This window comes from Coenobita brevimanus, chromosome 4 (assembly GCF_032717465.1).
Source record: "Coenobita brevimanus isolate Jiangsu-jjx chromosome 4, ASM3271746v2, whole genome shotgun sequence".
Lineage (NCBI taxonomy): Eukaryota > Metazoa > Arthropoda > Malacostraca > Decapoda > Coenobitidae > Coenobita > Coenobita brevimanus.
The window spans coordinates 3,589,530-3,733,708 of record NC_136957.1 but is presented as its reverse complement, the minus strand read 5'-3'; positions in this window follow the sequence as shown (position 1 = coordinate 3,733,708).

Sequence of the window (144,179 nt, the reverse complement as noted above, 5' to 3'; positions counted from 1 at the left end):
TTTTTTTTTTGTAAGGCTAAAATGATTGATTTTGATGTGAAAAAAACGAATATGACCATTAAAAGACTCACCGGAGGCCAGAAGTGCTTTTTCTGGAAGTCCCTGGTCCGCCCCTCAGGTGTGGTTTCCCAGAAGAACTGCAGTGAAGGTGAGAGAAAACCTTGTTTTCTATGAGGGTAAACTCAGGTATTCTGGCCAACATTACTCTGGGAAGGTCTAGGAATGTTTTCTACACTTTTCAGTTCACTTCATATGCATAATTTTTTTTTCCTGGATTTCATACAGGAAACATCTTTTTTTCCTATATAAATCACATAGTACTGCAACACCTGTCACCTGTCACATATCTCTCTCACTGTGCATCCTTCGTCTTTACATTTACAGTGACTTACGTACAACTATACTTCACTATGTGCTGCACTTACACTTATGGTAAATTATTTAAACCATTGCCTTCAGTATACACAGACACTGTAAGAGTATTTCTGAGTGTCTCACTGTGCATACACTGTCTTACACTTACGATAACAACAGTACTTCACTACATACAGTCCTTACACTTATGAGAAAATATTTACAAGTCTTTCACTGTCTTACTCAATAGTTTTGAAGAGTGTGGTACTCTTCAAAGCAGGATAGCCTACATGCACAGACCTAGGTTGCATTGTGCACACACATATCTAGAGTCCTTCCGCTGAGTACGCGGTATTGTGGTGCTATTTGCGCACACATGACACCTTTCTCTGTTGATTCTGACGAGTCTCAGTGGGAGGGATGATCGTGGGGAAGTGGCGACCAGTGAGGCGGATAGGTGTTGCAGAGTTGTGGCGGTGGCGAGAGGCAGTCCTTTCCTCTGAGTATTCCCCCAGTATTTCCCACACCAGCTCACAAATAAAGCCCTCAAAGGTTTCCTTTACGCCGGTTACCTGAGCATGGAGCAAGTGAGCATTTAGGACTGTGATGTCGAGGAGGTTTAAGAATAGTTTCTTGTACCACTTCATCGTAGGCCTGGCACAATCCATGTTGGAAATCATTGCGTCCAACTGATCTACGTGTTGCATATTCACATTGTAGGCCAGGACAGGTTCTGGTTTCCAGATGTGGCGACGCCCTTCTGTCCTGTAGTCGATGCTGTTGGTGCGGTGTACGAGTGGCTTGTGTACAGATGAGGGGAGGAAGACTTCTCTGTTGTGATACCAGGCTGTTGCAAGGATGTTATTGGCCTTGTAAACTACAACTTCCTTCCTTTGCAGCTTCCTCCCCACCTTCACCATGTGCTTGTGGCTCTTTTTCACAGTGCCACACAGACCTGTCTCCTGAAGGTGAAGGTACCTGGCCAGAAGGGGGCTTGTGCACCAGTTGTCCAGGTACAGGATGTGCCCACGATGAAAGTACTCATTGATCATCGTCTTCACCACAGCCCCAGACAGTCCCAAGGTTCGATCTTCGACGATGTCCATCTGAACACCTGTGTACAGGACTATGTCCTGCACATACCCAGTCTTACAGTTGCACATCACGAACATTTTGAAACCAAACCTGTGCCTTTTGCTGAGGATATATTGGCTGAAGGCAATATTACCTCTCCACAGCACAAGACTCTCGTCTATGACGAGGTCTCTGTAGGGAGAAAAGGAGGTATGAAATTTCTCACGTAGGTGATCGAAAACCACATGTATCCTCCTCATCCTGTCCGTGTTGTTTGTGTTTGCAGGGTCAAGTTGGTCAAGGAAATGCAGTCGGCTCAGGGTGTATTGGAACCGAATCCTCCCCACTACTTTCCCAAATATAGATGTTTCCATTAGTGGATCTACCGTCCAGTAGGAGGAGAGCTGGTTCTTTTTCAAAATCCTCATCAAAAGTACCAGGCCTAGTAACACAGACATCTCGTTTAGGCTCACATCCACCTCAAACAACCGGCTATGTGGCGTCTGTGTTGCCCCTGCACACTCAAAAGCAGCGAAGGCATTAGTTAGGGCAACAATTCTCAATACAAAGTCCACAGTAAAGAAGTTTCTGAAGAAATCCAGCCTACTTGAAGTTGGGATTAGTTCAGGTACAGTACACCCAGCAACATGCTCGTATGTGAACGGGTATATTTCTGGAACAAAGTCACTCTCATCCTCCCACTCCCACATCAGTTCCTCCTCATCACCATCATCACCTCCCTCATCCAAGGGCCATGGGGAAGCATGGGGAAGTGTGGGGAAAGAGGGAAAAGTCTCACTGGAGGTGCTGGGAAATGTGGGGGATAGGGAAACACTTTCCCTCGATGTGCTGGGAAATGTAGCAAAAGGAGGAACACTTTCAAGAGATGTGCTGGGTGTGGTGAATTGGGGAACACTTTCTGTGGATATGCTGGGTGCGAGGAATGGGGGAACACTTTGTCCTGAGGTGCTAGGGTGGGCTGGGTCACGTGGGTGCGAGGGATAGCATGGGCGAGATAACTCACCCACGTCACCAGCCAGTGGAATATTCCCAAATCTCCCTCTCTTCCTCCTAACACTTCCAACCCCATGTGGGGAAATTCTTGGCTTCCCCAGCCACCCAGGAACACTAGAAGCCTCACCTTCCTCATCTGAATCCTCCTCCTTATCACGTAGGGCTAGGCGACGACGTACTGATGACCTCATCCCTCGGGTACTAGCATACCCCACATACCTGGATTTCCTTGGTGTGGGTATTTCCTCCTCACTAGTACTTTCATCTTTCGGTTGCACATAATCCTTATCTTGCATGTCGTTGTCAACGTCACTTTCGCCAGTGTAGGGCACCTTCAGGAGCTCCTGAATCTCCTCATCAGAGAGACCGCGGCGAGACATGACTATACAGTATAAGTTGTACAAGCAGAGTGAAGTTGAACGAGGGTGATGACTCAGCGCGTGGGTGTATAGGTCTGAGCGCCTGAGGCAAGGTGGTGGAAGAGTTGACGTACATCCTCACCAATTTTTGTGCACCTAGTTTGAAAATTCCGCTCTCCATGATTTTTGGAAAAAAATGACGTTTTAAAACGGCACTGGCACTGAGTGCGCAGTTGCAAAATGCCGTTTTAAAATGGCACTGACACGGGGCAGGTTGAATATTAGCAGCCATCACCAGGGGACATAACGTTGCTAGCCACTAGTGCAAAGTCTGGGTGAATTTGGATTTTTAATGGAAATTTCACTGCACTACGCCGATAGCAAACATCCAGTTTTATATTATGCTAACTGTCCATAATACTATTCTTACAACCGTTCCGATAACCGAAAGATATGAAACAACAAACCATCAGTTAGGAAAGTCAGGTCAAAATACCAAATCCAGAAAATTGTCCAACAGCCATCAGTTTATTCATCTACGCCTAGTGAGGATAGGGATAAGTACAAGAGACACCATGAAAGTAGCGGATGGTAAGATGGTGCTGGTGAGAAGTGAGGAGTAACTTTTGTAATGGTGCTATATTTACTTATTCATATGTTTACCTACCTTTTTTCATTTCTTTATCAGGTGTTACCCGTTCTGGGTACCCAGGACCTGATAACCATCGAAATTCTCATCTCTGTCGTTTGTTTGCAGATCGATGTTGGGGTAAAGGAAATTGTAGAATGGTTAACAGTTTTGTGTTCATAACCCAGAGCTCTCAGACCTTAAATGCATTCTGGCAGTTACTGTGAAAAATAAAATCGCATTTAGTGTACTTAAATAACGACAGAAATTTATATTTCAGCAAGCCTATGGCCGTCAGACAGGAAGAATCTATTTACATGACATGTTAAGACTTCCAATGCCTCCACTATATTAGATTTTATATAAAAATAGGAATAGAGTATGTATGACTAAAATGGTTCCTAAGGCAAACATAAACAAACCAAGTTATCAGTACTGGAGTCGTGAATCCTCAAACCGGACAGGGTCTTTCTGTCGAGTCGTTAATAAAGCACATTCATTCCCTCTCAACTTTTTCCTATTCATTCTTTGCCTGTATAGCTGAATAACATCCGGATCCTTCTGACTTGAAACGTCCCCTCCAAACACAGAACATTCACTGTGGTTAGAAACTCAGTCATGTATGTCTAGTGATTTGTCGACCTCAAGAAATATACATAATAGAAATATTTCTTAACCATGTAAAGTTGAACTTTTATTTTCTATTTACAGCTTTCAGCTGACTTTTTTTGTATGAGTTTCTTTCAGTAAATGGGTTCGATGATGGTTGTGTGATACTCCCACTTCAAAGAAGTGTCTCGTAAGCTGAATAAAATAATTTGGTGTTAGCAAACAAAAAAACAAAAAACTAAAAAAAACGAGATGAAAGACGTCATCAAAACGAACGTTTTAGGAAACATTACTTGCACGCCACAAAGATGACCTACGGATGAGCACCTGGAAACATGAAATAACATTGTTCGTCTCATCCAGTGAAGCATTTTCCATTTTGTTTTAACTCACGGGAGACGGTCATTTAAGCTTATATATATATATATATATATATATATATATATAATTAGGGCTGATGAAGACTGCATATATCTCCACATCGAAAAGTCTATCCGCAGCTGAAAAATACCTATAGAGGACAAGAATATATATAAAAAGTTCCCACTGTCATGGGGTTATCAAAAAAAAAAAAAAACATGACAAAGGACACCTTTCATAACCTCTCCTGTCTCAACCGTGTCCACTGCTCCATCAGTTCCTAAAAAGGGTTCTTTGCCTTAGGGCATACCTCCCAAACACACCCTAGATGAAAACAACATGCACCATAGACATACCTCTGTTACACGTCAGACGCACTCTCGATACCACCAATACACACCAGCCCTCATCACTCCCCCACCCAGCTATTACAATGCTCATTAATCTCTACGGCAGCACCTTGTCGGAGTTCATGCCTCGAAAAATGTAATCATCCAGTGACCTAATAAGTGAGCGACACATTATGGAACACACATTTATTTTAGTTTAGTTTCACCTGTCTGTGAGGCAGAATGACCCTGTTAATCAGAAATTGTTAAAGAGAAGAAGAGTGACAGGTGGAAAATAAGCCGTGATACTGAAGTAAATTTTGGCTGCTTTTGGTCAGATATGATGAATTGATTGGCTAGGAGGGTACGTTAAGGTGGCACCAGACAGTTTGATTTTCTGGAAACCGTTTCGAAACTACTGGATCTCGGTGGAAAATTTGGAGGTTGTTGGGGACACTTCGTTATAACAGCAAGTGCGAAAATCTGTGTGACAGATTTTCTTTTTTAATTACCATAAAAATGTCAAGATAGAGATGCCATGAAAAACATCCCACTAAAACGGCATCCGTGACGCCGCAATACAGCGCCAAGATAACTGGAATTATGTTCCTTCTCCGTGTTTTTTCATTAGACGAATTGTGTAAGAATAATGTGAAAAATAATAACAAGAAACATACACTGATAAATCAACAGACTGCTATCTGACAAAAAAAAAGTGGGTAATAAAATGGGTTACAGAAATTTTATATATAAAATCACTACCGTATTTCTTGGCAGGATCACATTATTTTCATACGTCAGTCATTGCTGGGTTCATCTTTCAGTGTTCCTTTGGTGTTCATGAGGAAACAGGCTAATGGGGTTTTAAAAGCCATATACTTCATTAAGTAAAACAGAATAAGATATAGAATATAGCTGTAAACAGGTTTTGATATAAGAAGAGTAATGTTGGTGAAGGTCCATGGTTTTGTTTATGAGTTCATTTGAAGCTCGGTAGTTTATCATTACCTTTTCTTCACTCGTGTCACCAGTGGTGCAGCCAGCAGTGTTGTGGCGGCGGGGAACTACACACACACACACACACACACACACACACACACACACACACACACACACACACACACACACACACACACACACACACACACACACACACACACATCAGTATGTCAGCAGTCCCATCTGGTGTCGTTGGTGATGTGCTCCCCTTCACCTTCCTCAGCCTGTCATGCGACCACCACCAAAGTCAGTGACAACATAAGCATCTGTGAAGACATACAGTCCAGCTTCGCCACCTGCACCTGAGTCAGCCAGCCTTACCGCCCACACGTACACCCGTCATCACGTACCAGCAGTCGCCCACATCCACACTCCAGACTGTGATAAGACGACCTGTCGGAGGACATGCTTTAATTTGACTTAATATTCATACAGACGTTCAGATTGGGTTAGAAATTTAGAGATTAAGAGCGAAATGAACAGAAATGAACATGGATTAAATGTGAAATAAGAATGAAATAGTCATATCTGGCTGGCGAAGTCGTACGTAAAAGCTGGAAAAAAATTAGTGGAGAGAGAGAGAGAGAGAGAGAGAGAGTTAAAATGAGGGAAAGACTGATAATCATATAGATAAGAGGAGGGACAATGAAGGGCATGGAGAGAAGAAAGACTGGAATGGGTTTGAGAAATGTGATAGGGAAAGAATAGAGAGAGAGAGAGAGAGAGAGAGAGAGAGAACAAAAGTGGTAAAGAAGGGAAGGAAGCGGAAAGATATAAAATGATTAACTAGAAAAATTGCCATCATATATATATATAAAGATCTATCTATATATATATATATATATATATATATATATATATATATATATATATAAACTGGTAAAGAAAGGAATTGTAAAGATATAAAATGATTAATTGGAGAAACAGCCATCACATTACCACGATAGTTTTAGTATTTTACAGGTTTTCATCTAGCTTCAGACGATTCTATAATTCATTCCGCCAAGACAACCTTAAAGACCTAAATTTGCTCTCACTAACATATAACTATCGGGACAACTAGATTTCCTTATTCCAGCTAAGGGTTGTGCCTTCCTTTTCAGCTGAACGTTCAAGAGGAAGCAATAGAACGAGTGAGGACGGCCTAGAATTCGACAAAAAAATGGAGAAAACGAGAGATGGAAAAAAAAAAAAGAAGAGACAAATATCACTGGGGAATGAGAAAAGCAACAAGCCAAGGAATGTACACGTGGAGAGAGAGAGAGAGAGAGAGAGAGAGAGAGAGAGAGAGAGATTTAATTGAGTCAGCGAAGGAGGAGGAACTAATTGGTGAAGGGGAAGATATGTAGCTAGGGAGATTGATTTGTGGATAGACGGACTGGCAACGACCCTTCCTGTCCCTTTCTTTCCCCTGTACTGGCGACACGTGGGGCGGGGAGCTCACTCTCATAACCCTTCGTCATTATCTCAGCCATCCACAATCTTCATTATAATCATTATCGGGACTAGTTTCCCCTCGTCTGTTTTCAGTAGATATTTTTTATTCCACTGTATATAGTGCAGAACCCTAACTATTCCTCATACTATTATCCATCTGCAGTCTTATGTGTTATAAGATTGATTTTTTTTCTTGCACCTTTTCATCCCAATATTCTATCACAGCCATCAATGGCAAAATTGTTGTAATTGTTAAAGCCAATTTAGTTATTTTGTGATGATACTTATGCTGATTTTTGTTTAACATTAATGAAATGCCACATTGTAATGTTGTGTAACCAACAGGTACTACTGCCAATTTCGTGGAGTGAAATGATGTAGTACATTAATAAAACGCATTCATGGTGATTTCAAAAATTTTGATTCCCTTCTGACATCTGTCCAGCTTCACCACCTGCACCTGAGTCAGCCAGCCTTACCGCCCACACGTACACCCGTCATCACTTTTCAGCAGTCGCCCACATCCACACCCCAGACTGTGATAAGACGACCCGTTGGAGGAAATACTTTAAAGTTGACTTAGCATTCATACGGACGTAGAGAATGGGTTAGACTTTTGGAGATTAAGAAGGAGAACTGGGGGAGATAATACGACAGAATGAACGTGGATTAAACGTGAAATACAAATGAAAGGGTCAAATCTGGCTGGCGAAATCGTAATGAAAAGCTGGTAAAAACTTTGTGTGGAGGGAGTGGGAAAGAAAGTAAGAGAGACAGACAGACAGACAGACAGACAGAGACAGACAGACTGACAGACAGAAATGGAAAGAGTCGCGATTCATAAAATAAAACCAAAAATTGGAGGGGCACAGAATAACAGAGGTACAAAACAGCGGCCTGTGTTAGCCTACACACTGACACACAGCTCTTTTCACTTATTGTTACTAAATGGTTGGCAGTCAACTCGGCAGCTATCCAGACTCAACGTTGACGCCAAAAAACTCTGAGATGGAGTTCCTGGCGGTGTTAGAAGTCGTATTACCAGGTCGGGTGATGGGGGTTGGCTCCCAGCCCTGCTAATGCACGACCCAATCCTTACTGTGGTTACAAAGGGGTATTTCCTATGTTAATATCAATGATAATTTAACAGAGAAATATGTTGTCGCAGAAACAATATATACCTTTTACATAGCCACAAATAACAGTAGCACAATTACATATATATTAAACCACTGAAGAAAAAAAGAATTCCTGTTTCTCCCAACTACTGCACAAACAATGCCACGCAGTTAAAAAGTTCGAAGATTTTCTGGATCAACGAGTGTCAGTCAAGCCGCCATGTGACACACACACACACACACACACACACACACACACACACACACACGCACACACACACACACAGAAGTAAAGCAAACATGTATTCATTATGCACATCCAAGGGGTGGTTGCGGTTTATAGCTCACGTAATGCCATTCAGGGATGAGTGAGGCTGGTCACTCTCATCTTAAATGTCGGGACCAACTTGGCTAGCCTCAGGCTCCTACGCTTCTCGTGGGGCAACATAGGACTGGATGGTGAGTGAATGAGTTTGTGTTTTACATTTTACTGGCTAGTAATAAGTATTCGGTTCACAGTCCAAAGCAGCGTTACACATAATAAATGCTGTTGCACAAAGCCTCCGCATGTGATGATAAATTAGTCACTTAAATGTACAAAGCCTCTTGAAAAGTTTTAATATGCCAGCTCCTTCATTACGATTATCTGTTTTATATGTTATCGTTGCTGAATCGGGAAGACTCTTCTGAACTTCATAGAGACTCTTCGAATCTGAGATATGCGATACAACCTTCATTCAACCGTTCATTGTTAGGGGCCTCTGCTAAGATTAATATTATCTTCAAACAAAAGCAAAACTAAGGGGAAAAAGGTGATCGTGTTAAAGGGGTTGTCATTTATTTTTTTTGTTTTTACTTATTACACAGTCTTTGCTATGTAGAGTATTATTTACACTGTCACATTCAGGCCTTTGCATTTTCATCGCTGTTTAATTTCCATTTCGAAATTGCAAATCTGAATTCCCAGTATGATTTTCAATTTGCCACACTTGATACCTGTCTTCAGTGATGGACGTTTGCCGCTGAGACGAAGAGTCAGTGATTGCGTGTAAATATGTTTGCAAATTAAGCCTGTCACAGTCACACGGAGAGAGAGAGAGAGAGAGAGAGAGATTACCGCAATAAAAAAAATATGAAAAGACACCAGAAATCCGGCGAACATTATGTTCACGGAAATTAACGAATCAACGCCCATCGTCAAAAAAAGGGTAATGAACAGGAAATTTAACTCTCTCTCTCTCTCTCTCTCTCTCTCTCTCTCTCTCTCTCCCTGAAGACCTTAACTGGAGAGAGAGAGAGAGAGAGAGAGAGAGAGAGAGAGAGATGTAGCTAAGAGATTCAGAAGTGACAATAGAGGACTTTTCTGACCTATGAATATTATAAAGGAGAAGCAGAGGGGGAAGTAGAGAGGAAGGTAAAAAAAAAAATAAGGAAAAGGAAAGAAAAAGGATAAACTGGAAGCTGAATAAGAAAAGGGAAAAGATAAGGGAAGGTAGATGAACTAAATGGAATACTGAAAAGTGGAAGATGTGTGGGAAGGAGAGAAGGCGGACGGAAAGAAAGAAGGAAACGAGGAAGAGAAGTGAAGGAGGGAAGGAAGGGAAGCAGAACAGCGAAAGAAGGTTGGTAGTTGGAATGAGAGAATGTGGAGCGAGGTAAAAGGACGGGAGAAAATTAGAAAGAAAAGATGAACGGGAAAAAATGAGGGAGGAAGATGGGTATGGAGAAGAGTAGAAAGACAAAAGTTAGGAAAGAAGCTTAAGAAAAGGGAGAAAGGAGAGATGAAAGGGAAAAAGACGGATGAGGAGAGGTGTCCCGCTTGCCGTGGTGGTGAGGAGCCACGACAATGACGAGGAGAGAGAGAGAGAGAGAGAGAGAGAGAGATTAGGACCGCTCTTTCTTAAATTTCACAATATAACAGTACAGTAGAGTTTTTTCCTGCATTTTTTTTTTCTTTACCATACTGGATTTGTTCATGAGGAAACCCAGCCCATTTTAGTGTGTCTTAGGATAATGATGGTGATGATAATGATTATAATGATGACGATGATGACAGTGATGAAACTCATTATGGAAATGGTGAGAAGGAGGAATGCAAAAATTTAATTTGCTGATATTTTCGTTTTCAGTGCATTATGTGAAGCAACATTACGTGGGCCGTTGATTAAATGTAAGGACCACTAAACAAATTTGTCTCTACTCATTAATGATCTTCCACCCTTGACATGCTTCTCTAGCTCATGTGTTCCTCATTATTCCCTTTTCCTTGTTCTTGATCTGTTGAATCATCATACTCTTACAAGTGCTCGTGGGCCCTTCGGGCCTCTCGCGCTTGCTCTTATGGTAAAAAAATTCTACGAAGATCCTATGCTGGGCGCCTGGAGCAGCGGTTTCGGGTCAAAATGTGATCCCTCATTAAATATAGTAAAGTTTTTCAATCGTGATGGGATCAAATTTTTTCACATTAGCGAATTTTATGCGATTTTTGTGCCAGTTTTGGTGCGATTTGAATGTGTAGTTTCGGCTGCCCAAAACACACACACACACACACACACACACACACACACACGCACCGCTCGCTGGTGCAGTGGTAACGTTCTCGCTTTCCATCTGGTAGACGGGAGTTCGCGCCTCGCTCAGGTTGCGAAAAGTTTCACTGACGAAGTGAGTGGTTACTGTCCCCCTTGAGCAAGGGGACGGGTGTGTGCGTGTGTGCAGGTCACAGCCTTGCCCTTAGATCGGACTATATGAGCTCTCAGCTCCCTTCCGGGAGGGTAAAAGCTGACGCTCATGACCATCAAGTGATCCTGACCGACCCGGTGAATTACACACACACGGCCCTTCGGGCCCCTCGCACTAGCTCCTACGGAGGGCTCTTGCGTTATGAGCTGTTCTAGTGTAACGTTATCACTTAGATTTTTTGCAGCTAACCAATTAATCGTGTTTTTGCAGCTTCGGGAATTGGAACCCAAGTTGTCCGAATGCAAGTCCGAAATACATTACAGTAGTTGTACTTGTGGGCAAAAAATTCTACGGAGATCCTATGCCGAGCTTCGGGAGCAGCGTATTTTGGTCAAAATGTGATCGCTCAATAAATATAGTAAAAGTTTTTCAATCGTGATGGGACTAATTTTTTTTTCACATCAGTGAATTTTTTGCGATTTCTGTGCCAATTTTGGCGTGATCTGAATGTGTAGTTTCGGCTGCCCAAAATACACACACACACAGACACACGGCTACTGCTATAGTATATTAGATTATTGTCATTATCACTAATTACTGTATTATATCATATCACATTATTACTATTATTATTGGTAGTAGTATTAGTATAATTATTACTAGTACTACTACTACTACTACTAAAACTACTACTACTACTACTACTGCTGCTGCTGCTGCTGCTGCTGCTGCTACTACTACTACTACTACTACTACTACTACTACTACTAATACTACTGTCATAAAAAGACTTTGTATATCCTTGTAGAGAAGTTTTGTGGATCACTTATATATATATATATATATATATATATATATATATATATATATATATATATATATATATATATATATATATATATTAGACTTGTGGACGAGCGGTTGTTATACGTGAGTAGTTTTGTAAGTAGATAATCTTCGTTCCCTTTTTGTCATGCAATGACAGGAGAGGTAAAGAATAGTATGGGACTATTTTTATTTGTCTTGGAAATATTAACAAAGTCTCTCACACACGAGTGAAGTATAAGTAGAGACCCGCGAGCTACCTCCCTGTCTCTCTCTCTCTCTCTCTCTCTCTCTCTCTCTCTCTCTCTCTCTCTCTCTCTCTCTCTCTCTCTCTCGCCCATGTTGCTAGGCTCGTTCTCCCTACTACCTGTCGGTTCTATGGCCTGTCTCCTTCTGCCCTCTGCTTCCTAAATTCTGGTGAAGCAGGGGTCGTGTCACGTGTGTTACACTGTGGTTGGAAAGTTCTAGAAACCTGTGTGTGAGTATGTGTGTATATCACTAGGCTTTGTTCGTATGCTATCTCGCTGACACACTACCTACATCATCCCCTGACTTGCTACTTCCTGTGTATTGTCAACATTTCCTCAGTTAACTTGCAAGATCATTTCCCTTTCCCAGGCTTGCTTGGAGCTCCGTCCATCCATCTATTTATCTATCTATCTACTATGATTTGTAATTATAATATGGACTCATAACACTACTACTACTATACATTACTCTTCTTCCCCCCTACACAAGCGGCAAGTAGATTCAAGAAATCATGAAAGAGATAATGCAATATTGGGTAAGCTAACAGCAAATTGACCAGTGAAATGGTGTTTACAATCATGTGCACATTAATCAAGCCTCGGAAAAAAGAAACCAACGAAAAACACGAAACAGTCATCCTATTTTTTGTCGGTAACATTTGCTTATAGTATTATTCTTTTTATTATCTTTAGCAGCAGGGGCAGCGAAGGGGGGTTATGCTGAGAGAGAGAGAGAGAGAGAGAGAGAGACAGACAGACAGACAGACAGACAGACAGACAGTCAGAGACAGACAGACAGACAGACAGACAGACAGACAAACAGACAAACAGACAAACAGACAGACAGATAGACAGACAGAGACAGAGACAGAGTGAGAGAGAGAGAGTAAATCAGAGGTTAGAGAGGTAGCCTTTTCCAGCTCTCCCTTCCCCTTCACCCCCCCGACACACACACGCAATCGGAATCACATACACACGCTACGACTTAACAGTACACCCACACACACACACACACACACACACACACACGACTAGTCAGACTCTCTCTCTCTCTCTCTCTCTCTCTCTCTCTCTCGTGGTTCCAACCTCCATAGCTTCACGGTAAACAATTTTTTCCCTTTAGCATCATTTTTCCATGTCTGAATTTTCGCCGTAGTATCCATATCAGTTTTTCTCTCCTACCAGAAAAATTTCTTTTCTGAATATTTCAAACTATTTCTTTCCTTGTCATACTATTTCCTCTCCGGCAAAAATTTTCCTCGATACATTTTACTACCCCAGTGAAACCTTTCTCTGCCATAAATTTTAGGTGTCTTAAACTTCTAATTCAGATTTTTCTCCTGCCAGACTTTTCCTCACTCTCATTTCCACTGACAGAAACTAAAGTCCTGGAATATTTTTCATTCAGATTTTTCACTTAGTTTTGTCTTGTCGGATTTTTTTCGTTGTGGAATTTTTCCGTAACAGAAATTTCTGTGCCAGTTTTCTTCCTTGGATTAATATTGCACTGTTCCCTCTCTTTCCCCCCTGCTTTCCTTGGCTTTCCCTACCTATCTCATTCTCCCCTTCAACACCATCCTTTCCAAACACACTTGCATCATCTATTTCCATCTAAGGTATTACCCGTTCATTTCTCGGCTATTTTTCTCTGCCGCCACAATATCCTCTGGCCAAAACACTCTTCTTTCTCCTTGCCTCGTATCCTTCCCCTTAATCCCCTTCATCTCCTTACACATCCACCCTCTCCACTGTCCCTTCCTTATCATAACAACCTTCTTTTTTCTCTCCTTCACCCTGTTCTTGCTCGTCGTCTACGCCATCCTCCTATAGTAAAACAATTTTTTTAATTTTCCAGAATATTTCCCTGCGAAAACAAACCACGTCTATTAATTTTTCCATCGCCCCCTCACTCTCCCACCATTCACCTTCCCTCTCTTCCATCATCCTTTTTCTCTCGCTTCTTGTCCTCTCCCCCACCCACCTATCCGTCTTAACACCTATCCATATTATTTTTCCCCTAAATTAATTCTCTGTTCATCTTTCCAGTGTTCTCCCTCTTCACAAATTTTACTTGTTATCTCACTCTCCTTCCTTGTCCCCCTCCTCTGCCTCCTCTCTATCCCATTTCCCTCACTTGTTTTCTCCCCGCCCCCTTTCTTCCTCTCTCTCTCTCTCTCTCTCTCTCTCTCTCTCTCTCTCTCTCTCTCTCCGTATCTCGTCACATCGTCCCAACATTCTTAACCCCTCCTTCCACACATACAAAATATATATATATATATATATTTTTTCGTTCTCAGTCTTCCTGTATCATCCCGTCGTCGTAATGAAACGCGTCAATTTTACTTGCTCAAAATTTCCTCCTCAAAACGGAACCATCCTCTAAATTCCTTTCGCCAAATAAACATCCATCCTCTATTTTACTGGATATTGGAGTCTATTATTTCCGCCAAATATGTATCCATATTCATTTGATGGACACATATTTTCTGCTTTGCTTTATTCAGCGTATTATGTTCTCATCCTATATTGTACATTACGGGACAAATTCTTATGTCATTTTTTCTCCACCAAATTCATACCGGGGATATATTTCCTTCATAATACTGGAAGGTTTAAGTTTTATATTTTCCGCCAAATTTGCCAATATCATCTAATTTGCTAGAAAGACTCAGGCGTCATTTTTTTCTCGCCGTGTTTCAATCTATTCTGTTGTTACTTCACAGATATTTAAGTCTCTGTCTTCGTATAGTATTCGGGATGCCATTTTTTTCAAGCAAAACTTCTACACTCCTAATCATTTGGGCTGCACAACTCAAAATATTTTGTGCGAAATTGTTCTTTGATGTTTCACTCTCAGATATGAATTAATGATATTTACAACTAAAAAAAAACTTTGATGCTATTTTTTCCCGCAAGTTTTTCTCGCCTGAAAGTCAAGTGGCGTGTGTGTCCATATAGACAAGTTTCATGCTCAGGATTTATTCAGTTTAGTGCCTTGAGGCAATCTGCTGCGTAAGTACAAGATGTACAATTCACCGAGAACTATGTGACAGGAGAAATGGATCAGATTTTTTAACAATGATGAATGAAAGAGATTGGTTAGGAGATGACGAAGACAAGAGAGAAGTTGAGATACAATAACAATAATAATAATAATAATAATAATAATAATGAAAATTAAGCAACTGACTTCTCCTGATTATTTTTAGTGAGATTATAATAATAACATTATCATCAAATGCTAGAATAAGACAAGTGATAAGAACATTTATATCAGTCAGAATAATCATCATATTCTCATGGCATATTTCGATAACAGTGATGGCTTACGTGATGAAAATAATGATATAATTAAGAACAATGTTAGTAAGACCCACAGTAATAAGAACGAATACAAAATATACAGGTCATCACACTGATTTATGTACTGAAGAGTGAGATAAATATGTGCTGATGGAAGTATGGATAAGTCGATGGGTAGATGAGTGGATGGATTCATATACAACAAGGTGACGAAATTGTTTGATTCGATTGATGCAAAGGTTACTAAGTATTTTAAACCAATGAATAAAAAAAAGAAGAAAAAGAAAAAGAAAAAGAATGCATATGAGTGAATGAAAAGAGCGTTTCCTATTTAGATCTGTTGATGGTTAAATGGATGACATGTTTGGTGGATGGATGACTGAGAATATCATTGTTTTGATACATGAGTGTAGAAAAGAGTCTTGGTTTCCTGTATGAAAGAGTAGCTGGCTTGCTGGATAGATGGGTGGAGGACTGAAGATGAATATAAGAGGCACAGCAGTGTTGGTGAGGGAATGAATGACTTGTTGACTGGATGGATGGCGGATGGATGGAGAAACAATAGATTGGTAGTGAAATAATGATGGATAGAAGAATTGTTAGTGGATGGTTTGTTGTTGCACTTGATGGATGACTGAAAGGTGAGGATGAAAGTAATATGAATAGGTGAATGGACCCGTGGATGGTTTATTGGCCGATTAGATGAGCTAGTAATTTGTGCGTCAATCATCTTTCACTGGTCAATTATCGATTCACGCCCCCTCTCCTTCCAATTCATTTCCTTCACCATTCTGTTGGCTCTTCGTTTACCTCTTCGTTGCTTTCCACCTTCTATACTGTTCTCCTCTTTCTCCTGTTTCACACCCCCGTCTCTCCCTCCCTTCTCCCTGTGTTTCTACCTGCCTCTTCCTTGTTTTCCAACTTATCTACCTATCTCCCTTTCTTTCCTTCCAACTGCCCATCTTCCCTTTTCCCCTACCTACCTATCTCTCTCTCCTCCTCTCCCACTGCCTACCTCCTTCCCTCTTTTCCTACTTACCTGTCTCCCTCTCTTCCCTTCCCATTGCCCACTTTCTTCCCTCTTTCTCTACCTACTTATCTCGCTCTCTGCCCATCCCACTTCCCCAATTCCTTCTCTCTTCCCCTACCATCCTCCCTCCGTGTCTCTCCCTTTCTGCCTTCCTTCCCACCTTTTATCTTATCTGACTCACTTACTCCCTCTCACCCACCCTGAGTCTCTCTCCCACTTTTTGCTATTTGCCCCTCTACTCTCCATTTCTCCTTCCCTCTCCTATTACCTCGCTTCCTCTTTCTACTTGCCTTCTTTTTCGCTTTCTCATCGCATTTCAGGCTCTCCCTCTTCCCACCAATCAAAAACTCGCCCTCCCTTTCACTTCTCTTTTCTCCCCTCTTTTTTCTTTTTCAACCACATCCCTGTGTTGCTACCGGTATCTCTCTCTCTCTCTCTCTCTCTCTGGGTGTATGTATGCAAGTGTGTGTGAATGTGTGTGTGTGTGTGTGTGTGTGTGTGTGTGTGTGTGTATATGTGTGTGTGTGTGTGTGTGTGTGTGTAATTTCACCGGGTCGGTCAGGATCACTTGATGGTCGTGATCGTCAGCTTTTTACCCTCTCGGAAGGGAGCTGAGAGCTTATATAGTCCGATCTAAGGGCAAGGCTGTGACCTTCACACAAGCACACACCCATCCCCTTGCTCAAGGGGCAGAGTAACGCCCACTTCGTTAGTGAAACTTTTCGCACCTGAGCGAGGGGCGAACTCCCGTCTACCAGATGGCAAGCGAGAACATTACCACTGATCCAGCGAGCGGTGTGTGTGTGTGTGTGTGTGTGTGTGTGTGTGTGTGTGTTCTCAAGCACCAACAAAATACATTATAACCTAAGCTTTACTCTGGAGTTTGCCCGCCTCATAAGAACGCGAAAAACGTAAGCTCATCTCATCTCTCCCCCACACACAAAGCACTGTCACAAGGGGTCAAGAACAAAACAGTGAGATCAACAACAAATTAAACATAAAGAAAACGGAAACACGAAATACCTTTGTACGAACACTTAATCACTCCACAGACCTGTCTTAGCTCTACAAAATACTTAAAAGCATCACTAAATCACAAACATGCACGTACAAGACTCACGCCGCCACCACCTTAACACCCAACACATCCCTTCCTACAACGATCAGGCAAACATATTCGTGAACCACTATGCAAAAATAAGTCACTTAATACCAACGTGCACTGAGTCTGGAAAATATCTCTCACATGATCACAGTACAACGCCTTTCACCCCAAAACAAACACATAACATTATCAAGATAGCGAAAAACTCTACAAGCACAGGTCCGGATGGGGTCAGCAATTTGCACCTGAATCATTTAGGACTACAAGGCCTCCACGTCCTGATAAACATCGGCAGTTACTCATACACCCACTTGGACATTCCCAATATTTGCAAACAATTATCACTACAGAATACCTAACCAAATAAGAACTCACACTCCCTTCCTCGTGCAGACCCATAACGTTACATAGTACAATACCCAAAATAGCAGAAAACCTCACTGACAGCAGTCACTCTTCATGACCCTTTGCTCCAGCACAACAAGGATTTAAAGCACTACACTGTACCAACACGTTACTGACTAATCTCACGCAACAAGCATCGGAAGACATAAGTTCTGGGACACCCGCATAGCGCACACTTCTTGCAAACGTTTCACTGCTCAGAAATCGAATTAGTTCATCGATGTCTAATCCCCAACCCGTCTATCAAATTTAGTCCAAACTGGATCAAAATTGTGTGAGCTAACCTCGTTATATGACCCGGACAATTGGTCCATTGTTCTCAAAATAGACTATTTTCATTCATCCGTGACGTTCAACCCTTCCGCCAAAACTGGTCTAAGTGGAATCAAAGCTGTTTTAGATGTAAAGTCGAACATTTTACTTTGCCCTATGACGCTGGCCTTTGACCGTGTGTTTTGCACGTTGAATCACATCTGCCTCGTCTTCTCCTCAACTCTTCCCCGTGTTGGGTTAAACTGGATAAAAACTTTTTTAAGCTGACCTTGTCATGTGACCTCGACCTTTGACCTATTAAAAAATCAACAGAACCGTTAAAACTAATTATTTTGCTCACTCACACACACACACACACACACACACACACACACACACACACACACACACACTGACTGTCCCTCACAACTCATAACACCCTCTCAGTCACAGTCTTCGTTAGTCGGTATGGATGGGACGCTGCCTCGACAGTAGCTTAACCAAGTCCTTTATTATATAGATAACTTCGTGTCTCATTTCCAGTAGCGTTCTGTTTGCTTATTGAATTTTCTTGTGCGCAGAATATTGGAATGCTTTTAAAAGTATCGTCATACTTTTTACATCAGTAACAAGCCCATGGTTATTAAGTTGTATTAGTAAAATCTAATCTCTGTAAAAGCGGTGTTAGGAAATTCCCAGATTAACTAGACCAGAGCTCAGAATGCAGGTAATGACTGATTCAGGATGACAGTTAGATGTCCACATCCGGTTGTCCTGCATAGGTCACAGAGACTGTAATACATACAAACTTATTTAAGTGGTCACAGAAACAACCCCACCTCAATCCATCTGGTTTATACCCTCGTCGCGCCGTGTGAGGCAGCAATCAAACGGCGTTAATCACGAGGTGATTATATTACAGGCGGAAGGAGAGGCACGCACGGCCGGGGAAGGGGAGAGGAACTGAGAGTGCGAAGAAAGGACAAGGAGGCAGAAGGAAGAGAGAGGAAGAGGAAAGGGGACAGATGGAAGGTAGAAAGGGAGAGAGGTAGAAGGAAAGGATGGGCTGCTTTCGGAGGGATGGATGGAAGGCATAGAGAGAGGGAAGGAACAAGGAAAGGAGCACAAACAAAAAAGGGAGGAGGGATACTAAGCCAACTGTAGCCTGAATGTTTTTCCAAACAAGAAAGAAACATCTACACTTGACAAGTAGCTTTCAGTGTATAGCACGCTCGCGTACGCCTTCTTGTTTTGGAGTTATGACTGATGAAGAAGAGAGAAAGAAGAGGAACAAAATCGATATTATTGCGGTTCGATTTTGCTACTCCTACGAAGGTTAACAAGACTTTGCAAGTAGTTTTACTCTTGAATAGACAAGGTCCTTCAGTTCATAAGCTTACTGTAGAACTGGGTTTTGCGACCATTTTCGCGCGAATGCTCCTACTGTATACCCTATGTACAGGACGCCAGTCTGATCCTGCACAATTCCTGCTTACGCAGTGGCTACCGCACTCCGCCATATATATATGTATATATATATATATATATATATATATATATATATATATATATATATATATATATATATATATATATATTATATTTATATATATATATATATATTTATTTATTTATATATATATACTATATATATATATAGATATATATATATATATATATAGATATATATATATATATATATATATATATATATATATTTATTTATTTTTTTATTTATATATATATACTATATGTATATATAGAGATAGATAGATAGATAGATAGATAGATAGATATGTGTGTGTGTGTGTGTGTGTGTGTGTGTGTGTGTGTGTGTGTGTGTGATTACTGTTCAGGTACAAAGAAATGGAAAGTTGAAAGGAAAGAATGAGTGGCAATTAATGTAGGTACAAAAGATGAGAAAAAATATTTATAAAGCGGTCTTACGAAAATAGACTGATAGACAGACAAATAGGCAGATAGGAAGAGAGAGAGAGAGAGAGGGGGGGGGGGAGTGAAGGAAGGTAGTGGACGGACAGAGCAAGGAAGAGGCTTCATAGATAACATCAGGAAGAGATAAGGCAAGAAATAAAGAAGAAGGGAGAAAGGAGAGAGACTGTTAATTAAAATGGTAGTGATGAAGAGAGGGAAGATTATACAATCATAGAAAAACTACAGGGAGGAAGGAAGAAGGAAGAAAGAAAAGTGGGGATAAATATGAGAGATGGAAGCACTACAGGAACGACGTTATCACCAGAGGATGGAAGGAAGGAAGAAAGAAAAGACAGGGAGAAAATATTGGAGTAACACCGAACCACATAGATTACATAGCACTTGCAAGGTTATAGAAGTCTGCATCCATCTTCACTACGGACAGAAAAATGTGGAGTATCTCACCTCCTCAAGTAAAATAGGGCAGGCAGGAAGCAGAGACGAATAGTCTGACAATACTGAGGGAGGGAGGGAGGGAGAGAGAGAGAGAGAGAGAGAGAGGCGAAGCAAGATGAGGGAGGGTGAAAGGAAGGGATACGGAAGACAGGAAGGAGGGAGAGATATAGAAATGAGGGAGAAAAGGGTGTAAAGAAATGAGGGAGGGAGAGAGAGAGAGGGAGACTGACAGCCTTGCTGATTCTATTACTCAGCAATATAAAGGCGATTTGTGTGTGTGTGTGTGTGTGTGTGTGTGTGTGTGTGTGTGTGTGTGTGTGTGTGTGTGTGTGTGTGTGTGTGTGTGTGTGTGTGTGTGACAGAAAGAGGGGGGATTCACTTCACACACATCCTTCCTAAACATATGGAATTGAAACAGGGGTGAGTCATGTTTCCACGATTGTTCAATCTTTATATGAATGGAGTTATTCAATCTGTACCTAATTGGGCAGTGGATGTTGAAGCAACCATAATGACACAGGGCACTGTTTGCAAACTTCCTGTTCTGTTGTCTGCAGATGATACTGTATTGTTAGGTGGAACGGGGTACTGCAAAGCTTGATGAATGAGTCCGGAAGAGTGGGTAAGGAACGGTATCTAAAGATGAATTTAGGGAAGAGTCATCGGGAGAAATGAAGTCACGGAATGCACAGTGAGGCTGGATGGTGAGGAGATGGAAAATGAGAGTGCGTTTAAGTACTTCGGTAGTGTGATGAGTAAGGCTGGGAGTTTAGAGGAAGATATGTTGTTGGTTCTTTGAAAGCAGCGATAAGCAATAGGGAAGTAAGCATGGAAGTGAAATACTCCCTGCATGACAGTATTGCGATACCAGCTCTATCATTTGAGTAAGGAAGCAAAGCTTGGACCCAGCGAGAGCTAGGAAAATGAGCTATCTGAGAGGTGCATGTGGAGTTGCATGGAAAGATGGACTGGCAAATGAAGATGTAAAGAAGCGTTGTTGTGTGGGTGTGGGTGTGATAGAAATCGTTTAGAGAAATACACTGCATTGGTTTGACTATGTGGAGAAAATGGAGAGTGAGAGACTAACGAGAAGTGTATGTGAGGGAGGTGGAGGGGGGAGAGGGAGGGGGAGACCAATGATGAGATGAAGAGGTGGAGTGATGAGGTATATGATGGATAGGGGCGTGAGCTGGGGGGAGGACAGCCTAATGACAGGGGACAGGCTGACATGGAAGCGATTTGTTTGTGACCACCCTTTACGAGATTAAGGCGTCTGGCTATAGACAGATGGATAGACAGATAGACAGATTTTGCTTCACGAGAAACTTTCACCCATAGTCTTTTAGTTTTCACATAATTTGCGTACATTGCCGTTGTAGTTTAAAATAATCGGTACCGTCACCGTGATGTGTTGTATGTTTATGTTTTTTTTTATATGTTTTTTCTTGCGACCAATTATTTCTTCAGTATTCTTCGACATTCAGGCCAGTTTATAAATGAGATTATTTCTTTGGGTAATTCTCGGTGAATTATTATGTTCAACAGATCTTAATCGATTAGTGAATATATCCAACATTTCTTCCACGTTATCCACTTTGGGTAACTTAATCCAATTGGAGATGGAAATTTCTTTTCCTTATTATTATCGATCTTAGCTTTTTTTTTTTAGTTAGAAGTTGAAAGACTATTTATACTGGTTGTACAGTTGATATTAACTTCAAGTCTAATGATATTGTGATTGATGTTGCTAAAATATGCTCCATCATATAAATTTATAATATCACTTTCTGTTCCTAGGGCAAAGCCGAAAATAATAATTCCACGCGTTGGTGTATTCGGTGCTGCCTTAAAATCGCATTGTCTATCATTTCTAACAAACTTTTCCTTTCCTTATCGGCAGACCATTGTTTCCTTTTAATATTCGAAGTAATAAATTCCCCCCAAATATTGCAGTCTTTGTTTTCTTGTTACAGAATTTATTTCCTCACACAGAATTATGTCATTTTCCTCGTCAAACTTATACGGTCTGTATATTACAGTGCAGAGAATGGATTTATTATTCTCTGCGAAACTCTCAGTAAACAAAAAATCGTATGTTTCAAAATCATATTTATTTTATCTATACTGCATTTGCATGGATTTTAATATATATTAGACCTCCCCAGCCAGGTTTGTGCAGTCGCGAATTTTCAAATATTTTATAGTTTTGTAGTGGTAAATATACTAAAAGGAGTGTATCAGTTAAGAATATGTTTCACGTTCTCAAACAGTGTTTCCAAACCTTTTTGTACCTGTGACCCCCCCCCCCCTCAAAACCTCGAAACACATGCTACACCACTGCCATCAGCCGTTTCAGTTATACATTTTTTTTCTTTTTTTCTTTTTGAGAAGGAAAGGGGAAGAATGAGAAAACAATCATAAATTCATCAACTTTTACATATTTTACTACAATATTCCTTGTTAGTCAAATCAAGTTCATCATTTTTTCTCACAGCTATCCATCATCAAACAATCCGTGATCGTCAACACTAACATATCATCATCTCTCCAACCTAGCTAGAGGGATGTTTGGGGTTGCATCTGAACAGTGAGTCTTGGAATTCATGGAGGGATGCTTGTAAGTACCAATCTCAAATCATCCTCGACATCCAGTCTGTTCCTAGTCTCCATTTTAATGTGGACGAGAGTTGAAAATCCAGCTTCGACGAGATAGTTGGAGGTAAATGGTAAAAACAGAAAGTCAACATGCAGACTTTGGGATATGATTGATGCATAGTACACCAGAACTGAGTCACCTATTTCACGCGGAAAAGGTCACACGGCAGAGCACCATTCCATAGATCCAAGAATTCATCTTCGACTACGTTGGGGATGCTGGATACGTCAAGTGTGGCAGAGAAAGGGTTCCTCACCAGTGCTTTCTCTTCTGTGAGTTCAGGGAAGTATCGCTAGAATTCCTTTTCTAGGAACTGAAGGTGTCCGATAATCTCGTCCTTCTGGAACTGATCTAGTTCACCCTCAGACTCATCCATCACTCTGCAGTTTTTCAAACATGGTGATATTCCCAAAATTGACTTTCAGACCCTAGTTCTGTAGTTTGAATATGAAGATCTGTTGATTGGCTTGATATAGAAGAACGTGAGTTTCTGTTCAGTGTTTAGTTGCACCTTCTCTCACTTAGTGTGCCATCTACATTTAAATCTCCACTTACTCACTACTGATCAGCCTATGTAGATGTTTACTTCTTCAACCTGGTGATGTCTTTTATATTTTGTTCCTACTGTCTGCAGACGATTTAAAGCAGAAAGAAGAGGACAGTGGTATAAGATTACGGCATTTATTAGCCATTTCAGTGTAAAAGACCTTTTAAATTTAAATATGTACATCTGTATATATTATCAGTATATTCAAAAGGACAGTCTCGTAACGAATGAGGTGAATCGATACAAATAACACGCACAAGATTTGTAAGACGTAATAAACGAAATTAACACCCAAGGATGAGGTCTGGGAAGTGTCCTGTGCCAGCCAGAACGCGGCTCATGATGCTCTTGTGTTCAGTTGTGTGAGATGGGAGGGTTTTGAGGCCACAGCTATCTTAACTTTCCTATTCTGCTAGCTCGTGAACAAACTCTGACCTACACAAGCTTATGTGAATGTGTGTGAGTGTCATGCATGTGTACAACTAAGAGTAAGTGTGTCTTTTTCATCGACAAGCATGTTTCCTGTACTTCCTTAAAAGAAATGCGTATTGATGATGATGATGATGATGATAATGATGCCACTCTGTGTATCTCTCTCTTCCTCAAAGACGTCTCTAGATTCACTATATCTCTCACGTCAACTTTTCTGCCATCGATATTTCCTTTTCGTTAACCCTACAGGTATTTCTCAATGTCTCTCCTCCTCCCATCCGTAACTCCCTCTCCCCATCCAGTTTTTTCCCATACTCTTTCTCCCTGTATACCTTTATCCTCGTCACCATTTCTCATCTCATCCATTTTTCACCATTCATGCTTCGCTCCTTCTCTCCATGCCTCCATGTATCTCTCCTTCATCTTTACATCCGTCAGTCATCGCTTTCATCATGTTTATCTCCCTCCCTCCATCTCTCCTTTTATGACCACCCATCCCACCTACCCCCCTCGCCCCCGTGGTGTTGTTTCGAGAGTAAACATCCATAGAATTACTCTGACACCACTCAACACCGAGATAATTAAGTCTTACACCGTCTGTCATCTTACTTCACTTTTCCTCTCCTTTATCGTTCTTTATTTAACAGCTTGTCTCTCTAAGTACCCTCTTCTCTCTCTCCCTCTCTCTCTCTCTCTCTCTCTCTCTCTCTCTCTCTCTCTCTCTCTCTCTCTCTCTCTCTCTCTCTCTCTCTCTCTCTCTCTCTCTCTCTCTCTCGGAAATACACGTTGCTCTTTGGTCACCCATGAAAACAAGGTGGAATTTAATATCTGATACCATTTGCCTATGGGAATTTTTTTTTCTAAATCCCCTTCTACCCTCTTCCTTTATCGTTCATTTACGGTACCTTCTTTTTTTTCTTTTTCTACACCTCCTCTTTATTAACTGACATTTAAACCATTATTATATAGTCCAGTTCATCACATTTTCGTTATTGGACACCATTTTTGCCTTCTGTATATATACTTTTCACTCATACACCTACCTATCAGACACTCATTCATCAAACTTAGGTATCCATCCAAAATGATAAATAATATTCCCGTCCCCATAGACAATACTCGCCGAACCATCCAAATATCAGTTCGTTCTTTCATCCATTTTGTTATTCATTTAGCCACAAGCCATCAAACATTCCACTCATGTATTCATAATCTGCTATTGGTCCATAAGTTTAGATAATTAATCACCCTTTTTGCTTATTTATTCATCTGCCCACAATCCATTCACTCAAGATTCCACCTATCTTACAGTCAATCAATTATAGTGCATTCACAAAAACATCAAGAGAATCATTGATGCTATCCATTAAGGTATGAACGACGTACAAGACTCCAAGCTGTCCTTACATGCATTTACCCATCCATCGAATTACAATCTTCCACCCAACAGTTTACACAAATCACAATACAAGGACATTATTTTCATCGTTCATACAGCATTCGCGACCACAACAGCTCACCAATACATCAATTAACCTGCCATTAACCCATCATTCCAAACATTCATAATGTCCTTTTGAACTACCATCCATATACCAAGTCTTCCTAAGTTCACAGGTAAACCCATATGTCCAATAAACTACCATGGCACCATAGAATGCCCATTCCACTACCCAGCATTCTTTGCCCCACCATAACACCATCCAACCATGAGTCATCCATTAATTATTTTAATCACCACCTGTCTTCCAGTCAAGAATCCGTTCACCAGAGCAACCCTGCATCCACGATACCAGTCATTTTTGCCATGCATACAGAACAGTCAGACATCCAACAAATCAAACATCAGTCTTCTCATACTTTTATCGACCCATCTCACCATCTCTCACCATCCAAACACCAACAGTACAACCATTCAACCACTATGTTCCTCCAGCTCTCCGCACACAGCGATCCTCTCCCCGCCACCCATCAATCACCACGCAACGCTCAATACTGTCAATAGAAACTGTTTTTTCTGTCGTTTCACTTGAGTGACACTCGTTAAATAAAAACAACTGCGCAGTTTTATGGACTCAAGTTACTCGGTTGTGGCCCAGACTGGAGCTGGAAAATTGCGTTGTTCAAAAACTTTTTTTAACCGAAAAAAAAATATATATATTTTTTTGTCATAGAAGTAGATACGTATTGGGACAACTCTAGTGTTCAGTTGGCTCTGTTGGGAAACAGCCAGCATCAGTATTATCCATACCTGAGGGGCCACAGATGGACTGAATAAAATTAACTCAGTGCTTATCATCTACTGCCTACGCAGTGGGTAGCGATGACTTGCTGTGTGTTTTGGTCAGTGTCAGTTGGATCACAATGTGGTGGCAAGTATTACTGGCACAGCGTCATTACATTTAATGTATCAAAATTAATGATCTTACTTTTTAGCATTGTTATTTTCTCTTACTCAGGGCATGGTACCATTTTATCCATTATATTATAATACCTGACGATAGAAGATCTTACTTAACAGAAAGTGAGAATTGGAATTCGAAATCGGTAATATGATCTACTGCATTATGTAAATTTTTATCTCCTTGCATTTTTTCTTTAGCTGACTTATTCTGGTTATCAGTAGCCAGCATGAAGGCGAACGGTAACAGAACTTTTTTGCAGTTAACGTAGGAGATTCTACAACTTGCATTATAATTCTCCCATATGTTACAGCACTTTTATTTCTTCAGAAAATGTTTGGATGTAATATTTGTGGTGGTAATCATACACAGTCGCATACTTGTGTTTATCTATGAATGAACTACTTGGCGTCTTGGATTTTCCTTTGGCTAAAACAATACGCTTGTTACTGGCACGGTCGTTACACAATCTCATCCCTTTTCTGTCAAACATTCTAATGCAAGAGTTAACTGCTAAGGTCGTTACACGTCTCATCCCTTTCTGTCCAACATTCTAATGCAAGAATTAACTGGTAACCTCAGCATTTTCATGTACACAAGTGGTCAGCTCAGAAAATGTCTTCCTCAGTTTGTGATTCCTTCCATGTTCTCCAATTAATTACATGTAATGTGATAAGTTCTTTCTTATTTGCAGTAAAAAAGTAATAAAACGAGAACATGAAAGTAGTAAGTACGGGAGCTTCAGGGCTATTTTGCTTATGCTCTTGATATGATGTATAAGATAGAAAGAAAACAGCACCAGACCAATTAGTTCTTGACAGCTCTGTGTGTGTGTGGGTGACTGTGTATTGCAGTGTGAGATAGTGCAGTATTGGCGGTGTGGCTATGCTAAAGTTGATAAAGACAAACATAATTAAGCAAATCTCCTCCGTATAACGTTAATAAGAGACCTACATAATTCCCGTTAAAGATTCTTCCGCATATAAATATGACACTGAACTATAGCATCACTGGCTTTGCAAAAACTCCATGTGGTACACGAGATGTCATAGTCATTGAGTCAACACTTTTAGCTTCTGTGTTAGAACATTCTTGATATACAGTTACAGCGTACTGAGCCGTGTGACATGTGGTGATGTGAAGCAGCAGCCCAGAGGAAACTGGCTGCCAGTGTCGTTGTGGCTTCGGACGCTACACTCACGGGGCCATTTTTTGCTTGGCTTATTATCTTTCATAACTCATTTCCTCATTGATTTTCAGTGTGCATTACACTTTAATATTCTTGTGTGTGTTACTGATGCAAAACATTCATTTAAAAATACCATAAATAACATAATATACGAGAATATCTATGTGTAGTTCTAACAAAGATGTGCTATGACGTCTCCTGTGCCAGAGAATATTATTTAATCCATTGCAAATGTTTCGAGGAAAATGTTCTCAGTTTTCAAAATGAGACAGATTTTCCAGCAAATTATATATATATATATATATATATATATATATATATATATATATATATATATATATATATATATATATATATATTGTTACGCTGTTCGCCTTTCCGTTCCCACGGATACAGCCGTTACAGCTGGGCTAGGGGGATTATGCAGTATGTATCCGTGTCATTCGCGGAGTTTAAATTAGCGAGTGTTACAAGTTCTTTTGTTTCTTTCGTTCCTGCCACTGAGGGCAATTTTATTTCATACCATGCTGAGAATGCATTTGATTATTTTGATTGTCTTATGTGAGCTACCAGTATATTTAATGATGTTTTGCTTGCATTAGAAGTACCAATTTATTGTAGAGAGAGAGGGGCACGAATTTAAATTCCTTGTTAATTAATTTGATTCATGCGTTCGCGCTTGGCTGCACACGAGCCTGGCGTCAGGCAGTATCTTCCCAACTAGCTTCCGTATCGTGCGTGTGTGCACACTCTCTCTCTCCCCAGTCATTTTTATGCCGAGCTGGCGTTTTTGTTTAAGTTTATTTTTACTCATTTGTTTGTTGACTGAGGAAAGTAGTTATTTTATTTTGTTTTTGTAACCGTGTTGTCTTTGGAGGGCCAGTTTGGCTCACCGTGGTCCTCTCGCTGCTTTTGTTAACGTTCCCCAACACACGTACATACACACACACCCCTAACCCCTACACAGTTAATCCCATCTCTTTGCACAAGGCTAGTGAGAACCATCGTGAGCTATTAACTGCGTTCCCCCTTGGACACGGGTTAAGTAGAAAGTCGTCACCACCGGAAGTAAGTGGGAGGTGTTCCTGTATACTGTCTCGGGCGGTATTACTTCCGGTAGTGACGATAGTAGGCTAGATCTATAGGTAGGCTGTTCCGTTTTATTACCAAAGTACAGAGTGTTGCGTTCTTAAGTAAGTACTTTTCCGTTGCGCAGTTTTTTCTCTAGTTTGCGGAGTGTCAGTGCCGGGGTCTGCGTTATTTTTGCAACGCAGTGGAGGCCGACCATCTATGGCTGCCTTGTGGTCTTTTTGTAATAGCCCCGGGCTGGCGCCACCATAACAGTGGCGACCTCGCATCAGGATATCCTAACAGTGCCTTCTTCTTGCTAGGATATCGTTACCTTGGCGTTCTCTGTGCTTTTGAGGTGAAGTTGATGTGTGTGTAGTTTCTCAGTCAGCATTAGTATTTCATTATTCAGTACTGCCATTGAATTGTCGCCATGGAGTCACGTGTGTCTACACCAGATCGCGTACGTGCTGAGTCACCTGTGGATATGGAAAATATGGAACAACGAGAGGCACATAGCAAAGGTACTCCCCGTGTTAGCCCAGAGTTTGACTATGGGGCTGAGCTGCCTCGTTTCGCTACCCCACTATTACCATCTATGATGCCGCCGAGCCAGTTTAGAGCAGTTCCCCCAGGTATGTCTAGTGCTTTCCCTGGAGCTGTTCATTCCACTCCCATATACCCTGGAGTCTTGTCACCGGAGGCTCAGTTGCAGTTGGAGTTGAAAAAGATGGAGATGGAAATGCAGCGTGCAAAAGAAGAGAGGGAGATGGAAATGCAGCATGCAAAAGAAGAGAGGGAGATGGAAATGCAGCGTGCAAAAGAAGAGAGGGAGATGGAAATGCAGCGTGCAAAAGAAGAGAGAGATGCAGCTGGAGATGCAGCGTGAAAAAATGCGATTTGAGCTGGAGAAGACTCGCTTGGAGGTGACTGCTAATAGACCAACTTCAGATACCCAAACCTCAGGCCGTGCAGAGGATAGGGAGAGTTGGTTCTCAAGGAGTCTAAAATTAGTGCCAGCATTTGATGAGTTGAAGGTGACAGAATGGTTTGTCAGGTTTGAGAAGAAGGCTAGGGAGTTTGAGTGGCCCAGGCAGCGCTGGGTGGGCTTGGTATCTAATGTGCTGAAGGGAAAAGCTTTGGAAGTGTATAATAGGTTGAGCCCTGAGGATGTAGATGATTATGATGAATTTAAAACAGCCATCCTGAAGGCATATGAACTTAGACCAGAGGCTTATCGGTTGTTGTTCCGTGGTGCTCGGAAAAGGCCTGCTGACACCTATATGGCCTACGCCAGGTATCTGGAGGAGAGGTTAGACGAGTGGTTGCTGAGTGAGAGCGCCACTTCGTATAACGATGTGCGTGAACTGTTTTTGATGGAACATTTTACCAACATGGCTGACAAAGAAATTGGTGTTAAAATTAGGGAGAAGAGATTTAAGACCGTGAAGGAAGCAGCGACGTGGGCTGATGACCGGGTGTTTGCCTTGCGGAGTATGGGGGTCAAGTATGCTAATTTTCAGTATTCCAGGGAGAGGACTGTGAGTGGCCCTGCCTGGGATAAATCTCCCGTGAATCAGTCCAAGGGAAGTACGGAGGAGAAAAAGAATTCAGGGAGAAAGAGCCCTGTATCCAGTTCGAAGCTAGTTTGTTACTTTTGCAGAGTGGGCACATCAAGCCTAACTGCCCTAAGTGGAAGGCCTCCCAAAATGCCAAACCAGTGGCACTAGTTGTAGGTTCGAGTCAGGTGAACGAGAGGAGTTGGGAGAGTGGTAATGGTGAGGGAGAAGTCTGTGGAAAGCTGGAGTGCAGCCGGCTGTGCTCGCTGCCAGCTCAGGCTGAAAAAGTTACCCAACATGCTACGCCACCTCCGGATGAACTGCCTCAGAAATCGTCCCTAGACTGGTGTAAACCTTTTATGTGTCACGGCACAGTGAAAATTCATGGGATCAGTTACCCAGTTACTGTGGTTCGTGATACCTGTGCACAACAGTCTGTGTGCAGAAACGTGAGTGGAGGGCCTGTAAACTCAGGGAAGTATGTGCTGTGTAGAGGCATGAACGCAGATGAATACTATGATTATGTTCATGTGGAACTCGATTGCCCCATTGTTCAGGCTGCAGCTCAAGTCGCTGTTGCTGATGTAATGCCAGTAGAGGGGGTTGATTTTCTACTAGGGAACGACCTGGCTGGTGAGAAAGTATTTCCATCTCTTCCCCCACCAGTTGTTGTGGCAGAGAAGTGTTTTGACGCCCCAGAAATTGGTATTGAAGTTGATGCAGAAGTGGAAGCCATGTTCCCGGTCTGTGCAATTACAAGATCTATGGCACAGGTTGCAGCCCGGGAGGAAGAACTGGTGAAGTCACAGGTTCTTGGGGTCGACTGTGATGAGGCAGGGCCACCAATTGAGAAACCTAGTGAGGAGAGTGTTGCTGTGGTGGGTGAGGAGAGTGGGAATGCGTGCATGGGCGCCACCCCACTTCCCACTCAGGACACTAGAGGTGGTGCTGAGGGTGTCTGTGTGGAGACTGAACCCAGCCCACCGACTGAATTAGAAGAATTTCAGGACGCTGGGGTCGACTGCGGGGATGCAGGACCACCGTCAAACGCGCCTGAGAAACAGTGTGTCACTGTTGAGGGTAGAGGTGATGGTGATGTCAGTGTGGAGTCTGACATTCCTCCCCCTGTCGAGTGTACTAGAGGTAACGCTGAGATTGATCGCCCTTCGCAATCCAGTGTCCCGACCAGTCCCTTATCTCAGTCCTCAGTAGAGCTGGCGGGTGTTGAGCCAGCAGAATTGAGGGTGAAGCAACAGGAGGATGTAACATTAAAGCCCTTGTTTGCTCGAGTAGGGGAAGAAAGAAGTATGGAGTGTGGTAAGGAGGAGTTCCTGATTAAAGACAATGTTTTACATCGCCGATGGACGCCCACTGGCGCCACGGTGGATGGAGGAGTGGGTGAGTTAGTACAGTTGGTGGTGCCTGTGCAGTATAGGATGCCGTTAATACAGTTAGCACATGAGGGACGTTTAGCAGGTCACCTGGGAAACAGAAAGACAGTGCAGCGCTTAAGATATAACTTTTGGTGGCCAAGTATGCCGGGACAAGTTGCTGCGTACATCAAGAGCTGTCACAAGTGTCAGATAGTGGGCAAGCCTAATCAAGTTCTTCCTGTGGCCCCTTTGACTCCCATTCCTGCAGTTGAACCTCCGTTTACCCGGGTAATCATTGATATCGTGGGCCCTTTACCTCCTACTTCTGCTGGAAACAAGTATTTGTTAACCATAATGGATGTTACAACGCGATACCCAGAGGCTATACCAATCAGAAGCATGCAGGCGAAGTCAGTAGTCAAGCAACTTATCCTGTTCTTTACTCATTTTGGCCTGCCTAAGGAGTTGCAGTCAGACCGTGGAGTAAATTTTACATCTAATTTGTTTAAGCAGACAATGACAGAGTTGGGCATCAAACACATTTTGTCCAGTGCCTACCATCCGCAGTCACAAGGTGCCCTGGAGAGGCATCATCAGACCTTAAAGACAATGCTGCGCACCTTCTGCTATGATAGTGGAAAGGATTGGGACCTAGCGGTACCCTTTGTTATGTTTGCAGTGAGAGAGGTACCAACTGAGTCATTAGGGTTTTCACCCAATGAGTTAGTGTTTGGGCACAGAGTTCGTGGTCCCTTGGATGTGGTGCGAGAGGCCTGGAGTAACAACAAATCTGGCAACCAGGAATCCATGCTTGACTATGTCTGCCGCACTCGGGAGAGACTGCATTGCGCTTTAGAGCTTGCCCGTGACCATCTAATCGGGGCTCAAGCGAAAATGAAGACTCTTTACGATAAGGTCAGAAGTCGTGAGTTTAAGCAAGATTAAGTTTTGGCACTGCTGCCCATGCAAGGAAAACCTCTGGCAGCTAGATTCAGTGGTCCTTATATTGTGAAGAAGAGAGTTGGGGAACTTGACTATCTAATTGTTACCCCAGATAGGCGGAAGAGTACTCAGTTGTGCCACATTAATATGTTGAAGCCATACTACCGCCCAGTTGATTCTCATTGTGGGATGACTGCTGATGTCTCTCACCTGGGATGTGAAGGACGGGGAAGGGAGGACGTGGCATCAAAGGAACGTGCTGTGGAGGGAGCTGTTGGTGCCGGTGATGTGAGTAGTGGACCAGGGTTACAGCCACAGTCCCTGGAAGGTGACTTTGGAGTGGACGTTGAGGGAATCAGGGATAAGAGCGCTCCTGTAGTTCTGGCGGTTGGTAGTGGGTTGGAGGAGCAGGAGGAAGTGCTTAGTCGTGGTGAGATGTTACCAGCTGACCTATGGGAGGGCAATGGTTATGCAGCTCTGGTGGAGAAATTGCAACACCTTGATCCAGTAAAGCGAGAAGAGCTGTGCAACAGATTATGGAAACATCCGAAAGTTTTTGGAGATTCACCGGGATTGACAACTTGGGCTACTCATGACATTGATGTTGGGGATAGTAAGCCTGTAAAATTAGCTCCCTACCGCATCAACCCTATCAGACAGAAAGCTCTCGATAATGAGATCAAGTATATGTTGGACCATGGATTGATCAAGAGGAGTTTCAGTGAGTGGAGTTCACCAGTTACCTTACAGCCGAAGCCAGATGGGAAGGTTAGGTTGTGTGTGGACTTCCGGAAGGTTAACTCACTGTCTAAGACCGATGCTTATCCCTTGCCTCGGGTCGATGACTCCGTGGACAAGGTGGGAAATGCCACTCATATCACCAAACTTGACTTAGTAAAAGGATACTGGCAGGTCCCACTGACGGAACGGGCTAAACAAGTGGCTAGCTTTGTTGTCAGTGGTGCAGTATATCAGTGCTAGGTGATGCCTTATGGATTGAAGAATGCTCCAGCCACTTTCCAGAGGCTTATGGATAAAGTGGTGGATGGCATACCTAATTGTGTCGTTTACATCGATGATGTCATTGTGTATGACACCAAGTGGGAGGAGCACCTTGATCATGTGGAAATGCTCATTAAGCGGTTGGAGGAAGCTGGCTTAGTAGTCAACTTGGACAAGTGCGAGTTCGTACGTGCTAAGGTCCAGTACCTTGGATTTGTTGTAGGACATGGGCAAGTGGCTCCACCTCGGGCTAAGGTGGATGCCATTTCCAACTTTGCAGCACCCCAGTGTCGCCGTGCCCTCCAGCGATTTTTGGGCACGATCGGCTATTACAGACGATTTATTGGGAATTACTCCACAGTGCTTGCCCCTCTTACTGACTTATTGCGCAAGGATAAGAAGTGGCAGTGGACAGCCGAGTGTGAGCAAGCTTTTACTACTGTTAAGTCTCTGCTGTGCCACCACCCTATATTGCGTGCACCAGATTTTGACAAATCTTTTGTGCTGGCAGTTGATGCTAGCCGAGTAGGGGTAGGAGCAGTGTTGATGCAGCCGGATGAGGGCCAGGTTGAACATCCCATATCATACTTCTCAAAGAAGTTTAATAGAGCCCAGAAGAACTATTCCGTCATAGAGCAGGAGTTATTAGCGATTATCCTGGCCCTGCAACACTTTGCTGTCTACCTGCCCCCTTTTGGCCCTGTGATCAAGATTTATTCAGACCATCATCCCCTGCAGTTTTTGAACAAGTTTAAATTTAAGAACCAGCGTTTGACCCGCTGGAGTTTGCTTTTGCAAGAGTACAATTTAGAAGTTAGGCATATTAAAGGGATTGATAACGTAATTGCTGATTGTTTATCCAGGGAGGGGGCAGGGTCTTGATTCGAAAATTTTGATCCAGGGCTCAAAATTTTCCCTTGGGGAAGGGCGTGTTACGCTGTTCGCCTTTCCGTTCCCACGGATGCAGCCGTTACAGCTGGGCTAGGGGGATTATGCAGTATGTATCCGTGTCATTCGCGGAGTTTAAATTAGCGAGTGTTACAAGTTCTTTTGTTTCTTTCGTTCCTGCCACTGAGGGCAATTTTATTTCATACCATGCTGAGAATGCATTTATTTTGATTGTCTTATGTGAGCTACCAGTATATTTAATGATGTTTTGCTTGCATTAGAAGTACCAATTTATTGTAGAGAGAGAGGGGCACGAATTTAAATTCCTTGTTAATTAATTTGATTCATGCGTTCGCGCTTGGCTGCACACGAGCCTGGCGTCAGGCAGTATCTTCCCAACTAGCTTCCGTATCGTGCGTGTGTGCACACTCTCTCCCCAGTCATTTTTATGCCGAGCTGGCGTTTTTGTTTAAGTTTATTTTTACTCATTTGTTTGTTGACTGAGGAAAGTAGTTATTTTATTTTGTTTTTGTAACCGTGTTGTCTTTGGAGGGCCAGTTTGGCTCACCGTGGTCCTCTCGCTGCCTTTGTTAACGTTCCCCAACACACGTACATACACACACACCCCTAACCCCTACACAGTTAATCCCATCTCTTTGCACAAGGCTAGTGAGAACCATCGTGAGCTATTAACTGCGTTCCCCCTTGGACACGGGTTAAGTAGAAAGTCGTCACCACCGGAAGTAAGTGGGAGGTGTTCCTGTATACTGTCTCGGGCGGTATTACTTCCGGTAGTGACGATAGTAGGCTAGATCTATAGGTAGGCTGTTCCGTTTTATTACCAAAGTACAGAGTGTTGCGTTCTTAAGTAAGTACTTTTCCGTTGCGCAGTTTTTTCTCTAGTTTGCGGAGTGTCAGTGCCGGGGTCTGCGTTATTTTTGCAACACAGTGGAGGCCGACCATCTAAGGCTGCCTTGTGGTCTTTTTGTAATAGCCCCGGGCTGGCGTCACCGTAACAATATATATATATATATATATATATATATATATATATATATATATATATATATATATATATATATGTAAGCAACGTTGGGTCTGTTTAGTACTTGGATGGGTGACCGCCTGGGAACACCAGATGCTGTTGGCATCCCTACGTGTCAAGTGGGGTTGGTGGAGGATTAGTGCCCTTCTCTGTAAAACAATTAACTCTAAGCCCTTTGCCACCCCGTTTGGGATACATGGCGTCTGGCAATGGATGGATGGATGGATGTATGTATGTATGTATAATTTTATGCTACCTTCTTGTTTTTAACAGTTCGTTTTTTTTTTTGTTTTTTTTTTTTGCCTTCCTTAGATAAAAATGTGCATTAGAATGAAGGGAAGTTTTTATGTTCAGTTTTGTATGTTTCCATATAAAGAAACTCTTTACATTTTCAAAAAATAGCGGCAGGTTCTGGCCAATGAAAAAGAATAGATATAATAAAAAAAAAAAAAAAAAAGTATGCTGGAAAGTTTTGGGGATTTTTAATTAAGAAGTACTACAGGTTGACACCCCCGAAGTTGGTTGGTAATGGAATATTTGAAATTTGGCAGAATATTTGAATACATCATATTGTGGCATTATATTATTACTTCTTTGGTTGCGGTTGACATTTTGCCACATTGTAACTTGGATGGATGAGGGCGTGAAGGTGTCTGACGGTGCGGCTAGCATGACAAGGTGAAATGGTTGATTATTTTGTCGTTAAAATGGGTCTAGCATAGGTGGAGAGTTGCTTCTACAAATTTATGTGTAACACTCAATATTTCATCTATTGATCTGTGCATATATCATAAATATCATTCACACAATATCATCGTTACAAGAAAAGCTACTAATAGAAAACTCATCGATTTATATACTTAATGTTCGTCACCATTGCCAAGGATGCACACGTTGGTCTCTACGGAACTAGAATATACTGACTTCTGTCCAAATTGCTATGATGATTAATGATCATGCAAGAATATAGCATTCCAAATTTTTTTTGTTTATGTGGTGTGCCTTTTAACGCCTAGAATCCTTTTAAAATGCCTTAAATGCAAAACGGAAAAGTCGTCTGGAGGTAATTGCACAAGGAAGAACTGTGCCAGTTTTGAATTGAACTGGTGAAGAAGTAAAGGCGTGGCACCAAATTTAATGTTGTTTGGAAGAAAGACGCTTAAGAAATGCAGCAGGTCACTTTCCTGTGGTATGGAGGCCTAAGAAATTGATTTATGGCTAATGATTGCGCAAAGGATCATTAAGGCACATAATCTCTGTGGGATGGAAAGTGTACCTACCACTACTTCCCTTGTATAACGAATTTGAAAGAGATGCATCGAAAATATCGCTTGTTTCTGAGATTGTCGAGTTTATTTTGCTAGTACACATGCAGGTAATAATTCAGGATGAAAGAGCTAGGAATTTTGTTGTGGGCAGATGCTTTGAGTGGAATATTTTGGATGAGTCATAGCCTTTTGTTTGGCCGAGGGAGATAACCAATATCAAGAAAGATAAAATTTATTCTTACTTTATGCCACAGCATCTCTCTCTCTCTCTCTCTCTCTCTCTCTCTCTCTCTCTCTCTCTCTCTCTCACTCTCTCTCTCATCCTTTCGTTTCAGCATGATCGTTACAGCCTGATAAATCTGTTCTAAGCCCGATAATACCGCCAGGGAGTAACTTCTTCCGTACATAAGGGATTCCATCTTACCAATGTTTGCATTACGTTGGGATCTTCGAAGCTGAAATCATCTGGAGGTGGAGGTCATGGTAAAGCAGCGGATGCCACGGGGTGCTTGATCCCATTGCTCCTCTCCACAACTTAGATCTCAGCCTATGACGTAATATCCCCCCACTATGCCTGAATACGCTGTCACTGCAACATCAAGGTTATCACAGTAATCTTCCATAGTAGTTACATTTGATACTATTTTACATACGTACTTAAGAACTGTAGCACTCATATAACCCAATAAGAATAATGTTAATGAACTGTGATTAGTGTTAAATAGAGGGTTGAGGGTGACTGAAGGTGAGGGAACGGTGGAAGGAGGGAAAGAGAGACAAAGAAAAGGAGAGACAGAAAGGAGAGAGAGAGAGAGAGAGAGCATAGGATTAAAGTTGTGGTCTGAAACAAAATTCTATTTCAGCACGACAGGCAGCGAATAAGTGAGGAACGAGTGAGCGAGTGAGTGTCTCGATAAGCAAATGACTTGGTGAGTGAGTGAGTTAGTGAGTGGGTGAATGAGTGAAAGCAAATGAAAGCGAAGGGTGAGGCTGCAGAAGGCGAAGAAAGCTAGTGAAAGGAGCAAGTGTATGGCAGAGAGAATAAGAAATTAATGAAAGAAGCAAGTGTATGGCAGAGAGAACAACAAAATGCGAAACAGCGAACTTTAGGGGAAGGTTCACAGGACATGAGAGAGAAATAGGATGTGAGTGCTGGAGTACAAGGCAGTGAATGCTTGAAGGTATGTGAGTGAACGAGAAAGTATATATGAGGCAGCCACTGTGACTGTGAGGGAGGATGTGTGTGGAAAGTTGAATTAGAGAGGGTGTGAAAAACGAGAGAGAGAGAGAGAGAGAGAGAGAGAGAGAGAGAGAGAGAGAGAGGGCGGCAGTGTGTATGAGAGTGAATGAGTGAAGGACGACGAGCTTAGGATGAAACTGAAAGCAAGGGAGGGTAATGGCAGTGAGAATGAGGAAGACAGGTGGAGACAATAACAAGTACGAAGGTGCGAAGGAAAAAAAGAGGGGAGGGGGGAGAAATCAACTTATGCAGAAAATCCATAAGAAAGTGAGTGGTAGGGAATGCATCTCAATGGGGGAGTATATATATATATGTGAGAGAGAGAGAGAGAGAGAGAGAGAGAGAGAGAGAGAGAGAGAGAGAGAGAGAGAATAAACCAGAGAAACTGAGGCCGTCAGGGTGAGCGAATGGGTCAGTGTGAGTTTGTTCCTGCGGTAGACTGACAGGTAGTGAGAATGAGAGAGTGACAGGCAGTGAAAGGGAGAGAATAAATGTGTGAGAGCCAATAAAAGTGAGAGAGAAAGTATATAAGGGTGTGTGAGGCTGAGTGATACAACAAATACGATGAAAGGAATGATTGAAAGTGGAGACCGTGGAGGTAGGGAGCGAGTGAGGGTGGAAATGTGTGAGATTTAGTGGAAATGAAAGTGAGAGGAAGTGAGTGTAAGGGTAGCAGGAGTGAGGGAGACAAAATTAGAAACATTGAGAGACAGTAATTCAGAGGCACTGGGAGTGAAGGAAATTAATGTTATTCAAAGCAAATGAAGAAGGAAGTGAAAAAAATCATAGATGACATGAGAATGATTGACAATGAATAAGAAGCTGATGGTAAAAACTGTAAAAGAAAGAAGAGAGAGAGAGAGAGAGAGAGAGAGAGAGTCATTCAAACAACAAGGTTTGATAGTTTAGGCTAGTGGTTGCCGGGAAATGAAGTGGTGATAGGGATATATGTACAAGATTGATTGGTTTGCCTGAAGTGTTGACTGTGATTTATGTCCAGCATTTGTCAGGCCGCATCCACGTTTTATCGGCTCATTTGCACGTCTGGCGCAGCATCGAAACCATTTCCATTGTAATTAGGTTATCCTCTGACTGAGTCCACGTTTGATACACAGTCACGGTGGCTCGGCGGTGGTGAGTTAGGCTCATGATCAGCATGTGTCCTGAATCTCTCTCTCTCTCTCTTTCTCTCTCTCTCTCTCTGTCGGTCTGTCCGTCTGACGGTCTGTCTGTCTGTCGGTCTGTCTTTCTGTCTGTCTGTCTGTCTCTGTCTTTGTCTCTGTCTCTGTCTGTCTGTCTGTCTGTCTGTTTCTCTCTCTCTCTCTCTCTCTCTCTCTCTCTGTATGTCTGTCGGTTGGTCTATCGGTCTGTCGGTCTGTCTGTCTGTCTGTCTCTGTTTCTGTCTCTGTCTGTCTGTCTGTCTGTCTGTCTGTCTCTCTCTCTCTCTCTCTCTCTCTCTCTCTCTCTCTCTCTCTCTCTCTCTCTCCTACCTTCCATTCCTTCCACCCTTATCCTGCATCGCAGCAGTGTCTCTCTCTGACATGCATACTCCCTTTGTCAATTTCTAATTCACATTCACCACGCTTCCCTCTTTCCCACTGGGTCCCCTTTCTCTCTTTTTGGCTGACCCCGCCCATTTCCTCTTCCCTCACTTCCTACCTCCCCCACCACTCCAATTTCCTGTCCCCTCATCCCCCCCTGCCCTCACCTCCTCCCTGCTCCCTCATCCTCTTTCATTATCTTCCCTCCCTACCCATGTCTATCGCCTCCTCAATCCTCTGTCCCTTACATTGTCCTCCTTCACGTCCCCCTCTGTGTCTCTCTCTCTCCCTGTTTCCCTCACCACTCTCCCGACTTCTTCCTCTTCCCCCTTCTCTCTTATCTCACTTTTTGACTCCATCCCAACCCTTCTGGCCCCCTCACTCCTTCTCCTTGCCTTCTCACCCCATTTCCACACCCTGTTCACTCTCTTTCCTGCTTCCCTGTCCTCTCACCCACGTTTCCAACCCCTTTCACAATCCCTCACCGACCCTCACCACCTTCGTTCACCCCATCCCCCTCCTGACCCACTCCCCCGGCTCCCTGACAGTCACACAACCCCTCACTGCCCCTCACCTCCATCCTGGCCCCTTACCCCCTTCCTTTCCCCTTACATTACCTCTCGCTGTCCCTTACCCCCTTCCTAACTCCTCATTCTACCCCTTGCTGCCTCTCACCTACGCTTCTGGTCCCGTACCCCCTTTCTGTCCCCTCACTCCCCCTCCCCGCACCCTCATTCTACCCTTCATACCCATTTCATTCTCTCTCCCTCTCCTTTTGCACCCGGTCCTCTCCTCTCTCCCTCCTCGTCCTCCCTGAGCCTTTCAAACACCTCCGTTCTCCCCGTAGCAAGGAGAAGATCATCCTTCACACATACATCTCTAATCACACTATTTTCCTGTTCATTATTTCCCTTGCCCTTTCATACTATCCTGTCCCTTCCTTTTAATTATGTCAGTCTTCTCCCTTCTTACTTTTTTTGCACACTTTAGCACTCTTCATCCCTCTTCCTCTTAATCTTCCTGCTGACGTCTCTCTCCTTATCCCTTTCTTTGTTTTTTGTCCTGTCGTGCACGTACATTTTATAATATTCCTTTTATCTTTAATGTTTTTTGACCTACCCATCTTCGCCATTTTTTCTAATATTTCACTGACTTTCCCTCCCCCCCAACATTATTCTCTCTCTGTCTCTGTCTCTGTCTGTCTGTCTGTCTGTCTGTCTGTCTGTCTCTCTGTCTGTCTGTCTCTCTGTCTCTCTCTCTCTCTCCGTAGGCTAATTTTAGTACTCCTCAGGATAAAAGGGAGCACTTAGCAATTACTTTTTGCCTGCTTTATCCATAAGAACACCGACCTTTTCGTAGAACCTCCTACTAGAACCGTAAAATACACTTCTTGTAGAACTTTTCTGTCGTGCCTCATCCTCATACAGACTCCATTTTGCAGCCATTTCCTTGTAAACCCTGAAAATCCCTTCCTTATATAACCTGATACATGTAGACTTACTTTCTTGTGTAGCTTCCTTCTTTTGCAACCTCTTGCTTATAAAACTTACTCATTGTAAAACCTCCTCTTAGAGGAACCTCTACCTTATAAAACCGATTACTTTATGAACCTCGTCCTTGTAGAACCACTGCTTGTAGAAGCTCTTTCTTGTAGAACCTCACTCTAAAACCTCGTCTCTATAGAACCTTTGAAAACCATTTAAATTTCTTAAGCCCAGAAACCAACTTTTGGTCTCCTTCGTATCTAGTTTGTTGGCATATACGAACGTACTTATTCGCAGTCAAACATCCTTCCTCACTTAAGGATCTCTGGTTTAAGGAAACATTTTAATCCTTCCAACCCACTTGAATATTAGCAGTATGGTGTAAAGTTTTAATACGATTTGTATAGGTGTAAAGGCATTTCTACAAACAACTATACAACTGTATTTTGTTCCCGTACATCGGCTGGGAGCTTTTTGGAAACCCAGTGAGGTCTTGTTATATTTTCCTTAACGTTCTGACTTGAGTGTGAGTGTATTAATTTTTCATAATTCATTCAGAATGTAAGATATGTTGAAGCATGAATGGCGCCAAACATACACGTGTGGTCATTCATTCATTCACATTTCTAGGTTTCGATATCGGTGAATGACTACAAGTGTCACTGGTAATACTAATTTAGCATTGTGCCATTTGGTTCTGATATGGCTTACACATTATAGGTATACCTTAGCCCTGAATACTGAACATTGATCCATTAAATCAGTGGAGGTGCACACATTAAAACATTATCTAGCTCGTCTTCACACTTAGCTAGCAGAGTACACGCTTAAACTTTTAACCGTTTATTCCAAAGTTATAATAAATAAATAATCTGTTTCGCTTTCTTACTGTACCTTAAGTACAAGTATTCATTAGTGAAAGCCTAAGCTGTGTAAGCATAAGGAAACAATCCAACCCTCTATTGCACTTGATCAGAACGAAACTGATGCATAAATTACAGTACATCAACAAGCAATATAGCTGTCGTCTATACTGTGGTACGAGTATATATGCATTACAGTTGAGAAAACTTCCTTATACACAAAGAGTCCAGACATCCCTCACACTAGGTCAAGAACATAAATCCTTAACTATTTATATCGCAGTTTGTTCCGTCACTCATGCTGGTGAAAGAGCAATAAATGTGTAGCGGTGATGTTTAAATGTTTATATTGACACAAATTCATGCGTAAGTCATTGTTCACGGTCTTGTCGCTAATTAAACATTTAAGCTCAAACTCACAATGCCTACCTCCCAACCAACTCCCTCAACCCCTTTCTTCGTCCACCCTCTCTCCCCTCCCTCATCATTCGATTCCTATATTCACCAAATACCTTTCTATATGTATTCCTCGCCCCCCTCCTCTCACACACACACACACACACACACACACACACACACACACACACACACACACACACTCCTCTTTCTTTCCAATCTCTCCCATTTCCTCTCCCGATCCTCCATTTTTCCTACATTTAACTCCCTCCTTTCCTCTTCCCTCCTTCCTTCACACACTTGTCTCCTTCATTCCTTTTGCCCTTCCTCATCTCCTGCCAGTGTTGTCATCTTCGCTTCAATTTCACCTCCTCCATCCTGTTCCTTTCCATCCTGATTCTTTCCATTATTTTCCTTTTTATCTTCACTTCCTTAATCTTACATTCCCATCTCTGTCCTTCCCTTTCCTTTCACCCCCTCTCGCTCCCCTCCATCACACCCCTAATTCATCTCCTGACCTCCCTTATTTCCCCTTCCCCCTCCTCTACTCTCCGCCTCTTCTGCCTCCTCATTTCTCTACCTCCCTCTCCTTCCCACCTCATTTCGTCCAATATCTTTCTTGCTCTCTCTCTCTCTCTCTCTCTCTCTCTCTCTCTCTCTCTCTCTCTCTCTCTAACCATTTTTCTTTTTTATTCGCCCATTTCTTCTGTTGTTTCTCTGGCTCATTCCCATCCTCGATTCGCCCCTTTTCTCCCAACCATTTCTCTTCCACCATCCCTTCATCTACCCCATCTAATCTGCCTCCACTGATATTCCCCTCTCTACCCTTCATATTACTCTTTCACTCCCGTTAGTATTCCATTATTTCAATTCGTCCCTTCTCCTCGTATCTCCCTTCCTCCCTCTCATCTTTTCCCTTACCCCTCAATCAGCCATTCTCTTCCTTTCCTCTTTGATCTTTCTATTTTTCCCATGCCATCTTTTCCTTTCCATTCATCCCTTCTCCTCGCTAGAGTATTCTTTTCTCCCCATTTTCTCTTCCACATTTCTTCTCATCTCCTCCTCCTCCTTTTCTACCTCCCTTTCTTCCTTTAGATGTCCCCTCCACTTCATTTTATCTCCCCCCTTCTCCCCCCACCCCGCCGCTCTCCCCTGTGGAAGCAATTGACTCTAACGGCCATTCGGGTGTACTATTGATGTCCTCTTTGTGTGAATGTTAAATAATTATCCCAATATGATCAAAGAAATGGATACATGCATGTACAGAACGGTAGACAGAAAGATAGACAGACTGGCAGATAAAGAGGCTGGTGGATGTTGATAGAAGTCATACATACTGAGAGAGAGAGAGAGAGAGAGAGAGAGAGAGAGAGAGAGAGAGAGAGAGAGTTGGATGGCTACTATAGACACTGTCATTACAAAGACTTGTGCTTTATGGACAGATGATACACTCACACAACAGACATTGGTTTAGATAAAGCAGACAAGCAGGTACGTATATAGTCAGACTGATGGAAAGTCGGTGGGCAGAGATGTAGGGAATTGGGATGAAAGGTTTAATATATATCGCTGTAGAAGTAAAGGAGTTGATTTGGAGAAACATGTGAAGATATGTAAACTGAATGATAGATAAATTCTGGTTGTTTCACCGCTTTTTTTTGAGAGAGAGAGAGAGAGAGAGAGAGAGAGAGAGACAGACAGACAGACAGACAGACAGACAGACAGACAGACAGGGACAGAGAAAGAGATAGACCATTAATCTATAGAAAGACATAATGTTTGGAAGATAGCTTGGTGAATAGCTTCCATTTACATTGGCCTAAATTTCCATCAACGTGGGATAAGTCCTAAGTTTCTGTGAGCATTGCCAACTGTATCCGTGGATGGCGACGAAATTACAGACTTCGAAACCAACAACAGACTGTGGAAATATACACTAAGTTAAATGTGCCTGAATACAAACATACATCTATTGCACAAGCAGAGACACAAACATCTTCCCTAGATATGACGAATACCAAGCAGAAAAATGAAACCATCTGAAACACGCAATAGTTGGGACTGGGTTTTGTTTGGGTTTCGTCAGCTGTAAGTTTTCTTCAGAAAGAAAGAATAAATTATTTGTGTTGTTGACTGCTTAATCGGGAAAACATTCATTTTAACATTGAATCTGTGTTCTTACCCCTATAATCATTATCATCATTCTTACCGTATCTCATATCAATACACAAGGAAACCCATATGAATAAGAAAGCCATCGGTGGAGTGTCTTACGGACTGGTCACCCATCCATCATCTCGTCATTCACAGTATCAAAATATTCTTCACCCAACAGGCTACTTGCTACATAGGCAACACAATACCAAGCTCAATAGTTACTTGCTCTCGCAAAGCCAATGGAGGGTAGAGACTTTTACTCTGAGTGCCACTTTATGCAGTAAAAATAATAATAATAATAATAATAATAATAATAATTGCATAAGAAAACGAGGATAACTGCAGTAAGTTAATCAAGCCATGCCGATTTTTAACCCCAGTGATATGCATCGCCATACATAATGTATCCATCTACAGTATTTTATCCTTCAACATTTTAGTTTAATCGGTGTACTCACAACCTCGTACAGTACCAGACGACCTTCTCAGCCGTCCAAGCCTCCTCCTACTCTAGGCTCTTTAACATATGCCCTTTTCACCACCCTGTCCACATTCGTTATCAATCCACGACCATACCCTCTATGCACACACTACAGCCCTCCTGTCACGAGCATCCATATTTGCATTTCTTTATTCTAACTAATATATGGAGTATGTTCGTCACATATTCGTCCCCATTCACTAAAACTCTTGTCAAATACTTTCACTGAATCTGTGTCTAGGTGGATAATAAAAGAAACACTAGTCCAGTGGTTATACCTTCCTTACATTTAGTGTCATTCCGGTTGGCAAACGAGACTTAATGAAATCTCCTCCTTAGTATTCGTATGATTTACATTACATCTTAACACCGTCTTGTATGTTGTGTATATATGTTTAATACTGACATAGCTTGCAACGGCAATATGCAGTCAGGCCCACCAAGAGGTGGGGTCAGCCGGTGCATTGCCCCGGGGCCCATGAGGTCTTGAAGGGGCCCATGAGTATGTTAGGGTAAAAAAAATCAAAACCTCTATTGTATACGGTTTTGCAATAATAGGGACGAATTGGGCCAAAAGCCCAGAAAAATACATATACAAAAACAAATATACTAAATGATCTTTCTCGTTTTTCTTTGCATAATATACTAATATAATTTCCTTGTAGTTATTACCATAGCTTTGCAGAGCGTGAGGGAAAGGTGTTATGGTGCAACATGATTCTTTTGGCAGTACATTAAAGTGCCGTGACACTGGTTAGGGAGCAGTCTAGAAGTGAGCTAGACTTCAAGCAGAAAATATTCAGCACAATTTTCATGAGAAGGGGGGGCCCATTGTCGATAATCTTGCCCCCGGCCTGGTGATGACTGTCGCCGGCCCTGTATGCAGTATATTATTATGCTTTACATAATACACAGAGTTAGTCGCCGAGGTAGAGATTTCTGAAAGAGGTAGAGATTTCTGAAATATTAGGCAACTAATATAGGACCATAAAGTTGTTGAGCCAATGAGTGACAAGAAATTACATGTTATAATAACAGGAAGAGAAGACTGCTAAGGTAAATTAATTAATAAATTACTGAATAAACTAATGTGTCATTCTTTTCCTTCTCACACTGGTATGTGGTGCGTCTAGGCCGTGATGAGCTGTGAATATGATATTATAGTTCAGGTTGATAGTATTTCTTGTTGCACTTCTCTCTCTCTCTCTCTCTCTCTCTCTCTCTCTCTCTCTCTCTCTCTCTCTCTCTCTCTCACTCTCGTTTCGTTTATATAATAGGCGATAATCATTGTCCTCGCTCCCGCTCGGACAGCTTACTTCAGCCGAAATTCACTTAAGTGTGTTCAGAAATGTGTAGCTTGGGCTGTAAAGAAGTATCCCTCACCATTTGGGGGAGATCTCTGTGGACTATTATTGCCATCTGGGGAGATCTCTAACAGCATTAAGGTGTGAAGTATTACTAGTGTCAAAATTCGCACCGCGCGAGCTCGGACACGTTCCACATATTCAGTGTGGACGTCGACTAGTATATTCACGCATTTTGCATTACTAATTAGGGTCCAGCAGTCTCCTTATCATCACCATTATCAATGTTCTGACTTTGTTCCCCACTACTGTGTATGGTGTGACAGGAGTACAGCAGCGGAAAAATAGACACACAAAAAGCACGAGAAACTATCCAGTACCCAATTACATAACTCAACATCCATTCGTTCATGGTTCACATCTTTAAATGTATAGATCAGAACTATTCACTTTACCATGCCGCATGTCGCTCTTACAGTTTTTGTGAGGCAGAAGCGCTCGAGAGATTGTAATATCCAGATTTTTCTACCATCTCTCTTTCCACATTCTTTTCTTCTTCTTCTTGCACTCCCTTTCCTTTCCACAGCCGTGTCTCCCATTCGCCTGTCACGTCTGCCTGAGCTTAGGTAATTTATTGATCCAAAAAAAAAAAAAAACCTCAAGCCATCTAGTACCTCCTGCTAATAAGTAGGTAAGAAGAAACACATTTTTACTAGTGTGGGTTAACTTCTCGTCAATTTCCAAAAACATCATATATATTCGAGCATTTCATCTAAACCTGTTTACCAATATCCATATGACAAAAAGATAAGGGTCAGACAATGAGCTGTATATACCATTCAGTACAAATGGGTTTTCTCAAAGTCCTATTCTATCCTACAGTATAGCCTGACGCCAAAATCCGGCAAGGGGTGGCCATTTATCTTTGGGTTAGCTGGTTTACGGAGAAGGGCATTAACCTTTCGCCAACCCACTTGTTAACGCGAAGGGAACACGTATGGGTTGGTTTATGTTACCACTTAACGTTGTAAATGGTTTACTTGTTTATAGGAAACCATTACGCTTGTCACTGAATGAAAAGCCACCTGAAAAGGAAAGAAGAATAGCTAGAATGGCACTCAGTGGAGCATATCTCTCCGACAAGGGCAATGTAATTTCGAAACTACTCTTCATAATTGGTAGGTTTTCTCAGCACTGATTAGCGTTTCACAAAAAGTGTTTTCCGGATCCAGAATCTGTAATTCGATACGGTTCGGTCCCAAAAGTTAATCGCTTTTTCCCTGGGACATGGGCTGTCTACCCACCAACTTTGGTCCACATCTCTCATTCACTTTTTGAGTAATCCTGCCAGCAGAAACAAACTAACAATCATCGATCTCAAAAGCTGATCGATTGTTCCCTGGGACATGGGCTGTCTGCCCATCAACTTTGGTACAAATCTGTCTTGTAGTTTTTGAGTAATCCTGCAAACAGGCAAACAAACTAACAGAGGTGAAAACATACTCTGCCTGTCGAAGAGAGTAAAAGGTGACAGCATAGATAGGAATTATAAGAAGAAAGGAGGGCAGACACTGAAAAGGAATGATAACAGTAAAAGAAAAAGTAGGCAGAATTACATCAGGTCAGTGGATGATGGTGACCATCACCTACTACGAAAGTAAAGAGAACTAGAAAGCTCTCACACAGCGCATACCTCCGCCAATGCCATTGCCAGTGAAAAAGATCTGGACCCGGATCCAACCCAAAATTCAATCAATTCTTTCTTGGTCTATGGCCCACCTTTCCACAAAATTTCTTTGAAATTCATTAACAACTTTTGGAGATATTGTGCGGGATACTATGGATCTGGATCCGGACCGGGCCCCAAATTTAACAATTTCTTCCTTGGCCCATGACCCAGCCTTCCACAAAATTTCATTAAAATTCGTTAATAACTTTTTGAGTAATGTTGCTAACAGACAAACAGACAAACCAACGCTGGCAAAACATAGCCTCTTTGGCAGAGGTAATTATCTTCCAGTAACAAAAGACTTCATCATGCTAAAAGGATTCATGGCGTGTGTGTCACACCCTTTATTTACGAGCGGTCCTTCCTATCCTGAGGATCTTCTGACGTAATATAACTGAACAAACAAGACGTATCATCAGACATATCGTTACTTCAATAATGAATCAGAAAGAGTTTAACAGTTTCGATGTTGCAAACTCGTAATTAAAAAGTGCAACAAGCGTGAAGTGTATGGTAGGTGATACTGGGATGATGGCAGCCTCCACCCCCACCTCTCTCTCTAGTTCCCTTCCCCTCCCCCTCCCCGATTCTCCACTCCCATCTTTTTCTTTCACTTTATTTTTTTAGTCCCCCTCTCCTCCCCGGGGAGTATTCATAACACCCCCTCCCCACTGCACCTCCCCCCCCCTCCCTTCTTCCATGCTCTTTCAATTACAGTAATGGATTCATCAAATATATTAAAGACCACAGCTCAAAAGCCCTAAAATAGATAAGATCATGGTGAAAGCAGGATATTTTGCAAAGATTTACACAATGCGGCATCAAGTAATGGACAGAAACAAGTTTACGAGGTATGTGTGTTGTTCCAGATATTTTGACAAGATAAATACAAGGGTGGATCCAGGAGGGGGATGGAGGGATGCATTCCCCCCAGCGGTACTCACTCGATGTAGTGCTGTTGTCGGGTGTCTGCCCTTTCCTCTCCTCCATCCGTCTTTCCTTCCATCCTCTTCTGTCTTTCTTTCCTTCATTCTTTCCTTCTCCTTCTGCCTACGGTTGACTTTACGCTCCCTCTTCTGTCATTGTTTCCTTCTTTCTTTCCCCTTCCTTCTGCCTATGGGTGACTCTACTGTACACTGAGTGACAAGCCAAATTGTTTCCTGAAAACCAGGAAACCATTTGCTACGCTGGGTGGTAACCATATAACCAAATTTTGGCGCCTGGTGGTTTATTGGGTGGTTATTGCACTCCAATCGGATTGAGCCGGTGAAGGTTTATATCCAAGGGATGGTTGAGGTTGATTGTTCATGTAATGCCACTCAGGGATGAGTGAGGCTGGTCACTCTTATATTAAATGTCGGGACCAACTGCCTAGCCCCGGGCTCCTACGCTCCTCATGGGGCAATGTACAGTAGGATTGGATGATGGTTGGATGGATGGATCCGGGGGGGTGGGGGGTGGAGTGATGCATCCCCCCCACCGGCCAGAGAGAGAGAGAGAGAGAGAGACCTGCTGGATGCAGTTGAAGGTGTCACTTTTGTGGAAAATATATATATATATATATATATATATATATATATATATATATATATATATATATATATATATATATATACAATCATGGAGAGACACAGATGAATGGAAGGATGCGGATTATGGTCCCTACACTACTGTACCGAATTTGGCCCTAGAATCGCAGCTCGCCAGAGAGGTAGAAATAATGTTCACTCGAGGAAATTTCCGCCTTATGCACCTGCCAGCCAGTTCAGCCCTTTATGCGTGGGACAACCACTAGTGAAGCTGTAGCCAGACAAACAGATGTCTGGTGCAACTGTGTGGGAGGGGAGAGGTTAAGGGAGGAGGAAAGTTGGGGGAGCTGATATTTCCCACCTTTCCCTCTTTCATCCCCATCATTTCACACAGTTACCAGATACATGAATGTTGGCTACTGCTTTGTTACCACTTGTCTCACATTTACTATTTTGAAGTGGTGAGCGAGTGTATAACGAGGAACTTTCCTCGAGTGTACCTGCTGATAGAGCAGGTGATCATTTCAGGGAGCTGTGTTGTACTACCCCTACCTGGATGCAGTGACTGAATCTACTGAGACTCGCTTTACATCTCACAGCATTCTTGTTGGCAAGATGGCGGCATTCATTCCAGCACAGTTGCCACATTTTGAATGGAATGATGTAAAGAACAGCGTGCAGCTGTACAACACTGTGCTGGGCAATCCAGATGAAGAGAAAATCAAGCCGTAATACATGCTGTGGAAGGAGTTTTGCTCTAGCCTTGAACAGTCTCCAACAACACCACTGGAGGCTCTTGATATCATCCCTGAAAGGCTGGGGCATATCAAGAATCTCTTTATCAACTTCTGCACTGTTCCTCTCACCACCTGCTCTGCTGAAAGAGCCTTCAGTGCCTTGAGGGTTCTAAAGAACTACCTTTGCAACAGGATGAATGATAAGTGGTTTACAGAGTTGGTTTCAATGTATGTACACCCTGAAATTGAAATCAACATTTAGGAAGTGATTGACAGATTTGCAAGTAAAAAGAAAAGGCATCATGTTTTTGTATTGTAATCTGAGAGTCTCTGATATGTTAATTAATTGTTAGGATAGTTGCTTAAGGATATAAGACTCAGTTTGTGGTTTGTACTCTGATCTAGTACTTTATGATTCTGAAATTTGGAAAACATATATCTTGTTCATCAGTTCATGTTGGTATTAACATTTTCTCTAAGGTGGTGCTTTTTTCTGTAAAAAAATATTAAATGTTGCAAATGTTGCATATAAATAGCTGTTATACATTCAAATGCAAAAGTATTGGAAGGATAACATGTCATAAACAATTAAATATGTTGCTTTGTAGTATGCCTGTACAAGCAGTTTCTGACATCTGTTTCAAGATTCTTACTCTGAAGTTATTCAAGAATGAAAATATTTGCACAATAAATTGAATTTGCCAATAAAACATTTCAGTAGTCTGTTCAGTAACTCAGTCATTTTCTTCTTCAGTTGACTGAATGTGACCAGAATATTCCTGTCATTTAACTAATTTTAGATACACCAGCAGCCTCACAACAAGAAAAAAATAATGTTGAATGATGAAACAAAATCTACAGGCAGTACACTTGGGGTGCTGGCTATGCTGGTATTTAGATATATTGAATTTACACAAAATTCACAATGTAAGTGGAGCATAATAGAACAGATATTGGGGACTTTATCAGGCATTTTCAGCACTGCAATACATCGTGTCAAGTCTTTGGTCAGTTCAGCACCCAGTACCGAAGCCCCCTGGTTCCACCCCTGGATAAATACTGTTATTCGTAAAACAAAAGTTAATCATTGACTTCTTACTTAAAATTAACCATTTAAGTTCAAAGATGTAGTTTTTGTACCATTCTTTTTATCTCCAGACGATAGTTTGCAGCGTACAATCTGCCATTGCATTTTTATCTTAGGTAAGAGTTTTAATATTCTGGACAATGACCAGGATTGCTGAAAGATGAAAGTAGCAAAAGCAGATACAAACTTGCTAATCAATTCATCCATCAGCTCATCTTCTAATCCTTTATTGTCCCATGAGGAATGCTTGGGCAAGGGGCATGACTATTCATTCCTGTCTTTCAAGATGATGGTACATAGTCACTCAACCAACTTCGCCATTTTGTAAAGAGTACCCTAAATTATTGTCGGAATTAAACTCTAATGGTGTTGATTCAGCTGGAATGCAGTATCTCACACGATCATCAGGTGACGAAAACTATATGTATATAAAACTTACGTTCTTGACATATAAAGTTTAATAGATCTTCATTAATCCCTTCGCTTTTAGCAATCTTTCCAAAGCTGAGCCAAATAGTCTGGCATAAATAATTACAAAATATCAAAAGCCATCACCGTGATAAAGGGAATAAGTTATTTACTATGCAAGGTCTCCTAATGTGAAAAGAAATTGTGCCCCCTGAACATGACTGAATGGATGTGACTGAATGGCATAAGCTATCGTTATGAATCTATACTACTAAATTTTCTGTCATTTTATGTTGTATGTTGTTACAGCCAGCCATACTGGAGCACCCAGGAGACTGAAAATTGGGATGCAGGGGTAACTCAGGATAAGAAAAAACAGAGGCTTGGTGGCGTTGACCTCCTAGGCCTTTTTGAAGCTGCTTCTGTAATGGCCTTGATGCCGCGATGGCCAGAATTGCCCTTAGAAGTCCGAATTTGTGGTTAGCCACAAAGGCCATTTTCAAATTTATCTTTAGGGAATTCTATTTTTTATTAGCGTAAGCAAGTGTGTGCATGTTCAAGTGGTGGCAACGATTCCCGTGGTTAATCATTTCCGGTGAGAGCAGCGTGGAATCAAAGTGCGCATGAAAGAGAGATGGGGGGGGAGGGTGGAGCCTCCAGCTGCTTCCACGAAGTCGTTTTCCACCTAATTTTGTTCACGCCTCTGGAGTAACTCAAAAACGTTGCCTGCAAAAATTCGTTAAACACTGTTCACTCTGAAGGGGTGTTTTAGAGGGTTAAAGTGATTTAACCCCTTCAGCACATGTTTGCCACCCGGCATCGACAGGCGTGACGTCACCACAGTGGCCAATAGCTGCGCCGCTAAGGTCGATATTCCTCTACCTGACGGCACCTGCCGCGCCATAAAGCTACCAGCCTGCTGCCAGCTCAGGACATCAAACTTCCGAGCTTCATACCTGTTCTAATTTTGCGATTTTTTTTTTTTTTTTTTACAAAATATAACAACTTACTTATTGCATCGAATAAACGTTGAAACAATGGAAGGTTGACTTTGCCAGAATAAACACAACAGATTGGTGTTTCAAGAATACATGCCAGCATAATGCCAGAAGAATCAATGGCGAGTCCAGTGTGTGAAATTTTAAAAAACGCATAAGGAAAATGCATTAGATGTTTCAAGAATTGTTGTGACATCAGAAGGAGGGCATGCAAGAGAGAGAGAGAGAGAGAGAGAATGGGGGGGGGGGAGTCTGCAGCCACATTGGCCACCATTCATAACTGAGCCCATATAGCTGGCTATCTGTGTGTGATGTGTTTTGAGCACCAAAGCAGCGCATGCCAACAGCTCATTAGTTCATGGAGCATTACAAACAATCAGAACAGCTTGACACGGCATGCCTGTGTCTGAACACCAAAGTGCTCCAGAAGTGCACCGAACAACAGCTTGCTTTCACACAGAAATTTCTTGGATTGGTGGCTTATGTCTCGAAGGGAATTTCCTTAAAAACGACCCTCGGAAGACGGTTCATGGGAGGGGACGGAAGGTCATCCTGATTGTCAGTATACAAATTTATTATGTGTTGTGTGCCTGTTTGCCTGTGAAAAACGCATTTTCGAGAATGCTGCTAATGTCGACACGGCTAAGTAACAATCAATCTGGTCCGAAGGCCCACCCCTCCTGGAGGGCAAAGCCAATTAGGCCCATGAAGCGGGCCTAAGTAGCTAGTCACAACTAAGATCGATCATTCTACATCTCTGTCCGATGTTTACTTATTTAGTTAATAAAAACATTATTTTACCTCCACTCATTGCGTTTTTAGATTATGTAAAATGAGAAGAGTAACTAATTACTCATTATAATGTGTTTCTAATCTGACTCAGACTTTTCCCAGGGATGTTATTCAACTCCGGACAGAACACCAGCACTGAAGGTGTTAATGGTGGCATCATCTAACACCTCCAAGTCAAAAGGTAAATCCTAAGGTGGATGATATCGTATCAGACTAACAAAACAATGTAAATTGCCTTCTTGTGTTGAAGGGGGTAGGAGATGTTGCTTGGCATAGGAGACAGTGGTAACTCTGAGCAGCAGTGACATTGCAAAGGCAGGCGTCTATAGAAATGTCTGTGAATGTCATATGTTATTCCTTGTACCATTACGTTTGTCGACAAGTCAAAAGCAATTAGCAGGCTATGTGAAAAAAAAAAAATTGCCTTAACACCACAGTGCTGAGTTTCTCTTAAGTTTATGTAAAATTATCTTGTGTAAATCATAATAAAATGCTAAAGACACTCCCTGGTTCAAAAGACAATTGCGAATTTTTCTTACCACTGGAGTATATGGAGGCCATTCTTGAACTTAATTTTATCGTCAATGTTAGAAAGTATAAAGACATCATCGACTTTGAAAAGGTATAGCGACATACTATAGAGTATGATTAGCAATAAAAAGTACGCAATATATAATATTCGCTAGGCCACATACACATCAGTATCAGCAAAATCTATCTATCTATATACCTAGGCTGCTTCCCCCAAGGTAAGGGAGGTAGCCGAGACAGGACGACACACTCCCCATTTACTCATCCATTCAAACACATTCATTCGCATCTTAGCCCCAAGGGGAGAACGGACAGATCCTCACCGCACCACACCGCACAAGGGTCAACTGCGCAATGCAATCAGTGACATCCGCAGCAGGGCCCGACAGCAGAGCTAGTTTACCCCTGCCACATCATAACAGACCCATCCCCTTACCCGCACCTGACCTGACTAGCTGATCAGACCAAATGCGGGAGAATATCCCCTCAGGGCTGCGTCATCACTTATTCATTCACAATTTCTCTCCATTTATTTCTGTCACGCACAGCCACTCTTCCTTGCTCAACAGACATCCCTCTCGCATCCAGTGCTCTCTTCACACTGTCCATCCATTCTATTCATGGTCTTCCTCTCAGCCTTACACCTCTCACATCAGATCTAGTTATCTTTTTCACCAATCGCTTATTATCAGCAAATATATTATCAGCAAAATATACTACAGAAACCTTGCCTATATACAGGATTAACAAATATTCGATAAATATGTCATATGATTAAAAATGAGGAACAAGCAATCTCCATGATATAGATTACCACCATGTCAGGGCTAAGCAACACACAACTATAAACCTGGTCAATACAAGGCATTTCTCCCACGATTAGTATCTTTTGGTGGTTGGGTGAATATAATATGAAAGATGTAATCTGAAGGAAATATAAGATAACTATTTTTTTTTTTACACTCCATGGATATTAATGGAATTATGAAATGAGGCAGTGCATGACCTGAATTTGTAATGTCTGCGAATTAATCCCTAAATGACTTCCAATCTGCATTTGGCGAAGAAACACTGTAGATTATCAAACCTGTCTGGCGTCAAATCTATTGACACTACTTCCCTAAATGTAACCTCTAGCAACAATGATAGCGAATTTAATTTCTTCTTATTGCCAACAAAAGACTAGCTTTTCAACATTTATTGTGAGGCAGTAATAACATTTAATTCCTTCACTGCTGTTACTTATTTTTAATCTGTCTTGCTACTTTTAAATGATTTCATCTTGTTTTATCAGGATTTTTAATATCTGCTTCACAGAAACTTTTCAGACTTACTAGTGTTAACATAGTCTTGATTAAGTCGTTCTTTTCTGAGGACTCTGCTAAACAATACATAAATGTCAATAATTAGTAACTAAAATCTAAATAGAGGCATCAGAATAGAGGGAACTATTAATTATGGGTTGAATTTTTACCTGGCTGTTACATTACTAATTTTCTTTGCATTATTCTTTTCAGGTGTACATTTTCACAAGTCGTGTATAATTTGATATGGAATAAAGCATTCTTTTCAACTTGAATATCGATTTGTAACAATGATACCTGTTTCCCTTGTCTGACATTGGCCGCTGGGGTGAGCAGTAAGTGATGTTGTTTAAATATTTTTGCAAATGTAGCCGGTCAGAGAGAGAGAGAGACTGGGAGAATGTAAAATATGAATGAAGTGTGCGGACAATAATCTTGCATGAGAATTCTGTATGAAAAGTCGAACACACATTTACAGTGCAAAGCAAGGGAAGAGAGAGAGAGAGAGAGAGAGAGAGAGAGAGCGTCCGGTGCGGTATGTAGGTAAGTGGGAAATCCTGAGGGGAAAGATACATGACGTGTGTGTGAGAGCATGTTAAAGGTTGTGGTGAGCGCGTGGCACGATGTGGTATGAGTGACTATTTGTATTATGGGAATGTTACTACAGGTCAGTGTGTAGTGGTGCATTGTGGGAGTGTGTGGTGCGGGTGTATATGGGCGTGGGTGGGTGTGGTAATGGTGTACATGTATATGGGTGGGTTGGGTGTGGTAGGAATGTATATGGGCGTGGGAGTGTGTGATAATGGTGTATATGAGTGTGGGAGGGTGTGGTAGGGATATATATGGGTGGGGAGGGTGTGATAGGCATGTATATGGGCGTGGGAGTGTGTGGTAGGGGTGTAAAATAGTGGGGAGGGTGTGGTAAGCGCGTATATGGGCGTGGGAATGTGTGGTAGTAGTGTATATGAGTGTGGGAGGGGATGGTAGTGGTGTATATGCGTGTGGGATGATGTGGTTAGGGTGTGCGTGGGTGTGGGACGGTGTTACATGGATGTTTATGGATACGGGAGGATGAGGTAGTGGGTGTATTTGGGTATTATGGGATGGGACAAAGGTATATAGTTATGTGGAAGGGTGATAAATGTTGTGTATGTGTGGATGAGAAGGGTGTATATGAGGAGAAATAATTATGACAGAAGAAGGGTAATGGAAAATGTGAGTGGGACAAGGAGGAAGATGAAACTTAGTGTAAGAGACTGTAAGGATCTGGGATTGTCAAAGATGGTTGTGTAAGAATGTTAGAGAAAGAAAAGGTGTTTTGAATATATGAAAAAAACGTCAACAAACACAGAGAAAGTTAGGAAGCTGGTAGTTGGCTCTGTGTAAGATGTCACGTTTGAGTGTCGGAGTGTAAATGAGAATGGATAGAAATGTGGGAAGAAGTGGGTAAGTGGAACAGAGGTTCAAGCGAATGAGATAGGATGAGGGAACGGTATGTTAGTGTAGGATGCTGTTTACGGGTGTGCAAAAAATGCGCGATAGAGTATGCAGTTATGTCTGTCTATCTATAGCCCGACTCCCTTATCCCGCAAAGGGGGACCGCAGACAAAACGCCTCCAAGTCGCTCTGTCACCCACCATTCGACCACCCTCCCCCTAACTCACTTCCCCCTCCTTCATATACCTCTCAACTCCATCCCTCCACCTCAGCCTCGGTCTACCCCTCCCTCTCCCTCCCTCCATCTCACCTACATACACCCTCTTAGTAAGTCTTTCATTCTCCATTCTCTCCACATGTCCATACCACCTCAGTGTATTTCTCCTAATCATCTCAACCACATCCACATCCACCCCACAACGTTCCTTCACTTCTTCATTCGTCAACCTGTCCCTCCATGTCACTCCACATGCTCCACTCAAGTAACTCATTTCCATTGCTCTCACTCTTGACTTGTTCCCCTCTTGCAAGGTCCACGCCTCGCTTCCATAAATCAGGGCAGGGATCACAACACTATCATGCAGTGACTTCTTAACGTCCATACTCACCTCCCTATTTCTCATCACTGCTTTCAGTGAAGTAACAATCTTCCTTCCCTGCTGTACCCTTTCACTTAATTCATCCCCTAACGTTCCATCCTTACTCATCACATTACCCAAGTACTTGAATGCACTCACATTCTCCATATCCTCACCATCCAACCTCACTGTACATTCTGTGACCTCATTCCCTCAGACACCACAGCTTTACTCTTGTTTACATTAACTTTCAGATTCCTCTTCCTACACACTGTCCCAAAGTCATTCACCAAACCTTGCAACTCCCATTCATCTTCACTCAACAATACTGTATCATCAGCAGACAGCAACACCGGAATCTTCCAAATCTCACCCACATTCATTAGAGTCACCCCCACATCCACTGCCCTACCTTGCACCTCCTTTACAACTCCATCATGCAATTGTGAGAAAAGGTAATATGAGTGTGGGAGACTGGGGAAGCGTGTTTAAGTGCATGGGTGTGAGATCGTGAGAAAGGTGATAGTGTGTGCGAATATAAATTCTCTCTCTCTCTCTCTCTCTCTGTATATATATATATATATATATATATATATATATATATATATATATATATATATATATATATATATATATATATATATATATATATATATATATATACACACACACACACACACACACACACACACACACAGAGGGAGACAGACAGACAGACAGATAGATAGATAGATAGAGAGAGATAAATAGATAGATAGATAAGAGTGTGGGTGAGTGAGATTTGTTTGTAAATTGGTATCAGAGGGTAAACGTGGGCGTAACCTGGTGTAGAGGCAGCCTCGCCCTCACCTAGAACTGCATAGGGATGGAAAGAGGGTTATACGTGTGTGTGTGTGTGTGTGTGTGTGTGTGTGAGTGTGTGTTTAGGGAGGGGTTGGGGGTTGCATGTGGATGTGGGATAGTGAGGGAGGGTGTGAGAGGGCGAGGAAAACTGACTATTGAGAACAAGGCATATCCGAAATTGCTAACGCGTGTAAGAGGAAAGCGAATGAAATAAGAAATTGTGGAACGGAGAGGGAAGGGTGAGGGAGCGTATGGATGGCAATAGCTTGGTATAAAAGCTTCCCCGCCCACACTTGAGGCAGCTAAGGGATACAGTGTGAAAATGGAGAAGCTGTGTATGGGTATGGCGAGTGAGGTGTGCAGGGAAGTCGGACGTGAACGTGGGTATGACTTGGGATAGGAAATTATGTGTGAGTCTGGGGTGGCGAAAATGGACGTAGGATGAAGATGAATGCTTGAAGACAGTGAAAAGTCGTGTTACAGAGGTGGGAAGGTGTGTTATGGGTGTGAAAGGGTCTGTACTGGTGTGGGACAATGATGGACGGTTTGTAACGTCATGGTACCGAGCGTCAGTGAAGAAACTAGTAAGAGAGGGATTGGAAGGTGTAATCAGGTCTGTACTGGTGTGGGTGAGTGACAGACGGACTCCACCTTGCCGTGAGGTGGGAGAGAGTAAAAGATGATGTGAACAGGGAGTGAAAGGTGAGAGTGAATCTTTGTCTTTGTGGAATGCTCGTGTAATTTAGTGTGGATTGAGCTTTGTGAGATTGCTGGAGGGAGAGGTGAGGTGTACTAGACAAATATTAAGATGACTCTGGATGGGTGTGAAGGTGTGTGAGCGTGTACATGGTTTGGTGTATAGGGATCTGAAAGGCTGTGGTGGGTTGGCAAGGGTTTGTACGAGATGGTGGGTGGGAAAGAAATTTTTATGGACGCGGGGGGAAGCCGAAGCGAAATAAGAAGTGAGAGCAGATGAGTACATATAAGAAATTTTATACATGACATCAGGTATAAAGAGGAACGAGACAGTTCTTTATGGGTAGCTATAGATATAATCAAAACAATATATGAAGAAAGGACAGCTACTTGAAGCCTGTGAACTACTCTCTCAAGGGTATGAGTAGATTCAATCTTTATGAGTGTTATAAGAAATGAAGTGAGCAAATGAGTAGCTTAGGAGGTTTGACTGCTGTTTGTTGAAAGCAGAATACTGTGGAAGTGGCGATGAAACCCAGTTACCTCGAAAATTGTTGTGAAGCGATGAAAAGAGACGGATGAATAAATAAAAGCATTTGTGAAAAATGACGGTTTATTAAGCGGTTCGACTATGAGGAGCAAACAGAGAATTATATCCTAACTAACAAACTGTATGAGTGAGAGATGGTTTAAGGGAAGAGAAGGAAAAGAACAAGGAAGGACATTCGACAAGTTAAAGAGCAAAAACATGTAAAAGGGACAGGGTCTTATGAGACCAGGGGACAAAAATACCAAGAAATACTTTTCTTGGGGCTACCCTCACGGTGTGTGGCGTGAGGAAATAGTGTTAGGTAGCTAGCTAGATAGGTAGATAGGGAAACAGGTACAATACAATGAATCACTTCTAAAGCTGCATGAAATGTTCTTCCCACAGCAAGAGTATAACATAGTTGACGTCGTTTTAGTGGAAGGTTTAGCAGAGTTTTCTGTAAATCCTTTACCAAACGATTTTCCTTCTCACCAGCGTAAATCGCGTGAGGCTAGTAGGAGTATAAGACAACCAGAAAGCACTTAGTGAGCGCATACCTCCGCCAATACTATTGCCATTAAAAAGGACCTGGACCCGGATCCGTGGATATAGGATCCAGATCCGGATCCGGATGCCGCCCAAATTTAATCAATTCTTTCTTGGTACATGGCCCACCTTTCCACAAATTTTCATTGAAATTCTTTGAGAAATTTTGGAGATATTGCGCGGGTTACTCCGGATCCGGATCCGTAACCTCCCCAAAATTAGTGATTTCTTCCTTGGCCCATGGCCCACCTTTCCACAAAATTTCATCAAAATCCGTTCATAACTTTTTGAGTATTCTCGGACCCGGATCCGTGGATATAGCATCCGGATCCGGATCCGACCTAAAATTTAATCATTTTTTTCTTGGTCCATGGTCCACCTTTCCACAAGATTTCATTGAAATTAATTAAGAGCTTTTGGAGATATTGTATGAGATACTCCGCATCCGCATCCGGATCCGCCCCAAAATATAATCATTTCTTCCTTGGCCCATGACTCATCCTTCCGCAAAATTTCATCGAAATTCGTTCATAATTTTTTCGGTAATCCTGCTAACAAAAGAGGGAAACTTATTTAAATAAATACAGGCACTGAAATAGACGCACAGGCAAACATACATTACCATACATACATTACCATACATACATTACCGTACATACATTACCATACATACATTACCATACATACATTACCATACATACATTACCGTACATACATTACTATGTAAACTGTGATCACGACTCTTGTTTCAAGTCCTTGGAAATGATTGATTATTAACCCATGTGATACAAATCTGCAGTAATTTACTCTCTCTCTCTCTCTCTCTCTCTCTCTCTCTCTCTCTGCACTACCATGTATCCTCCAACCGTCAATGAGCCATAAGCACTATATATAACAGAAAAAAATATGCTGACTGTCGTGACCTGATTTTGTGAGCAAATTAGACTTGACGAGAGAGCAGGCCAGTCAGGAGTGAAGGTAACGTCTGATCACACACACACACACACACACACACACACACACACACACACACACACACACATTTAAGGCAATCAGTACAAAAGATCTATCTCTAGCAACCAGAACAAGGAAGAAAAAAATCTTCAGATTATGATTGCAGATATCGTACCGGTATGTTTCTAACCAATTCATCTGATGGATTTCACTTGAGATCATCTGGCGGCGGCTGTAATACAAAAAGGGCGTTTAATCGTTAACCCTTTTAATCGTCATTGTCTTCTATCCTATTCAATCCGAAGGGTTTGTATAAGGTGATAAAAGCTAATGACAATTGATTCGTCATCGTAATTAAATGATTTAGATACAGGTATTTGGACTCAGGTAAATATATTATGGTTACAACACTCCAGCGGACGACAACCGAGACCTCATCGTACAAAGCTAGTCACATGCAAGACAAAACAGGCAATCATTATATCAGTAACGTTAGCCTTGAACCAAATCATTGCATTTGAGTGTCTGGGCTGAAAATTCCGAGCATGCTGTCTCTGGCTGCCAAAACACCACTCAGTATATTCCGCGCACGATATTTTCCCATAAATAGGAGCAGGATCATTAATACCGTCCACAAAGCTTTCATAAGTACCGCATAAAGCGATATCAAGTCAAATGGGGAAAGGAGGCGGCCTGCAGGGAGTCGAACAAAGATGGAATTAAGTGTAGCGTAAAATTTGGCAAGAAGAGCAGATTGGAATGGATTTTTCCTTCAGCTTCTGAAACACGAACTTATAATGTTTCACGTATTTTCATTAAAGGAAGGTCAAATGTGTCTATATATTTGTTTTTATTTGTACTTATTTTAAGTCTGCATCGGGGTTCAATGGCACAGGGCACTTACACGCATAGGTTGGTTATTAATACACAGTATGAAACATCTCTCTCTCTCTCTCTCTCTCTCTCTCTCGATCTGGGTACACACACACACACACACACACACACCATATATATATATATAGATATATATATATATATATATATATATATATATATATATATATATATATATATATATATATATATATATATATATATTACGTTGTCCGCCTTTCCGTTCCCACGGATGCAGCCGTTACAGCTGGGCTAGGGGGATTATGCAGTATGTATCCGCGTCATTCGCGGAGTTTATATTAGCGAGTGCTACAAATTCTTTTGTTTCTTTCGTTCCCGCCACTGAGGGCAATTTTATTTTATACCATGCTGAGTATGCATTTGATTATTTTGATTGTCTTGTGTGAGCTACCAGTATATTTGGTGGTGTTTTGCTTGCATTAGAAGTACCAATTCATTGTATAGAGAGAGAGAGGGGCACGAATATAAGTTCTTATTAATTAATTTGATTATGCGTTCGCGCTTGGCCGTGCACGAGCCTTGATCAGAGTCAGTCTCTTCCCAGCTAGCTTCCGTATCGTGCGTGTGTGCACACTCTCTCTCTCCCCAGTCATTTTTATGCCGAGCTGGCGTTTTCATTTAAGTTTATTTTTATTCTTTTGTTGCTGACTGAGGAAAGTAGTTATTTTATTTTGTTTTGTGACCTTGTTGTCTTTGGAGGGCCAGTCTGGCTCACCGTAGTTTCTCGCTGCCTTAATTAACGTTCCCCCAACACACGTACATACACACACACCCCTAACCCCTACACTCTTTAATCCCATCTCTTTGCACAAGGCTAGTGAGAACTATCGTGAGCCATTAACTGCGTTCCCCCTTGGACACGGGTTAAGTAGAAGTCGTCACCACCGGAAGTAAGTGGGAGGTGTTCCTGTATACTGTCTCGGGCGGTATTACTTCCGGTAGTGACGATAGTAGGCTAGATCTATAGGTAGGCTGTTCCGTTTTATTATCAAAGTACAGAGTGTTGCGTTCTTAAGTAAGTACTTTTCCGTTGCGCAGTTTTTCTCTAGTTTGCGGAGTGTCAGTGCCGGGGTCTGCGTTATTTTTGCAACGCAGTGGAGGCCGATCATCTAAGGCTGACTTCTTGTCTTTTTTGTAATAGCCCCGGACTGGCGCCACCGTAACAGTGGCGACCTCGCATCAGGATATCCTAACAGTGCCTTTTTCTTGCTAGGATATCGTTACCTTGGCGTTCTCTGTGCTTTGAGGTGAAGTTGATGTGTTTGTAGTTTCTCGGTCAGCATTAGTATTTCATTATTCAGTACTGCCATTGATTTGTCGCCATGGAGTCACGCGTGTCTACACCAGATCGCGTACGTGCTGAGTCACCTGTGGATATGGAAAATATGGAACAACGAGAGTCATATAGCAAAGGTACTCCCCGTGTGAGCCCTGAGTTTGACTATGGTGCTGAGTTGCCTCGTTTCGCTACCCCACTATTACCATCTATGATGCCGCCGAGCCAGTTTAGAGCAGTTCCCCCGGGTATGTCTGGTGCTTTCCCTGGAGCTGTTCATTCCACTCCCATATACCCTGGAGTCTTGTCACCAGAGGCTCAGTTGCAGTTGGAGTTAAAAAAGATGGAGATGCAGCGTGCAAAAGAAGAGAGGGAGATGGAGATGCAGCGTGCAAGAGAGGAGATGGAGTTGCAGCGTGAAAAAATGCGATTTGAGCTGGAGAAGACTCGCTTGGAGGTGACTGCTAATAGACCAACTTCAGATACCCAAACCTCAGGCCGTGCAGAGGATAGGGAGAGTTGGTTCTCAAGGAGTCTAAAATTAGTGCCAGCATTTGATGAGTTGAAGGTGACAGAATGGTTTGTCAGGTTTGAGAAGAAGGCTAGGGAGTTTGAGTGGCCAAGGCAGCGCTGGGTGGGGTTGGTATCTAATGTGCTGAAGGGAAAAGCCTTGGAAGTGTATAATAGGTTGAGCCCTGAGGATGTAGATGATTACGATGAATTTAAAACAGCCATCCTGAAGGCATATGAACTTAGACCAGAGGCTTATCGGTTGTTGTTCCGTGGTGCTCGGAAAAGGCCTGCTGACACCTATATGGCCTACGCCAGGTATCTGGAGGAGAGGTTAGACGAGTGGTTGCTGAGTGAGAGCGCCACTTCGTATAACGAGGTGCGTGAACTGCTTTTGATGGAACATTTTACCAACATGGCTGACAAAGAAATTGGTGTTAAAATTAGGGAGAAGAGATTCAAGACCGTGAAGGAAGCAGCGACGTGGGCTGATGACCGGGTGTTTGCCTTGCGGAGTATGGGGGTCAAGTACGCTAATTTTCAGTATTCCAGGGAGAGGACTGTGAGTGGCCCTGCCTGGGATAAGTCTCCCGTGAATCAGTCCAAGGGAAGTTCAGAGGAGAAAAAGAATTCAGGGAGAAAGAGCCCTGTATCCAGTTCGAAGCTACTTTGTTACTTTTGCAAACAGAGTGGGCACATCGAGCCTGTCCTAAGTGGAAGGCCTCCCAAAATGCCAAACCAGTGGCACTAGTTATAGGTTCGAGTCAGGTGAACGAGAGGAGTTGGGAGAGTGGTAACGGTGAGGGAGAAGTCTGTGGAAAGCTGGAGTGTAGCCGGCTGTGCTCGCTGCCAGCTCAGGCTGGAAAAGTTACCCAACATGCTACGCCACCGGATGAACTGCCTCAGAAATCGTCCCTAGACTGGTGTAAACCTTTTATGTGTCACGGCACAGTGAAAATTCATGGGATCAGTTATCCAGTTACTGTGGCTCGTGATACCTGTGCACAACAGTCTGTGTGCAGAAACGTGACTGGAGGGCCTGTAAACTCAGGGAAGTATGTGCTGTGTTGAGGCATGAACTCAGATGAATACTATGATTATGTTCATGTGGAACTCGATTGCCCCATTGTTCAGGCTGCAGCTCAAGTAGCTGTTGCTGATGTAATGCCACTAGAGGGGGTTGATTTTCTGCTGGGGAACGACCTGGCTGGGGAGAAAGTATTTCCATCTCTTCCCCCACCAGTTGTTGTGGCAGAGAAGTGTTTTGACGCCCCAGAAATTGGTATTGAAGTTGATGCAGAAGTGGAAGCCATGTTCCCGGTCTGTGCAATTACAAGATCTATGGCACAGGTTGCAGCCCGGGAGGAAGAACTGGTGAAGTCACAGGTTCTTGGGGTCGACTGTGGTGAGGCAGGGCCACCAATGGAGGAACCTAGTAAGCAGTGTTGCTGTAGTGGGTGAGGAGAGTGGGAATGCGTGCATGGGCGCCGCCCCACTTCCCACTCAGGACACTAGAGGTGGTGTTGAGTGTGTCTGTGTGGAGACTGAACCCAGCCCATCGACTGAATTAGGAGAATTTCAGGACGCTGGGGTCGACTGCGGGGATGCAGGACCACCGTCAAACGCGCCTGAGGAACAGAGTGTCACTGTTGAGGGTAGAGGTGATGATGTCAGTGTGGAGTCTGATATTCCTACCCCTGTCGAGTGTACTAGAGGTGACGCTGAGATTGATCGCCCTTCGCAATCCAGTGTCCCGACCAGTCCCTTATCTCAGTCCTCAGTAGAGCTGGCGGGTGTTGGGCCAGCAGAATTGAGGGTGAAGCAACAGGAGGATGTAACATTAAAGCCCTTGTTTGCTCGAGTAGGGGAAGAAAGAAGTATGGAGTGTGGTAAGGAGGAGTTCCTGATTAAAGACAATGTTTTACATCGCCGATGGACGCCCACTGGCGCCACGGTGGATGGAGGAGTGGGTGAGTTAGTGCAGGTGGTGGTTCCTGTGCAGTATAGGGTGCCGTTAATACAGTTAGCACATGAGGGACCTTTAGCGAGTCACTTGGGAAACAGAAAGACAGTGCAGCGCTTAAGATATAATTTTTGGTGGCCAAGTATGCCGGGACAAGTTGCTGCGTACATCAAGAGCTGTCACACGTGTCAGATAGTGGGCAAGCCTAATCAAGTTCTTCCTGTGGCCCCTTTGATTCCCATTCCTGCAGTTGAACCTCCGTTTACCCGGGTAATGATTGATATCGTGGGCCCTTTACCTCCTACTTTTGGAAACAAGTATTTGTTAACCATAATGGATGTTACAACGCGATACCCAGAGGCTATACCAATCAGAAGCATGCAGGCGAAGTCAGTAGTCAAGCAACTTATCCTGTTCTTTACTCATTTTGGCCTGCCCAAGGAGTTGTAGTCAGACCGTGGAGTGAATTTTACATCTAATTTGTTTAAGCAGACAATGACAGAGTTGGGCATCAAACACATTTTGTCCAGTGCCTACCATCCGCAGTCTCAAGGTGCTCTGGAGAGGCATCATCAGACCTTAAAGACCATGCTGCGCATCTTCTGCTATGATAGTGGAAAGGATTGGGACCTAGCGGTACCCTTTGTTATGTTTGCAGTGAGAGAGGTACCAACTGAGTCGTTAGGGTTTTCACCCAATGAGGTAGTGTTTGGGCACAGAGTTCGTGGTCCCTTGGATGTGGTGCGAGAGGCCTGGAGTAACAACAAATCTGGCAACCAGGAATCTCTGCTTGACTATGTCTGCAGCACTCGGGAGAGACTGCATTGCGCTTTAGAGCTTGCCCGTGACAATCTAATCGGGGCTCAAGCGAAAATGAAGGCTCATTACGATAAGGTCAGAAGTCGTGAGTTTAAGCAAGGAGATGAAGTTTTGGCACTGCTGCCCATGCAAGGAAAACCTCTGGCGGCTAGATTCAGTGGTCCTTATATTGTGAAGAAGAGAGTTGGGGAACTTGATTATCTAATTGTTACCCCAGATAGGCGGAAGAGTACTCAGTTGTGCCACATTAATATGTTGAAGCCATACTACCGCCCAGTTGATTCTCATTGTGGGATGACTGCTGATGTCTCTCACCTGGGATGTGAAGGACGGGGAAAGGAGGACGTGGCATCAAAGGAACGTGCTGTGGAGGGAGCTGTTGGTGCCGGTGATGTGAGTAGTGGACCAGGGTTACAGCCACAGTCCCTGGAAGGTGACTTTGGAGTGGACGTTGAGGGAACCAGGGATAAGAGCGCTCCTGTAGTTTTGGCGGTTGGTAGTGAGTTGGAGGAGCAGGAGGAAGTGCTTAGTCGTGGTGAGATGTTACCAGCTGACCTATGGGAGGGCAATGGTTATGCAGCTCTGGTGGAGAAATTGCGACACCTTGAGCCAGTCAAGCGAGAAGAGCTGTGCAACAGATTATGGAAACATCCGAAAGTTTTTGGAGATTCACCGGGATTGACAACTTGGGCTACTCATGACATTGACGTTGGGGATAGTAAGCCTGTAAAATTAGCTCCTTACCGCATCAACCCTATCAGACAGAAAGCTCTCGATAATGAGATCAAGTATGTGTTGGACTGTGGATTGATCAAGAGGAGTTTCAGTGAGTGGAGTTCACCAGTTACCTTGCAGCCGAAGCCAGATGGGAAGGTTAGGTTGTGTGTGGACTTCCGGAAAGTTAATTCACTGTCTAAGACCGATGCTTATCCTTTACCTTGGGTCGATGACTCCGTGGACAAGGTGGGAAATGCCACTTATATCACCAAACTTGACTTAGTAAAAGGATACTGGCAGGTCCCGCTGACGGAACGGGCTAAACAAGTGGCTAGCTTTGTTGTCAGTGGTGCAGTATATCAGTGCCAGGTGATGCCTTATGGATTGAAGAATGCTCCAGCCACTTTCCAGAGGCTTATGGATAAAGTGGTGGATGGCATACCCAATTGTGTCGTTTACATCGATAATGTCATTGTGTATGACACCAAGTGGGAGGAGCACCTTGATCATGTGGAAATGCTCATTAAGCGGTTGGAGGAAGCTGGCTTAGTAGTCAACTTAGACAAGTGCGAGTTCGTACGTGCTAAGGTCCAGTACCTTGGATTTGTTGTGGGACATGGGCAAGTGGCTCCACCTCGGGCTAAGGTGGATGCCATTTCCAACTTTGCAGCACCCCAGTGTCGCTGTGCCCTCCAGCGATTTTTGGGCATGATCGGCTATTACCGAAGATTCATTGGGAATTACTCCACAGTGCTTGCCCCTTTTACTGACTTATTGCGCAAGGATAAGAAGTGGCAGTGGACAGCCGAGTGTGAGCAAGCTTTTATTACGGTTAAGTCTCTGCTGTGCCACCACCCTATATTGCGTGCACCAGATTTTGACAAACCTTTTGTGCTGGCAGTTGATGCTAGCCGAGTAGGGGTGGGAGCAGTGTTGATGCAGCCAGATGGGGGCCAGGTTGGACATCCCATATCATACTTTTCAAAGAAGTTTAATAGAGCCCAGAAGAACTATTCCGTCATAGAGCAGGAGTTATTAGCGATTGTCCTGGCCCTGCAACACTTTGCTGTCTGCCTGCCCCCTTTTGGCCCTGTGATCAAGATTTATTCAGACCATCATCCCCTGCAGTTTTTGAACAAGTTTAAATTTAAGAACCAGCGTTTGACCCGCTGGAGTTTGCTTTTGCAAGAGTACAATTTAGAAGTTAGGCATATTAAGGGGATTGATAACGTAATTGCTGATTGTTTATCCAGGGAGGGGTCAGGGTCTTGATTCGAAAATTTTGATCCAGGGCTCAAACTTTTCCCTTGGGGAAGGGCGTGTTACGTTGTCCGCCTTTCCGTTCCCACGGATGCAGCCGTTACAGCTGGGCTAGGGGGATTATGCAGTATGTATCCGCGTCATTCGCGGAGTTTATATTAGCGAGTGCTACAAATTCTTTTGTTTCTTTCGTTCCTGCCACTGAGGGCAATTTTATTTTATACCATGCTGAGTATGCATTTGATTATTTTGATTGTCTTGTGTGAGCTACCAGTATATTTGGTGGTGTTTTGCTTGCATTAGAAGTACCAATTCATTGTATAGAGAGAGAGAGGGGCACGAATATAAGTTCTTATTAATTAATTTGATTATGCGTTCGCGCTTGGCCGTGCACGAGCCTTGATCAGAGTCAGTCTCTTCCCAGCTAGCTTCCGTATCGTGCGTGTGTGCACACTCTCTCCCCAGTCATTTTTATGCCGAGCTGGCGTTTTCATTTAAGTTTATTTTTATTCTTTTGTTGCTGACTGAGGAAAGTAGTTATTTTATTTTGTTTTGTGACCTTGTTGTCTTTGGAGGGCCAGTCTGGCTCACCGTAGTTTCTCGCTGCCTTAATTAACGTTCCCCCAACACACGTACATACACACACACCCCTAACCCCTACACTCTTTAATCCCATCTCTTTGCACAAGGCTAGTGAGAACTATCGTGAGCCATTAACTGCGTTCCCCCTTGGACACGGGTTAAGTAGAAGTCGTCACCACCGGAAGTAAGTGGGAGGTGTTCCTGTATACTGTCTCGGGCGGTATTACTTCCGGTAGTGACGATAGTAGGCTAGATCTATAGGTAGGCTGTTCCGTTTTATTATCAAAGTACAGAGTGTTGCGTTCTTAACCCCTTAACCGCGGGTATTGTTTTGGTCTGACTGTCCTCTCCCGCGGGGGTTTCAGCCAAATGTAAACAAACCTTTAAACCTTAATAACTCTGCACAGAATAAAGCTAGAGAAAAAAATAAGGTACCATTAGAAAGTACAAACCTTCAGCTTTCCATTGATGTAGGTTTCATGACTTCGTTGACTTTCACAGGACGGGGAGAGCCGTTAGAAGTGAGGGGTGTGAAATAACTATTTTACGCCCCACACACCAGTACCAAATGCCAACCACTCTCTCATAATAGTAATATAAACATATATGAACACTGTACATACGATAAACACCCACTCTGTGTTCACTGAGGTAGGTAAAAGGCACTTCCCTGCGGCTGCGCCCGCTCTTCACTGCGGCTGCGCCTCACTTCACTGCGGCGGCACCCGCTCACTGACGTTTCCTGCGATCTTTTCATTATTTCTAACTTCTAATATTATTTTACATATAATATGGGCAATGTACATTATATTTACAATGCACTTATTACTATATTGCGTCACTGGCGCATCACAGAATTACATAAGTGCCGCAGAATTCCACAAGTGCCGCAGATTCTCTTATTACAATATCACTTATTATACTGGCCAATATTTCCTTTATTTTCTAGGCAAAATATCCCTTATTACTACATTATCCATTATACAATTATTGGCAAAGCACGTCACTGTCGCATCACTATATATCACTGTCACTTTCAGTATTTACTCAGAGAGTGGTACTCGGCAAAGCACGGAGTTACACATAGAGCGACTTGGCATTCAAGGCACTGGTGTGTGCTCATTTTTCTCGTCGTAGGCCTTCGTGTGGTGGTTGAACATACTCTGCAGCGGCCCTGTGACAACCTGCCGCCTGCTTTAGGAGGCAATTTCACAAGCTGGTGCCGGCTCATGTAATTGCGGCACTCAAGACGGTCAGGTTGTGTGTCAGAGTGTCGCCTCGGGATCAATGCCGTCACCTGACCAAATCGTTCAAGTAGCTGCTGAACGACAGTCTTGGAAAACTGTCTCAGTGATGGTTGCCTTATGCCCCCGACTTGTGTCTTGTAAAGAATGAAGGCATTGAGCATGCACATATCGAGCATGTGCAGGCAAGCCTTCCTGTACCATCGGGTGTTTCTCCTGAGACAGTCTATTTCGCCAATCATCATATCAGACTTATCAACGAGTCTCATATTTACATTATAATCAATGACGGCATCAGGCTTCATGATTGGCTCTCCCGTCCTGTAGCTGACCTTCCCAGTTCTCTTCATTTCCCCCTTGTGGATGGTGCTGATCATATTGACAACCTTCTTGTCATGCCACCTGATCGCAAGAAGCTTTTCTGACTTCTTCAGGTGAACATCTCCCCTGGATGATGATGATGCTTCGGGGAAACTAGGCCACTCTTTCCTATAGCTCCGTACAGTGCCAACAGTGCCAATGCCGTGTTCAGCAAGGTATTTGGAGAGTTTCGGTGCTGTGTAATAATTGTCTGTGTACAGCACATGATTACCACCAAAATACCTCTCCATCAGCACTTTTACAACGGAGCCAGAGAAGCCAAGGGGGTCTTTCCTGTTCACATCCATTGTGCTAGCCGAGTAAATGACAAAATCCATTATATACCCCGTCTCACAGTCACACAGCACAAAGAACTTTATCCCAAAGCGGTGGCGTTTGCTGGGGATGTAATGCCTGAATTTGAGACGTCCTCTGAACAATACCAGGGACTCGTCTATGACGACTTTCTGTATAGGCCTGAAAAATCGCATAAATCGATCCCTAATCTTGTTGAGGAAATCCCTCACTTTCCACAAAGGGTCAGTTTGGGACGGGTTGTCATTATCAGCGAAGTGCAGGTATCCAAGCAGCTGTCGGAACCGATCCCGTGACATATACTTCCCGAATATGGGGATAGTAGTTATGTCATCCACGAGCCAGTACTCCTCCAACTCATGTCTCTTTATATGGGCCATCAAAAACATGAGTGCAAAAAAAACATACAGCTCTCTGATCCCGACAGGCAACCACGACACTTGCTTTGGCGAGCCAATAGGTCCCAGCCCTTGTGCTGCACACTGAGTTGCATACCTATTGGTCTCATCGCTGACATGCTGCACAATTTCATCATCAAGGAAGGCCAGGAAGTAATCAACAAACTCATCACCTGCGTTGCATGGGAAGGCAGGCTGTATTCCAGCATTTGTCATATCAAACGGTGGATTGTGTGGCTGGAAATCTCCACCGTCAGTCCAAACAAATGCATCAACTTGCCCTGTGCGTGGTTCAGTGGCAGGGGCATGTTGCATTTCACTCGTTTCCCCGTGAGGAGCTGATGTAGAGGCAATGGGTGAAGCAGGAGGTGAGGCAGGAGGCAAGCGGGAGGTGGGTGAGGCAGGAGGCAACGGGGAGGGGGGTGAGTGCGGGGGCGGTGAGTGGGGGGGTGGCGCGGGTGAGGGAACTGAGCGGGGGGCAGGCGGGGGGGTTTCTGACCTGGTGCGTGGTGAAACTTGACCCTTTCTACCCCGCTTATCACCTCGCTTATCGCCTCGCTTATCGCCCAGCTTTGCCCTCCAACTGCCACGCATCCCCTTTGTTCTAGGCCTGCCTGCACGGCCTGCACGGCCTGCCTTCCCTCGCTTTGCAGGCTTTGGTAATTCGTACTCCTCAGATGATGTAGACTGAGGAGAGGGCACGACAGATGATGATGATGATGATGTGAGGGCAATTGGGCTAGGGGAACGGGAAATTGATGGGAAATGCGTACTAGGGCCTGGTGTGGGAGACGTGAGCCTGCGCTTCACTCCCTTCCCACGTGCAATACCAGATTTGCCCATTGGAGCCTTTCTTTTCCCAGTGTATGTTGGGGGTGGTGGGGGGTAATCAACACGATCACTTTCATCACTGTCACTATCAATGGAAAATGGTTCACCACCAATCACTGCCAAATCATCACTGCTTGCTGTGAGTGTGTCACTTTCACTGCCACAATCAAGAGTAGTACTTACTGTTTTGTCCAGCTCAGTTCTAATTTCAGGAGTGCTCAACCCCTTCTGCCTCGCCGTCGGCAGTTCCTTTACCGGTGTAGAGGTAGAGGGAACACTAGCACTAAACATTGTAGAGGAGGAAGCGAGCGATGATGAGTCGGGACGGAGCGCCATTATCACGCAGAGCTGGACAGATACTGACTGACGCGGGTCAGGGCAGGGGTGGGGGGGGTCCCCTCGGGGTTGGAGGAGGGAGGTGTGGGATGGCTGGCGTGAAAGAACTCGACAGCTACTCTTGCGTGAGAATATTTGCGCGCCGGGAAAACGCGCGGTGTTCAAAATATTCACGATCATTCCAGAATGCCACCCGCGGTTTGGTCCAGTTTTGTCGCCGTCATTCTGGAATGACACCCGCGGTTAAGGGGTTAAGTAAGTACTTTTCCGTTGCGCAGTTTTTCTCTAGTTTGCGGAGTGTCAGTGCCGGGGTCTGCGTTATTTTTGCAACGCAGAGGAGGCCGATCATCTAAGGCTGACTTCTTGTCTTTTTTGTAATAGCCCCGGACTGGCGCCACCGTAACAATATATATATATATATAAACGAGAAAGACTTAAGGTCATTTTCTGTTTAAAAAGAATCTGTCCTACAATTGTAACACTCATCACCAGAACTCCAATACCATTTGCAGATTATGTATTGATAAAACTCTCCATACTAAAGAAAGAACTAAAGAAACATTGTTTTAGTGGGGGAGTGTTGGTGAATGTGTCTACCTCCTTAAGGTATGGGTCCGTGAGTGGGCGTAAACTGGGCGAGGCTATTAGCGAGTATTGGAGAAAAGTTTACTGTGCTGATGTGTTCCTTTCAGTGATGATAAATCCAAGATAGATTGTTCGTTGAGTGAGATGATCTTATGGTCCATACTATTGACTTCTAACAGGAGGTCGTTGTTAGAGAATTGATACTTCCTTATTTGTTCATAGGAGGGTAAATGGATGGTTGACTCTGAAAGAAGTCAACAAACTTCTTTGTACTTATGTACCTATTGGGTGACTCGAACAATTGTTGGAGAAAGGCTATAACTTCATACCCATGTGTCCCATGTATAACTTTGAAATGCCTAACAACTCTTAGATATACCAGGATAAAATAAAACTTCCTATGTCATCTGCCTGTTCCGAGTTTGCCCCTAAGTGCTACATATTTCAAGTGCATACTCAGTGCATGGGTTATGATAGACAGATCCGTCTACAAAAAAGAAATAGGATATCCATGGGAACACTGTATCTAGGTGCGGTACCATGTATTCTTGCTTCCCTCGTCACTGATGGACTCGGTGATGTCTACAGTAAAGGAACGTCAGCAAAGTTATCTCTCCCTGAGCTGGATCTGCTGAAGCAAGTACTTTTGTGACTGTAGGGCTGCATGAAACACAACTGGTTGTCCTGGACCTGTCTAGGGTAAAGATAAATTTGCCTGCACAGTGAAGGTCGAAGAGGAAACTGGTGGAAATAAGGGCAATGCAGATAATGTGTTGCCCAAGTCTTTGCCCGTGCTTCATTTCATGCATTTTTAGGATCTCTCTTGTGTTCGAGATATTTTTTGCACCTTCAAAAACCATATCGAATGATAAAAATGCAAGCTGTTCTGGAGTTATATATCACGTTGAATTACAGTCATATCACAGGATAACCATATTTTCATTCAGTCAGCTTCCGCTCGTCCTTTCCTGACATTCTTTGCATGGTCCTGATTTGCACGTTCTCCTGCAATGATTCTCTTACCTGTTAAATAGGAGTGTCATTATCTTTTACATACATATATATATATATATATATATATATATATATATATATATATATTCCTCCGTTTCCCTTCCCTACAAACTTCTCATCCCTACCTAAACTTTCCCTACCTAAACTTTCATTTTCTGCCTTCCTTCCCCTCCTTTAGCTTTAACAATAGAGCTGAGCTGATGAAGGAGGGCCTCTGACTCCCTTCCTTCCCCTCCTCCTCTCCCCTACCCTCATTTTCAAGAGACGTTTGTTTCGTGTTTTTCCTCTCCAAGATGACACGTTGCGTTCTCTCTCTCTCTCTCTCTCTGTATGACATGTTGCGTTTTTTTATGTTCTCTCTCTCTGTATGACATGTTGCGTTTTTTTATGTTCTCTCTCTTTCTCTCTCTCTCCTCTACAATATAATCTCGCTTCCATATTTTTCGCATCCCTTATTCACCTCTGCTGCTTCTCCACTGCTTTAAGTTTTCTTATTAGTCGCCCTTCACTGGTGTACATACGTTATTTCTCATTCCCACACCCCAGTTTCTGTTTGACCTTCTCTCTGTCTTCTTTATTTATCGTTCTTCTTTTGTCTCCTTACATAACCCGTTTCATCCCCTGTTTATATTGCTTTTCATATTCCTTCCTTATTCTCCATTCCCCAACGATCATGTACCCTCCCTCCCTCTCCCATCTCCCTCTTTTGCCTCTCGTCTAACGTTTCCCCCTCTCCTCTTTTCCTACTCTATCTCATACTTTGCATTTCCCTCCTTCCAAATTTCCTTTACCTCTCTCCCCCTTCACTATATCCTTCCGCCTCTGTTCCAGCCTGTGCCCTCATCTGTCTCCTATATCCCTTCGCCTCTTTTTCCCATCGTCTGCACTCACCATTCCCCTATATCCCTTCGCATAATATTTTCCATCCTCTTTCCTCATCTTTCTCCTATAGCCCTTCTCTTTCCTTCACGTACTCCCATTCCCATCCTCTCTTTCTTCTTCTCTTTCCTTCACGTACTCCCATTCCCATCCTCTCTTTCTTCTGTAGCCCGTGCTGTTTTATTCCCGTCATGTTCCCTACCGATTCTCCTTATCATTCAGCCACCTTTTTCTCTCCCCCCTCCTTCTCCTCCTCCTTATTTTTCTTCCTCCTGCTGCTTTCCTTTCCGTTTTCCTTCTCCTTATTTCCTACTTATGTGATAGGCAGGAAGACATTGATTTTGTCACCAACCTACGGAATGTTAGACCAGGATATGACGATATTCCAGTATTTATTATCAAAGCTATAACAGACATTTTAATTCTTATTCTTGTTTTTTATTTTCAATTTGCCATTTTCAACAGGTATATTTCCAGACCATCTAAAAATAGCTAAAATTATTTCAATTTTCTTATTTGGTGATCAGAGACTTTTAAACAATTATCGTCCTATCTCTAAGTTGTCAACAGTTAATAAGATAATGGAGAAATTATTGTATGGTAGGTTGGCTAGCTTTCATTCTGAACATAATATTATAACTGACTCACAGTTTGGATTTAGACAAAGGCTATTAACTGAAAATGCACTCATTGCATTTACTAACGATGTATTGCATTCATTCGATGAGAGGGAATACACTGTGGGAGTATTTTTGGACCTGGCGAAGGCCTTTGACGCAGTAAATAATCAAATGCTGCTGGGAAAAAAAAAACAAAACAAAACAAAAAACACTATGCAATAAGAAACATTTCAAATAAATGGTTTTCATCCTATCTGGAGAATCGTAAGGAACGTGTCCAACTTGACCAGTCACAGTCCAGACGTATGCCCAATGAGTGCAGAGTTCCTAAGGGGTCAGTCCTAGGACCTCTCCTCTTTTTGTTATCATGGAGTGCAGTAAGTAGGAATGGCGCAGGTTCAGAGTGGCACCTTCTCTTTTAGGGTATACTAGCATTCGTGGGAAAACGGTCACAAAGCTTAGGTCTAAGCTTATGAACTAAAACACCTTCGCTATTAGAATGCAAAACTACTCGCGAAGCCTTGTTAACCTTTGCAGGAGTAGCAAAATCGAACAGTAAAAATATTGATTTTGTTCTTTTTTTCTTCTTCATCAGTCATAACTCCAAAACAAAAGGGCGTATACGAGCGTACTATATAGCAAAACGTTGCTTGTCAAGTGTAGATGTTTTCATGTTTAGAAAAGTATTCTGAAAACCGCATCACAGCCACCCGTAAGTACGCCATTTTGCACAATATTGATTAGTTACAGTTTGCCTACAGTTAAAGAATGTACCAAAACACTTTGGCTAGGCACCCTCGTTTTAGTCTTTCAGTATGCTATGGATGTAACGATCCAAATCTAACACTTCCTTTATACATAATCATCTATCTTTCTATATACCTAGGCTGCTTCCTCCAAGGAAAGGGAGGTAGCCGAGACAGGACGACACATTCTCAATCATCTATCTTTCTATATACCTAGGCTGCTTCCTCCAAGGAAAGGGAGGTAGCCGAGACAGGACGACACATTCTCAATTTACTCATCCACTCAAACACATTCATTCGCATCTTAGCCCCAAAGGGGAGAAGGGACAAATCCTCACCGCACCACACCGCACGAGAGTCAACTGCGCAGTGCAGTCATTGACATCTGCGGCAGGGACCGACAGCAGAGCTGGTTTACCCGTGCCACATCATAATAGACCCATCCCCTTACCTGCACCTGACCTGATCAGCTGATCAGACAATATGCAGGAGAATATCCCCTCAGGGCTGCGTCATCATTTATTCATTCACAATTTCTCTCCATTCATTTCTATCATGCACCGCCACTCTTCCTTGCTCAACAGACATCCCTCTCACATCCAATGATCTCTTCACACTGTCAATCCAACCTATTCGTGGTCTTCCTCTCAGCCTTATACATCTCACATCAGATCTATTTTTTTTTTTTTTTTTTATCGCTCATTATCCATTCTCTCCATATGACCAAACCATCTCAACACCCTCTGCACAACTCAGTCAGCCATCTCCCGAACAACTCCAGTTCTCCTTCGCACTTCATCATTTCTCACTCGATCCATACACTTCACTCCCTCCACACATACTCCTCAGACACCTCATCTCCGTTACATTCAAAATTTTCCTCTCTGCTACACCCATATTCCATGTTTCAGACCCATATAATGCAGTCGGTACCACATAACCCTCATACAGCCTTCTCTTTACATCCATTCTAAGCAAACAACATCTAAACACTTTTTTCATTCCTCCCAGCACCTTTCCTACTTCATTCATTCTAAACTTCACTTCTGCATCTATTCTTCCATCCACAGCAACATGTGACCCTTAATACTTTAATCACTCTACCTCCTCAAGTAACTCACCATTCAAAACTATATTCATACTCCTACCATCTACCAACCTCATACGCTTCATCACTTTACTCTTATCCTCATTTACTTTCAATTTCCTCCTTTCACACGCCCTTCCAAACTTCTCTACCAACTGTCTCAATCTCTCCTCTGATTCAGCCACCAGTGCAGTATAATCTGCAAACAGAAGCTGCTTCAGATTCCACTCTCTACCATCAACATTCACCAGACTCAGACCTCCACCTAACACTCTTGCTTTCATCTCCCTTACAACACCATCCATATCAATACTGAACAACCAAGGCGACATCACACATCCCTGGCGCAGCCCCACTCTCACGGAAAACCGATCACTCACAGTATTTCCCACTCTTACACACGCTCTACTATTTACATAAAAACATTTCACTCCTTTTAGTAATACTTCCACAAAAAGATCAACTAGAAAAAGATCTAAAATCATTGTTAAGTAGGAATGGCAAAAGTGCACAGACAAAAGAAGAAACAAGCACAGAAACAAGAGAGCATTCAAGATGGGAGAAGGTTTGGAAACCTATACTCATTATTACGTTTCACACTTTAGTTACGAACTTGTAGCTGGTGGAATGTTGTAACGGGTGTAAGTCTCCAGATCTCCTCCCATCCTGAATGCTCTCTTGTTTCTGTGCGTTTTCATCACTTATCTGTACACTTTTGCCATTTCACCTTGTTAACAATTATTTTAGAAGAAAATTTTTGTTTTCTGTATATTAATGATATTCATGCTAGCCAGTATATGAAATGCCTGTTGTTCACTGACGACAGTACTTTTTATGCTAGTCACCAAGATCTTAACGTATTGTCAAACAAGGTAAATCATGACATGGCAAATATCACTAAATGGCAAGGTAGCAATAAACCTACTCTTAATATATCTAAGACTCATTATCTCGTATTTCATAGGAAAAAAATAAATTATCAACCAAAGATCCTCATAGGTTGCCAAGTACTTGAACAAAGGAGTACTACAAATTTTTTAGGACATATTATTGAGGAAACTTTGTCATGGCAGTTACATACTTATTGTCAGGACTCCATATTATAACTACAAATCATAATAGATAGCATGATGGATAGATAGATAGATAGATAGACAGACAGACAGATAGAAGCAGCAAGTCAGGGGATGAGATAGGTAGTGTGTCAGCGAGAATCGAGCAATGGTAAACATGCTTACACACTCTAACTCAAGGACTGCTTGATAGGCACACGAGCAGCGCCTCGTGACCATACACACACATACACACATACTCAAACACAGGCTTCTAGAAACTTCACATCAGTATATTCCACGTGACACGACCCCCTGCTAAAATAGGAATTTAGGAAGCAGAGCTCAGAAGGAGGTTAGCCTTAGAATCGACAGGTAGTGGAGAGAGTGAATAAGAAGAGGGGTCCAACTAGACTTAGTATATTAAGTCTCTGTAATACATACGCTGCTCAACTTAGACTTTCTCTGCAGATAACAAATCAAGATCAACTCCCTGTATTCATCTTTAACTCCTCCTGCTCTTCAATTAACTCAAGACTCACCTATTACAAGAATTAAGAGCTACATATATAAAAATGTTGGCTACAAAGCTTTAACATTAAATGGTGGCAGCCTACGAGTCTACGAGTCTACACGCCTACAAGCCTACGAGTCTACGAGTCTATGCATCTACGAGTCTACGAGCATACAGTAGCAACGACGAGTTATGAGTGAGGATCAACAAGCTCTACGATTAATTACAAATAACAAGTCTACAAGACAACTCTATAATCTTCACGCAACTTCAAGCAGCAGCAAGAAGAATAAAAAACAAAGCAAGTAAAGGAAACGAAAGACCAGAGCAACAAGCACAAAAAACCCCAACACTCTCTCCCGCCTACTCCCATCGCTGACGCAGAGGTCAAGACACACAGCAACACACCAGAGCCACATTCATAACGCATCTTACTCACCTTTCCTCACCCAGGTTACTCATCATTACTCAGTTACTCACCACAGCTACCAGTGTGGGAAGCCACATCACCATGCGAGTTTGCTGAGACAACGCCGCGCCAATCAACGTGTGACTGACACCAGGCACTTCTCACCCAATACTCATTACTCAATACTCATATAGCTCCCACTCATACTCATTTATTTCCAGAGTATTGAGTTGGAAATTCGACGTTCAATGATGAGGTTCGCCTGTGACTACAGCTGTTAACCACTACATGCACCAGGCCATGGAATTTCGTGAGTAATATCGTCCATCAACACAGCCCTAGAATTATCGAGAGGAGATCTTCATTAAACCCTGCATATCTTCCGAGATCGACAGTTGCGTCGACACTCCTCTCCGATCTGTATCAAGTGAGTGTAATTATACTTGCTCATTTCTTCTCAGTGCTTAAATTAGGTATATTCAACTCCTTTACTTATTTCTGTATATACACTTATACACTCACTATCTGTCACTTATTACAACTCATTTACTCATCTATTTAGTAAAGGACATAAACAAAAAACGTATTTCATAACACCATACCTTAGCAACATGAGTTATTTTTAGCTAAGTGATATGATACGGATAATTTTTTGCCATTCCAACTTGTTAACAATCATTTTAGAAGAAAATTTTTGTCTTCTGTATATAAATGATATTCATGCTAGCCAGTATATGAAATGCCTGTTGTTCACTGACGACATTACCTTTTACGCTAGTCACCAAGATCTTAACGTATTGTCAAACAAGGTAAATCATGACATGGCGATATCACTAAATGGCTAGGTAGCAATAAACCTACTCTTAATATATCTAAGACTCATTATCTCGTATTTCATAGGAAAAAAATAAATTATCAACCAAAGATCCTCATAGGTTGCCAAGTACTTGAACAAAGGAGTACTACAAATTTTTTGGGACATATTATTGAGGAAATTTTGTCATGGCAGTTACATACTTGTCACTTATAAAGCAAACTGAGCAAACGATGTGGAATAATATACAGGATCCGCGATATGCTCCCAATTTCGGCTCTGAATTTTATTACTGGGAACTAGTGTTCCCTTTTATATTGTAATACTGTGCGGAGTGGAGCTGGCAAAACAGCTCTCAAACAATTATTTAGTGTTTAGAAGAGATCTGTTCGTGTAGTCGGTTATCTAGGCAGGACAGCTCCTTCGTTCAAAAGGCACTAAATGATAAATTATTGCTTCATACCGCTCAGCAATTTTCGTGAACAAATCTATGAAGAATATAATTCTTGATGATTACTTTCAATACAGTATGAACGAAAGATAATTTTAGAGATGACAATCTATTAAAAATACCAGTTATGAATTCAAACCAGTCCCAGAGTCTAATTACATATCGTGGACCAAAAAACTGGAATAGGATCCCTTTCGATATTAGTGAAAAAAAAAAAAAAGTGTCACCCTTCAAATTTGCCTACAAAAAGTACCTAATATGTAGCTACTGAGTTTGTGACTTCGCTGGTTACGACGTTTGTGTGTTTTCTTCCATGCATAATATTTACCGTCAAACGATTTGGATCATGTATCTTCATTACCATAGATCTTCCTCTGTTTTAATCATTACTAATTATTATTATTATTATTATTATTATCATCATCATTATTAACATTATTTTTAAGATTATGATTAGCATTATATTCCTTTCCTTCATCTTATAACATTATTAATTGACTATTAATAGGAAATTTAATAGCCATATTAAAACGCAAATAATGTGCTTATCATTATGCTTGGGAATATAATTTAGCCGTAGAAAGTAAACATATATCCAAAATTGTTAATTTAGAGGGCCTTTGCGAGAGTGATCACTCTCAAAAGGCTCAGCCATGTTTCCATATAAGAATATATATTTATTGCTAATTGTACTATTCCTTGGCTAAATATAATATTTTGACTCTGACTTTACGTTCTCCCCCCACCCACCTTTTTTATGTCTCTCTCTCTCTCTCTCTCTCTCTCTCTCTCTCTCTCTCTCTCTCTCTCTCCCTCCTTCCCATCTCAGTTTCATCCTTCCTTCCTCTTCATTTGCCCTGCTCTCTTCTTAAATCTCCTTTTCCCTGAACCGTTCCCTTCTCCTCCTCCTCCCCCTCCTCTCTTCCTTTTCTCCCCATCTCTTTTATCTTTCCTTCCCCATCTTCCAGCCCCCTCCCCCTTTCTCTTTCTTCGTTTTCTCCCCACATTTCGAGTCTCCCCATCGCTCACTTGTTTCTTTGTGCCGCCATCACACCAGTACCGCGATAAAAGTTTTTTTGCCATAGGGAGGAACAAGAGTAAGAACACCGCTGATAGCCGCACTCAACACAATGGTATCCATCATCGCAACACATCCCCCATAATATTCTGCGTCTGTTGGCACACCATCAGACACACCAAAACACAAAGATACCCAAGATGCATACCAGACGCCCACCACTATTCCCACCACTCAATACACACCACACAAGGCCTGAACCCCAGCCTTGTTACGAGCGAGTGAGCAATTTCTACTCTCAGTTCAGTTTGGAAACATGTGGCCCGGCACGACCTGGCCCAACCCGAACATCACACTTGGCAGACTCAAACAACTTTACTCCCATGTGAAGTAGAGTTGAAATTCTTTATGCATGTGATACATTCATTCAATAAATTTCGTTATCAACAACAAACTCACCCCTAAAGACGTAGGAACTCCTTGGAATCTAGAGTTTTCCAAGGGAGTGTTCGGCTCTAATCGGTGAACGCCTTAGTTACGAAATCAAATTTAAAGATTTTCCGTCATAACACTGCGTTTTTTGGCATCAACTGTAGCACCTAAATATCAGAGATTAAGCCGACAATATTATATCAGAAGGAAAATGTGATGATATGGCGCTCGCTCGTTCGTCACGCGCATACAATGCTCACTCTACTGATAAAAGGTAGTAACTGGGTCAGTGAGACAGTTAGTAGTACATACTGAACCTGGAAGCCCCTGTGAGTATGGCAAAAATGGATCTATCTATTTTGAGTGCTGGCCAGCTTTATAATAATACTCAGCTGTGGGTTAGCGTTAGAGTCATATGCACTGAGGTGGTTATTACTGTACAATGACCAATAAATACGGTACTACTCTTATTTTGTTTAGGGTTGCTTGGTGGTCTAGTGATTATAACGCCGTAGGTGGATAATAGTGCTAAAGTGGTGACATGAGACAATGAGTAGCACGTTAGAGGATAATTAGGTCATAGTAAACAAGGTGCTAATAAATAGTGACTGGGATCGAAAACAAAACTAACATGAGGAGCAGTGCTGGAATTTCATCTTGACTTCTTAACTTAATAGCAGTGAAAGTGCCCATAAGAAACACATTTTATCAAGGGCACCCTTTACTAGAGGTGTTGTCAGACAGTGGAAGGATAGTGAGATACCGGTGAACTGACAGGTAGGTGCGCTGAATGTCAAATACACAGCAAGGCTAATTCACTGCTGGCCACCCAAACGTCATTAAAAACTCTCCGGTATTTCGATTGGTACGAGTCTAAATTAAATTCCCCTCTTCTGTGTCAGTGTAGATGGTGCTTAACAGAGAGAGAGAGGGGGGGGGGAGTGACTGACTATTGCAGTTTATGAGAGAGAGAGAGAGAGAGAGAGAGAGAGAGAGACTCCCCAGTGATCACCAAGCAATATTATTTTCAACAATCATTCTCTGTCTATAACCAAAAATACTGTCCCAGTACTAATCTGGCACTGCTAGAGTTCTTCCCTTAACTGAAAGGGACTGTGTGGTGATAACAAATACATGTGAGAAGACACGTCACAATACTGTTGACTTATGGCTATCAGCTATGGAAATTAACACCATTAGTTCTCATACAACTAAACATTAGTTACAAAAATTCAGTTTTTAACTCACCAGAAGCAGCAGCCTGAACAGTGGGAGCAGCAGCTGGGCCAGCAGCATGTAACAAAGTTTCAGCTACCATTTTAGTTAGTAACTGTTAATACTTCAGTGACTACTTCTACCTGACAATTTATTATCAAGTTTTCTTCAACATCAATCACCACAAAAATAGTATTTTTTATTAGTATCATTATTAAACACTATTATTCCTCGGCTTACGTTCGTTAATAATCACTAGTGCTACTTGTACATCAAGTCAGCACCACGACTACACTTTTAGCACCAATCACATCCCATATACTGTTTCTGATATACTCTGTATAGTATATATATATATATATATATATATATATATATATATATATGTGTGTGTGTGTGTGTGTGTGTGTGTGTGTGTGTGTGTGTGTGTGTGAAGCTGGAAAAAGGATTTCGATAAAACTCTTCAGGGTGGTTGGAATAGATAAGAGATGACAGCTCGTTTCAATCTCTTATCTCTTAAAATTACCTAAAGGTCTGTTTTGGCCCAGTACTTCTCCATACTGTTGCTAGAATACGAGCAAATTGCAGCGGGTTATCTCTGTGGAATTTCACGCGTCTCTGAAGGATCAAATGTCGCCACGCACTTGTTCTTGTGTCAACGCATAAATTATAGGTTGCGAGCAAAGCGAACCAAGGTTCAGAAATGGTTCTCATTTGGACAAGTGCAGAATGGCCCATCAGAACAAGGTAAACTTTCAGTTGTGCATGGCTGGGTGACAGTTATGCCATCGTCATACAGTTTTAGAGTGTATTTATGCTACACCAGAGTAGCCTACATGTACTGGAGAGAGAGAGAAAAAATGCAGGGATGGGATTACTTGTCGTTTTATTCCCTTTGCCCTTTTCCTGTGTACCAATCTAAATTTCCCCCCGTCCGAAATTCACCCCCGGAGGAAATCAGGCCCAAGGTAGATTTCCCCAGGGAGGAATTTTGGCCCAGGATAATACTCTCCCCTCTTGGACAAAGTTCTCCCCCCCCCCTCCTTCCCTACCCTGCTATATGGTAACAAGTGTAGCAATGACTAACATACCGAAACCTCAAACAACTGAGTCAACTGAGTTAAACATTAAATCGCTGATTTGATCATCACAGACCATCAAGAACCTGTATCACTGTAACATTATCACCGAAAGAGTATCCCGAGCGTGAGACCTCACAACAAGCTGTACGAACACGAGGGTAGGAGCCAGCAAACCGCCAGGCCCAGAGTTTTCGGAGCAGTAGCAGCGGAAACAGTTGCATCACGAGATGGAGGAGCTCACCTGCCATACATATTATCAATATCTGGATAGCGGAAAGTACCCTGATGGATTGAGCAAAGAAGAAAAGCGTGATATTAGGAAGAAGTGCGAACCATTTTGTAAATATGGACATCTAATGTATACACAACGAATAAATGGTGAAGTTCAGTTACATCAAGCATTAATGAAAGTGGAAGTGAGCCGAGTTATCAAAGTTTGTCATGAAGGGTTTGGAGGGGTACATATGGGGAAAGATACAACCACTGGAAAAGTCAAAGCTAAATATTTCTTTTAAGGCGTTAAAGAACATGTAAGTGATTATACTTCTAAATTTGACAAGTCCAGACAGTAAGTAGTAAACCCGCAATGCAAGCCCCAGAGCTCTATCGAGTGCCTGTTCCAGAAAAAACTTGGTCTCAGGTGGGAATGGATTTGACTGGACCCTTGCCCCAGACAGAAAGAAGACATTGTTACATAGTGGCAATGACTGATTACTTCTCAAAATTTCCAGTTGTTGCACCTGTAAAGCATAAATCTGCAGCAGAAGTAACAGAATTCCTTTTAGATATCGTATGTGATTTTGGATTTGTAGAAACCCCGTTTACCGACCAACGGTGAGAATTAGTAAAATGAATAACATTCTCTGTGTCAGGTTACAGATAAATCACAAAACTGCTTCAGCCTATCATCCACAGACATATGGATTACAGGAAAGATTTAATCAGACTCTTGAGAGAGCTCTTATCAAATGTGTCAGTGAGAAATAAAACGACTGTGATTTGCACATGAAGAGAATACTGTATGGATAATGTACTTCAGTCCATCCCAGCACTGGTGTTACCTCTTTCACCACCATGTTTAGGAGAGATCCTGTACTCCCCATCTTCTTGAATATTGAGTAACATGAGACAGTGGGAGTCGGAGTAACAACAGAAGAGATGAGCTAACAGAGAGAGTAGCGTCAGAAATAAAGGTAGCTGAAGAAAAAATGACTATGAATATTGCTAAAGCTCAAGGCGGACAAAAGAAGACCTACGATAACAGATATACAGTTTAATCCAGTGAAATAGCTGAGGGTTCATTAATACTTCTGAAAAACAGCAAAAATAGGCACCGAATGGGAGGAAAATTAGAAGCAAAATAGGTAGGCCCTTATGAACTTGTTTCTCTGGAAGGGAAAGGATGCGCGAAACTGAAAAATGTTGTATCAGGTAAAGAACTAACAATTTTATATCACATGGGGAATCTGAAGCTGTAAAAGCAAGATGACACGAACGGTTAAGGGCAAGAACAGGACAACAATGTAGCAGATGAAGAGGACACCACATATTTGAATGAGCAGAAACACCCTGAACAATCGAGGGTTCTACTTATTCCAGGAGAAGACAAAACAATTTTACTAATGTTTGTAGATGGGAAAATTGTCAGAAACGTAGAAGCAGAAGGAAAAGTAGTAACAAAAGAAGAAACAAAAACAATACCAGAGAAGCTTCCTGGCATTCTTATCACGAAAAAACAAAAACTTAAAGACATTGACAGTCACATGGACGAAGTTGCAGTTATAACGGTTCATGTTACACTAAAGGCAAGGAAGACGACATTCCTGGGGCATGGATTTGTTAAGAGTGTACAGGAATTAAAGCAGATGGACGCGAAGTGGTTGAGTGTGAGTCTTGTTATGAATGGTACTACACTGCTTGCCTTGGAGCGACACAAAATTATAACGCCTCGTGGAGCTGTTTTAAATGTACACCAGTCCGACAAGCACACAGACAAAAGAGAAAATGAATATGCTGTGTGAAGTTTTCTGTATAGATTCTTAAGACCCTCCACGAATTAAGGCTCCTCCACCGTCTGTGATTTTTGATAATCTTTTTTACAACCCTTTCAATAAACTACAACCCTACATTAAGGAGATTTTTTTTTTTTTACCATTCCCTTAGTAGTGGTAATATAAACTAAATATCCCTATGTATAATAACCATTCTTATTATTTTCGTTAAACATGGCTATAATAAAGCTATTTAGTAAACTAAATAATTCCTATGTAAGAGGGGAAAATGGCGAAGAGGGGGGGAAAAGTATCCTAGGTCTGAAATTCCTCACCGGAGAAAAACAGCCCGGGCCATTTTTTCCCTGGGGGAAATCAAGCCTAGGGTACTTTTCCCGGAGGGAACTTCAGTCGTGGGGGAAAAATTTACTGCTACACCGGTGGTTTTTGCAGAATTGCCATCACTACATCATCATACGTTTTGTTGTTTTTTTACTCGTACTTACGGTTTTTTAAAAGACTCTGTGTGAATGGGATGAAAGTTCCTGGATCTCTCATGCACTGAATATAATCACCCACTGAAAATTACGTGAAGAAGCCCCGAGAGAGTGCAACACCCACGCCTTGCAATCGGTCAATGGCCAAATTTTCTCCTACCTCTGTGACCTTTGCCTTTGACCAACTGGTCTCAAACTTGGAATTCTACACGCTTCCATGACCATTAAGTTTACTTCAGCTTCGATCAAGTGTGGGCTGAAGAGTCACGCTATCGTGAACATGAAATACAGTAGGATACAATAAACCCTCACTGGCAGACGAAAAAGATGTAGTAATTTCCATACAGTTTCTGGGACAGATGTCGCCTCTTCAGTTGACCTACAGACCAAAAGTGGTATATACAGTTACTGAGAAGCCGCTTATATCCAGAGTAACCACACCTTGTTTTTCTCCAACGGCACAGGATGTGACCTCACTTTACACTCCCTCCGTCCTGTCCCCATCCTGAGTGAGGGATTACAAGGGGCGGCAAGGACCTGGCCGCTAATTCTCTCATTACTGAGTCTAATTTATACATTTCTTCACTATGGTTAATACTATGGTATCTCTCTATACATTCAGCTTCTACTATCCTAGGTTTCTTATAATTACTACATTTGTACAAAACTTTGTTAGAATTCTAGTTTATTCAATGGTCTTTTTCTGAAGAGAGAACATACATTGCATTATTTATGTTGCCTATCTTACAAGCATAATTGTGTTCCTTAATGCGAGTGTCCCAATCCCTTACATTTTCACCAATATAACGAAGTCACAGTCTCTACATGGAATTTTGTACACCGCTGCAGTTTTGTTACTAATGGGTTAATTCTTTACTAACATTGATCTTAGAGTTGAAGTATATCTGAATGCAATGCATACATCCAAATCGTTACTCACAGACTTCATCATTCTATGATTTGACACATATTCGAATGTGATGTACGGCTTATTTTGTTGACTTTGTGATGTTGGTCTACGTACAAAAAAAAAAAAAAAAAAAAGGTCTTTTCTGGCTTAAAAATATGCTTGTCTTAAAAACCAATAGGGATATTTTAGATCTAACAATATTTTCCATATCTTAGCGTTTTCCGTATCCAGATGTTGGGGACTACTAATTCTGAGTGCCCTAAGAAACATGGAAGAAACAGCTGACATTTTAGTAAAACTATGGTGATATGAATAAAAATGTACAGTATATACATATTGTACTGAGTTGGTTTTCTGTACACCCAAAAGCTGAGTGTCCCCTGTTCATTCGTGTGCACAAATACATCTAGAAATGGAAGGGAACCATTATTTTCCCATTCAACTTTAAATTTAATTGAGGGAAGCAATGCATTTAAATTTGAGAAAGTCGTCTAAATTAGTATATATGTCTGTCCAAAGGGAAAACACATCATCAACTCACCTATACCAAGTTAGATTTTGAGGGGATATGGTGGTAAGATGGTTGGATTCGAAATATTCCATGTACAGGCTGCTATGAATGGGAGAGAGAGACAAACCCATGTCTATTTTCGACTCTAGTGACTCCATACCACGACATTTTCGTTTGACCCTTGAAAGTCTCAAGGAAAAATTATTCTATTCTTATTACAAGAGCGGACAAAAGTAACTCTATGGCCATTTTAGACATATCTGATTATGTGGAAAAGATGGACAACCTGTTAAAAGATGTTAGTACTTACGAAAAGCTTGTGTCCTTCCCCATCAAGAGGTTATCTGTCTATCTATCTATCTATTGCCAAACGCCTCAATCCCGTTTGGGGTGGCCACAAACAAATCGCCTCCCAGTCGTCCTGTCCCCCTCCATTTTACTGCCCTGCTCCCAACTCACACCCCCAAAGACTTTAATTAGAAAGTTAAAACCCTCTTAAAGGCTCTGCCAAACATTGATGCAAATAAGTTCATTCAATTAGTCCAACATTACCATACATTTATGGATTACCAAAGACCCATAAACAACAGAGTCTCCTCCACCCTATCATCTACACTCATTCACTTACAAGCTGTCAAAATTTCTAGCGAACGAATTAGCACCATTGGTTGGCACATTCTCTAAATTCCATGTCCAAAAATCTACTGATTTTATTCATAAGTTTAAGTTCCTCAGTTTCTTCAGTGGTAGGTTAGTTAGTTTTGATGAAGAGTCGCTTTTTTCTAAAGCCCCTATTGAAGATGTAACTAGTTTCTTGGAAGAAATATTACCTAATCGTAACATTGATCTTGGCATGCCACATGATGTCTTCCTCCAACTTCTTAGGGTATGTGTGCAATGTAATGCATTCTCTTTTGGTTCTGAGTTTTTCATGCAAAAGTTGGGTATGGGTATGGGATCGCCCTATCTCCCATTCTTAGCAACCTGTACATGGAATATTTAAAATCCAACCATTTTACCACCGTATCTCCTCAAAATCTAACTTGGTATAGGTATGCTGATGATGTGGTTTCCTTTTGGCCAGACATATACACTAACTTTGGTGAATTCTTCAGAAAATTAAAAGCCTTGTTTCCCTCAATTAAATTTAAAGTTGAATGGGAAAATAATGGTTCCCTTCCACGTCTATATGGATCTGTGTGTCTGGGTTTGGCTTCGATAGTGCTTTCAGAGAGTAAGACAATGAAGGTGAACAAATTACCTTGACTCCAAGGTTGTTAAAAAAAGACTCCAGATTATCAAGTTAACACAGTGTCGGGGTACGTCAAAACAATGTGCAAAATTAGTATTTATTATTCAATCAGTCAATCTATCTATTTATCTATCTATCTATATCATCTATCTATCTATCTATCTATATCTACATCTATCTGTCTATAGCTATCTATCTATCTATCTAAGCTATCTATCTATCTTTCTATATATATATATATATATATATATATATATATATATATATATATATATTATGTAAAATTATAACACCTTCACCAGAATCCTTAAAGCCTTAAACCTAACTTAACCTAAGTATTCTATCTATCTATCTATTGCCAGACGCCTCAATCCCGTTTGGGGTGGCCACAAACAAATCGCCTCCAAGTCGCCCTGTCCCCCGCCATTTCACTGCCCTGCGCCCAACTCACACCCCCGCTCTCATATACCTCTCCACCCCATCCCTCCATCTCATCCTCGGCCTCCCCCTCCCTCTTCCCCCCTCCACCTCACTCACATACACTCTCTTCGTCAGTCTTTCACCCTCCATCCTCTCCACATGGCCAAACCACCTCAGTGTGTTCCTCATAACGCTTCCTATCACATTCACATCAACACCACAACGCTCCTTTATATCCTCATTCGTCAGCCTGTCTCTCCACGTGACTCCACAGGCTCCTCTTAAATAACTCATTACCACTGCTCTCACTCTTGACTTGTGTCCTTCCAGTAATGTCCAAGCTTCACTTCCTTACGTTAGAGTTGGTATCACAATACTGTCATGTAGTAACTTTTTCACTTCCATGCTCACTTCCCTGTTTCTTATCACTGCTTTCAAAGAACCAGCAACCTTTTTTCCCTGCTGTACCCTTTCAAGCACTTCACCCTCCAAACCTCCATCATCACACTACCCAAGTACTTAAACGTACTCACATTTTCCAATTCCTCACCATCCAACCTCGCTGTACATTCACTAACTTCACCTCTCTCAAAGACCATCACTTTACTCTTCCCTACATTCACCTTTAGATTCCGTTTCTTACACACTCTCCCAAACTCATCCACCAAGCCTTGCAGCTCCCCTTCGTCTTCACTCAACAAGACAGTATCATCTGCAAACAACAGTACAGGGAGTTTCCAAACACTATCCTCTCTCACCAGGGCCACTCCAACATCCACTACCCTACCTTGTACCTCTTTTATTATCCCATCCATGTACAGATTGAACAACCATGGAGACATGACACATCCCTGTTTCAAACCAACTTTCAAAGAGAAAAATTCACTTAGTTCACCATCCACACGCACTGCAGCCTTCGCACCATCGTACATACTCTTCACAGCATTCGACAACTTCCCATCTACTCCATATATTCTTAACACTTTCCACAATCCTTGTCTATCCACCCTGTCATATGCTTTCTCCAAATCCATGAAAGCCGCATACAACTTCTTTCCCTTCTCTAGAAACTTTTCCACTAAAGTTCTAAGAATGAATATCTGATCTACACAACCTCTTCCCTTCCTAAAGCCTCCCTGTTCTTCTCCAACTAATTTCTCTGTTCTTTCTCTAATGTCTATAAGTATCCTACCATACACTTTTCTTATTATACTAAGGAGACAAATGCCTCTATGATTACCACACACTTTTTCCCCTTTTCCTAAGTATTAAGTTCACTTAATCCGCACTTTACAATCACTGTACTGTAAACACCGTGGATGTGTGCCCAGTACAACCTCACAACACAACACAAACACATGACACAAGCAGAGTTAAACACAAAATTAGTGGAGGGTCTTGTCTGGTGGGAGTGTACGTCCACAGGTGTTTCTGTCCACATGCAGAATCTAGCTGAACGAAAGAGTTGAGCAGGGTAGGAGAGAGATACATGAACCGGCAGGGGTGTAGTGTGAGGTCACAGGGATTCCTCTTCCCAGTACTGCATATCCATGTCCGATGAAAAGGGACGGTTAGAGCTTGTAGTCACTGCCAGTGCTGGTTCCCCACTACTTTTCTCACAACACCCGGCCCCCTCATTCCCTCGCTCAGCCAGAATCCTACCCACAGTCCCTCATGCAAACCATCACCTGACAACTGGGCAGTTTATGACTGAAAAACAACTCTAAGTAAGAGCTTTTACAACCTATGGTACATTTATGGCAAACTAAGCAAATATTAGTTGAAGACGTAACAAACAAAACCATAGAAGTTAAATTAGTCAGGATTTACTTCTGACATGGTGCACAGGGATGAACAGGGGACACTCAGCTTTTGGGTATACAGGAAGCCAACTCGGTGCAACTTGTATATATATTATTATTCATAAAACAGTTTTAATAAATGTCAGTTATTTATTCTACGTTTCTTAGGGCACTCAGAATTAATAGTCCCCAACATCTGGGTACGGAAAAAGCTATGATATGGAAAATATTTTTAGATAAAAAATATCTCCTATTGGTTTATAAGACAAGCATATTTTAAAGCCGGAGAAGCCTCCCCCCCCCTTTCTTTTTTACCTAGACCAACATCACAAAGTCAACAAAGTAAGCTATACATCACATTACCATATGTGTCAGATCTTAGCAAGTCTGTTAGTAATGAACTGAATGTATGCATTGCTTTCATATATACTTTCACTCTAAGATCAACGTTGGTAAAGTATAAGCCCATTAGTAACAAAACTGCAGTGGTGTACAAAATTCCATGTAGAGATTGTGACTTAGTTTATATGGATTTATATTGGTTTATATTTAGTTTACATTGGCGTGAACTGAGGTGACTTAGCTTCAACCACGCCATGGAGTAGTGGTAACAGTGCCTGACTTCTGTCTAGACGTCTCGGGTTCGATTCCCGGCATTAAAAACTTTCCACGTATGTATGCACGTGTAATGTGTGTTCTCCAGCAAATGAAAAGGAAGACACTTGTGTACTGGCTGGGATAAATTAAAACTTTTCTGTCACTTGCCGAGTTGCGTGGGGCTAAGCAAAAATCCTGTGTCTGAAATCTGTGTCGTCACATGGATTGGAGTTGAATTTTATCCTCCCATAACGGATTTACCTTGTTCATCGGGTGGCTTAGCTTTTATTACGCCATGGTGTAGTTGTAACAGTGCCTGACTTCTTTCTAGAAGTCTCGGGTTCTATTCCCGGCTAGAGCGTTAAAAACTTTCCATATAATGTACACATGTGTAATGTGTGTTTCTCCAGTATACAAGATGATATTATGATGATAGGCGTATGTACAAACACTCTCTCGCTCGCCACTCGCTCACAAAGCGCACTTTAATGGTAAAGAGATACAAGGCAGAACAGTGGATGTTGGAGTGGCCCAAATGAGAGAACGCATCGTTTGGAAACTTCCTGTTCCGTTGTCTGCAGATGATCCTGTATTGTTAAGTGAAGACGAAGGGGAGCTACAAGGCTTGGTGAATGAGTTTTGGAGAGTGTGTAGGAATGAAATCTAAGGGAGAATGTATGGAAGAGAGAAGTTTTAGTCTTCAAGAGAAATGAAATCACTGAATGCACAGTGAGGTTAGGTAGTGAGGAAATGGAAAATGTAAGATTTAAGTACTTGGGTAATGTGATGGATAAGGATGAAAGTTTTGAGGATGAAGTGCTTAAACGGGCAGAACAGGGAAGAAAGGTTGCAGGTTCTTTGAAAGCAGTGATAAGAAATAGGGAGGTAAGCATGGAAGTAAAAAAGTCGCTGATTGATAATATTGTTACCAAAATCTAACGCATGGAAGTAAAGCTTGGGCCTTGTTGGAAGGATGCAAGTCGATTGAGAGCACTGGAAATGAGTTATGTGAGAGGTGCATGTGGAGTTACATGGAGAGACAGACTGACAAATGACGAAGTGAAGGAGCGTAGTGGTGTGGACGTGGATGTGATAGAAAGCGCTAGGAGAAATATATTGTGTTGGTTTGGCCATGTGGAGAGGATGGAGAGTGAGAGACTAACGAGGAAAGTGTATGTGCATGAGATGGAGGGAGGGAGAGGGAGGGGGAGGCTTAGGATGAGATGGAGGAATGAAGTAGAGAGGTATATGAGAGAGGGGCGTTTGAGCTGGGGGGAGGTCAGCGAAAGGGCGGGGGACAGGGCGACATGGAGGCAATCTGTTTGTGGCCGCCCCTTACAGGATTAAGACGTCTGACAATAGATAGATAGAAAGCTAGAGATCAAAGCCGTCAAATAATGAACCAAGTAGCCACCATATACCCCCACCACAGACACATTTTACTAAACCATCAACTCACACATCACATCATCATACCTCAGTCTGTCTCCATCTGTGATTTTGTGGAGCTGAACATGAGGAATGAGTCGCTTAAGATGAAACCATAGAACTGAACCACCTATTTTCCACGATCCTCTGTGTATTTTCCCATATTCACTGCTCAGCACCCCTCTTCGATCCTTTATATATCCTGCCACATTCATACGTAACCTGCCCCAGCCCATACTCTTCCACAGTCGAGATCTTCCTCCGTCTGTAGTGCAGCAAAATCAAAAGCTGTCTCTGTCACTTTACTACGTTTCCTGACATGTGGTCGCTCGTAATTTGCCTCATTCTGTGCTGTTTTGAAAGTGCACACGAAGGGTAAGATAATATTGATCGATAAAACTGAACCACAAAACCACTACGTTCCTCACAGCGATCCCTCACACACACACACACACACACACACACACACACACACACACACACACACACACACACACACACAGAAAGAGAGAGAGAGAGTAAGATGTTAACCGTGGGGGCAAATTTATTCGGCAAACTTCAGAAAGAAGTCAGAGATGCTCAGTATCTTATTAAGAGGAAAAGTAATACAAAGCATTCTACAGTCACCTCAGCCCATCAGATGAAATCAACTGAATTAATGGTGCTTTCAATTTTTATAGTCCATATTTTCACTCATCTACGACAATACAACTGATTACCGCCCTTTTGGCAGGGATTGACCGCAGATGAAATGGGTCACCAGCAAATTTGCCCTGTATTGGAGCAGCACCACTCAGCGTAAATGACGATCTTATATCGCCTGTGTCACGTCTGCTGATTGCGCGGGTGGAGAAGCGGCAAGTAAAAGATGGTCAGTACGTGACACGCTGTGGGACCGGGATATATTGGTTGGCATTTTCGATTCGTATGTATCGCAGAAAAATAGGAAAATGATTCATTCATATGGGGAACAGTGAAGGATACAGATATGTTGATATCGAAGGCATAGAATTCCAATCAGTACTGATGTGACAGAGATGAATATGAACAATAATGTATCACCCCTACCCAAGGGACCGTTTCCAATTTTAGAGACTGTGTTCTTCCTCCCATTGGTATTACATCCTTCCCCCAGACATCTTCTTCCCTTCGCGAATAGCGAGTCATCTGCCTGCCATTTGCACGTTCTCTCGGGCAATTATAGGGACTCCTCATAATACCCAGCACAAAGAATATGTTCTCAGGAAGTAGCTAACGTAAACCATTGCCTATTGCTGTTCCATTATTTTTAAGAGTTATTAATGAAACAAGCGGGAACATCCCCATCCTTAAGTAGACCGAAAGAGATCCAGACTGACGTAAATTTGCCAGTGTTTGACCAGGGCCCGTATTTTCGTCGGTTAAAAAGCTCCATACGGTAACAGCTTTTCCTAAGGAGCCTATATTGCCTATTACACATTACTGTTCATTTATATCTTGCATAAATCATTCTAATATCATCATACTGTGTACTGATAACGTGCAAAGGATAATAACAAGCCGTATCTAAAAATTAATCAGTGACGAAGAGGTGCAAGACAGCTCCTTAACCAATGAGAATACAGGCCTAGGAACAAGTCTAAGATCGACACTTTCTTCAGAATCTGGTTGAATGAATCTATCTGAAGTCCAGTTTAGAATCTTAGGTCGGTAGAAGCTTGTGTTTATTCATCTTAGTACCTTACTCTTTTTAGGTTACACATCTCCTCGTCGTCCTAAAACCTTGTCAGCCAGTACCATTCCTTCCAAGATGCCCCATTGTAGTAAGGCAGCCGTAGTGAAATTTTCTCACTCGCTGATGTAGTATATGGGTTTTAAAGCAAACAAGCTGCCTTAGAACTTGCTTTAGTTACAGGAAAAAGTGCATTCCACTGAAGATCGTTGAACTGACACCTATACTTCTTCACAAACCAAGGGCCTAAGGTGACACTTATCTTCCCTGGCTCTCAGTCAACAAACTACTGGCTACAGATCATGACTCAGTGTGTCTTTTCATGTCACTATATATACAATAGTAAGTATATCATAAGGCTCGTGACGGAAAAAATGGCGGAATATAAGAGTTTCATAAAGAGTGAAACGATGATTTAAAATTGACTGATAACAGTGTACAGTAATGCATGTTAAAAATAATTATAGCTACACAGGAAGGACTGAACGATATACAGTATGTCTTTAGATTCAGAATTGATGGTGCAGTATCTGTAAGGAGTTGAATGAATGTTATTGGTTTGTTGATAAAATATTGATGGTTAGAGCTGTTTAATTATTCGAAATTAAGTTATACATCAGTAGACAATGAGCAGCTGAAGGTTACGGGTCTGATGATAAAGGGTTGCATTACGACTTACACCCTACAGGCAAAGTAAGTGCAGTATCCCCAGTGTTATTATCAGGTAAGATGCCTTTACTTTAAGGAAAAGATTGTTTGAGATGAAGAAATGAGAAGAGGGTAGAGCAGTTACACTCAGTTGTGGGTGCTACAGCGTTAATATAAAAATAATAATAATAATAATAACAACAACAATAACAATAACAATCACAATAATAATAATAATAATAATAATATTGGTCACTATTTTGGGGGGTGCCGGGGTGAGCGGACATAAGACATACGTGGAGTGCTACTATTTAGGGCCCAATGAATCCACTACCTATAAGGTCAGCCTAGAACCTGGGTGGTGTATGTCTCCAAGCCAGCCATAACTCTCCATCCAGCTCATATTCAATGGGGACGAGGAGAGAGGATTTCTCAGTTCATTGCTGGCTTCTCTGGATTACATTAGAGAATTCTTTAATCCCTTTCAGTATACTGTCTCCACTGCTGCATCAGTTCCTCATTAGTCCATTACAAAGGCCATCATTCACAACACCAGCCAAACTTCCTATCAACTCACACAAGAAAACTCTAGACTATGACAAAGAGCCGAGGTGGAGGGAGAGTGGTGGAGGGAGAAGAGAGTGAACGAGAGGGAGGGTAGCAAGAGGAGCGGGGGATTAGAAGGGTGAGTAGGAGAGAGCAAATGGAGGGGAGGGGAGTGGAAGAGGTCAAAGGGAGGTAGATGCAAGAGGAGCTTGATGAGAGGATGGCGACGCTAGGGATACAAGGCTGAGATGAAGGGCAAGTATGGGGAGAGGGTGGTAGGTGGAGAAACAGGGGAAAGTGGGAATGACCAGGGACAGAAAAGGGAGGACGGTGCAGTGATGTTGCAAGGCAGTGCATGAAGTACAATAAAAGTAAATCAGAAGGTTGGTTTAGTGGGATTGTGAATAGTCTTCGATGTAGTACAAAAGAGAAAAATCATGGGAAACCAGTGAGGTAAGTCATCCGTAGTTGTCAGTAAGAACAGATGTCAGTAAAGCAGAATGGAAAAGAGTGAGTTAGGTAAGGAGTTGGTGCGAGAAGTAAAATGTCAGCGATTAAGACAGTTTTAAACAAGCGTGGTAGAGAGTCAGTGTGGAAACTAGTCAAATAGTAGGCAAGTAAGGGGTGAGCAATAAATGAGTTAGAAATGGGTAGAGTAAACAAGTAGAAAATCAATAGATGAGAAAAGATAGAGCGAGATCGTGAGTTACAGTCGGAAACAAAAATTCTGTCAATACTTCACCTCTTCTACTTCCCACTTTCGTTTACTGCCTTACATTCCTTAGTCGGGGGACATGGAATGTTTCTTTGCTCATAAATGAATCTCTTTAATATACTTAATGGATGGAAGTGTCTGATATGCCGTAAATGTGAAGTAGACGAGGTGAAATTGTATGTGAAATTGTATCCCTGCCTGTAGAAAGGAGTACAAAAGATATTAAATAATAGATGTGCTGTTGGGAAGAATATCACTTGTATATTTATTTTATGAATTCAAAACTGGGATAGCAAAAAAAAAAAAAAAGACTGCTCTCCCTACCCACCTACGTCATCAGTCAAAGATGGCATAAACAGATCGGAAAGACATCGATCCAATACAGAATAATCATCATATCAATTTTCTCGCAAACGACGAACAAATAACACTATTTTTTCAGTATCTTAACATGTAAGGAAAAGCAGGGTAAAGTTAATCATCTATCCATGCTGACCTGTTGCCTCTTCCATGTTCTGGACTGCAGAAAACCATGCAAGACAGATTACTGTATTCTACCACCGTGAATACATTTAGCAGGGGATTAAAAGTTAGATTCTTATTATAGTAATAGTTATATTATTATTTTAACAAAATCTAACACTCCTCAAAGGAATTTCATCCGTTATCTACTAAAGTATTGTCGGAGTACATGAAATGTAATTCTTGAATAGTTGAAAATTTGATTTTTTAAGATGAACAAATTCTACTTTACCCACTTCTCTTTTTAGGACTTGTTCCTCGCTACAGGTACCGATATTATTTTCTTTGCTATGTAAAGCAGTAGTCTCTCAATGTTCTCCACAACTGGTTTGCAATATTGTGACCAAAAATTAATACCATTGTCCAAGTTTGGTCGTACGATCTCCCAAACAATTGATGTCTCGCTTTCTTTAAGTTTCGGACAAAACTCCCTGAATCTGGCAACCTTTATTTAATGTTTTCCGTAACTTCACTGTCCTCCAAACTTACTTTATGGTGTTGAAGAAATAAAAGTTATTTCATTCATTCATTCATTCATTCATTGCCAGACGCCATGTATCCCACACGGGGTGGCCAAGGGCTTAGAGTTAATTGTTTTACAGGGAGGGACACTAATCCTCCACCAACCCCACTTGCCACGTAGGGATGCCAACAGCATCTGGTGTTCCCAGGCGGTCACCCATCCAAGTACTAACCAGACCCAACGTCACAATATAATTTAAGGTTCGTCCTAAGTACTGTAGATAAATAACAATGACAAGTGGTGTCAGGCACAACAAACCTCGCCGGACAGCAGTTATTTTATTTTCAACCATTTTCGTTATGGCCTTCCTAAAATCCCTGATCTTGCATTTCACCTTTCAGGGTCATTCATGATCAAAGGTCCTGGTGCCGGATGAAAGCCCATATGAGACTTCCTATAACTTGATAATAGCAAATATATCTTCAACCCTTTTCGAGTTATAGCCCCCTGAATATCCGAGACCTTGAGTTTGACCTTTCAAGGTCACTTAGAGTCAAAAGTCATTGTACCAATAAAAAACCCAACTGGAATTTCCTATGTGTTGATAATAGTAAATATCTCCCTATCTTCGTCCAGTTTCGAGCTGTAGCCCCCTGAATAACCGTGACCTTGACTTTGACCTTTCAAGTTCACTTAAGGTCAAAGGTCAGGGCACCAATCAAAAGTCCACATGGGACTTGCAATATGTTAATAATTGTAAATATCTATCTGCAGCCAGTTTCGAGTTATAGCCCCCTGAATATCCGTGACCTTGAGTTTGACCCTTAATGTTTACTCATGGTCAAAGGTCTTGGTGCCAAATGAAAGCTCATATGGGAGTACCTGTATGTTAGTGGTAGTAAATATCTGTATCTTCAACCGGTCTCAAGTTATAGCCCTCTGAAAATCCGTGATCTTGATTTTAACCCTTCAGGGTCAATCGATTACCTCGAAAATTTAATCACTTTCCTTTGGGACCATTGCCCACATATCTTGAAAGTTTCATTTAATTTCATTTTTCAGCCGTTTTTCCGTGATCTTACAAAGAAACAAAGAAACAAACAAAGAAACTCAACCAAAAACAACACCTCGCCGCACTCCATCCGGGCTAGGTTATTAATTAGTAGGCGATCTGGCACGTTTCAAGTCGCACCCAAGCTCCGGCCCACCGCCCTGCTGCACATGTGTCAGTCATGATTACTCAGTTAGAGGAGGTGTATCTCTTTGTCCTTCATTGTCACGTTCCCCCTTCACCCCCTTTTTTTCTCAGCAATTTAGTCTTTAGTTCTCTTCATTGTCACTCCTGCTTTTGACCACCACCTTTTTCATCTTCTTTCATGAGACTGCCCTACAAATCAATTCATCATCATCATCATCATCACCATGCAGACCTCCTTTCCCACCCCAGGGCAGGGCGAAGCATAGCAACGGCCAGACAGCCCAAGTTTGCCCAGTTCAATGGGCCACACTTCCATTCACTCATCATTCAAACTTCCTGAATTCTGGCTCTGTCTGATACACCAAAAACTTTCACCACATTCTGCAGCTTCACATAAACGTATCCGATAGTCAGACCGAATGCTGTCTTCATCCAGCCTCACTGTACATTCAATGACTTCAGTTCTCTCGAAGACCATAACTTTACTCATCCCTACATTCACCTTCAGATTCCGTTTCTTACACACACTCCCTTGAAGCTCCCCTTCGTCTTCACTTATCAACACAGTATCATCTGCAAATAACAGTACAGGTAGTTTCCACACACTGCCCTCTGTCATTAGGGCCGCTCCAGCATCCACTGCACTACTTGTATCTCTTTTATAATCCCATCCATATACAGATTGAACAACCATTGATACATGACACATCCCTGTTTCAGTCCAACCTTCAAAAAGAAAAATTCACTCGGTTCACTGTCCACGCGCACTGCAGACTTAGCACCCTCTTATACTCTTCACGGCATTCAGCAACTTCTCATTTACTCCATAATTATATTCTTAATACTTTCCACAATCCTTGTGTATCCACCCTGTCATATGCTTTCTCCAAATCCATGAAGGCTGTATACAGCTTCTTTCCCTTCTCTAGAAACTTTTCCACTAAAGATCTAAGAATTAATATCTGATCAACACAACCTCTTCCCTTCCTAAAGCCTCCCTCTTCTTCCCCAACTAATTCCTCTGTTATTTACCTAAATCTGTCAATAAGTATGCTACCAATTACTTTTCCTAGTACACTAAGAAGACATATGCCCCTACCATTACTAAACATTTCTTTTTCACCTTTTCCTTAGTGCAGAGGAATAATTTGACCTGACTTCCAATCCTCCGAGACTTTACCTTCCTCCCAGGCCAGTCTGCACATCTTCCACATCCATTCTACTACACTCTCTCCCCCATGCTTCAGCATTTCACCACACACTCCGCTAATTCCTGGGGCCTTCCCCATTTTGACTTTCTTCATTGCTTCCACAACTTCCATCCTACTGATTTCTTCCTCTCTTCTCACATCCCTCCTTCTCCCAACCATTCCCCAGCCACTTATACTCGCATTACTTTCATTCTCTATGTTCAACAATTCATTAAAGTGTTCCCTCCATCTGCTCACCTTTTCTCCCTTCTCCACTAGTAATCTACTAGTTATATCTTCCACTTCCCGACTAACTTCTTTAACACCCTGTTTCACTCTCTTTACCTCTCTCTAGAACATTTTCTTACCTTCCCTCCATTTTACATTCAAATTCTTTCCAAATTCCTCTTCCACTCTCTTCTTACTCTCTCTTATTAATCCTTTCACCTATCTCTTCTTCTCTACATATAACTCTTTTTTCTGTCTCTTAACTTCCTCTACACTCCTGTTTCTCAACCACTCACTATATGCTTCCTTCTTTTGTGCCACAGCCTGTCTCACCTCTTCATTCCACCATGCTGTTCCTTGCACCTATTTTCGTCTTCTCTTCATCCCACACACCACCTCACATGCTGCACAGATTTTATCGGTGAATATCTTGCACACCTTCCACGTTCTACATCTGCTAAAAATCATATTTACCCAATCGCTCCTCCACTTCTCTCTTATGTTCAGCTTTTTTCCATCCTCTTGTGTATATAGATAGATGGATAGATAGATAGATAGATAAATAGATAAACAGATAGATAGTTATAGATATAGATATATATAGATATAGATAGATAGATAGATAGACAGATAGATAGATATGTATGTATACACACACACACCTTGCATGTTGCCCATCTGCTTAAAATCATATTTACCCAATCGCTTCTCCACTTCTCTCTTATATTCAGCTTTTTTTCCATCCTCTTGTGTGTGTGTGTGTGTGTGTGTGTGTGTGTATTATATATATATATATATACATATATATATATATATATATATATATATATGGTCGATCCGGAATCAAATCTTGCAAACAGTTTCTAGTTGTTTGATAGGGTTTCTTTTCTACATCGATGTATATCTATCTATCTATCTGTCTATCTATATCTATCCGTCTGTCTGTCTGTTTGTCTGTCTGTCTGTCTGTCTCTCTCTCTCTCTCTCTCTCTCTCTCTCTCTCTCTCTCTCTCTCTCTCTCTCTCTCTCTCTCTCTCTCTTCAGTATATATGAAAAATGATTCCCTTATAAGACCAACATACGGTGCACTCCGCAAGGGTATGTCGCTAGGGTGCACATCTAAGTTCGTTGCAGTCCGGATTTGGATCGCGGTCCGCCATTTGAATGCCACTGATATAGAGGTTTAAGGTAACCCGTAAGAGAAGGAGAGTTAGTGAAACGAAAGCCTTTGTCTTGACCTTGTTGAGAACTGCTGTACGTGGGGAGTCTCCCCACAGATGAAAGTTGCACTCTACACAGAGGTGAATATAATCCGTGCGTAAAATCAGCAACTGAGCATGGGTAAATAAGGCACGGATTCGGCTTAGCATACCTAATCTCTTGGAAGCAGATTTTAGAAGAAAGGTAATATGATCTTTCCGAGACACATCCCGAGAGAATGAAGCCCCAGGTATGTTCAAAGATGACACAGGATTGATTTGGGTATTGTTGAAGGTTAGAGGATATTGTTGTGATAGATTCTGGCGGGTTGAAAGATGCAAGAACTAAGTTTATGATGCATTAAAAAAGAAAGAGTACTTTACCCCAGTCAGTGATATAAACCAAGTCAGACATTAATTGTGCCATAGCCGAATCCCTTGTTTGTTGAAATTACTGGATGTACAGCTTAAAAAGTCATTGATGAGAAGAAGAGTGTTGGTAATAGGACAGAGCCCTGTGGAACACCACTACTGATAGCCCTAGGAGAAGAGCGATGGTCGTCTTCACCAACAGTTATAGAATGACCAGAAAGGAAGCTAGATATAAACATACGGATAGGAGGATAAAAACTGTACGAGGGCGGTTTGGAAATTAAAGATAAATGCCAGAATCGACCGAAAGCCTTTGAGATGTCAAGTGCAATGGCAAAGCTTTCACCATAGTCCTGAAAGGAGGATGACCAGGAGTCTGAAAGAAAGGTGAGAAGATCATTGCTGGAGTGTACCTGGTGGAACACATACTGATGGTCGGAATGAAGGCTGTGATAGGAAAGTGGTTAATTTTTTCTTTAAGAATCTATTCAAAAACTGTAGAAATACAGGATGTTAAGCAATATGAGGATAGCTGTAAGGCTGGGAATGGTCATCCTCCTTTGGTACAGGCAGAATGAGGGCAATCTTCCAGCAAGAAGAAAAGGTACAAGTTGACAGGCAGGGTGTAAGCACAGAAGCACAGTTCTTGAGGACAACAGCAGGAACCCCATGATGCCCACATGTTATGTTAGTATTGAGGTCAGCGATGACAGAAAACACATCAATTGAAGAAATTTTAATGTCAGCCATGAGAAAGAGGGGCGGGGGAAAGTGATGGAGGAACGTCCTCTTACTAAGTGAATAAAATAATTTCACTCATTAAACAGTGCTCTTGTAGTGACGCGAGGACGCCACGGAGAACATAAATCGGAAAAGTAAGCTCCACACGAGTTATTCGAACCAGTAGCCATTCCTTTGAGCCACCAGAGCACTGTGTTAGTACCTGTTATGAGAGAGAGAGAGAGAGAATGTGTGTGTGTCTTACTCACTATATTGTCACCGTGTAATGCTGTCGCATGTGTGTGTGTGTGTGTGTGTGTGTGTGTGTGTGTGTGTGTGTGTGTTTACTTACAGCAACGATCAGTGTTTCTACGGAAATGATATTGATTAGCAAACTTTCTGACTAAATCTGATATAGTTACTGACCGAGTTCTGTAAAGCATTTCATATATATAAAAACAGCCAGGCAGAGCACGGAATGAGCTGGTGATACTGCGTAAAGAAAATGGTTAATTGGCAACACAAACATACGGTGTACTGAGACAGGTAATAGTACTGAAAGGATTAATGGAGGCTATTTCTAACACCTTCACTGTCACTGGTTTCACTCCTAAGTCAAAGAGCATCACTGGCTTTACGAAGAATACAGAAGACATTATGGAAAACAAAACAATAAAACGGAGATTATCAATAACCCATTCTCAGCCAGATTTTTCTAGCACCCAGCAACGAAATATGAAAGACGTGAGAGCTAATGAAGATTGTTCCTAATCCCTTTACTGAGAAAGGATCAGTTCCAAGCAAAAGAGATACGTCGGGCCAATGAATGTACAGAACAATCCTGAAGCTGGTGGTCTGGTGTATGTATAATTGAGATAATACCAAATTAAGGAAGTATGTTTTCTCCAATTAGTCTGGATTGCTTTGCTGTTTCTCTACGGGAGGTGTTACTTCAACTGCAAGAAATGTCTAGTGGCGGTAAAACGATAAAAGAATGGCTTCATAACACAGAAAACGAAGGCGTCTAGTGGTCTGGTGTAGTTATACTTGACAGCATCATAAAGTAACTCGAAATACATTTTCTGTAATTAAATTTAGTTGCCTTACCCCACCAGTGAAGTGTGGGTGTTGAGCTCCAGGCGGCCAGATGCTGCAACAACACATTACAGATGAACACAGCAAGGAGGCAGAGAGGAGAAAAATCGCAGGGAATGGGGATGGGGGTGGGGGGAAGAGTGAAACAAAGGAAGGAGACAGGGAGAGAAGGGAGGAAGGTAGGTTGACAAGAAAATAAAGAATGAATGAAAGGAGGGAGGAAAATGTGGAGGTAGAGAGAGTGAGGAAACCAAGCTATGCTCAGTAGCGACATAAAGAAAAGGATGAGGTGGGGGAGTTATGTGAGGAGCATGGAGGCGGGGGGTATTAAGTAGGGATGAGTAATGTAAAGAAGAAAGGAGGGATGTAAGAAGAACAAGAGGGTGATAAAGAAGATATTCATGAAAAGCTCTGAGAGATCCTAGGAAAAGAGAGTCATAATTTTGAGGAAAGGAGGGAGAAGAAAATATACAGAAATGCTGGGTTTGTTGTGAGCAGCAGAGAGACAGAATGGGGAGGGGGGAGAAAGGGGAGGTAGGAGGGAAAAACGAATGAAGAGAAGAGAGGAAATAGGAAGGAAAGAGAGACAGGAGGAGAGAAAGGGGAGCAGAGACGGGAGAAACCGCAGTAGGACTGGTGGTACTAGTAGCAGTAGTAGTAGTAGCACCAGCAACAGCTGCAGCAATGGTAGTAGTAGTAGTATTACTGTGAATGAGAAGTGAGAGAAAGTAGAGATGTAAGTAAAGAGGTCAGTTGAGAGGTCTGTCTATATACCCGGCTGCTTTCTCCCGCAAAAAGGAGGTAGCCGAGACAGGACGACACACTCTTAATTTACTTATCCACACACACACACACACACACACACAAACACACACACACACACACACACACACACACACACACATTTACTCGTATCTTAGCGCCAAAGGGAGAGGGGATAGATCCTCACTGCATCACACCACACGAGGTAAGGAAGGAAATTAAAAGGTAAAGAAAGCAGAAAGGAGGTAGGGAGAGATGCAGGATACTAGAGAAGACAGTGAATTGTTTGGAGCACATACGAGAACACAACAAGAAGAATAAAAACAAGAGAAGCAATGAAAAAAAAAAGTAGGAGTAGGGGAGGGAAGCATGAAGGGAAGAAGAGAGGTACGGTAAATGGGGAAGACAGGAGGTAGGGAGGTAAGTAGGCAACGGTGGAACATAGTAGAGAAGCAGAAGATGAAGAAGACGAAGTACCTGAACGACCAGGGAGAGAAACAGCACAAGAAGAAACACTCAGAGAGTGTAAACTCACTCGAAACAATCGGTCTAACGATCCCTCCATACGATATGCTGGTTTGGGGTTATGGTAAAGACTTTTTTTTGGAATATTTATGTAGGTGTAACCATTTGAAGCATCTTTCCCACTTGTTATTTACTGTTTATCACGAGATTTGTCATCATGATTAGAAAACTATCTGCAATGTACTCGGACACGACAGGTGGCCTTTGATCATGTGGAAGGGCCTTATGGCCGAATCTTTGATCCTGCCGTGTGTCTTTGACCTTTGACCAATATCGTGCTCAGATGTTTCGGCGACAGACGTTTGAGCCATGGGACACCACCCTAGGACGTTTTGGCCACGGGAAGTAGGGCATAGGTTAGGTTTGGTTAGATTGGTGGCCCATGGCCCAAACGTCCGTGGTCCAAACGTCCTACATTCGACCATTATCTCTCAAAACTGAATTGCCTTATCCTTCCCTAGCCCTTTACCCACACACTAAATTTGGCTCACATCCTATCAAAAGTATTTAATTAGACCTTACCCTGTCACTTTGATCTAATATTCTGCAAATTGAATAATTGCATGCATGGTTAACCTTAAATTATTCTGTTAGCTTCATCCAAATCTTTTCACACCTGTTTGACCTCTTGGTCAAACCTTTGACTTTATCTTGTGATTTGCTTTTTCATAAACTGTTCTCAGAATTTAATCGCTCCACTTTGTTCCCTCCCTGAATCTTTTTTCCAGGTTTGGCCGAAATCGAATTAATGAATGCTTGTGTTGACATTGTCCTTGACCTATGACCTCTTATATTAAAAATATGTCCTCTGTTCCTTTGATGGCCCTTAATTACTGTGAAAAACATGGTACAGTTCCACGCAATACATTTTTCCATAATCCTGCAAAAAAGCCAGATGAACAGACAAAACGGACGAAACAGATAACACACTCCCTTTTCGCAGGCGGCTATAATAAAAGAGAGAAGACGGAACAAACTACTACAAAGGGAAGCATCCAGCTACAGAACTCATCATCCTTGGGAGGCCGTTTGTTACAAGGTAGTTTATCAATGTTGACTGGGTACAGACAAATTATAAACGATGGTTACTGGTGAGAGAAATGACTATAAGACTTAAAGACAAGTTGGGAGTAATGAGGGAGAGAAGGAGAGAGATACTGCAGAGAGTGAGGGAACAAAACAGACTGAAAAAATGCAAGGTATGCTCAAAACAAGACTATGGAGGGAAACGGTATGGAAATAAGAGGATACGGGAGAGGCAGAGAGAAAAGTGTGGAGTGAGAAAAGGGCCTACGGATGTCAGACGTGGTAATAGCAGTGGAGCCGTGAGAGAGGGGGAGAGAGGGAGAAAAGAGGAAACAAACTCCCAGAGAGGGAGGATCCGGTTATCAGCTTCGTCTAGCACGAAATTACCTGAGAGAAAGAGAGAGAGAGAGAGAGAGAGAGAGAGAGAGAGATGACGTAAGTTCAGCCATCTCAAAGGCATGGTAAATGAAGATAATTCTTAACTTTATCGAATTAGGAATTAGGAATAAATATGTGTGGGACTAACGAACTGCAGTACAATTTACGCCTTGAATGAGTTAGTATAATAGTATGTGGTGAGTGATTAAAGAAAACTTCAAACTCGTCACCCAAGTGAGGGATACGTGGGGAATGCTTCTAATTTTTTAACGCTGAGGTACACCTTAACTGAAAAGAAGTCTCCAGAATTAGTAAGGTCTAGTAGGGGCACCCGCCTATGTCCAGGGAAAAACCCTATGATCAATCATACCAGCATTGACTGGGACCCTGGATGGTCACTTCTGTGAGAGAAGGCCCCAGTGGCCCCATTTTACCGACGGAACCTTGTTCAACCTGGGGCCCATTTCCCCAGGGATAGACTCGTATTCCACATCAGTTCATTCTTACCATGCATCCATGTTCCCAATACCCACCACATACTCATTCACCAACCATGACCAACCACCCCACCTGCCCTGTTTACCCCACCAATCCATCCGCCCATCCAACCTGTTGTAGCTCAATGATATGGCTGTAGAAGCAATAAACTCTACGGTAATTGATCGCCACGTTTCCAACATGTTGACAATGATTTCTATTTAATTTAAATTTTTGCCATTAGGGGAGCCTCATTAGGAACTATAATGAACAAATTTAAATGCATCTTAAAGAGTTACACCTGATGCAGTTGTTTAATGAGTTCTGTATGCATCCCCCTCGATTTTCAAAGAGGACATACATACATACATACAAACAGACAGAAAAACAGACAGAATGACACTCTCCTCATCTATCTATCTGTCTATCTATCTATCTATCTATAGATTTATTTATTTATTTAATTATATTTTTATCATGATCAGCCATTACAAGTCCACTGCTGAACAAATGCCTCCCCGACCTTTTCAACCAGTTCCCAGACTGAGCCAGTCTCTGCCAGGTTTTGTCAGCAAACTTATCTACCACATCACCACCACTTTCTAACTGGACTTCTGCTATGCTTGCAAGCTCTTGGAGTCCAGTCGGTCATTCTCTTAGTCTATTCAATTCCTTACTCTTCCTACAAGATGTGCAGACTTTCATTTCTCTTCTTTCTTAACTTTAATAATGCCTTTGACTTTAGTCTGGTTTCTCACCCAAATTGATCTGTTCCTGTCTCTCAAATAAATTCCCAACACTAACCTTTCCCTTGCTCTTTGAGAATTCATTAGAGTGTTTTCTATTGGTTTTGTCAGTTTCCACGTTTCTCATCTGTACATCATGGCTGGGATTATACATTCGTTATATAAACTTTATTTCAAACATATGGCAAGCTATTTTTCATGATGTCTTTATGTTTACCAAAAGCTTTCAATTCCAATTGTAATGCGTCTTTTTATTTTGTTTTCATAGTCTTTCATTTGCTTTACTATTTGCCCAAAGCAATTTTACATCTCAACTTCTACAAGATTTTCTTCATTTATTTTAATGATGCTCTTTGGTGCATTTGGGCAAAACATCAGTTTTACTCCACTTCATCTTTAGCCCTTCTTTGAGACTATATTTATTTAGGTCATTTAACATTTCTTGCAATGCCTCTTCTGTTTCTGTGATTAAGACAGTATCATCTGCAAATCTTAAATGGTTTAATTATTCTCCGTCTATGTTTACGTCTTTGTTCTCCTATCTAGCCCTCTGAAAATGCTTTCAAGGTATGTTGTAAATAATTTTGGTAAAACTGCATATCACTGATGCACATTTTTCTTAGTCTTAGTCTTTTCTGTGTGTTTATGCAACAACTTTAGCACTTCCTTCTTTGTATATGTTTTCCAGCATTTTTATTATGGTCTCATTTACAGCTTGTTCCAGCAATGAATTTACAGTTGTCTTGTACTCCACTGAGTCGAAAGCCTTTTCATAATCAACAGACCTAAGCACAGTTCTGTAGATTTCTTAATTAACTGATTCATTGTGTGTAGATGAGCAGTAGTTGAATACTCTCTTCAGATTCATGCCTTTTCATGAGGCTAGTTTTCTTCCAAATTTGTTATTATTCTGTTCATAAGGACTCTAGAAATGTTTGCAAATAATCAATAATAAGCTAATAGGTCGACAGTTACTACGATCTTAATATCTGCCTTTCCTGTAAAAGAAAAATAACTTTCGCATTGCTCCATGTTTTGGGAATTTTCGTTATCTTTATACATTGGGAAAATATATGGGTGAGCAGGTTTTGAACTTCTGATCCTGAACCCGACAATAAATCTACTACTGTTTCATCTTCTCATGAGGCCAAACTAACTCTTTCATTGTGGCTATCTCTGTGGTAAAATGAATGGTTGCCGTTTTGAACCCATATAACATTGTTTTCTTTAATGTGGACCTCATTCAGACTTATAATATTCCAAGTAAAGCTTTCTAATTCAGTAATTAAGGCATCACGTTTGCAGCCTTCTGCAAGGCTTCTTACATCGTATGTGTAAATTTTCATTTATTTCTGTTGGTTAAATGTCCTGATCTCTGAACTGGATAGTGCCCACTCAAATTCAGTGGCACACTGCCTGTAAACGAGAAAGCAGTGTAGTCGGACCTGTTGAAGATGATCCTACAAGGACGCAGGAACATTCATTACCAGTAGAATTCATGTGTGGCTGGGGGGATTGTGACAAGTACTGTAATCTCACATCCCGGCCACATTGTTCCCGGTAAGATATAATGTTTCTACCATCTTATTCAGAAGATTTAGTGAAACCCTATGCATCTACTGAACGTCCCATGGTCCACGCCATCAAAGACAGTACCTCATATACAGTACAAGTATCTATGAGGCTTTCCCCTTTCCACCACCCAGGGACAGGCCTGGAGGTAGTGGGATACTGTCCCCGTATATATATATATATATATATATATATATATATATATGGATTGATAGATATATTGATACATGGATACATAGATAGATATATAGATAGATAGATTGGTGGATTGATAGATACACAGATACATAGACAGATACCTAGATACATAGATAGACAGGTATATATATATATATATATATATATATATATATATATATATATATCCCATTGGAGCCCAGTGTCCTCAGTATTGGACAGAACTGGGAATTTTCAAATCTTAGTAAAGTAGGGAACCCCCGGGTAGGAACCTATGAGCTTCGCGACTATGAGCCGATAGGCCGAGGACGGTATGCTCATTATCCTCCCAGCGCATTGCCTCGCCCACCAACTCAGGGTTCCAATGGGATATATATATATATATATATATATATATATATATATATATATATATATACACGAGGGAAAGTCAAAAATTTTCCGCACTCTTGTTTCTGTAATTTATTAAAACAAAAGCAGGGGTAGAACAATTACATCATTTTTCTACATAGTCTCCTTGCTATTCGATGCACTTCTTCCTGTGGTCCATCGGAGAAGAAGGTTTTCAGCTGGTCACGCTCCCATTTATGCACCACTTCCTGCATTTCTTTGTTCGTAGCAAATCGACGACCTCATAAAGTCGGTCCAAAGAGGTGATAGTCGGAAGGGGCGAGATCTGGACTATATGCAGTGTGTCCCAGCACTTCGAAAATCAATTTTTCAGTGGTTTCAACGGTGTGGGCGGCCGTATGTGGGCGCGCATTGTCGTGCAACAACAACACTTGCTTTGACAATAGGCCTCAGTGTTTGGTGCGAATTGTTGGTTTCAGTTTGTTGGCCAGCATTTCACTGTAGCCTGCACTGGTGACTGTAGACCCCTTTTCCAGGTAATGTTCCAGTATAGGCCCTTTTGAGTCCCAAAAAACGGTTAGCATCACTTTTCCTGCGGAAGATAGAGGCTTGAGTTTCCTTGTCGTTGGCGATCCCGGGTGTTTCCACTCCATACTCTGCCTTTGGATTCTGACTCAAAGTGATGGACCCAGGCCTCATCTCCTGTGACTATTCTCTCCAAAACTGCTTCGCCTTCATCATTGCAGCAGTTGAGTAAGCGTTGAAAGATCTCCACACAATTGCGCTTATGCGTTTCTGTAAGCTCTCTTGCACCATCTCGCACAGACTTTATGGAAGCAAAGTTTGTCGTGGATGATTTCGTATGCAGAACCATGACTAATGTGCAAAGAACATGCCACCTTGGTCACTCATTGGTTCGCCAGAATCATCTCCCACGCTTGTTGAATCTTCACGTCAGTGGTGGTGGTTGATGGGCGTCCTGCTCCCTCTACCTACTTCACGCTTGTCCGGCCATTTTTGAACTTTTCAATCCATTCATACACACTTCTATGCGGTAGAGCGCTGTCCCCGTATTGCACTGAAAGCCTGTGATGAATTTCAGCCCCTGACACACCTTCAGACCAGAGGCATCGGATCACTGATCTCTGTTCTTCCTTGGTGCACATTGCCAGCGGAGAGGCCATAAAGAAAATTGGAGCAGTTAACATCAAACCTTGGTTACGTAACCACAAGAGTACCTCCTTTTAGCACATGAGCGCTGAAAGCTGTACAGCCAGCCTAAAGGAACTTATGGTGAAAGTGCGGAAAATTTTTGACTTTCCCTCGTATATACATACATACATATACATACATATACATATATATATATATATATATATATATATATATATGTATATATATATATATATATATATATATATATATATATATATGCAGTATATGTCTATCGTCATCATCATCATCAGCCAATGCAAGGCCACTGTTAAACAAGGGCTTCCCCAACCTTTTCCACGACTTCCTTGATTGAACCAATGTCTGCCACGTTTTGCCTGCAAACTTCTCTGTCCCATCTCTCCACCTGTCTGGCCTTTATCCGCTTAAAAACTCTTGGAGTCCAGTCACTCAGCCTCTTGTCCCATCAGATATCCCTTATTCTTGCTACATAACCTGCTCACCTCCATTTCTGTTCTTTTATCATCATCATCATCATCCAGTCCAGTGTTGCCCCATGAGAAGCGTAGGATCTCTGGGCTAGGCAAGCTGTTCCTGACATTTAAGGTGAGAGTGACCAGTCTCACTCATCCCTGAGTGGCATTACGTGAACAGTAAACCCCAATCACCCCTTGGATATAAACCTACCTTGCCTCAATCCAGCTGGAGCGCTTAATTACCCACTAAACTACCAGGCGCTGTAGTTTGGTTATATGGTTACCACCCAGCGTAGAAAATGGTTTCCTGGTGTACAGGAAACCATTTGGCTTGTCACTCAATGTAGAGTTACTCACAGACAGAAGGAAGAGGAAAGAATGCAGGAAAGAAAGAAAGACAGAAGAGGAAGGAAAGAAGGGAGGAAAGGAGGGGTCACCTGAGGGCAGCACTAAAATAATACATTACCTTGATCATATCTTGAACACACGTCAATAATCATTGAAATAATGAGAAAAATGGTTTTCTTATACCAGGAAACCCCTGAAAAGAGGTATTACTAAGCAATCTGTGACTTCTGGTTCCAAAGCTATATAAGCGTCCCATGCCGTTGGTGGCCATCTTGGATTTTCGTCCCACACTGCTAACTCATGTGGAATGTTTAGAATGTTTGCGGATTTCGACTTAGCATGCGTCCAAGTAGCTTTCCTGATAAAATCAGCTTTCCCGAGTTTTTTTCCAGGATCTCTTCAAACTTGAGCTAATGCTGCCAGCCTGTGTGTGTGTGTGTGTGTGTGTGTGTGTGTAACCAAAACTGGAAAAAGAATTTTGATGAAACTTGGTAGGATGGTTGAATTTGAGTCCCAGTTGGGTCCATTGCAGTTCTATGTCTCTTGATATTTTCTGAAAGGGGTGTTTTTGGTTGTAATAACAGTCCCCATTGGTGTTTCAATACATGCACGTGGAATAGGCAGTGGGGCATTTCCAGGGAGTTTCGTGTCTTTAGACAGACAGAAAGACAGACAGACAGACAGAGTTGTACATCTACAGTCAGATGTCTATTATGCCAGTGATGTTATTATCATACATTATTCAGCAGAAAATGGAGCTAGTTGTGGTGGTAGCTGTGATGATGAAGGTGGTGGTCGTGGCAGTCGTGGTGATGGTTTTCTTTTTTCTTTTTTTTTTTAATTCAGCGGCCAGAAATATATAAAAATCACATGAAGTAATCCAAACAATTTTTTTCAGTATATTCGTGGGAGAGGGACAGACACCTCAAGAATCACTGGGGGGCACGCTCCACATATATCACACTATGGATAAGATTCCATTATACAACATATACTGAGATATCAAACCCATATCTGCCTTCCTTTATAATATTTTAAAAGTTATTAATTTGATAGAGGGGACTGACTCCCCCTAGAAAGCATAGCTGGAAGACTGTGTATAATGGAAGACCTGAGTAAGCAGACAAACTCACCTGGCAGGGTTCACTTAAAACATTCTCTTCATTTTGATACTTATTTTTGTGGAGGAGGCTGCCCCCCAAGAATTACTGGGGGGTCACGCTCCCCAGCTATCGCATATTGGATGAACGTCACAGACTTTTACACATATTGCTATATCAAAATCACATGAAAGTTATTAAAATTACATCTGCCATCCTGCCCTACTTATAACAATTTTTAATTTGATGGGGGGACGTGGGGCAGAACCCCATTCAAAACATGGTTTAAAAGTAAGCAGACACAAGACGAACTCACCCGCGAAATTTTATTCAAATCCACCAAATAGCCCAAGAGGAGTTAAAGCGCGCTCACACACACACACACACACACACACACAGACTGAATCTCGCTTGACGTTGTGGGGCGAGGCTCTGATAATGCTTCACAGAACTGATAACACTTCCCAGCAGGTTTTGGAGACTAGCGAACTCCTCTCTCTCTCTCTCTCTCTCTCTCTCTCTCTCTCTCTCTCTCTCTCTCTCTCATCCTCCAGTATTGACGCAATTTCCTCTCTCTCTCTCTCTCTCTCTCTCTCTCTCTCTCTCTCTCTCTCTCTCTCTCTCTCTCTCTCTCTCATCCTCCAGTATTGACGCAATTTCGTCTCTCTCTCTCTCTCTCATCCTCCAGTATTGACGCAATTTCGTCTCTCTCTCTCTCTCTCTCTCTCTCTCTCTCTCATCCTCCAGTATTGACGCAATTTCTTTTTTCTTCGACAAGAATTTTGCTTCCCTTACCCTTTGCTCCGATTCCTCTATCAACAAAGCCGTCAGAGAGCGCATACCTCCACCAATGCCACTGCCATTAAAAATGGATCAGGATCAGGATTCGCCCCAAAATTAATCAATTCTTTCTTGGTCCATGGCCCACCTTTCCATAAATTTCACTGAAATTCGTTGGGAATCTTGGGAGGTATTGTGTGTTATGTTCCGGATACGAATCTGCCCCCAAATTAAATCTTTTCGTCCTTGACGCATGGCCCACCATTCCACAAAATTTCATTATAATCCGTTCATAACTTTTCAGATAAAGTTGCAAACTGACAGACAAACAAACAGACTAACAAACAAACCAACGTGGGCAAAAACATAACTTCCTTGGCGGGGGTAATAAAGTGTTTCTTCATTACTTCTTTCACTCTCTTTCCTTCATTTTCTGTATTTTCCCAGTTTACTTCAAACGGAACACCTGTGCAGTACATTAATCTGTATGAGAATGCGTATCACACACACACACACACACACACACACACACACACACACACACACACACACACGAAACTCCACTCTTCGAATACATACACCGTATTAGAACCATTTATCTGTATTCTCTCTCTCTCTCTCTCTCTCTCTCTCTCTCTCTCTCTCTCTCTCTCTCTCTCTCATTGTAGGACTTTCTTTTTCCTCATGACTCACTCTTTTCCAACAGTTTTACATTTCGCCTATCTCTTTCTTTTTCTCACCTTGTCTTACTCTCCCATTACCTCACCCCTATAATCCCTCACACTACCCTCCCTCACCTTCACCTTGCATAAACCTCCTGCGTCGAAAAGAAACACTGTACTGGACCTTAATCTCTTGGCTTTGGTCCCACGTGATCTCAGCCTCACGCTCTCAGTCTCACAAGGTAACTCACTATCTTCCTGCTTCCATCTTCAGTGCCTCACCCTCAACCTACCTTACTCCTACTCTCTCTCATCTTAACGCAGCCCTACCTTAACCTTGCTTTACCTCACTCTCAGACTACATCACCTGCGCCTTACCTCACTCACTCTGTCTCACTCTCATCCTCATTCAACCTCACCCTGCCTCTTTCCCTAGCCTGCCTCACTCTCATCTTCAGTTACCTCACCCTCACCCTGCCTTACCTTCACTGTTATCTTCTCTCCACAAAGTCTATCCATCCGTCTATCAACAGAATCCTTTTTTGGTTCCATTAGACAGATTATCCATCGCCTCAGTCAACACTCCTTGGAGGCGGGAGGGGAGACAAAGAGCGCCAGGTAGGGAGGGGTATGAGATCGGGGAGGAAAAGAAGATAAGTAGTAAAAGGGGAGATTTAGGGATTGGGAGTCCAGGGAGGAAAGGTCGGGAGAGAAGAGAAGAAAGGGGTCCGAGGGAGGGAGTTTGGAGAAGGCTTGGGAGAGAAGGAAGGTAGGAAAATATCCGTGGAAGGAATAATTAAGGAAGAAGAAGAAACAAGAGGTAGAGAGAAGAAAGAAAAAGCAAGGACAGAGAGAGAGCCCAACTGGAGAGACGGCTGCGTATTAGGACAACAAAAATAATAAACGAAAAAATATATTATAGTGAGACATCTAACCCCATATATCATACCTGCTACCCTTGTCCTATTTTGTTCGAGTTAGGAGAGATGTTATCAGTTGAAGGGGTTACATTTAGACATTATTAACTACTTCAGTAGGAGGAATCTCTACCAAGGTAAATATAACCACCTGAATACAGTAACAATAAACTAAAATAAGACGTGATGTTGGCTCTTCCTCGCTTCAAGATAAGAACATAAGAACATAAGAAGAGAGGATAACTGCAGTAGGCCGGTTGGCCCATGCTAGGCAGCTCTTAGAAGTAACTGAACTACTAGAATGAGATAAGGATAGCAAAGAAGAAGGCATTCCCCCGCCCTCCAAACCCTCCAGCCGAAACCGGCAGGAAAAAGTCAGAAAGAACACCACACAGTATAGAAAAACTGGCATGACATTGTATAGGAGAGTGTGAAAGGAGAATAGAGACTATCGTAGTGAAACCTAAAAAGGAAAGATTATGAATTAGTATTGGTTATAAGAATTTTTTTTTCTATACCCACCCCTTATTTGTCATATGCTTATCTAGCCTATGCTTGAAACTCTTAATGGAAGAGGCAGCAACTACTTTACTAGGGAGCTTAGTCCATTCGTTTACTACTCTATCACCAAACCAATTTCTGCCTATTTCCTTATTGAACAGGAAATCGTTACTTCTAGTTCTATCCTGCATGCTCACTTTAACCCACGGCGTCCCGTCGACGTTCTTTAACATCCACACGTTTTGTCACTGTCAATCCCATTGATGTACATAAACGCGAATCAATTGCAAGGTCCCTAATTTGCACAATTTTCAATTTTCGCGAATGATTTTTGGTACGTATACACGTGACAACTTCCTCTACAAGATGCCAGGCAGGGACAATGCCTTACCCAGCGTGACCTCCTCCCCACCGCCTGCACGCCATTGTCTAAGCAATTCACCTGTTATCAGTGACCTGGCCAGTAAAGCCATGTCATGCCACGGTACGAAATTCAGGGCCAGAGTGATTCCCCAATCAATGACAATGTGGAGGACAAACTTTACATAGCATTAGAGGAAGAAACAGTCAGAAATGATGATCAGGTAACGTGGCAAAAAGAGGTCAGGTATGGTGATGAGTTAGTGAGTGAAACTATCCTTATAATGCCTATATTACTGTTTGAAAACCAATATACTCTCGTACTACATATAAATTCGTACGAAGTGAATAAATAAATACCGTTTATGAGTGGTGTGAAATAGTTATCCTCCCATAGAACTCGTTTTCTTTGGTGCCAGCCTGTTAGAAAACCCAGTAAGGTAAGGAGGTACTCCTACCTGTATCGAGTATTTTAAACCACAGGTGAGCGATTTCTCTATGAATTTTCAATGTTTCTCACCAAAAGCGGAGGTTTGAGCCAAAAAAATTTTTTTTCCAAAAATGGTCGGGATTGGGGGGAGTCAGTGGTGGAAAAGTTGTTGGGATGGGGCGGGTTAAGCACCTTGCTAATATCTCCCTTACTTATACCCTTCATCCACTTAAACACCTCAATTAAGTCTCCCCTTACTCTATGCCTCTCTAGCGAATGCAGACTTAGTCTTTTCAGTCTGTCTTCATATGACAGGTTCCGAACGTCATGTAGCATTTTTTTCATTCTTCTCTGTACATTTTCTAACGAGTTAATATACATTCTTTAGTAAGGACACCAAAATAATACTGCGTAGGCTAGATGTGGCCTTACTGATGCTAGATAAAGTTGCAGTATTACTTTTGATGACCTGTTGCTCACGCTTCTCGAAATAAATCCTAGGATCCTTTTTGCTTTATTTCTTGCATTAATGCACTGTTGCCTTGGTTTAAGGTCGTTACAAACCATAACTCCTAGATCCCTTTCGCATTCCGATTTGCTAATTTCTTTGTTATCTAAGCTGTATTTAATGTCTCAAATGGTCTTGCCTACGTTAAGTACTTTACATTTTTCAACGTTAAATTCCACTTGCCAAGTTTTAGACCATTTGGACAATGTATCGAGGTCTTTTTGTAAGTTAGGGCAATCGTCAGTCGAGTTAATGATACGCCCTATTTTTGTATTGTCAGCAAATCTGCTGATATTGCTAGTGACTCCTAAATCTGGATCATTTATATATATAATAAATATTAAGGAACCTAGTACTGAACCCTGTGGTACACCGCTAGTTACTAATCCCCAGTCCGACTTAGTTCCATTTATTAATACTCTCTGCTTTCGTCCTTTCATCCAGGATTCTATCCATTTTAAGATATCACCGTCTATACCGTGTGCTCGAACCTTTTTAACACACCTTTCATGTGGGACCCTATCAAAAGCTTTACTAAAGTCCAGATAAATTACATCGTAAACATTATCGCTGTCAACTGCCTCATAGACCTCTGAGTAGAATGACAACAAGTTTGTGAGGCAGGATCGTCCTTGCCTGACTCCGTGCTGACTTTCGTTTATAAGATTAAATCTTTCTAAGTGTTCTTCAGTCTTATTTGCCAAAACTGACTGTAACATTTTCCCTACAATTGACGTTAGACTTATCGGACGATAATTCGACACAGCTGATTTATTACCCTTTTTAAAGATGAGCACTACGTTTGCGGTCTTCCATGCCTCCGGAACTTCTGAAATTAAAGAGTCATTAAATAACGTTAAAAGTGGCTGACATAATTCGTCTTTGGTTTCTTTTATAATTTTTGCATATATATCGTCCGGACCTGGCGATTTTTGAGGTTTTAACTTATTAATATCTTTCAATACATCCTCCCTACTAATGATTATTTTACTAAGAATATTTGCCGTATTATCATCGTTAATATTTGCTGCTTGCGGGACCAGGTCTAGATTTTCCTTGGTGAATACTGATATGAAATAATTATTTAGGATGGAGCACATTTCTTTATCTTCACTGGTAAAGTCACCTGATTCTGTTCTGAGTGGTCATATCCTATCTTTATTTTTCGTACGGTACATTTGATAAAAGCCCTTGGGGTTTTCTTTCGATTCACTAGCAACCTTAATTTCTTAACTTCTCTTTGCATCTCGTATTTCGCTCTTTTCTTCTCCATTTAAAATCACGTACTGGTTACGTAAGTGTTCCTCTCCACATTTTATTTTTTTATATATTCCTTTCCTTTGGCCTATGAGAGATTTTAATCTGTTGTTTAACCATCATGGTTCTGAATTATTCATTCAAAACGGTTTTGAAGAGATATTTCTATCTTGGCCTCCATGGATTATATTTACTAACTCGTTATATGTCTCACTGGTCGAACGTCTGTTTGGTACTGGACCTGAGTTAATCCTCGTCACCTGGACTACACTCCCATCTATGACCTCACCTTCACCATATGTCTGGCGCACATTCCCACCTGTTTCCTGCCCTTCACCTATGACCTGGGGTTCCCCACCGCCCCGGCACTCCCTAAAATAGCTATTCTCCCTATGGAATACCGTTCTAAAAGAAGCTCTTAAGCCATCGAAATCTCCTAGACGAAAATTAGGAACGGTGGAGGTATTTTCAGTGGAACAGACATCCCAAATAAATTTGAACTTAATTTCTTCATGATCGTTGTTACCAAGTCGTCCACCAACCTCTATATCACTAATAACATTTTCTTTATTAGCTAAAACCAAATCTAGTATATTATTACCTCTTGTGGGCTCCCTGATATACTGGAAAAGGAAATTATCCTGTACAACCTCTAGAAATTCCTCTGACTCTGCATCCCTTGTTTGATTTCGTCAATCTATCCATGGCAGATTAAGGTCCCCTGCAATAATTACTAAGCTGGACTGTGATGCTTTCCTAATTTCCTCCCAAAGATATTTACTATCTGTTCTACTTAATGTTGGAGATCTGTAAATAGCTCCTAAGACTAATTTCTCCCTATTGTAACTAATTTCAACCCAGACACTTTCTGTGTCTCTATTTACTTTAATGTCTGCTTTATTGTAACAGTTTAATGAATCCTTTACATAAATAGCTACTCCGCCCCCCTTTCTTCCCAGACGGTTTGACACAAAAATATTATAGCCCTTTATCTGATATTCTGCTAAAAATTCTCGAGTGTCTGGATTCATTCAAGATTCACTAATAACGGCAATGTCTATTTTCTCTATACAGATTAAAGCCCTCAGTTCATCCATTTTATCACGCAAATTCCTGCTGTTTGTTTAGTACACTTTCAGATTATTACGAGTAGTTATGCCTCTACCTTGGGATTTACTGTTTTCTGTTTCATTACTAACTGGGAAACTCTTTACTTTACTAATATAACAATGTTTTGTAATATCACTTATCGCCCTTCTATCATCGCTTGTTCTGTCCTCTATCATCGCCTGCTCAATTTGAGGTGCCTGAGTGGATGTATCTACACTAATGGTTAAACTTCTGTTCTTACTTTTGCAAGTCTTGATGCATCTATCCAAGCAGGGTAATAATGATTTCTGAGTGTAGTTGCTGTAACTTCCTGTACATCTACGTCTCAACCTCGAAAAAAAAAAAACTCTAACTCCCTATCTATCATTCCAGCTAAAACAATAACTCCCTGCCTGCTAAGATGAGTCCCATCCCAACTATACAAGGCACTCCGTCCATAAAACCGGTCCCAGCTGTCCATGAAAGGTATTGCATTATCTTTGCAATACCTTTCAAGGCGGCACTTAAAACCTATTGCCTTGCTCAACCACTCCCTCCCAACTCGCCTTCTGGGCGAAACACCGAGCACTACAGGGTTCCTCCCCTCTCCCTAACCTTCTTTAACATCAATTTGTACTTCTGCCACAGTACCTCACTCCTACGCCTACTAATATCATTGTCTCCTACACTGAGGCACACAGTGGGTTTACCACCAATATCCTTAACGATATTAGAAATTTTCTCTACCACATTAGCCACCCTGTCCCCTGGAAGACACACATGTTTAGCGAGTGGAGTATACATGGCTCTGTTAAGATATCTCACCTGGGAGTCCCCAACAACAGCAACATTTTTCTAACCTTTCTTGTGCTGATTATACTTACCTGTACAGGAAGTTCTCTCACCGTCCTTCTCCTCTACTTCCCTCTCTGCCTTCCCTTCACATTTGTCCCGTAGTGCGTCGAAGGCATTAGTGGTCTTAATTTCCACTTACTTCTTAAGAGTGAACTTCGTTGTACCCTTGTGAACATGTGTCCAACCTTCAGCCTTTTTCTTTCTCTCCTCCAACATCTCCTCCAACAATTCCCTCATTTGTGACTTCTCCTGCCTGAGAAGTTGTACCTCCCGCTTCAGTTCGAGAAGTTCGTCCTTTAATTCAAGGTACTCCTTTTCAATACCTGCAGTGGGGACACAACTCTCTGCCGAGGAAGTCATCACGCACAAATTCACACAAGGCAGCACAGCACTATCACGGGTTACTACGGGTCACTACAACTCACTAGCACAACAATTTCATGGATCACTATCACAGCACTATCACAGATCACTAAAACACACTAGCACATCAGCTATCACAGGCCACTAGCACGTCCGAGCAGACTGACCTCAAGAGGTTAAGGGAACTGATGACAGAAAGGATGCCAGACTGTTTTCAGGATGGAACAAAAAGTACTTTGGCGAATTTTGGAACTGGTTAAAGCTGTCTTTCCTGATCTTCCATAAGACCCACATAGATAAAATTACCTTCCTGCACTCCAGCACGTTTTCAACAGTGACAGTGGGTAAGACTACCAAATCAATGTCATGTGACGATTTGTGGCACGGTACGCAGGACCGCTAGGCCTTAAGAAACTGCCATTTTACCCCAGTAGTCGGAAAAAAGCCTCGTATGCTTTTCGTATATATTTATGTAATACTGCATTTATATACATGTAAGGATAAATAGACACACACACACACACACACACACACACATATATATATATATATATATATATATATATATATATATATATATGAACGTATATGTGCGTGAGTGTATAAACCTGTCAGTGTACACACACACACACACACACACATATATATATATATATATATATATATATATATATATATATATATATATGAACGTATATGTGCGTGAGTGTATAAACCTGTCAGTGTATAAATAGAATGACACAGGCATGTGCTACTGTTAGCCTGGACAAATAGATCTTCAGTCATTTTATACCTTCTCAACAGTGATTCCCCTCATTCTCATTTTTCTTTTTTTCTTCACCTCAGTGGACATAATAGTCACACTCAGCTCTGTTTCCACAAACCTTAACTAGTCTTTTTAGTACAGGTACATGACGCATTTCTAAAACAACCCTTGCCAATGTCGGACGATTTTATTCAGTTTATGAGACGGTTACAATGAAGGTGTTTAAAAATCATCATCATTAACCTCTTCCTAAGTGATATCTTTTCCAAGCATAATACTATCATCTGCCGGCAAAAGCAATAAAATAATAAAGACAGAATCGTATGGAAAGTGGTTCATCTCATAAAGGAATACATCTGTGTCCAGTATCGGATGTGAGTTAAGATCATCGCTCTAATGAAGTGTTTCTTGCATCGGTTGGTGCTTGCTTCACGAGATTTGCGCACACACACACACACACACACACACACACACACACACAGTCCTCCTGAGAGTAATTTTGAAGGGAGGGTGACGGTCCTTGAGTCAGTGTCATCATTATATCATTAGTCTTCATCTGCTCACCCAGGCCCTCGGTCCCCTGCCTTTCTTTCCTCTCACTCCCTTCATCTCCTCTTCTCCTTCACTGGCCACCGTCCTCCCTCTCTTTTTTCTTCCTCTCCTCTTCCCTTCCTCCTCCTTTTCTCCTCCTTCCCCTATGTCTCCTGCTCCCCTACCCTTTTACCCCTCTTATTCCCCGTCACTTTTTTTTCTTTTTCCAGTTTGCCCCACATACCTCCTGCTCCTTTACTACTACGCTCCGTCACTCTCCCTCCTGTCCCCCTTCTTCCCTCCCTGTTTCAAGTTTATCTCGTTTCCTCTCTCTCTCCATTCCCCTCTCAAGGTTCTCTCCCTCACTCCATTTCCCGTTCTTCTCTCTTGTCCCCCCCCCCTCCTTTTCCCTTCCTTCTCTCTTGGCCTCCTCCCTCCCTTTCCCTCATCTCGTGTCACCCCTCCCTCCACTACCCCTCTCTTTTGTCTCCCTCCCATGTAATCCTCGTCCAACTCTCTCCCTCTCTCCCTTGTTTCTCCCTACTTTCCTACTGTCCCTCCCTCCTATCTCTCCTTCCCCTCCTCCCTCCGTCCTGCCCTCCCTCCTTTATGTCCCCCTCCCTTGTGTTCTTCTCCCGCTTCCGCTTAGGAGAAGGAGCTGATTTTGTTCATGATTATTAATATAAGATTGAGGAATGGAGTGATGAGGTATGAGCGATGGTGGTGTGATCTAGATAGACGGAACTCCGATGGCGAAGGACAGCGTGAGGTGGAGGCGCTTTGTTTGTGACCACCCTTTCCGGGAGTGAGGCGTCTGGCTCTGGAATAATAGATAAAAAAATACATAGATAATATTTACATGGTTAGATATCCTGTAACGAGATTTCTGCGTTAGTAGCAACGGGAGACTATTCATCTGTCATAAGCATAAATGAACTGGCAAGAAATACGTGCAAGACAGACACCAGTGAGAATGCGGTCCTAAGAGAGTGCAGGAGACGCAAGACAACTGGACTAAAAGTGGAAGGCATGAGACAGTAAAAGAATGGATTATAACACGCTGACCACAGAAGATACTGAGAGAGGGAAGGTAAAGAGAGGACTAGGATGAGAGAGTAAAATGGAACAATATAATAGATCAGAAACTGAGGAGTGGCCTGAAAAACAGACGGATACAGAGAAGAATAAGAAAACGAAAAGATGAAGCACATGTAGCTATAATTAAATAATGACATAAACAAAGACAGGTAGGCAAATAGTGCAAAGGTAGAAAACAATACAGGGATGAAAAGAGACAGTACATGACGGAGGAGAACCACATAAATGACCTCAAATCAACAAAAATCTTTCCCATCCTTGTTTTCACCGATTTCTGTCAACCCCCTTTAGGCAGCGTTATTTTCACTTTCCGTGGACCAGAAGATAGCAAGGGCAATCAGACCTTTATATCCCTCTGGGGTTAATTGGAATCCCAGATTTGATTGTAGAAGCTCGGAGGTCAGTATGTCGTCTTGCAACTCATCTATGTCATCCTCCAACGAGTCCAGCAGCAATGTCAAAGGGTCCTGGCACTCGGGAAACACGTGCCACGTCACCCGGGCAGAGTTACCCGGAAAAATTTTGTTTTTCAAAACGAGCTTAGGAAACGCCGAAACTTGCAATCATGAATACTTAGGCCTGGGTAGATAATCGGGCAGCCAGACCTGTCAACCATTGGAGCACTGGTTAGCATGAGCAGCACTCAAATGGAACAACCCGGTTTTAAAAATCGGATGTCATTCTTAGCTTTGTTCCTTCCTTGTTCCTGTGAACCAAACAGTGAATGCGTGGGGGTAAATTCGTTTCCTCTTTGTCTGCGACCAACCTACATTTAACTGGATGCCAATATGTAAACCGACTACTCTGAGTCGTATGAGGGGAACACTGTTTTTTTTATTTTTTTGTCTTATTGGCTCGTGAAGTCGGTAGACATTAATAGATGACTTAATATTATTATAATTATTATTATTACTATTATTATTATTATTATTATTATCATTATTATTGTTATTATTATTATCATTATTATTATTATTATTATTATTATTATTATTATTATTGTATTCATTTTCTCCTTCCTCTTTTTCGCCTTTCTTCTCCTTCCTATTCTTCTTCTTCTTTTTCTTCTTCTCGTGGAGTGTGTAGACATTAATCAAAGACCCTATTTTCTTCTGACTTACCCTCATCCTGCCTTTTTTTCTAGCCCTGCCTCTCTACTTTCCTCACCCTCAGTTACCTCCCCCTCACCCTGCCATACCTTCACTGTTATCTGCTCTCCACAAAGTCTATCCATCCTCTTATCAACAAAACCTTTTTTGGTTCCTGACAAAATCATTCCATTAGACAGATTATCCATCGTGTTAGTTAACACTCCTTGGTGGCGGGAGGGGAGAGGAAGAGCGCCAGGTAGGGAAGGGTATGAGATCGAGGAGGAAAAGAAGATAAGAGAGTAAAAGAGACGAGGGAGGGACTAAGTGGCCAGGGAGTGAGGGCTGGGAGAGAAGAGAGGAAGAGGGTCAGATATAAGGAGTTTGGAGAAGGCTTGGGAAAGAAGGGAGGTGCTTTGGAAGGAATAGCCAAGAACGAAGAATAAGAAAGAGGTGGAGAGGAAAGGGAAGAAGAAACAAAGAAAAGATAGTGCCGAAATGGGAAGAGAGCTGGTTATTAGAACAACAGAAATTAAAAAAGAAAAAGAAAAATACGGTATTGTAATGAATCAGCTCTCCATACATCATGTCTGCTATCCTTGTCCTATTTTGTTCATGTTAGGGGAGATGTTATGAGCTGGAGAGGTTAGATCCAGTCACTGGTAACCCCTTCAGTAGGAGAAATCTTTACCAAGGCAAATACAACCATTTGAATAAAGTAACAATAAACTAAAGCAAGACGTCAGTGTAATAATGGGGATAGTCTCGTGCTGGATCTTCCTCAACACAAGAAAAAGGCCAAGAGGTTAAGAGAACAGAAGTCAGAAAGGACGGAAGACCATTTCAATTAATGGGACAAAAAGCAATTTGGTGATTTATTTAATAGTTAAAGCTGTCTTTCCTGATCTTCCATAAGACCCACAGAGGAAAAACAACCCTTCTGCACTCTAGCACATTTTCAGTAGCGACAGTGGGTATAAGTACCAAAGTGATGTCATGTGAAGATTTCTGGTACGGCACGCAGGAGGGCTGCTGGACATTAGGAAACTGACTCACGTTTACGTCAGTTGTCGGGGGGAAAAAAAAAGCCCTGTATGCTTTTCCTATGTATTTATGTAATACTGCGTTCACACACACACACACACACACACACACATATGTATATCACATGTGCACTTGGTGACAAACATGTGTAACTCAAAGAAAAATAAAAGGCAGAGGACCACAAAGCTATAGTCTGTATTTCAAGACATCTTCAGGTTTACCTTGAAGATGTCTTGAAATACAGAAGAAAGCTTGATGGTCTTCTGCCTTTTATTTCCATGCTAGTTACACCTCTCTCTCTCTCTCTCTCTCTCTCTCTATTGAAATACACCCCCCCCTTGCAGAGACACCCACCCTAAGACGGCCCCACGGCCCCACACTCACCCCAGGAGGATATCACAGGGAAGTGTACTGTATAGAGAGAGAGCCAGGCCCGAGCGAGATGGGCCTATGTACCCCACGACCCCGCGCCCCTCTCGCTCTCAACTCGGCCACCAGCAGGGAAGCAGTCCCCGCCAACTACATCTCAGCCGGGCCAGCTCTCGCCAGGATCGGGGTGGGACTCGTCTACGGACAGTCTCAAGCAGCACCACGGTATCGGCCACTGTCCATGCCAGGGAAGGATCGGCCACTGTATGTCCTTCAGCAGTTTCCCCCTGCAGCACAGCAGTATCAGCCACTGTCCATACCAGGGACGGGTCGGCCACTGTACGCCCCAGGTTGGATGTGATGGTCACCGTACACAAGTCGGCTGGCAAGCCAGGTAAAGGCAGAACCACGATGTCGGCCACCGACCACGTCGGGGAAATGTCAGCCACTATATGCCCTTCATCTGCCTCCTTCTCAGGGAGCAGCACTGCAGTATTGGCCACTGTCCATACTGGGGAAGGATCGGCCACTGTACGCCCTCCATTCACAGTCTCTGGGGCCACCCCTTTAGAGGAAGTCCCTGGCTCGGCCCACCTGTCATCCGGAGGCCGAGTAGGACGCCCCTCTCACTCTCTTCACAGGAACAGTCCCCCAGAGAAGCTACCGTTCAAGGATTGGTGGCAGGGCCTGATCTCAGGAGAGAGGATCCACACCCTACAGGTCGCCGCTGGACGACGCCCAGTATTAACGGAGGCTACCCGGAAGGGACGCCGCAGGCAGCTCCTGATGGCGGTCCGGCCCAGTGGTAGCTGCTGTCCCCAGCCACCCAGGGACGTTCCCAGAACCCCGGGGCGAGACCTCTTGAGCATATCCTGCCAATCACCCTCTGCCTGGAGCAAATGACAACAGGCGCGTCTGTTGGCCTTGTTCAGCCCCAGTCTCAAGGGACACATGCCAGGTCGAGGCCCCACTAAGGAAGGACCTCCCTGTACACCAAACCACAGCCACACTGGGGCTACCTCACCCCCTGCAGTAGTCCCGTGTCCCCTCCAGGAGGGCACGCCCGATGACCAGCCTCCTACCCCCAGGCGCCACATATGATTAGCCCAGGTTTCAGCAGCCCAAGAAGCCCAATATTGTAATACCAGTGTCACCATATAGAACAAGGACTGACAGTGTCTGTCTTATATGTCTTATTCATATCCGTGGTAGGCCTACAATGAAGACTGCCAGTGTCCATACTCAACATAATGACACCTCTAATGTACAGTGAGAATTACCCTGGTCTGAAACTAACGACTGGTACACTGGGACTGTACTACGGGAAGGACTATATAGACTGTGCCTATAACCCCTGTGTACTATTAGTGAATATTGTTGACTAATGGTGATTATACTAGTATATATATATATATATATATATATTTTTTTAATAACAGAACGGAGGAAGGAAAAACAAATAAAAAAAAATAATAATCCATACACCAGATTACTGGTGTCCTCTGTTCATAAAATATCTGTAACAGTTAGACTTGAACAGCTGTGGGTTGAAATTTGGAGGGAAACAACTCTGGGGAAGCGAGTTCCAGAGAGATGCAGTTCGGGGAATGAAAGAATTCTGATAGGCAGAAGTTCTGCAATATGGCTGAGTGACATTCCAGTCATGAGCACTACCAGATGCCCGAGTTGCACGAGGGAAGGCATGGAGAGGTGGCACCATGGATGCAACTTCGTCTGAGCATTTGCCAAAAAAATATCTGTAAAATAATGCACGGGAGGCAACATTCCTTCTTACTTGCAGAGGAGGTAGTTTATTTGTAATGGCAGGGTTGTTAATAATTCTAACAGCTATGTTCTGAATTTAATCTAGTTGTTTTAATGCAACCTTTCCACATCCATTCCACAAGAGTGAGCAATATTCAAGCTGAGAGCGCACATGACTCTTTTAAATTATAGCTAACTGCTCATCAGCGAAGAAGTTACGGACTCTATACAATAATCCAAGTTTCTTTGAGGCGGTTTTAGCAAGTGATCTAACATGAGAGGTCCAGCTGAGGGCATTGTTAAGTGAGATGCCAAGAATTTCAATACTTTTGGAGATGGAAATATTAGTGGCACTGAAGGTAATGTACGAATCTAGCAATATCTGTCTATTAGTAAATTGTATATATTTAGTTTTACTAGCATTAAAAGAGACAAGGTTGTTTTGTCCCCACTCACTAATCGTAAATAAGTTTTGATTTATGGAGATGACTGTACTGAGTTGAGAGGTAGAGATATTAGACTTTGTGTACAGTAATTATTGTGTACCAAAGCCTGTCATTGTCCACATAACTCGTATTGTATATATTTGTTGTACATTGTAGGGAAATCAAATTAAGGCAATATATGTGTAAGGGTGGTCTGTCGAGTTTTTATGCCCTGTTCCTCTTGCTGTGTGTTCTAGTTCCGGTCTCGAAAGAGGACTTCGCTCAGTAGCTAGTGTTCTTAGGACGAGAAGTCGATCTAAAAACACCTAGCATAACACACACACACACACACACACACACACACACAGATATATATATATATATATATATATATATATATATATATATATATATATATATAATCAATCATTTCCTGTGGCACCCCACAGGATGCATAGGGCCTCGATGATCTCTCTCCACCAATATTTGTCTCTTGCCATCTCCTTCACGTCCTACCAACACTCCTCTCCTGCTTCTCTTTTCATTGTCCTCAACCAGGTCTCCCTCGGCCTACCTCTCCCTCCTCTTCCTCTAGCAGTCCACTGCCTTGTTTTCTATATGTGCCCCAGCCATTTCTAGCGAGACAGTCTCACATATTCATCAACTGGTTCCATTCTCGTAATATCCCGTAGTCTTTCATTTGTAACTCTGTCTTGCCACTTTACCCCAAGAATCCTTCTCAGTATTTTATCAAATCCTAATACTTTCTGATCTGTTGCAATTGTACTGTGCCATGACTCATGCCCATAAATTAAAATTGGTCTAACCATGGACTTGTAAATTTTTACTTTAGTATGTACCAAAAGCGTATAGAGAGAGAGAGAGAGTTTGCTTGCACATTGCGCGAGTTGATGGGCAGTTCTGGTCCTAGCGCAGTTTGAAATCACTCAGTGTGAATACATAATCTTATAGGAAAAATTACATATGGGTGGTACCCCCTCACACCTTGACATTTTTTGACCGTTAGAGACATAATAAAGGAAAAATTTTTCAGACATATACTACAGATATAGCTACAATAACAAAAATATGGCGAGTCACCTTAACAACAGTAGACAACAGGCCTGATGAACTTAAATAACAGGGGCTCCGAGGCACGGCAACACGTACAGGGCCGCACCCCCGCTGCACCTCCCACCACACCAACACTTCCCTTCACAGACTCCTCCTGAGCACCTTCTCCACGAGCTTCTAACTTAGTCACTTCGGCCAAAAAAAAACTCGAAGTCCAATGTTGACACATCTGACATTGGATCCTCTTCATCCTCAATAGGAACAGAATCAGACGATGTAGCTGGTTCCTCACTTTCACTTTCTTGAGCCCACTGTGTGTAACTTGTTATGAGCTTCTGCCTCCTCCTGTTTATTTCTTGCCTGTACCTGTCTGTGTAGAAACAGAAGGCTTTGTCAACATTAACGGGAACCTCCTCCATTCTTGGGTTGCTCACTTCATGTTCCTCCACCTCTTCCTTGAGTTTATCCACGGCAGCAAGGATCTTGTTTGTCTTTGACATACACAGGGCTGTCCTGTCCTCTATCACACTAGGCTCCTCAGTTTGACTCTGCCTGGCCACAGGCTCTGTGTCAGCCTTATACCCAAAGCTGCGCAGTAGAATGCCCGGGAATTTCTGCACATCAACATCATGACACGTGATGATGGACGCATTGTGTTCAGGGGGGGGGGGGGGTCGTGAACTCACGGAAAATGGCCTTTTTGAGGTGCTCCTTGCCTTTACCTCGCTGTTTTGAGGTAAACTCGTGCAATCAAGGCTTTTTGATTATTATTATGGTCACTCGCGTACAATGCGATTTGCGCACTCGTGGCTCGCACAGTAGGCAAGTGAACTGTATATATATATATATATATATATATATATATATTGGCTGTATCGTCCCGACATCGGTCGGGATAGGCTGGTCCTGCAGTGGATACTCAAACGGCTGATGATGATGATGATGATGATACTATAAAAAGGGCACTTTCTGTCTCTCTGTCTGTTTGATCATGAAGTACTCCCTCAATTTTCATTTCACCTGGCCTTATCCTACATATCTGGAATCCTTATGACCCAAGGAAGATTTTACAGGGGTCAAAATTTAGATCTGAGTCATTTGAGGTCACCGGTTGAGTGTTCGCTTTTTTCGCTCGGACATCGCCGGGTACCCCTGCAGCCCAATTTTTGGCATGGAGACTCACATGACCTCCAGTTCGGATATAGGCTATATGAGGTTAACTCCGAGGTCATTTGAGGTCACCGGTCGGAAGCCATTTTAGGTCACCGGCGATAGTAAACAAGTACGAACAAACACTGTGTGTTAGTCTGTGAAAGCTGAGAAAGAAAGTTCCTGGATCTCTTGTAATCCCTCTTCAAAAGCACGAGAAGTACATGGTCTTTCTGGAGTAGAAAGAAAGATTGAACTGGAGCAAATAGGATTGGAGTGTTTGTCTTTTTGGTCTTATGACGAAATGAAGGTTTTCAGACCAAAACGACCGATGGTTTCAGGGAGGGGGGCAGAGTAGTAAGAGTCAGATAAATCAGGAGGGGGAACGAAAGAAGGATGAGAGAGAGAGAAAGAGAAAGAGAGAGAGAGAGAGAGATGGGGGGAAGGGACAGAAGGAGGAAGATAAATAAGGAGGGGGAGGGTAAACGCCGGGTAACCCTGGTAGTATATATATATATATATATATATATATATATATATATATATATATATATATATATATATATATATATATATATGTGTGTGTGTGTGTGTGTGTGTGTGTGTGTGTGTAAACCTATATCAATATAAAAACAGCATGACAACAGTCATCTGCTAGTGCTAGCCTGGACAAATGGATTTTCTGGCAATTTCATTCTTTCTCAGCAATGATTCCTCCCTGTGAAACGTTTCTTTTTACTTTACGGGGCATAATAGTCACACTCAGCTCTATTTCCACAAACCTTAACTCGTCTTTGTAGTATCAGTATCTGACGTATATTAAAGAAACCTTTGCTAATATGGGACACTTTTATTCAGTTTAAGAGACGGTTACAAGGAATGGATTTAAAAAAAACGCCAATAGTAACGTTTTCCATACGTGGTGTCTTTTCTTACTTAGTGTAGCGGTACCCTGTTTTTAGGGTAGCCCTACACTGACTGGCAAGCCAAATGATTTCCTGTAAACCAGAAAAGCATTTACAACGCTGGGTGGTAACCTTATAACCAACAATCACGTGTTCCCTATGTGAAAACAAGTGGGCTGGCTGAGGGTTAGTGTCCCTCCCCGGAAAACAACTAACTAAAAATACGAACAAGAAGCTCGGACCTGGACTGAACAACAGGTGACGATTAAGGACCGAACAAAGGACATGGTACGGCTTGAGACATGCAATGTAAGGGGCACAAATGATGAGGTGAATGAGAGACTGTCCAGGTGCTTGAGGGTGCAAAAGTGGATGTATGCGGATTAACTGAAACTAAATCGAGAGATGAGAATGTGAGAGAATGGGAGTATGAGTTTGGTACATGCGCGGGAGTGGGTGAGAATGAGAGGGCAAAAAAGGGAGTGTGTATTGTTGTGTGCAATAGATGGAAGGAGAATATATGAAAGTATGGATCAGTTTTTTTTTTTTTTTTAATGTGTCTGACTGTGGGCATAGGCTTCACAGCCGGTTCCCAAGGCCCAGTAGTCCTCCTACATACCATACACCTCCACATGTCACCACTTCGACGCTAACACCCACTGTCCATATTGAATACATGCTAGGGCTGTCTCATATAGGACTGGTGTATTAGTATTAGTGAGGGTATTTTTACAACATGTCGGTAGGTCTTCTGGTAGATCAGTAAAGTCTGATTTTATGAACTTCAGATCCTTAAACTATTCCCTGCCCCAGCGGGGATTTGAACCTGGGTCCGGTAGGACTGCAGGCAACCTCTCTACCGATTGAGCCACCGCCTCCCCCAAGAACTGTGTGGCTCAAGAATTGTGTGAGTAAGCTTGAAAGTTGGGCTACAAATGTGGGCGATTGTGTGTGTGTGTATGCGCCAACGCAAGATGGTGTAAGCAGAGTGAAAAAAAGAGTTCTGAACAACTGTGGAAGCATGCATGCAGAAGTTTAAAACAAATGAGAGAGTGTTTTTGATTGGAGATATGAATGGAAAAGTAGGGAATGTGAGGGTGGATGGAGTAGTTGGTGACTGGGGTGTGCCTGCAGCAGTGGATGAGAATGACAGTGTTCTAATGGACATTTGGGCAGGGAGGGGGTTGATGATAGCCAATACCCTCTTCAAACACAAAATGATCCACGGGTATACGTGATGAGGGATGAGAAAGGTGGGTGGTGAACTGAATCAACGGATGGCAATGACTGACTATGTGTGTGTGGATGATAGATTGCGAAGGTGTGTAATGGATGCAAGAGCATATAAAGGTTGGGGGAGTGGACTTTCCGACCACCACTTGGTGGTGGTGAAAGCCAAGGTTGAAATGAAGTGGAGGAATAGACGACGGGAAGGACAGGATGAGAAGGTGTGTAATGGATGTAAGAGTATATAGAGGTTGGGGGAGTGGACTTTCTGACCACCACTTGGTGGTGGTGAAAGTCAAGGTTGAAATGAAGTGGAGGAATAGAAGAAAGGAAGGACAGGAGGAAGTAGTTCTTACAAAGAGGGTGGAAAGGTTACAAGAGGATGGAAAAAAGGCAGAATATAAGTGAGGAGTGGAGTAGCAATGGGGTGAATATGATTTAGAGCATATGGGGGAAGTGGAAGATGTGTACAACATATTCACAAAAGAAATCTGTGCAGCATGTGAGGTGGTGTAGGGGGTGAAGAGAAGAAACGCGGAGCAAGGAACAGCATGGTGGAATGAAGAGGTGAGACAGGCTGTGGCAAAAAAGAAGAAAGTATATAGTGAGTGGATGAGAAACGGGAGTAGAGGACGTTCAGAGACAGAAGAGAGAGTTATATGCAGAGAGGAAGTGAGAGGTGAAAAAATTAGTAAGAGAGAGTTAGAAGAGAGTCGATGAGGAAGTTGGAAGGAAATTGAGTGTAAAGTGGAGGGAATGTAAGAAAATGTTCTGGAAAGAGGTAAAGAGAGTTAGCCATGGTGTTGAAGAAGTTAGTCGGGAAGTGAAAAATAAAAATGGTAGATTATTAATGGACAAGTGAGAAAAAGTGAGCAGATGGAGAGAACACTTTAAAGAATTGTTGAACATAGAGAATGGAAGTAATGCGAGTATGAGTGGCTGAGGAATGGCTGGGAGAAGGAGGGATGTGAGAAAGGAAGAAGGAATCAGTAGCATGCAAGTCGGCGAAGCAATGAAGAAGTCAAAATGGGGAAAACCCCACTAACTGATGGAGTGTGTGGTGAAATGCTTAAGCTTGGGGAAGAGATAGCAGCAGAATGGATGTGGATGATGTGCAGATTGGCCTGTGAGGAAGGTAAAGTCCCGGAGATTTGGAAGTCAGGTATAATTATTCCCCTGTACAAAGGAAAACGGAAAGAAAAAGTGTCTGGTAATCACAGGGGCATTTATCTTCTTACAGCAATCAGAAAAGTATATGGTAGGGTACTTATTGAGAGAGTTAGGAAAATAATAGAGGAATTAGTTGAAGAACAGGGAGGTTTTAGGAAGGGAAGAGACTGTGTAGATCAGATATTCATTATTAGGTCTTTAGTGGAAGAGTTTCTAGAGAAGGGGAAGAAGTTGTATGCAGCCTTCATGGATTTGGAGAAAGCATATGACAGGCTGGATAGACAAGGATTGTGGAAAGTATTAAGAATATATGTGAAGTATATGGTAAGTTGTTGAAAGCCGTGAAGAGTATGTATGAAGGTGCTTAGGTTATATTGCGTGATGACAGTGAACTGAGTGAATTTTTCTATTTGAAGGTTGGATTGAAACAAGAATGTCATGTCTCCATGGTTGTTCAATCTGTATATGGATGAGGTTATAGAAAAGATACACTGTATGGCAGTGGATGTTGGAGCGGTCCTAATGAGAGAGGGCAGTGTGTGGAAACTCCCTGTACTGTTGTCTGCAGATGATACTGTGTTGTTAAATGAAGACGAATGGGAGCTGCAAGGCTTGGCGAATGAGTTTGGGAGAGTGTGTAGGAAACGGAATCTAAAGGTGAATGTAGGGAAGAGTAAAGTTATGGTCGTCGAGAGAAATGAAGTAAGTGAATGTACAGTAATGCTGGATTATGAGGAAATGGAAAATGTCAGTGCTTTTAAGTACTTGGGTGGTATGATGAGTAAAGATGTAAGTTATGAGGGTGAAATGCTTGAAAGGTACATCAAGAAAGAAAGCTAGCTGGTTCTTTGAAAACAGTGATAAGAAACAGGGAAGTGAGCACGGAAGTGAAAAAGTTACTACATGACAGTATGGTGATACCATCTCTAACGTATGGAAGTGAAGCTTGGACCTTGTAGGAGAGACACAAGTCAAGAGTGAAAGCAGTGGAAATGAGAATTTTGAGAGGAGCATGTGGAGTCGCATGGAGAGACAGACTGACAAATGAGACCGTGAAGGGGAGTTGTGGTGTTGTTGCTGATGTGATAGAAAGTGTTAGGAGAAACACAATGAGGTGGTTTGCCCATATGGAGAGGAGGGAGAGGGAGAGACTGACGAGGAGAGTGTACATGAGTGAGGTGGAGAGTCGGAGAGGAAGAGGGAGGCCAAGGATGAGATTGAGGGATCGAGTGGAAAGGTATGAGAGAGGGGTGTGTGAGCTGGAAGCAGGTCAGTGAAATGGAGGGGGACAGGGCGACATGGAGGCGATCTATTTGTGGCCACCACTTACGGGGTTAAGGTGTCTGGTAATAGATGGGTAGATAGATAGTGTCTTTTCTTAGCATCATAGTATCGTCTGCCGGCAACAGAAATAAAATATTCAAAAAGAAAATCGTATGGAAAGTGCTATTTCTCATAAAGGAATACATCTGTGTCTTACATCAGATGTAAGCTAAGATCATCGCCCCGATATCAGTTAAGGGTACAAAAATTTTACTCAGGTGTTTCTCGCCTCGGTTGCTGCTTGCTTCACGACATTTGCACACACACACACACACACACACACACACACACACACACACACACACACACACACACACACACACACACAGTCTTAATGAGATTACATATGAAGATAGAGTGACGGTCCTTGACTCAGTGTCATTATTATGTCATTAGTCTTCATCTGCTCACCCAGACCCTCCATTCCCTGCCTTTCTTCCCTCTCACTCCCTTCATCATCTCTTTTCCTTCATTGGCCCCCCATTTCCCTCTCTTTTGCCCTCCTCTCCTTTTCCCTTCTTCCCCAATTTTACCTCCTTCCTCTTGCTCTCTTGCTCCCCTTCCCTTTTACCCTTTCTTATTCCCCATCGCTTATGTTTTTTTTTTTTGTTTTTTTTAGTTTGCCCCACTTACCTCCTGCTCCTTTCCTACTGCTCCCCGTCCCTCTCCCTCCTGCCCTCCCCCTTCCTCCTGTCTCCCTTCCTCCCTCCCTCTAACAAGTTTCCCTCCCTTCCTCACTCACTCCTTCCGGCTCTCAAGGTTCTCTCTCTCACTCCTCTCTCCTGCATTACCTTTCCCCTCCTTCTCCCTCCTCCCCCCCTTCCATTCCCCCCTTCTTCTCTCTTTTTCCCCTCCTTCTCTCTAGTCCCCCTCCCTTCTCTTCCTTTACCTTTTGTCCCCCTCCGTCCACTTCCCCTCTCTCTTATCTCACTCACATCTAATCATCGCCCAGCTGTCTCTCTTCCTCCCTTTAGTCTCCCTGATTTCCTGCTGCGTCCCTGCCTTCCTCCTGTCTCCCTCCTTCCCCTCCTCCCTCCATCCTGTCCTCCCTCCCTCTTGTCTCCCTCTCTTCTGTTCTTCTCTCGTTTCCGCCTGAGGGAGGGAGAGGCATTTATTCATCACATTTCATCTTCTTCGGGAATTTATTCATGCATTCATAATAAAAGGTAGATGGACGGAGGTAGGGAGGTATATGAATGACGGTGGTGTGATTTGCATAGAGGGCAGCCTGATGACGGAGGACAGAGTGAGGTGGAGGCGTTTTGTTTGTTGCCACCCCTTCATGGATTAAGACGTCTGGCCCTGGATTGATAGATAAATAGATAGATAGATTTCCAATATCAACATTCTCTGGGTTAGTAACAGGCGGTAGACCATTCACCAAACTGGCAAGAAAAAAGAAAAGGGTGGAAGGAAGCCTCTGACGCTGATGAGAGTATGGTCCCAAGAGAGTGAGAGAGACGAGAGGAAACTGCACTAAAAGAAGAAAAGGCATGAGACGGCGAAATGAGGGATTATAAGACAGTAACCACAAAAGATACTGAGAGACGGAGAGAAGAGATAAAGAGAAGTAAAAAGTTAGAATAAAAGGAAGCTAAATAATAGAAAATATTCAGAAATAAAGATGGCCTGAAAACTAGACGGATAGAGAGACGAGACAGGAAAGCGAAGGTAAATAACATGGAGATATAAAGAAACTGTCAGATTAATAGACAGACAAATATTTTAGATAATGGAACGGTAGAAAATGAAGCAGAGATGGAAGCAGACACTACATAATGGATTTGAAGCACGTGAACGACCTCATATCAGCCTACATCTTTCACGTCCGTGTTTCTACAAGCTTTTGTCAACCCCCTTCAGTCAGTGTCACTCTTTCTTTCCACGGACCAGAAGACAGCATAGACATTCAGATCTATATATCTGTCTGGGGTTAATAGCATCCCAGCTTCTCCTCCGCCCCCTCCTCCCAACCTTTCTTCTTCTTTTCCTTTCTTCTTCTTCATCTTCTTCTCCTTCTTCTTCTCCTTCTTCTCCTTCTTCTTCTCCTTCTTCTCCTTCTTCTTCTTCTTCTTCTTCTATTTCTTCTGACTTGAGTGTATTTCCATGCAAAGAACGTTATTTTAAAAACAGCAGTTCTGTATGAATTCATTTGTTCTCACATATTTGCACATAGTCTCTCTCTCTTTCAAAAAACACAACCGCTCCAACATGATTGGTCATTTGCGCTTCTCATTCTGCACTTCCAGTCAGTATTCCACACCCAGTCCTATGTGATAAACTTTGGGTGGGCCGGGTCAGTTCTCCGATGTGAAAATAGGGATGTTCCTCGTCCCTTAGACCATTGCCCTTAACAAGCCGCAAAACACAACTACAAGAAGTCGCGGCGCATGACTCTGAGGTTGCCATTATCGTACCCTGGCAACCTACTTGTCAACAGTGCGTCCGATTTCGTATCATATTATACACGAATCATATAATTATACGCGAATATATTATACACGAATATTATTATACACGAGCATATTATACACAAATCACACGCGTACCATGTTATTCACGAAATCGGAAGCACTGTTGACGAGTAGGTTGCCATGGTACGATAATGACAACCTCAGAGTCGTGCGCCGCGACTATAGTACGTGTATAGCAGAACACTTTATCTCTGCCAAACATGTGCAAGCCGACACCTGTAATGCACAAATATACACAAATAATATCATAATGCATACAGGTTATTGAAGTAAATCAGAAGAAGAACAAATAGAAGAAGAGGAAGAAGAAGAGGAGAAGGGGAAAGAAGAAAGACAACAACATTAACAGAAAGAAGAAAAATAAAAGAAAAAGAGGAAATGATGGAGAAGGAGATGAGCAAAAAGAAGACGAACAGGAAAAGAAGAAGAAGAAGAAGAAGACGAAGAAGAAGAAGGAGGAGGAGGAGGAGAAAAGAAAAAGAAGAACAGGAGAAGAAGAAGGAGGAGAAGAAGAAGAACAAAAAGAAGACGAACGGGAAAAGAAGAAACCAAAGACGAAAAACTTCACTAACAACGACAACAGAAAGAAGAAGACGAAGAAAAGAAAAAGGAAAATGAAGAACGAGAAAAGAAGAAAAACAATAATAAGGACAATAGCAAAAATAAGAAAAAGAAGAGACGAAGGAGGAGGAATAAAAGAAAAAGAAGAAGAAGAAAGAAAAAGAGAGAGACAGACAGACAGAGAGACAGAGAGTGTTACACAGACAGACAGACAGACATAAAGGGTCGACTGAAGGGAGTCTGGCCTTAATTATGGAATTTCTCTCTCTCTCTCTCTCTCTCTCTCTCTCTCTCTCTCTCTCTCTCTCTCTCTCTCTCTCTCTCTCTCTCTCTCTGTATGTCGTTTTCATTTATCTTTATATATACCCATTATCTATCCATCTATCTATCTATATTTATCAGTCTATCTCGTGTGTGTGTGTGTGTGTGTGTGTGTGTGTGTGTGTGTGTGTGTGTGTGTGTGTGTGAAAGACTGGAAAAAGGACGAAGACTGAAAACTGAAGGAAATAAGAAGATATAATTGATAAAAGCGGAAGTGAAGAAGTGGAAAGAGGGAAGAAGAATGACGAATGGGGGAAATGAGAGTATGTGTTAGTAAGGAGATAAGCACAAGACAAAGAGGAAGAGAGAAAAGGGCATAAGGAGAATGAGAAGACAGGAGAGAAGAGTGAATGATGCAGGGTCAAGGAGGAAAGGGGTGAAGGAAAAGGAAAGATGGAGGAACGGAGGAGAGGAAGAGTGAGGGAGGAAGAGAGAGAGCAGGCAGGGAGGAAAAGGATTATGACGCAGGAAGAGGAGGAGGTGGAAAGTAAAGACGGAAGGGAAGGAAAAAACATGTGAAGAAATGGCAGTAAGGAAGTGAGGAGGGCACAAAGGAATAACAGTGAAGATTAAAAGGGTGGAGACCATCATAACATACACTCACTTGATGTAGTGCAGTATGCTTCTTTCCTCTCCTTTATGATTAATTTTCTTTGTCTGCCTTACTCTCTTCCTATTTCTCAAACTTTCTTGTCACTTTTTATTACTCATCTTTCCTTTTCAGGTGGTTTTACACTGAATGAAAAGCCTAATAGTTTCCTGTAAGCCAGGAAATCATTTACAAGGCTGGGTGGTAACCATATAACCAACCCATACGTACTTCGTATTCCCTAAGAGATAGGCAAGTGGGATGGCGGAGGATTAGTGACTCTCCCTGTAAAATAACTAAGCGACAAACGGCCATCTCTTATGAGAGAGAGAGAGAGAGAGAGAGAGAGAGAGAGAGGTAAACAAGGAAAGAGGTGGAAAGGATACGAGAGGAACATGAAGAATGATGGACGGGTAGTGGGTGAGGGCGGATGGTGAAGGAAAAGAGGAAAGTTACAAAATCATCATAGAATTGTTATGGTTAAGTTGTAGGTTAGTGGAGGATGTGAGGGAGTGAGAGAGCAAGGAAGAGTAGAATCGGAGGGAGGTGGAAACGAGGCTAAGAGGGAAGGACAGAATGAAAAAGGGGAAGAGAGTGGGATGCAAAGGGGAATAAAATGTAATTATGTGAGGGACGAAGGGAAACGAGTGGAATACTTGTGGTTTCGACACAGAGGCCAAAAATCCTCATCTATCGTTGTTCCTCGTGCGGTTAGAACGTTTGTCTGATTCTGAAGAGGCGCTGTCTACCAACAGGGGTCACTAGATCCTGTACCCGTACGACGGCTCCATGGAAGCAACTGCCTACCTGTGGACGACGGAGCTGCACGTCCAGGTATCCCAGTGAAAGAAAATGACATTGAACACATATTGACTCTTGAGACAAAGGAGGCTGGGGTAGCAGAACGTTCTCTTTTTAAATCTTAAATCCATATTGGTAATCTGCTTAACGACCTTCTTGCTGTGCGTAGTTAAAAATTTATGCTAAGCAAAAAAAAAAAAAAAAAAATCCTATGTATCAAAGTACAGCGACTTCTTGAAACCCGAAGAGTTTCAAGAAGTGTATTAAGCTGGTGGAAAATCAAAATAAACAGTGTTTCAATACCTGGGTGTACATCTTCCGTCAGACCTTCCTTGTGCTATATACTGGATCTGGCCCTGAAAGGAAGCAGAGAAAGAAGGCAGACAAAGAAGGAAAGAAAACAAGATGAGGAGTATTGGAAAATTGGCTGATCTCTTCATTCATGTGACTTTACTGGGAACTTTTAGTAAGAGTTCAACTTGACGCTCTCTCTCTCTCTCTCTCTCTCTCTCTCTCTCTCTCTCTCTCTCTCTCTCTGTCATTTTACCATTCCTGCTATTTTTTTTCTAATAACATATCCAACATTCTATCGGTTTTTTTTTTCATAATTGCCTTCTAAATCTCCCCACAAATATCCACCTTTATCGAAGTAGGCATGATAAAGGACAGTAAAAATGCGTTATGTCCAACATTTGTTCCCTTCAGAGTGCAAGGTCCTAGGTAGCATAATACGAGTATGTGAGTATTCCAGAATTTATGAGGGCAAATGGCTAGCGAACTTTGTTGTAATATAAAGTGATTTAAAGAAAAAACTCAGGAGTCGTATGGGAATTTACACCTGCCCATAGCACACGACTTTCACATCGACTGACGTCTTAAGACAACTTTAACATCATATATTCTACAGACAACCAAAGCGAAAAGACCAAGAATCCTTAACTACATCATATCATTGAGGTACTTTTTGTATTTTCTTCATGCTTTCTTCAGGTAATTTTACTGAGGCCGTGGAAATCTTTTCTACAGTAAGTAATTATAGCCTACACTGGTGAAGGTGATAACCAGGCTGAATAAAACCATCTGAAGGTAACAAAAACATACAGACAGATATCGTCACCAGACTCAGTGGGTTAATCTCAGCACTGTGTTTGCTCTCTAACCCGTCTTATCCGTTTGACTCTGTGAATCAGCTTTAAGTGAGAGTAATGCCTAATAGCTGACAGTTGTCTCTTTTTTTTTTTTTTTTTTTTTGCTTGTCGTACGAGGCGACTAAAAGGGTTGGTGGTGGGTTAGTGCCCCACCCCGTAAAAAGAACTAACTAAAAAAACAAATAAAGCGCCTCGGACCCGGACGGACCATACGTTGACGACTAAGGAACGGACAAAGGACATTCTGAGGGTAGGAACGTGGAATGTGAGAGGAGTGAATGATGAAGTGAAAGAGAGAGAGATTGTCCAGGTGCTTGAGGATGCAAAAGTGGATATATGTGGATTGACTGAAACTAAATGGAAAGGTGAAAGGATGAGAGAATGGGAATACGGTGTAGGTATATGTGCGGGAGTCAGTGAGAATGAGAGGGCAAGAGAGGGAGTATGTCTGATGATAAGCAAGAAATGGAAGGAGAATATAAGAGAGTATGGAAAAGTGGGTGCAAGGATTGTATGGGTAAGGATGAAAGTAGGTATACAAGCATGGGCGATTGTATGTGTGTATGCTCCAACAGAGGATCGAGTGGCAAGAGTGAAAGATGAGTTTTGGGCGAGAGTAGAAGCATGTATGGACAAGTTTGAGAGGAGCGAGAGAGTGCTGTTGATTGGAGACATGAATGGCAAAGTTGGGAATGTACGAGTGGATGGAGTGGTTGGTCAGTGGGGTGTGCCAGCTGAAGTAGATGGGAATGGTAGTGCTTTGGTGGACATCTGTGCTGGTAAGGGGTTGGCAATAGCCAACACCTACTTTCGGCATAAGATGATCCACCGGTATACATGGAGAGTAATGAGAAGGATGGATGGTGAACTTGTTGAACGAAAGGCAATGATAGACTACGTGTGTGTGGATGAGCGAATGAGAAGACAAGTGTTGGATGCAAGGGTGTGGAGAGGGTGGGGGAATGGAGTCTCGGACCATCACTTAGTGATGGCCAAGGTAGAGCTGCAAAGAAAGTGGTTGAGGAGACGAAGGGGAAGACAGGAGGAAGCAGCTCCTGTGAGAAGAGTGGAGAAATTGCAAGATAGTGAGAAAAGGACAGAGTATAAGAGCATAGTGGAAGAAAGATTGGGAAGGTATGAGCTAGAGCAGATGGAAGGAGTGGAAGACGTATGTAAGATATTCACGGAAGAGATAAGCGCAGCATGTGAGGCGGTTTGTGGAGTGAGGAGGAGATGCAAGGGTGTGCAAGGGACAGCATGGTGGAATGATGAGGTGAAACGAGCTGTGGAACAAAAGAAGAAGGCATATGGTGAATGGTTGGCGAGTAGAGGTAGGGGAGAAGATGAGAGAGAGAAGAGAGAGGTATATGTGAGCAGGAGAAGGGAGGTTAAGAGACTGGTGAAGGAGAGTAAGAAGAAAGTGGATGAAGAGTTTGGGAGGAATCTGAGTGTGAAATGGAGGGAGAGTAAGAAATTGTTTTGGAAGGAGGTAAAGAAAGTAAGGCAGTGTGAAAGGGGAAATAGTAGGGGAGTGAAAGATAGGAATAATAGATTGTTGGTGGAGAAGAGAGAGAAATTGAGGAGATGGAAGGAGCACTTTGAGGATTTGTTGAATGTAGAGAGTGAGAGCAGTGTGAGTATAAGTGGTTGGGGAATGGCTGGGAGAAGAAGAGATGAGAGGAGGGAGGAAGAGATCAGTAGGTCGGAAGTAGTGGAAGCGATGAAGAAGATTAAGCTGGGAAAGGCCCCAGGAATTGATGGAGTGTGTGGTGAAATGCTTAGGTATGGGGGTGAGATTGTTGTGGAGTGGATATGGAAGTTGTGTAGATTGGCTTGGGAAGAGGGAAGGGTTCCAGAGGACTGGAAATCAGGTATAATTGTTCCTCTGTACAAAGGAAAAGGGGAGAGAGAAGTATGTGGTAACCATAGGGGTATTTGCCTTCTTAGTGTGACTGGTAAAATATATGGTAGAATACTCATTGACAGGGTTAGGCATATGACAGAGGAGCTAGTTGGAGAAGAACAAGGGGGATTTAGGAAGGGAAAAGGGTGTGTAGATCAGATATTTTTTCTAAGATGTTTAGTAGAGAAGTATCTAGAGAAGGGAAGGAAAGTGTATGCTGCCTTCATGGACTTGGAGAAAGCTTATGACAGAATAGATAGGCAAGGTATGTGGAAGGTATTAAGAATATATGGAGTGGAGGGGAAATTGTTGAGTGCTGTGAAGAGTATGTACGAGGGAGCTAGGGCTACGGTGCGAGTGGATGGTGATCTGAGTGAGTTCTTTGATGTAATGTCTCCATGGCTGTTTAATATATATATGGATGGGGTTGTAAAGGAGGTGCAAGTTAGGGCAGTGGATGTGGGGGTTGCCCTAATGAATGAGGGTGAGATTTGGAAGCTTCCGGTGTTGCTGTTTGCTGATGATACAGTATTGTTGAGTGAAGATGAATGGGAGTTGCAAGGTTTGGTGAATGAATTTGGGACAGTGTGTAGGAGGAGGAAGCTGAAAGTTAATGTAAACAAAAGTAAAGTTATGGTGTTTGAGAGGAATGAAGTCACAGAGTGTGCAGTGAGGTTGGATGGTGAGGATATGGAGAATGTGAGTGCATTCAAGTACTTGGTAGTGTGATGAGTAAGGATGGAACTTTGGGGGATGAAGTACGTGAAAGGGTACAGCAGGGAAGAAAGGTTGTTGGTACACTGAAAGCAGTGATGAGAAATAGGGAGGTGAGTATGGAAGTTAAGAAGTCACTGCATGATGGTATTGTGATCCCTACCCTGACGTATGGAAGTGAGGCGTGGACCTTGCAAGAGGGGAACAAGTCAAGAGTGAGAGCAGTGGAAATGAGTTACTTGAGAGGAGCATGTGGAGTGACGTGGAGGGACAGGTTGACGAATGAAGAAGTGAAGGAACGTTGTGGGGTAGATGTGGATGTGGTTGAAAAGATTAGGAGAAATACACTGAGGTGGTTTGGACATGTGGAGAGAATGGAGAATGAAAGA